Source organism: Sphaerodactylus townsendi, linkage group LG01 (genome assembly GCF_021028975.2).
Source record: "Sphaerodactylus townsendi isolate TG3544 linkage group LG01, MPM_Stown_v2.3, whole genome shotgun sequence".
In the NCBI taxonomy this organism is placed as follows: domain Eukaryota; kingdom Metazoa; phylum Chordata; class Lepidosauria; order Squamata; family Sphaerodactylidae; genus Sphaerodactylus; species Sphaerodactylus townsendi.
This window is the reverse complement of record NC_059425.1, coordinates 180,782,507-180,925,640: the sequence shown is the minus strand read 5'-3', so window position 1 is coordinate 180,925,640 and position 143,134 is coordinate 180,782,507. Positions and strand designations below refer to the sequence as shown.

The following is a 143,134-nucleotide window of genomic DNA, read 5'->3' as shown; positions in this document are numbered from 1 at the left end:
GCCTGTTCCAAGGCTCTGGCCAGACCTGAGCCCTCGGTGGGCAGGCCTCAGGCTCTGTGGCCCTCTGCGGTCAGCCCTTATGGGCCCGAACCAGGGGAGAGCCGTGCTTGGATCCCCTCTCCTGCTATCATTCTCCTCCTCTCTGGTTTGGCTGGCCTTTTCTCCCTTTCTCCATTCTCCCCTTCTTCCTTCTCTACACATTCCAATCACTCCTCCCCATCTTCTTTGTCCTCCTTTTAACCCTGATCCCGCTGCCTGCCTGCAACGGCGAAGCTCCCATGGGGCAGGGGGTGCCAACATCACCAGGCAAGTGCACGGATTTGGTGCCATGGGGTGCAAAATCCCCCCTCACCAGCCTCTGACACACTTACTGGAAATCGAGCAGGTTGAAGAACAGGCCTTCCTCTCTGAGCCTCAGGGAACTACATTTCCCAGGGTTTTCTGGGAAATGTAGTTCCTACCAGAACAGGAAGGCCTGTTCTCCAGCCTGCTCAGTTTTCTACAGTAAGTGGGAGTGGGAGCAGGGGACGCCGCCATGGGGGGGTGCCGTGGCGGGGGGGAAGCCAGAGTGCGCACCGGGCGCACTCTGGCCCAGCTATGGCTCTGCCTGCCTGGGCCATGGCCATGTGGGTCCTCCATTGCCTGATGCTGCCCTGGGGTGTCTTCTTCTGCCCCACTGAGCCTTGCCCCACATGCTTCCCTCAGTGGGAAAAGTTCTGCTTCACCACAGCCCATAGAAGCTGTGCCTGCTCCCCCTCTGTGGTAGTGGGGCAGGGCGTGGTGCTGAACCCTCTGGTTCCAAGAATCCCCCCCCCATAAATCTGTCAGCAGCTCTGAGTTCTAAACCCCACCCACTCCCCGCATGTCACTCTCACACACAGCATCTGCGAGGAATTAACCCTTTCTGCTTCTGCATGCCCCTGACATTGAAGTGCCCTTATACGGAACTGAGTTTTTACGCACTATTTTCCTTTGGTCCCTCACAGATGGGAATTAGGCGAGGCTGAGTGAAAAAGCAGACCCCTACGTTTGTTGATACGCTCGACATTAGGACAGTTTGTGCTACTTTAAGGCGGAATCGCTCTTGCACTCGAACACAGTTTCGCCAAAAGCAACATGGAACAGCTTAAGCTTCAAACGAATATGTCTGTGCCTTTGTGAGAAAACGATCGCAGAGCGCTGCCAAGGGAGAGAAAGGAACGGCAGCTCCAGCTTGCTTGGCCTGTCTTTCATTATCCCAAACAATTAAAACGTTTGAAGGAAGCATCCTTTGGGGATTAGATGCTCTGGACGGGACAGTTCAAATAGATGGCAGCGCATTGCTAGCAACGCCGACCTTAGCGGCGTCCCAAAAGCGCCTCAAGAAAGCACCGGGGGCGAAGAGCGTCTTTATTTGTATTTTTTTTTTAAAAGCAAGCAAGAGAAGTTTCTGGATAATTTTTTGGCAATCAACAAGCCGCATAATAAACTTGGCCCAAACGGATGAATTCATTATCTCCAAATAGTGGAAAATATTATAAATGGCAGTAAATGAAATGAATGGGTGGGTGTTCCCGCTGTAATGCGCTCTTCTCTGAGCCACCCAGAAGCAGCGCGCTTGGACTCGCTGGGTGGGTCGGACGGCGACGAAGTGCAAACTCGTGTTCTTGGGCTTAAATACTTGTCTGGGGGAGAGGGTGCTCTATGCTTTTATTGTAAAGGGAGATAAATATATATATGTGAGAGGGGTTTTTTTCCTAAAAAGCTTTGGGTTTTTGGCCATCAACCTGATACCCGGTTCTCCTCCTCTTGCTGCATTCCTACGCCAACCACATTTTAAAAAATATATATTGTCTGCACCTTAAGTGCTTGGAGATACTCAGTGGTTCGCTGTAACAGACAGCCCTTTACTGACTCACACATCTCAGAGGGATCGATGGTGCGTTTTGCAGTTCTTTACTGTTTAATGTGTATGCTGTAAGCCCAGATGGAGGGTTTGGCATCATCACTCCCTCAGCCCTTCCACACATTTCTATCCAACTCTACATGGCTGGGCTGGTCCCATGCCCACTGCCTCCGCCCCTGCACATTCACAACAATCCTGTGAAGAAAGTTCGACTGAAAGGTTGTGGCTGGCCTTCAACCACCCAGTGACTTTCCTGCCCCAAAGGGGGATTTGAAGCTGCGTCTCCTCAGTCCAAATCCAGCTCTTGACATGAAGAAGAAGAGTTTGGATTTATATCCCATCTTTCTCTCCTGTGAGGGGACTCGTGGCAGCTTACAAACTCCTTTCCCTTCCTCTCCCCACAACAGACACCTCGTGAGGTCGGTGGGGCTGAGAGAGTTCTGAATGAACTGTGACTCACGAGCCCAAGGTCACCCAGCAGGAATGTAGGAGTGCGGAAATGCATCCAGTTCACCAGATAAGCTTCTGCCAATCAGGTGGAAAAGTGGGGAAATCAAACCCAGTTCTCCAGATTAGAATCCACCTGCTCTTAACCACTACACCACGCTGGCTCTACAGCACATGATACCACACTGGTATCTGAACAATCATGGAAGGGAAAGTAGGACAGGTAAGCAATTTTGTGGGCTCAGTACTGTCCTTGGCCATCTCTTCCATACAAAAGCACATTGAATATCAAGGTTGAATTGAGCCTTGATATGTCCCTGACCTTGATGGTCCAGACTAGTTTAGTCTTGTCAGATCTCAGCAGGGTTGGCGCTCATTAATTCTTCGATAGGGAACCTCCAAAGAAGTCCAGGGTTGCTACGTAGAAACGGGCAATGGCCGACTATCTCTAGGTTTTTCTGTCCTCGCCTGGATGGCCCTGGCTAGCTTCCATCCCATCAGATCTCAGAAGCTAAAGATTAGTCCCAATTAGTCCTTGCATGGGAGACCACCAAGGTAATCCAGGGTTGCTGTGCAGAGGCAAGAAGCGGCAAACCACTTCTATGGGACTTTTGCCTTCACCTTGTTGGCCCAAGCTGGTTTCATCCAGGTGCGTAGCTGCAACGGGGACATCTGGGGTGGCTTGTCCCGGGCGCCACCATTGCCGTCACATGGGGAGGCGGGGCCAGTGGCGGGGAGTAGGCAGGGCATGTCAGGGGCAGGGAGGGCGTGCACAGGCAGTTCATGCCCCGGGCACAGTTCCCCCTCCCTTTGTCACTGGTTTCGCCTGATCTCCAAAGCTAAGGAGAGCTGACCCTGGTTAGTACCTGGATGAGAGACCACCAGGGGAGTCTAGGGTTGCTGCGCAGAGGCAGGCAATGGCATAAGAACATAAGAACAAGCCAAATGGATCAGACCAGAGTCCATCTAGTCCAGCACTCTGCTACTCGCAGTGGCCCACCAGGTGCCTTTGGGAGCTCACATGCAGGAGGTGAAAGCAATGGCCTTCTGCTGCTGCTGCTCCCGAACACCTGGTCTGCTAAGGCATTTGCAATCTCAGATCAAAGAGGATCAAGATTGGTAGCCATAAATCGACTTCATAAATCTGTCCAAGCCCCTTTTAAAGCTATCCAGGTTAGTGGCCATCACCACCTCCTGTGGCAGCATATTCCCAACACCAATCACACGTTGCGTGAAGAAGTGTTTCCTTTTATTAGTCCTAATTCTTCCCCCCAGCATTTTCAATGGATGCCCCCTGGTTCTAGTATTGTGAGAAAGAGAGAAAAATTTCTCTCTGTCAACATTTTCTACCCCATGCATAATTTTATAGACTTCAATCATATCCCCCCCTCAGACGTCTCCTCTCCAAACTAAAAGAGTCCCAAACGCTTGCAGCCTTCTCCTCATAAGGAAGGTGCTCCAGTCCCTCAATCATCCTCGTTGCCTTTCTCTGCACTTTTTCTATCTCTTCAATATCCTTTTTGAGATGTGGCGACCAGAACTGAACACAGTACTCCAAGTGCGGTCGCACCACTGCTTTATATAAGGGCATGACAATCTTTGCAGTTTTATTATCAATTCCTTTCCTAATGATCCCCAGCATAGAGTTTGCCTTTTTCACAGCTGCCATGCATTGAGTTGACATTCCCATGGAACTGTCAACTAAGACGCCCAAATCCCTTTCCTGGTCTGTGGCTGATAGCACTGACCCCTGTAGCGTGTATATGAAGTTTGGATTTTTTGCCCCTATGTGCATCACTTTGCATTTTGCTACATTGAACTGCATTTGCCATTTCTTAGCCCACTCACCTAATTTATCAAGGTCTGCTTGGAGCTCTTCGCAATCCTTTGTGGTTCTCATCACAAACCACCTCTGAATGCCTCTTGTTCAGAAAACCTCATGAGGGCTCCTCTTCAGTTGGCTATGTCTTGAGAGTACTTTATATCACCAGCACAGCCAGAAGCCTTTGCTATTCAGCTTGCCCAACGGGACTCAGACAAAAAGTCAAAATCCTTCCCCCTTGCCCCATGGCAACCCTTTCAGCCACTCCCAGTTTTCTGCATGACATCACAGCCTATGACATCATCAGCTTAGCAGAGCCACTGGCAACTGGGGGATGTGCCACTAGGCAACCGACCTGCTCTAGATGAGCTAACAGAAAGAAACTGTGACATCAGAGGGACTGAAGTGGTTGACCAAATTGTGTTGGCTTCGGGGAGTCACTTGGCAAAGCTAGGCATACCAGGCAGGCAGGAAAACACCTGCTGAGTGTGTTTACACTGAAGCTTACAAAATAAAAAATGGTGCGGAAGAGACACGGGGTGCTGGACTACTTGGCAAAGTGAGTTAAAGATAATTCCTCAAAACTTTCCTGTAAATAGCCAGACATATCACTGAGCATGTTTTTGATGCCCAAGAGAAAGCTTTTACAGGTGACTATTGCTGTAGGAAGGCTGGTGGGCCAGACATCCATGGTAGTATTTAGCCATTAGGATTTTGTTCCAATTGCTCTCTCTCTCTCTCTCTCTCCCTTTCTCTTTCTCTCTCTCTCTCTCTGTCATCAGTAAAAACACTGTTGAACATAGAAAAGGGCCTTCTACCTATGCAATCTAAGAGTACAGTACTAAGCCAAGTTTACACCCATTTACTCCAGAGGCTAGCCCTGTTGGTCTGCAGTAAAACAGCAAGATTTGAGAACATCTCAGAGATCAACAAGATTTTGGGGAGGGGCAGTGGCGTATCCCGGGCGCCACTCTTCTGGTCACATGGGGGGCGCAAAATCGGCCCCCCACGTGACCAGGAAGTCCTGCTGTCTCGCCGTTTTTGCGCACCTCGACCCCGTCCGAGGCACGCAAAAATGACGAAACAGCAGGACTTCCTGCTGCCTCCAAGCCCCCTCAACCCCGCCCTGGACTCCTCCCTCCCTCCCTCCCCCCCTGCCAGCTGGGTCAAGGGCAGTGTGGGCGGAGCTGAGGTGGGCGGGGCAGGGGCAGAGTCTCCGGGCGCCATTTACCCCTGGTACGCCTCTGGGGAGAGGTGTGTGACCTTTTGAGAGTCAAAGCTCTCTTGCCTGATGATTATCTGATTAAGGGAGCTTTGAGTCTGTGAAGCTCGTACCCCTAAAGTCTGTTGGTCTCTAAGGTGCTCCTGGGCTCAAATGCAGCATCCATTTGCTTCAACGGGTTAGAGCATGTGTGAATTGGCACCAAATCGCAGCCAACATACGGCAACCCCAGCAAGGGGCTTTCAAGTCAAAAGGAGGTCTGCCGTGGCCTTCCTCTGCAGAGTTTTCCTTGGTGGTCTCCCTTCCAAGTATCGATCTTGCTTAGCTTCCAAGATCTGGTGAGATTGGGCTACCCCGTGCCACCTTTCTCCCTTCCGCACATGCAGAATAAGGCACTTTCAATCCACTTTCACAATTGTTTTGCAAGTGGATTTTGCTATTCCGCACAGTACAATCCAGTTGCAAAGTGCACTGAAAGTGGGTGCGAAGCGCATTATTCTGCATGTGCGGAAGGGGCCTGGGTTTCGAAAGATATAAATCCAGTGAGGATTACACTGTGAGACAGCCTACCCCAGCAGCGTCTATGCCAGTGATGGCGAACCTATGGCACGGATGCTACAGGTGGCACTCGGAGCCCTCTCTGTGGGCACTCGCACACAGAGTTTGTCATGTGGGGGGGGGCGGAAAATCACACACCCCACACACACATCTACGCTGGCCTGGGCCACTGAGCATGACGTGTGTGCACCGTGGTGAGCAGGAAGGACTCAGCTGGCGGGCCTGGTGCCTGTGCTCTGGGTGGCTGTTGCCTGAGTGGCGGGGGTGCAGAGGAGGCAGAGATGCCAGAGAGGCACAGAGTGGTGCGCGCGGGACTTGCTGGAGACTAGAGCAGGCTGGCCCCTGCTAGAGCAGGTGGGGTGGAGGAAGAGGGAGCCAACTGGATTTTTCTAAGCTAAAACCTGAGCATTGAGGTTAAATTGCCGGGTTGGCACTTTGCGATAAATAAGTGGGGTTTGGGTTGCAATTTGGGCACTCAGTCTCAAAAAGGTTCGCCATCACTGGTCTATGCTGAGAACAGCTCTCCAAAGACTCAGACAGAAGTCGGTCCCAGCCCTGCTATCTTGAGTTCTCTTTCAGCAGAGATGAAGCCTGGCACCTTCGGCATCCAAACCTCGTGCTCTGCTGCAGAGCAATAGCCCAGCCCTTCCCTCCCCCAGCTAAGCTTCCTTTCCCATGCACAGTCACCATTTATTGTGGGAAGCTGAACGAAGGGTGCGGTAATATTCCTTGTCAGTGACCAGTCAACTTCGGCGACGGCCTATCAGGGCAGCAGGAAGTACAGACAAAGAGGTTTTCGTGAGCTCACTGAAATCTACTGGGTTAAGCAGGTAGGCTATCACAATTTCCCACTCCAAACAGGCAAGTATTTCACATGTCAGGGCCTTACATCACAAAAGGACTTTTATCCCACAGTCCTAGATATTTTATTTGTGGTCAATGACCTGTAGTAACAAAAAAACAATAATAACAATGGTGCTAAAAAGAACCAAATACAAATATCATACACGCTGTTACAAAATAAATAAAAATCAATAAAGTGGATTAAAATCTTAAAATTATAAAATTTGCAAAAGAATAAAAATCCCAGCCATTGTAACTACCTTGTATCAGTTCGGCTTGCTGCTGCAAAAATTGTATTCAATCACACAAAACTTGGCCCTCAGCCAGAGGTGGGATCCAGCAGGTTCTCACAGGTTACCGAGAGTAGGTTACTAATGATTTGTGTGTGCCAAGAGGGGGTTACTAATTGGTGATTTTGCCCCGCGATTTTTGCCTTAGTTATGCCCCTCCTCCGCTCCTCAGCAGTAGTGCGCAGAACTTGAAGCAGTCTAGCAGGAGGTGCACCGGCATGTGTGGCAGCCTGCGCCTGCATGCATTCATTTCCCGCCCAAGGACCGGTGTAGTGGCTGCGTCCTTGCCACAGCCCCACCCAGCAATGCCCCCCGCCCCCCTCGAATGCCCACCATGCCTCTTCTTTCAGCCCCACCTCGGAATGTCCCCACTCCAGCCCCTCCCATTGCGCTACGCCACTGTTTGAATCCCACCACCATGGGAACCTGTTACTAAAATTTTTGGATCCCACCACTGCCCTCAGCTTTGTGGGAATTGATCTATAAGGAGAATGTTAGTTCTAGTTGACTCAGGGTAACCTGAATTTTAGTTCAATGAAGGTTCCAAAATGTTTCAGTTGTAAACTTGGCCGCATGTTATGAGAATTTCCTATTTTGGGCAGTCTGTCTACCCCCAAATTACACTGAAAGCACTTGGTAACTGGCTTGTAATCTAGCTTATTGATTGATTTAGGATGTTTGCATACCCCACACTTTGTACACCCCACTCTTACCCTGCAGAAGTCAGTATTTTGGAGGCCGGACAATTTACAGACAATTTGAGCCTTATAGCAATTTGAGTATTTTGAGTATTTTGGAGGCCGGACAATTACAGACAATTTGAGCCTTATAGCAGATGTGGCAAGAGGGTCTCAGAGCAGGCTGGTCTCTGCTGGCCCACACAGCTGAGAGCCACCATTGCGAGTTTGACCTCACATATGCAGTTTGAATGGGTGGTATTCTTGTTGTGGACATGGGTTTTTTTTCTAATAGTCCCTGGAGAAAGGGCGAGAGAACGCCACAAAAAAGCAGGTCTATATCATGTAACAGCTTCAAGCTTCTGTCAGTGGTTTGTGTCCAAGAAATGTTCGAATGATGAGAACTGTGCGACAATGGGACCAATGATATAGGAATCCTCACATGGCACTCGTTGATAACTTTCCTGGTGCCCACCAAGTGATTTTAGAAGTGGGTGGGGTCAGTTATGATTCCTGCAAAGTGATGCCTTTGATTAGCCATTGGAGATAGCTTTGACAGGAGCTGCCATCATAGCATGAAGGCCCTTCACTGTGTGCCAGAATGTAAGTGGGAGGAGCTATTTTGTGGCAGCCATTTTGTGACTCCACTGCCCACAGTGTCAGAATTCCAAAGGTGTGCTGATAGACTCAAAAAGATTGGGAACCCCCGATGTAGGAGGAGGATGTCTTTGAGCAGAGAGTAGACAATCATCTCCTAGGAATGCTCTAATTTTCTATTTCTTGCCTATGGCAGGAGGTTGGCTGAGGTGAGCTAGAAGGCCCCATCTAAATCTACGATTCTTTATCCAATGTCCTGGCAGGATTTCTGAGGAGATTAATTTACTGCCCCATCTGCTTACACTTTTAGCGTACACCATTTCTATGAGGAGATAAATCCCATTAGGGTCTCTCCAGGCAAAACCAAGAAAAAGTCTACTAGGTCAGATCAAAGGTCAGTCTAATTCAGCATCCTGAACCAATCGGCGGTGAGCCAGAAGACCTCATGGAAGGCCACTGGTCTTCAGGGGAGCTGTGGACATGGAGGCTCCATTTTGCATAACCACAGCAAATAGCCTCTTCCGTTCAGGAGTCACAGAATCTTCAAACTGGAAGGAATGAAGAAGAAGAAGAAGAAGAAGAAGAAGAAGAAGAAGAGGAAGAAGAAGAGGAGGAAGAAGAACAAGAAGAAGAAGAAGAACAAGAAGAAGAAGAAGAAGAAGAAGAAGAAGAAGAAGAAGAAGAAGAAGAAGAAGAAGAAGAAGAAGAAGAAGAAGAAGAAGAAGAAGAAGAAGAAGAAGAAGAGCTGGTTTAACGTCCTGCCTTTCTCTACCTTCAAGGCGTCTCAAAGTGGCTTACAATTGCCTTCCTGTCCCCTCCATGTCCTGTAGTGGCAACTTATATAAGGTACTATTTGGAGACAAACTTTATTTGTTATTAATCTAATACCACCATGGCAAGTTTTATCCATGAACACACCGCCGCTGCTTGCTTTTTGCAACAGGTCGAGAAACCCCTTTCCTCCAACGAGCACTTCCCTTCCCAGGTAATTGAATTGATCCTCCCATCACACCAACTATAGTGTATTGTTTCCCAGAAAATGTTTCTGGAGCAATATTCTGTGAAACCCTTTTAACGCTGGCCTGAAGCCAGTCATCTAGGTGGGGCACGTTAAACCCTAAATGAACCGAGATTAACATTATGCAGATATACATATCAAACAAATACAAGGCTGAATATAGAGTCTGATGACGAAGTGAGGTTGGGGCTCAGATCTGAACTTTCGTTTCAGTGTTCTAATAAGGCACACGAGAAATGTTATTTGCTCTCTTTTTGACCTGATAAATGCTACTGGTGCCAGTGTAGTGTTGTAATTATACTAACGGTGTGATGTATTGGTTAACAGCCGTTGCGTAGTGGTGAAAAACAGTGTACACTAATCTGGGGAACCAAGTTTGATTCCCCACTCCTCCACATGAGTTGGAGACCCTATCTGGTGAACTGGATTTGTTTCCCAGTTGGGTGAAGCCTGCTGGCTGACCTTGGACTAGTCACAGTTCTCTCAGAACTCTCTCAGCCCCACCTGCCTCCCGAGATTCTTGTTGTGGGGAGAGGAAAAGAAGAACTTTGTAAACCACTTTCAGAGAAAAGCGGGGTATAAATCCAAACTCCTCCTCCTCCTCCTCCTCCTTCTTCATCCCCATTTGGTCATATCTTGCTGGGGTTGAACGGCCCTTTGGGGGTTGAACAGCCCTTTCACAGGGGTCGCCTAAGACTCTATGCATCAGTGTTCGCCATCTGTAAAATGGATAAATATTAGGGTTGGGGGTCACCACAACATGAGGAACTGTATTAAAGGGTCGCGGCATTAGGAAGGTTGAGAACCACTGCCTAAGATTCTCTGCATCAGTGTCCTCCATCTGTAAAATGGATAATTATTAGGGTTGGGGGTCACCACAACATGAGGAACTGTATTAAAGGGTCACGACATTAGGAAGGTTGAGAACCACTGCCTAAGACTCTCTGCATCAGTGTCCTCCATCTGTAAAATGGATAAATATTAGGGTTGGGGGTCACCACAACATGAGGAACTGTATTAAAGGGTTGCGGCGTAAGGAAGGTTGAGAACCACTGCCTAAGACTCTATGCATCAGTGTTCGCCATCTGTAAAATGGATAAATATTGGATAAATATCTGTAAAATGGATAAATATCTGTAAAATATTAGGGTTGGATAAATATCTGTAAAAAATATCTGTAGGGTTGGATAAATATCTGTAAAAAAATGGATAAATATCTGTAAAATATTAGGGTTGGGGGTCACCACAACATGAGGAACTGTATTAAAGGGTCGCGGCATTAGGAAGGTTGAGAACCACTGCCTAAGACTCTCTGCATCAGTGTCCTCCATCTGTAAAATGGATAAATATTAGGGTTGGGGGTCACCACAACATGAGGAACTGTATTAAAGGGTCGCGGCATTAGGAAGGTTGAGAACCACTGCTTCAAGACTCTCTCTGCATCAGCAGTGTCCTCCATCTGTAAAATGGATAAATATTAGGGTTGGGGTCACTCACAACATGAGGAACTGTATTAAAGGGTCATGCGGCATTAGGAAGGTTGAGAACCACCGCCTAAGACTCTCTGCATCAAAGTGTCCCATCTGTAAAATGGATAAATATTAGGGTTGGGGGTCACCACAACATGAGGAACTGTATTAAAGCGGTCACAGGCATTAGAAGGTTGAGAACCACTGCCTAAGACTCTCTGCATCATTCCTCCATCTGTAAATGGATAAATATTAGGTTGGGGTCACACAACATGAGAAACTGTATTAAAGGGTCGCATTGTAGTTAGTTGAGAACCACTGCCTAAGACTTCCTCTGCATCAGTGTCTTCCATCTGTAAAATGGATAAATATTAGGGTTGGGGTCACTACAACATGAGGAACCATTAAAGGGTCGCGGCATTAGAAGCAGTTGGAGAACCATGCCTAAGACTCTCTGCATCAGCCCTCCATCTGTAAAATGGATAAATATTAGGTTGGGGTCACCAACATGAGGAACTGTATTAAAGGGTCGCGGCATTAGGAAGGTTGAGAACCACTGCCTAAGACTCTCTGCATCAGTGTCCTCCATCTGTAAAATGGATAAATATTAGGGTTGGGGGTCACCACAACATGAGGAACTGTATTAAAGGGTCGCGGCATTAGGAAGGTTGAGAACCACTGCCTAAGACTCTCTGCATCAGTGTCCTCCATCTGTAAAATGGATAAATATTAGGGTTGGGGGTCACCACAACATGAGGAACTGTATTAAAGGGTCGCGGCATTAGGAAGGTTGAGAACCATTGGCTTAGACAGAGTTGACATTCAGTGCTTCCTTTCAGATTTAGCTGAAATGACTAGGAGGAAGACAGGCCTTCGTCTCAGAGGGCTTTGCAGAGGAGGTGAACATAACATGTAAGGATGGAATTGGGCAGCTAAGCTGGCAAGTCCAGGTCTACCTCCCTGGGAAACTGTCCCACTGAAAACGGTGGCGGCTTACTTCCGAACGAACTCCTCCTGGACAGCCGGCCAGTGCACCGAAGCTTCTTAATCAGCTCCATTCACTGTTTGCCGCTTAATGAGAAACAGAACAACAATGAAGGGGGTGGCATTCTAACACTGTGCAGCGTAGTCATCCAATTGCCATCTGCAACCCTTTCCCCTAAGGAAACACCAAATGCTTCCTCCCCTCCCCAACAATACGGCCAGTCCAGTTGAAGCACGGACATCTGTGAAAAGAAACGATCAGAGATTTCTTTACCGGGGACAGCCGAGTTGGGTGACATGCCTAAAAGCGCCACGTCTCCAATTTTGTTTAAAACCGACTCCTGGAAATGTCTGGCCTCTTCTGCACATGCAAAATAATGCACTGGTTTCAGTGGTGGGATCCAAAAATTTTAGTAACAGGTTCCCATAGTGGTGGGATTCAAACAGTGGTGTAGCGCCAATGGGGCTGGGTGGGGCACGACGGGGGCGTGGCCGGGCATTCCGGGGGCAGGGCATTAATAATTTCTCTGTTACTGTAAAAAAACTCTTACTGTAAAAAAAAAGTTCCTAATTTCCAGCTGGTACCTTTCTGTCCATAATTTAAACTCATTATAGCAAGTCCTATCGTCTACTGCCAACAGAAACAACTACTTCTCCTCTAATTGACTGCCTGTCAAATACTTAATATTTTCAAATACTTAATTTTGTTTCTAGAAATCAAAAGAAGGAGACTTTCCTTAAACAAGGAACTTGACCGTATTCCTAAAACATGTTTTTAAAACAGCCCAACAGGGAGAATTATCCCGTTTTCTACCTTCGCTAACCAGCTACATAGGAAACAACAGGACTTTATGATTTTTGGACCTAATGAAATTTCTAACAGAAAAGCAGACCCAATTAGTAACCCCCTCTCAGCACACACAAATAATTAGTAACCCACTCTCGGGAACTGGTGAGAACCTGCTGGATCCCACCTCTGACTTACGCATCCATGCCTTGTCCGTGCAAAAAGAAAGCAAGAACATGGAAGGGCTCTCTTTAAACAGATAGCTTGGCCAAGGGGGACTCAATCCTGCCCCCTTTCCCTCAGCGGATGGCTGCCAGCATTTTTCCTGCTGGCCTAGAGATGCCCCAAAGTGGGTGCCCCACACCCAATCAAACCTCCAGCAGCCAATCAGACGCTTTGTCGGCCAAAAGGCCCACACGGCCCTGCTCGCTTTCTAAAGACACTTGGCCAAAAGCAGGAAAAGGGTTGATGGGCATTGTGGCAGCCACGGGTGCCACACTGGCGATCCCTGCTCCGTAGAGTAGGCGTGATGTTTCTCCTCTTTGAAAATACTCCTTGCCTGCACACAAGCACAGCAAGGGAGAGTCTCTTGCTTCTCTTTGCCGGAGGGTGAAAGGAGGCTTTGGGCAAGCCAACAAGGGAGTGTTTCTTGGGGATAAGGCAGGAGGGCTGGAGTCGCAATGAGGGGGAGATGGGATTCCCCCCCATGAATTTCACAGTGCCCCACTTGTTACAACTGATCTCTGGACAACAGGATTCAGTTCCCCCAGTGCAAATGGCGGCTTTGGAAGATGCACTCTCTGGCATTATATCCTGCATAAGTTCTTCCCTTCCCTAAATCCCATCCTCCCCAGATTCCACTATCCAAATCCCCAGGAATTTCCCAACTTGGAATCAGCAGTCCTAACTGTGGCTCCCCTCTTCCTGTCAGATGATCCTGAAATTACACAACTTCCTGTCAGATATTTACAGTTTAATTTGTGGTCGATTTCTTCGTCTCCTCGTTTCTATGTCGGTCTGCGCATGCTCGCACACACGTGGATATGACAGGGGGGAAAGCCTTTAAGGCTTTACGTGGCTTGGGACCTTCGTACCTTCGGGACCGTCTGACCCCGCATGTCCCAGCTTGGTCTCTGCGTTGAGCAGAGGCCAATTTGCTGGTTGTCCCTGGCCCCTCTGATGCAGCTGGCCTGGTGGAACAGCCTCCCTCCATCTGGTCTGGGTTCTGCACCTTGGCAGGAGTTCCGTGAGGGCCTGTAAGACTGGGAGCTGTTCACTTCTCGGCTTTTTTGGGGGGGGTCGGGCTGCCGAGGGTGCCCCCGGTCACCCCTCCCCTTGTTCTCTGTTTATTATGTGGCCCATTTAGGGGGGTCGGTTTTAGTTCTCGGATGCTGACTGTATTGCTGTTATTGGTTTTAATAAGGAGACAGGGCTTGTATTATATTTGTACTGGTTTTTAACTTTCCCCTGTCTGCATATATTTATTTGTACACCGCCCTGAGCCCTCCGTGAGGAGGGCGGTATAAAAATCCAATAATAAATAAATAAATAAATAAGTTTTTAAAAAATTCCACCCAGCAGCAGCAGCAGCAGCAGCAGCAGCCAATCAGGATGCCCACTGAGCTGTTCGACAGCTTCAGAGTGGGGAATCCTGCGTTGGTGGGGCAGAAGCTGCAGTGGGCACACTGAAACCATGCTCAAAAGGTTCCGGTTTTTCCCAAAACGGTTTGAATGTGCTTCCATTTTTGAAGTGGGAATTGACCTGTACCTGTGTTTTTGGAAGGGGTGGGGGAATGAGACCAAAGTCAGTCAGTCAGTCAGTCAGTCAGTCAGTCAGTCAGTCAGTCAGTCAGTCAGTCAGTCAGTCAGTCAGTCAGTCAGTCAGTCAGTCAGTCAGTCAGTCAGTCAGTCAGTCAGTCAGTCAGTCAGTCAGTCAGTCAGTCAGTCAGTCAAGCCTTTATTGGCATAATAAACAGCCCTAATGTAGAAATTTTTGAAGCAGTTGCTACATTTTTAATCCATGTTCTACATGATATATAACAATAATCCTGTTTTTGTATTTGGAATGTATGGTACTTCTGGTTTATGCCTAATAAAGGTTTTTGGATTGGATTGGATTGAATAAACAATAAAAATAAATACAGTAAGAGAAAAATTATTAAAAAACATGGATACACAGAGCAAAAAATAAAATGTTAAGTAAAAAAATGGCTGCTGGCTTTTGATAATTTCCAAAAGGAAGTCTGCCACTATCGCACAGAAGGAAGGATCTGGATTATCCAGCAAGTAAAGAAATCTAAATAAATCAGGGAGGTCAGTTGAAAATAAGGGAGTAAGATTCACACACTTGGATCTGATTTCCTTGAATCTGGGACAATATAATAATTGGTGGGCCAAACATTCGACTGAGCCAGCATTACACAGGAACAATCTATTAGACTTTTCTTGATTGTTAAATCTACCGTATAACAAGGTGGAGGGCATGTGACCAAACTCAAGAAAGGCTGAATATTATGGTCTCGGGGAAATGAGACCTGCCTGGTGGAACACTCTTCCTCCATCTGTACGGGCCCTGCGGGATCTTGGTGAGTTCCACAGGGCCTGTAAGACCGAGTTGTTCCACCGGGCTTTTGGGGGGACCGGCTGCTGATTGGTCCTCCTTACATCTTGCGACTTTTAACATCAATGCAACCCACCATTCTTCCCCCTCTTTGGGGCGGTTTTTACTGAAAGTTTTTAATGTCGGACGCCGGGAAGTCTGTATGAAATGCTGTATTCAATGGGTTTTAGTAATTCTACGGTTCATGGAGCCTTTATTATTTATTTATAATTTATAACTTTTTTGCTCCATTTGCTTCTTGTTTTGTATTGTTGTTCACCCCCCAGAGCCCTTCGGGGAAGGGGCTGTATATAAATGTGATGATAAATAAATGTATGTCACAGAAAACTGGGGAGCTGGACCTGCAGAAGACGGCTACAGCTCTAACTTTTCTTTTTTTAAAAAAAATTGCAGATCGCAGAATGACTTCAAAGCTTTGGCTCAGAGTTTGTTCTGAGAAGAGAGATAAAGGAACGTATTTGGCATTTGTTTGTTTGTTTGTTTGTTTATTAGACTTACTAAAAGGTGCCCCCTCTGCCAGCTCCTGAGGTGGTGGCTAGCCAAGTCGTTAACAACCACCACAATCCAAACCAATTAAAATGCCAGCATTAAGCTATCAATAACTGAAAGCCCGTGGCAGCAACGACACTCAGCCACAATCAAGAAGCAAGCAGAGGCATTTCAGCAGCAACATGAAGATTTAAAAGCAAAGGTCACTGATTTTAAAAACTGTTAGCATCATAGAAGTTCAGTTCTGGTCGCCACATCTCAAAAAGGATATCGAAGAGATAGAAAAAGGGCAACAAGGAGGATTGAAGGATTGGAGCACCTTCCTTATGAGGAGAGGCTGCAGCGTTTGGGACTCTTTAGTTTGGAGAGGAGATGTCTGAGATGATTGAAGTCTATAAAATTATGCACGGGGTAGAAAATGTTGACAGACAGAAATTTTCCTCTCTTTCTCGCAATAATAGAACCAGGGGGCATACATTGAAAATGCTGGGGGGAAGAATTAGGACTAATAAAAAGAAACACTTCTTCACGCAACATGTGATTGGTGTTTGGAATATGCTGCCACAGGAGGTGGTGATGGCCACTAACCTGGATAACTTTAAAAAGGGCTTGGATAGATTTATGGAGGAGAAGTTGATCTATGGCTACCAATCTTGATCCTCCTTGATCTCAGATTGCAAATGCCTTAGAAGACCAGGTGCTCGGGAGCAGCAGCCGCAGAAGGCCATTGCTTTCACCTCCTGCAGGTGAGCTCCCAAAGGCACCTGGTGGGCCACTGCGAGTAGCAGAGAGCTGGGCTAGATGGACTCTGGTCTGATCCAGCAGGCTAGTTCTTATGTTCTTAAGTCGGGGGCGGGGGGGGGGGGATGCTAAAATATAAGCCAACACTCACAACAATCTTATCGTGAAGTTTATCGCATTAACGGTGTACTGTAAGGGCACAGCCGTAAGCTAGGTCAAGTGTATCAATTTCACCTTAAGGCAAAGGGACAGTGTCCATGGTTAGGAGAAAGTGAAATTGACAAGAGAAGTTGCTTTTTGCAGGAGGAAATTGACAAGGGACTGCTGCACTCAAGCACGATTCTTACTGTGGCAGAGGCCCTCCACCTTTCCAGTTATAGGACACCTTTAACATATTGATGTGCAAATGTGGGACAGAGGTAAGAACATCAGCCCTCCTGCATCAGACCAGCGGCCCATCTAGTCCAACATCCTGCCCCAAACACAGGCCAGCCAGTTCCTCTCAAGGGCTCATTCCGCACATGCAGAATAATGCCCTTTCAAACTGCTTTCAGAGCTCTTTGAAGCTGTGCGGAACGGCAAAATCCACTTGCAAACAGTTGTGAAAGTGGTTTGAAAACGCATTATTCTGCGTGTGTGGAAGGGGCCAAGGACTCTTCTCGGCCACTATATAAGGCCCCAAATGCACTTTAATCTTGGCCGGGCTTCTTAGGCTGAGCTCTGGCAAACAGCTGATGAGATGACTAGACCTGTGTCAGGACTGTACCGCTTCAGCCATCCAGCAGAGGCTTACAAGCCCCCTTCCGCACATGCGGAATAATGCACTTTCAATCCACTTTCACAATTGTTGGCAAGTGGATTGTGCTATTCCGCACAGTAAAATCCAGCTGCAAAGTGCATTGAAAGTGGATTGAAAGTGCATTATTCTGCATGTGCAGAAGGGGCCTAAGACAGACAATTCCTTCATGCAGATACTAAAAAGTTTCCTATGCATAAGAAATGTGCACATTGAAGACACAGCTGACACAGACCCCCTCCCCCTTCCGACATGCTAGCTTTCTACATGGAGGCACCTCGGTCCAGAATTCCACCACGTAAGCCTCCCAAGCCACAACCTAAAGCAGTCTGTGATGATTTCTTACTTTCGACTGTGGCCCCCAGAGCAAAAGACGTATTCGGAACAGCCCGGCAAGGTGTCGGGGCCTCTTAATGAGTGTGAGAGAAATTCAGCAGCGTCGGCGTTTCCCAACCGGATTAAAGCTATCCAAGGCTGATAGGTTTCCAATGAACTGCGCTGTTACGGCAACAGCTGCCCTAATGTGAGAATAAAAGAATGCCGGGCTTTGTGGCCAGGGATCGGCTATTGATCGGCACAAGGTTAGGAGAACAGGAGGGGAGGGGGCTTCTCCTCCTTTTGAACTGGGGGGGGGCAGTGGGGAGGAGGGAGGTGTATTCTTTCAGACTCGCATTATCTCGCTGCAATAACAAAGGCTACCCGGAGTTCACAAGCTGCTATCTGCAGGATTGCACTTGTTGAGAGTTAATCGCAGGCCGGCCCCTGGTCCCAGTGGAGAGTTGTCCGTCATTTTGAGCAACTTGCTCATTGTGGTCCCACAAAACTGCAACAGATGGGACTCCAGGACTTCTGGGGTCGGGAGCAGCCCCTTTCGCCCAGCATCTGAACCCCGGCCCGTCGTCCTAAACGTGGTGTGGATTACCATACTGAGCACGTGGATTCCTTAGTACACGCTTCCAGTTGACTTTGAAAGGAGGTTGGAAGGGCATCGCACTCCCGGTTTGCAAACGGACAGGCTGGTCTTCCAAGGCTGTGATCTCTGCCGCCCCATTATGTCCTGGAGGCCTAGGCAGGATACAAGGAAGATAATATCATTCTTAAAGCAAAATCTACTGTAGGGCCCCCAAAATCCACTTTAGGGCCCCAAGCTTGTGGGCACCTTCAGAATTCAGACTTCGCATAGTAGTTGCGGCCACAAAATGGCTGCCACAAAATGGCGGCTGCAGGAGGTGGATCCAGACACAAAATGGCTGCCACGATGAAGATCCCTCTGCTGTGGTAGCTGCCGCCGCCAATGCAATTAAAAAAAATGCAGCCATTCACATCTCCAGTGGCCAATCAGAGCCCTTGCTGGGCAAAAGCTGCACTTGGCCCCACTCACTTTCAAAAAACACTTGGTGGTCACTAGTAGAAGTGCTAGAGCTGTGGTGGCGAATCTATGGCACTCCAGATGTTCATGGACTACAATCCCCATCAGCCCCTGCTGTGGTGCCCAGAGGCACCATGTTGGGGACTGGTGAGCTACTCCTTCCTTCCATTCAACTTGAGGACATGAAAATGGCCCTGGAAGAAGGGGATCCAAGCAGCCCCTGCTTAGTTGGCAGTGCCCCAGGGCTACTTGGCTAGCATCTGGGCCACAACAAGGCTCCTTTCGCACATGCAGAATCATGCACTTTCAATCCACTTTCAATGCACTTTGCAGCTGGATTTTACTGTGCAGAATAGCAAAATCCATTTGCAAACAATTGTGGAAGAGGATTGAAAGTGCATTATTCCCCAGGTGCAGAAGGGATCCAAGTCTGCTTCCAGTGCTGCTACAGCAACAACACAAAAGCCACTTGGATTGGCTGGTTTCTGGCCACCAAGAGGACTGGTGAGCACCTCGGCTTTCCTCAGTGTGTGGCTCCACTTCCCCCTTTGGTCTTTCCTCCTTTCCAGGAAGTATGAGGAGGGAGAACTTCCATTCAGCTCCACCTCCTCTGGCAGCCATTTTGGATTAGGTACCAGCTCCTGGGGCAGGCATTTTGGGGTGATGCTCCCTACCCCTCTCCAAAGGGGCCCACAGACCCAAAAAGGTTGGGGATCCCTTAGAATTTAAACACATGTTCAGCCAATCATTAAATAAGTACACATCTCTGCCAGGAACATTTCTGTTTCCACTCATAATGAGAACCGTAACGGGCAGGGTACAAGCCAAACAATCAAATAATAACCAGCAGCCATGGATCAATGTGGGAAACCCCACAGATTAAATCCTGAGCCTCGAAATCAGGATCATAGGCTACTTTGCTAAAGTCGGCCACACCGTCTACCACTTCCAATTATCCACAGGCAAAAATGTCTATGCTCTAGACAACCATGGCTGAGCATTTCTCAAAACATCACTCTATTTTTCACTCTGACCGGGAGTTTCAAAGATCATAGATGTTTTTGATGTGAAAGCTGGTTAGACCATTGTCGTCCCCCATGCAAGCGCTGGGTCATTACTGATCCGCGGGGTGACGTCAGATCACAATGTTTACTAGAAGAAGAAGAAGAAGAAGAAGGAGGAGGAGGAGGAGGAGGAGGAGGAGGAGGAGGAGGAGGAGGAAGAAGAAAAAGAAGATGAAGAAGAGGAGGAGGAGGAAGAAGAAGAGGAAGAAGAGGAGGAAGAGGAAGAAGGAGGAGTTTGGATTTATATCCCCCCTTTCTCTCCTGTAGGAGACTCAAAGGGGCTTACAATCTCTTTGCCCTTCCCCCCTCACAACAAACACCCTGTGAGGTAGGTGGGGCTGAGAGAGCTCCGAAGAACTGTGACTAGCCCAAGGTCACCCAGCTGGCATGTGTGGGAGTGCACAGGCTAATCTGAATTCCCTAGATAAGCCTCCACAGCTCAGGCAGCAGAGCGGGGAATCAAACCCGGTTCCTCCATATTATAATGCACCTGCCCTTAACCATGACGCCACTGCTGCTTCCCTGCTGCTAGGCAGACTATGTTTATGGGTGGTTTGCCATTCCCCAGTTATCACACTTCACCCCCGACATACCTCAGTAGGATGGAAAGCCAAGTCAACCTTGACTCAGCTGTCTGAAAATTACTTCCCTTGGGATCGAACTCAGGTTGTGAGCAGAGCTTTGACTGCAGCTGATCACTCTGTGCCATGGGAGATTTTTTTTTACGGCTCAGGCCCCTTCCATATATGCAGAATAATGCACTTTCAGTCCACTTTCACAATTGTTTGCAAGTGGATTGTGCTATTCCGCACAGTAAAATCCAGCTGCAAAGTGCACTGAAAGTGGATTGAAAGTGTGTTATTCTGCATGTACGGGCCCCAATAAAACGAAAAAAACACCCTAAATTTCTTCTTCATCCGAATCAAGTCTGTAACTGCCCATTCAGAGTTATTCACTTTTTATACTTCTGGTTGCCCTTTTGACCCTTTCTCCCGGTTTCTCCCTACACCTGGTCCAACCCAATACTGCTTTTGTCATTTGAATTACAGGGCTGAAGAAAGAAGAATAAGGAGGGCTTTCAGATTCCCAATTAGCTACGAAAGTAGTGCTAAGACACAGGGTGAAGAATTCTCAAGACTCTCAAAGGAATCTGGCCAGAAAAGAGGGTGATTAACAAGAGATTCGGCCCACCTCTCATCCCCCTTTGTACTGTCTTGTGTACAACTGCCAGGAACTGCCCTGGCCCGGTCTTGACCTGAGAGGAAAACTCCTCACGGACTACAGGAGTCTTCCTCAATTTTTTAAAAGTCTTTCTAGATTCAAATCCAGTAGCATCTTTGAGACCAAGAAGACTTTCAAAGTATTGATTTCAAGAGTCAAAATGGACTCAAATTTAGCTATTTTACTGCAGATCACCATGGCCACCAAAGGAAGAGTCTCCCTTCTTCTCTAACACAGAAGGTGAGTTCTAGAGCTAGTAGACCCCTGTGCCGCCTCCCATTTCCCAAAATCCATTTAATATATAGTCCTCAAACAGAGGATCTATCGGATGGTACACTAATAAGAACACATAAGTTAAACCAATGGCTAAGATCATGGGTAGTATCTAGTGGAGCAGCAGTGGAGTAAGGGGGTTAAGAGCTTGTGTATCTAATCTGGAGGAACCGGGTTTGATTCCCAGCTCTGCCGCTTGAGTTGTGGAGGCTTATCTGGGGAATTCAGATCAGCCTGTGCACTCCCACACACGCCAGCTGGGTGACCTTGGGCTAGTCACAGCTTCTCGGAGCTCTCTCAGCCCCACCTACCTCACAGGGTGTTTGTTGTGAGGGGGGAAGGGCAAGGAGATTGTAAGCCCCCTTGAGTCTCCTGCAGGAGAGAAAGGGGGGATATAAATCCAAACTCTTCTTCTTCTTCTTCATCATATCCATTTAATACCTGATTATGTCCTCTGTTTGAGGACTATCTATTAAATGGGTTTTTGGAACGGGGGCATTGTCGTTTTCAAGCCAGTTCAGAATTAAATTTGATCTTTCCTATTGGAATTCTAAAATCCACCTTTATGCACATCACAGCTGCTGCAAGGTCTGGTTTCAAAATGGGTCACATTAAGGAGCACTCATGCCGTTGGACACAGATGGACTACACTAAAGTAGCCATGAGAAAAGAAATGCTGGGAGAAATATCCCTCTGGGTTCTTGCACTCAAAAAGAAAATTTATGGCTCATTCCGCACATGCAGAATAATGCACTTTCAAACTGCTTTCAGTGCTCTTTGAAGCTGTGCGGAATAGCAAAATCCACTTGCAAACAGTTGTGAAAGTGGTTTGAAAACGCATTATTTTGCGTGAGCGGAAGGGGCCTATTATTTAAACCCTGCTTTTCTCCCTCCCAAAACCGTTCTTTACATCATTTTCCGCTCCCACATATTATCCCAACACCAATCCTGTGAGGTAGGTTACACCCAGAGAGAGTGACTTATCACTGCTGAGCAGGAATCTGAGCCCAGGACCTGGTCTGACACTCGGGCCACTGGGCCTCGCCAGCTGCTTTGAGACCTGCCCTGTTTAATCAGCAACAACCTAAATTGGCAACCTACATTTAGACATCATGCCAAGTCTGTCAATGACTTGGTGTCAAATGTCAAAGCCTTTTGTCAATGCCATTTCAAATTATGCTTCATCTCTTCCAGCGTGTCTCTGCTACTTGTGATCTCCTCTTCCTGACAATAGCTCTCTCGTTATCAAGAATTGACATATATTTCAAAGCACTGTATTGTTTATTTATGTAAGAACATAAGAACATAAGGAGGAGCCTGCTGGATCAGACCAGAGTCCATCTAGTCCAGCTCTCTGCTACTCGCAGTGGCCCACCAGGTGCCTCTGGGAGCTCACATGCAGGATGTGAAAGCAATGGCCTTATGCGGCTGTTGCTCCCGGCTGTTGTAGCAGCTTGAATACTGCAAAATAGTATAGCTTGGGCATGTCAGGCCTTGGGTAAGCAGGCTTGGTCCTGGTTAGCCCTTGGATGGGAGACTGCCAAGGAAGTCCAGGGATTGCTACTACCCAGAGGCAGCCAATGGCATACCACCCAGTGGTGGGATCCAAAATTTTAACAACAGGTTCCGATGGTGGTGGGATTCAAACAGTGGCGCCGCCGCACACACGCACCTCCAGTCCCTATTGGGCAGGGAGGTTGCTTTAGTAACCCCTTCTCGGCACTCAGAAAAAAATGAGTAACCACTTCTAGAGAAGTGGTGAGAACTGGTTGGATCCCACCTCTGAAACCACCTCTGATTGCCTCTTGCCTTCAAAATTCCTAGAGGGGCCGCCATAAATCTGCTGTAACTTGAAGTCTTATTATTACCTTCTAACGGCAATCTCTATCACTGTTTATGATATTCTATTTATGCACGGGTTTTCTTTTCCAAAAAGCCCCCTTCCCAACTTGGGGGCCCTTTGGAGTGGCACCTTATAAAATAATACCACTTCTTCCCAGTGGTGGGATTCAAATAATTTAACAACTGGTTGATTACAAGCACCATTTTCACAACCGGTTCTGCCGAAGTGGGGCGAACCGGCTGAATCCCACCACTGCTCCTTCCCCATGAATATGTGGAAGTGGTTTTTTTCCCCTCCAAACGTCCATGTGGCTTAATCTTACCCAGTAGCTGCATTCAGGCATCACACTGAACTGTGGCTTATCTTAACTACAGTTAAATTGTGAAGTCAGGCTCCAATTGATAGATGATCGCTCAAATCCCGTTTGTAAAAGCCGGCTTCGTTGTCTGGCAGGATTGAACCAGAATGTCTTCATTCACACATGACACAAATCCCAGAAGACAAACTACGGTTAATAAACCATCTTCAAACCCTGCTTTGCCAGACTCTTACCAACTGTTCACAAAGTCACAGTCGGCGTAGTTAGTTTAGTCGAACTGTATTTTTGCATAATGGCTGATTATACCCTGGTACTCTGCCAGTCTACACTGGGGGGTAAAATCTGAAGGGGCCCCCCAATCCAGTGGTGGGATCCAAAAATTTTAGTAACAGGTTCCCATGGTGGTGAGATTCAAACTGTGGCATAGCACCAATGGGGCTGGGCGGGGCACGACGGGGGCGTGACCGGGCATTCCGGGGGCGGGGCATTCCTAGGCGGGGCTGTGGCAAGGACGCAGCCTCTGCACCGGTCCTTGGGCGGGGAACGAATGCACGCAAGCGCAGGCTGCCACGCACGCCGGTGGACCTCCTGCTAGATTGCTTCAAGTTCTGTGCACTACTGGTGAGAGGAGGGGCGTAACTAAGGCAAAAATCACGTGGCAAAATCAACAATTAGTAACCTCCTCTCGGCACACACAAATAATTAATAACCTACTCTCGGGAACCTGTGAGAACCTGCTGGATCCCACCTCTGCCCCAATCCTATGCTTGTAGGTTCAAATCTGACAGTCAGTCCCTATATTTTAACTGGGAGATGGGCCATGGAGTCTGGATGGACATATGTTGGTCTTAGCCTGATTTCACTATTAACCAGACACACCACATCCTGTCTCTTTCCCCCCTATCCTGAAAGAAATAGCAGGAGGCCCAGAACAAGTACCACCGCCCTCTGAAAATATAAATAAGCAGGAGTGTTGTATTTTATTCCCACCTCAGGTTTCATGGAATTCAGAGCCCACTTCTTTGGATGACGTGCCTCGATGAGGCAATAACAATCCTTTGTTATCTTCAGGCAACACAAGAATCCTATTTATTCCTACCACGACAGACTAACGTCACAACCCCTGGAGAATCATCGGTATAGAAGACACCCTTTTCAAAACATTTCCTAAAAATATTCATCTTTTGTGGGTATTTCTTCAAAACGTACAGCTAAAATCTTCAAGATCCATTGACGAGTTTGAGACAGCTTAGTTACATAAGAACATAAGAACTAGCCTGCTGGATCAGACCAGAGTCCATCTAGTCCAGCACTCTGCTACTCGCAGTGGCCCACCAGGTGCCTTTGGGAGCTCACATGCAGGAGGTGAAAGCAATGGCCTTCTGCTGCTGCTGCTCCTGAGCACCTGGTCCGCTAAGGCATTTGCAATCTGGTTTTATAACATCTGAGCGATAGAAAATGGGGGGTGCTTTACAAAAAAAGAGGCCATCTCACACTGCCCCTGTAATATAAAAACTGTCCTATCAAAAAAAGGCTGCCAGTTACATAGGAGATGAAATACAGGTGCCTGACCTATATTTCTTGTTTTTGACACTTCTGCCATTTCCCTGACAAAAAATTTCAGCCATTTGCTCAATTTTCCAATTCTGGATCCTGATTTCTCCCGGTTGATAAACATCATGAAATTAAGTGGGGGTGGGAGGGGCTTATCACTTAAAGACCTTCCAATTAGTTCCTCCCCCACCCACCACCAACCCCTATGATAATGGTCCTGGGGAGCCGAATTCCCATTCCACGCAGGTGATGAAAAGTTTTGCCCGAGTCCAGTTACACTTGGTAATTACTGCAAATAGCTTTCAGGTTTAGATCACTCGCCTGTGCAAAAGGGCCTCCTTCGGTGGAATGTTCCACTCTGAAATGTGTGCCGGTCAACCATGAAGCTGGAAGGCACTATCATTATATTTGACACCACCACGTTTGCTCAAGTGAAGGGGGATCGGTTTCAGCATAAAAGGGAGATAAAAGTCACCCCCGGGGGCACTTACAGTGGCCTCTTGAACTAAAAGGAAATCTTTGAACTAAAAGGAAATCTTGCTCGTCAGGTCCCGCCCCCCCCCCCCCCCCCCCCCCCCCGGGGCAAGCACACCTTGGCATACGGTGGCTGAAACCCATTCTAGAGCGTTAACTCTCTGGGTGGCACTGTGATGGGCAGAAATTCAACAGGTGTGGCATTTCCGGGCACGCGGTGCAAAAAAGCAGCACCTGCTGGATTTCGGTCTGTTGTGCGGCCGTAAAAGAGGCCTGCCAGGAAAAACTGAAAAGGTGGCAGCCTTTTAATTGCTCGCTTCCTGCATCGTCTGTTATAGACCCATCACGCCTTCAGATTCCGGAGTCAAGCGGTTGCTGCAATCAACAGTCTCTGCTCATCCCCGAAGTTATAGAAATCCTGAAAGGCTGTGCAGAGATATAACCTGGTGAGTCATGGAGCGGGCAAAGGAAATTACACATTTCCCCCAACACAGAGAAGCACGACCGGAGTTTTACAGCGCCTGGGCCTGAGTGTCACAGACTTTCAGTCTCTCTAAGCCTCAACTTCATGCTTTTCTCAAGACTCTCCTGCTATTTCAGAAGGATGGATAATGTTTACTTCGGGCATTTTAGCACCTCCTTTTTCCCAGAGGGTCAGAGCAGCATGCGTGGGTCTTCCTGCCTCTATTTTACTCTCACAACAACCCTGCAAGGTAGTTAGGTCAGCCAGCAAGATGCCATGAAAGAATGGAGTTTGGAACTTGAAGTGAAAGAAAAATTGAGCTGCTCTAGCAATGTGCCAGCAAACCAGAACTCAAGGCTGCGGAGAGGATATAAACAAAGGAATTCTGCTCTACCTGATGTAGCTTATGTAGCAAAATGTGCAGGGGCTTGATAAGGAAATAAAGTTGTCAACTGTTACCTGGTATCTTCATTTCCTTCTTTGGTTCCTTCCAGATCCTCATCTTACACTCAAATCACTACATGAAGATCAGCTGGGAAAAGAGAAGAACTTTGATTGCCTCCTGCCAGTGCGACATGTTTTTAAAAGTATCTAAATGCAGGACTTAGTCTATAAAACAAGAAGGAAAACCAAACACAAGGGGCAGAAGCAGAGAACATTTCGGAAGATTCAACAAACAGCCTGCATAGTTGCTCGCTGATCAATCAATCAATCTTTATGATGGTCATAGAAAAGCATAAGGGAAATAAAATATAATTCAAATAATAAAATGTTTTTAAATTATAAATATCTCTCTAAAAGGATCCACTGGTAATATAAAATTGGAAAACACAAAGAAGCATGGAAACATAAAACAATAGGATAAGAGCATAAGCATTAAAAGGAAACAAAAGTTTTAAAAACTATTAAAAAGGACTATAAAACGAAGGGGGATAAACAAAGGGGAACAATAAAATTGGTAAATAAAAAGCAATAACTATCAGGTCATTAAGACTGATTTATATTACAGACCATCCTGCAACATATCTCAATAGCTGCTACACAAAACATGGCAGCAATATATGTTATGTCAGGATTTGTAGGGGGTGGGGGGAAGGGGAGAAGGAGAAGAATTTGGATTTATACCCAGCTTTTCTCTCCTGTAGGGAGACTCAAAGGGGCTTACAAACTCCTTTCCCTTCCTCTCCTCACAACAGACACCTTGTGAGGTCGGTGGGGCTGAGAGTCTCCTGAAAGAACTGTGATTAGCCCAAGGTCACTCAGCAGGAATGTAGGAGTGGGGAGACAAACTTGGGTCACCAGATAAGAGTCCACCACTCATATGGAGAAGAGGAGAATCAAACCCGGTCCTCCAGATTAGAGTCCTACTCTTAACCATTACACCATGCCGGCTCTCTAGGAAATATAAAATTATTCTATGCCACCTGGAAATAAATCTAATCTGCACGTTTTTGTAATACTGACCATGGAAAATCACATATTCTATCGTTTCTATGTGCCCAGATCCATAGGTATATATTTTTTCTTCTGATAAGGAGTCTTTCTGTATTGGCCTTCCAGGGCAGCTGAAAGGGGTGGGGTGGGGGGGGGGGTTGACGCTGTTCATGTGTCCCTGATGCTTTAGATCACAACAGAGGTTGATTCCCCACTGCAGAGTCGACAGTTCCTCGATGATTCCCCACTTTACCGGCTTTGACCTGAGTTCGACCTAGGTTCGCTGAAAAAGTTGTACCTCCCTGATGGAGTCGGAATTTGACAGTTTGAGGGGATGAAGCTGGGACGGAACCGTCTCAAACTCAGCAGCTGTGCGGAATACCTAAGTCAAACCTGCCAGTGGGGAATCGACCAGAATGTCTCTTCTGTTTACATAGCTTCATTTATCCCTTGCCTTCCTCTCCAATGGAAACCCAAAGCAGCTTGCCTCACTCAGGGCCCTTCCGCACAAGCAGAATAATGCACTTTCAATCCACTTTTTAATGCACTTTGCGGCTGGATTTTACTGTGAATAGCAAAATCCACTTGCAAACAAAGTGTATTATTCTGCTTGTGTAGAAGAGGCCTCTGTTCTCCTGCCATTTCATCCTCCCAACAACCCTGTGAGTTAGGCCGGGCCGAGAGCATGCGGCTGGCCCAAAGACGCCCAGCAGACTTCCATGGCAAAGAGATGAAGGGTTCAAACCTGGGTCTAGCAGTCTGACACTCGAACGTCTATGCCACACTGAGGATGCATGGGATTCATTTGCAGTGGGCAGAGTTCACCAGTCTTCTTTCTACTCCTCCTCTCTGCATTCAAGGAATCTGTTCTTTTTTGTTCTACATCTTCCAAAAGATGATGATGATTATTATTATTATTATTTATTAGATTTGTTTACTCCCCTACCCCCGAAGATGCACACCAAATAGATATGAATGATGTATTAAGGGCACGGGACTGTGTACTGACAATTACATTGACCAAGACTTTCAGGAAGTGAAAACATCTTGGTCAGTTTCAGGTAGCCGGCTCAAGGTTGACTCAGCTTCCCATCCTTCCGAGGTCAGTAAAATGAGTACCGAGCTTGCTGGGAGTAAAGTGTAGATGGCTGGGGGAGGCTGTGGCAAACCACCCTGGAAAGATAAGTCTGCCTGGTAGACGCTGTGATGTGCTGTCACCCCCATGGATCAGTAATGACTCAGAGCTTAACCCATTTTGCCACTTCCATGTTAGGTCCCTAGTCTTAAAGGATTCCACCCAAATGAGTACTTTCAAGGGCCCCTTCCGCACATACGGAATAATGCCCTTTCAATCCATTTTCACAGTTGTTTGCAAGTGGATTTTGCTCTTCCGCACAGTAAAATCCAGCTTCAAAGTGCACTGAAAGTGGATTGAAAGAGCATTATTCTGCATGTGTGAAAGGGACCAGAGTGTGACCACAGGGATGAGCCTGTCGACTTCCCAGGGGGAGGGGCACGGCGAGGGCGTTCCGGGGTGTGGCGTTCCAGGGCCGGACAGGGGGTGGCAGGGGTGCAGGGTGAACACGTGACCGGGCGCAGCTCCCCCTCCCTCTGCCCTGGCACTCAGTCTCTAAAAGGTTCGCCATCTCTGCTCTAGAGAATGTAGGTGGTACAGTCCCTTCTCAGGTGTCAAACTCGCAGCCATCCAGATGTTATGGACTACAGTTCCCATCATCCCCTGCCAGCAGAGGATGATGGGAACTATAGTGCATAACATCTGGAGGGCCGCGAGTTTGACACTTACGTCCTAGAGCCATGGTGGCGAACCTTTGGCACTCCAGATGTTATGGACTACAATTCCCATCAGCCCCTGCCAGCATGGTCAATTGGCCATTCTGGCAGGGGCTGATGGGAATTGTAGTCCATAACATCTGGAGTGCCAAAGGTTCGCCATCACTGTAGAGGATCCTCTTTTGGTTTTGTATTTTTTTCCCCAAAACTTTATTCCAGTTCAACAAATAACAGCATTTAAAAAAAATACATACAGTTGCCTGAATATTTATCGTAAGGTGATCACTTGCCACTGGATATGGTCTTCCGGGTTCAATTAAAACAAGAAGATATTTGCAACTGAGTCAGACCCTTAAGGATGTAACTTTCCGGAGTCTTTCGCATCACCTGTGGCCTGTGCTTGTCTAAATGGAGACGCCAGGGATTGAACCAGGACTTCTCAGCATACAAAACAGCTGCCTCCACCGCAAAGCTGCAGTCCCAAACAAACACACACGAAGCCGCTTTGCACTGAGCCAGACTGGACCAATTATGTTGTGCCGCCTGCTCTGAGTCTCTGTGAAAAAGACAGACTGTAAATAAAGGAACTAAATAAATGAATACCTGCTACTCTTCAGCTCTGCACATCAGAGACTAAATCTGGGAGATTCCACATATGAAGTGCAAATTTGCTGCAGCCCTTTCTTAGGTAGTCATACCAGTGGTTTCTTTGCATCCATGGGTAGAGAAAGACAGCGTGGTGTAGTGGTTAAGAGCAGGTGAACTCTAATCTGGAGGGCCAGGTTTGATTCCCCACTCTTCCACCTGAGCAGCAGACTCTTATCTGGTGAACTGGGTTTGTTTCCCCACTCCTCCATGTGATGCCTGCTGGGTGACCTTGAGTCGTCACAATTCTCTCAGAACGCTTTCAACCCTACCTACCCCACAAGGTGTCTGTTGTGGGGAGAGGAAGGGGTTTATAACCCACCCTGAGACTCATTACAGGAGAGAAAGCAGGTTATAAATCCAAACTCTTCTTTCTCTGAGAGATGAACAGGGAGAGTGGGTCTGTGCTAATTCTCTTGGACCTTTTGGCAGCTTTTGATACCATCAGTCATGTACCCTTCTGGTCCCCCTTTTGAGACTGGGACTAGAAGCTAGGATTTCCAAATGTGGTTCTGGGGAATTACTGCTTGGACCCTTGAACTGTAGTCTATGGGAGTTCTGCTGGACTGGTCACAGTTCTCTCTGAACTCTCTCAGCCCCACCTACCTCACAAGATGTCTATTGATGGGAGAGGAAGGGGATATATAAATCCAAACCCTTTTTCTTCCACATTGTCCCATGAAGAGGCAATCCTGCAGTTATTTCAGTCTACATCCACTGAAACCAATGGGGTATGGACTGGCATAACTCCAACCAGGATTACACTGTTTAATTGCTTAAGATCTAGCAAAGTCGAGGCACATATTTTTAGGGTTGCAGCCTCACAGCCAGACAGAGAATGCTGGGGCCGGGAGGCGAAGAAGAGACTTGTTTACAGAAGTTAACCGATTACAAATGTTTCTCATTTACAAATATTAATTGGTTTCTTATACGCGCTTTTAAATTCAGTTGGAAAGCTGAACAAAGAAGGGGTGCGTTCAAACCAAACAAGCCCGTTGCTGTGTGTGTGTGTGTGTTTTTTAACGGAGATGAGAAATGGGCCCCAAAGTTGTCATAACTCAGGAACCCCAGCTGGGTTTTTTTATTATTATTGGTGATGTTGGCAGCAACCCAGCGATGCCAACTTCGGGGAGGCAAAGCTGATTTAGCTGGCGCACAATTTCATTAGCCCCTCCGCTCCGGTGGTTGAGGATTAATGCCAGGTTGGTTTTTGCACAAGCTCGCCAGGGACTCCCCGTCTGGTCCGGGGAGACAACCCAAGAGGTCTGGCACAGGCTCGAGTCGCTGTGTGAAAGTAGCTGCAAACTGCGCAGAAGTTATAATTACGAACAGCTTGGGAAGCTGCTGCCGCCGTTGGAAGGAGGGCGCCTGCCTGGGACGGCTTCGGATGAGCAAACTTCTGCAGAGTCAGGAGCATTTAAGACCATCGATTTCACACAAGACGACACTGCAAAAGCCATTGCTGCTTCTATGATTGGGAAGGGGAAAGCCAGCCTTTCGTTCTTTATTTAGTTATACCATGTTTTTTTTCCTTATAGGGGAACAAGTGAGGAACAATATTGCTCGCTTCTGTTTTATCCTTTATTTCATCCTTGCAACAACAACCCTGTGAAGTAGGAGAGGCTGAAAGATAAAGTGACTGGGAGCAGGGATTGGAATCTGGGCCTTCCAGGCGACAAGAAGAAGAAGAAGGAGAAGAAGGAGAAGAAGGAGAAGGAGAAGGAGAAGGAGAAGGAGGAGGAGAAGGAGGAGGAGAAGAAGGAGGAGGAGGAGGAGGATTATTTACATCCCACTTTTTATTTATTTATGTTTCATTCTTATATACCGCCCCTCCCCCGAAGGGCTCTGGGTGGTGAACAAGATAAATAAAACAGACCAGCGTTGGAGCAAATAAATAAATACAAGCAACAGGAAGATAGGCTCCACTTAATCATGACATTAAAACCACATTAAATCCACATTAAAACTTCATTAAACAGCGCCTCATTCAAACAATCAAAATTACGCCTAAGTATACAAAAGTATTGGCGTCCGACTCAAAACTCATCGAAACCCTCCCAGAAAAATCATAAGGAAAGGCAGCTTACAACCTTCTTTCCCTTCCTCTCCTCTCAACAGTCACCTTGTGAGGTAGGTGGGGGCTGAGAGAATTCTGAGAGAACTGGGACTGGCCCAAGGTCACCCAGCAGGCATCATGCGCAGGAGTGGGGAAACCAATCCAGTTCACCAGATCAGAGTCTGCTGCTCATGCGGAGGAATGGAGAATCAAATCCGGTTCTCTAGATTAGAGTCCGCCGCTCTGTACTACCCTAGTCTGGCACTTTGGTATCAGAACTCCCTCTCTAGGGGCCTTTCCCCACTCACCATATGATGCGGGCTAACCTCGTGAAAAGACCCGGGGATCCTCCGCGCTCCCCACCACACCAGCGGCCACAGCGCAGCCGCCCCGAATCTGCTGCTCTCCCACCTCCTTAGCGCGCGCCAAATTAGCTCCTCTTAAAACAGCAACTTTTCTCAAAACGCCGCGCTTGCCGCGGGGTGGTGAGAAACTTCGGCATGTTTGTGCGAAGTTGATTCTGTGACGTGCAGCCTTCCAACCAATCAGGCAACAGGCTTCTCCATTTTTTAAGGAAGTTGAGATGTGTGCACAGGGCGACGTTCCAACATTGCTTTTACTGCTCGAGCTCTACAGCTTTGCACCAGCCATTCACGGCAGAATGCCGCTGAGCGCGCGGGCTTGGCTTGGGTTGCGGGGAACATAGGCGGTGGAAAATGAAACGTTTTGATGACGTGTACACAAGTACACGTGTCGATGATGTGTACATGTGCCAGCCAATCAAAATAGAGACCCGCCCTCCGCTGGTCGCAATTGCTGCGTGTTGATGACGTGTACACGTGCCAGCCAATCAAAATAGAGACCCGCCCTCCACTGGCCGCGATTGCCGTGGCGGGACACGTGCTCTTGGGGAACGCTGCAATTCTGACCCCGCTTTATTTCGTGAATAGCAAAATGAAGTGGGGAACAATTTCTCCGTGCTCAAAAGCTGCGGAGTGCAACAAATGCAGGGTAGAAGCCCTTTGGCAACCAACAAGAGGTAAGTGGGGAAAGGTAAGGTAGTTTCCCAAGGCCCAGTCAGCTGGTAAACCTGAGAGCCAGCGTCAGGCAGTGGTCAGCGCAGAATCAGGGAAACCCAGATTTAATTTCCTACTCCACTATGGAAGTTTCCTGGGTGACTCTGGGCCAGTCACATACTCTGAGCCAAACCTGCCTGACAGGGCTGTTGTAGAGATTCAACTGATAAGAGGAAAACCAGAAAGGTGGGGTACAGATTAAGTAAATCAATACATTTTCGGCAACCTCATGATTGACAGGAGGTTGGGTCCCCCACAGCCTGGAGGGAGGGAAAAACCCTTTCTCTTTAATAGAGTCTTAATGTGTTGAAAGAAACAGGTGAAGGTTTTAATGACATCGAGGCAAATAACTTCACATGCTGAGGTAACATCCCTCTTGAACATCTCTTGAAGAGAGCTGGGCAATTTTTCGCCGCGTTGTTGGCAACCTTAATTGTAGCTAAAAACGGGCTGCTCTGTTATAGCCCTCAGAAGCCCCAGCGTGTAGAAAACGCCCTTGTTTTCTGTGGCCCCTTCCGCACACGCAAAATAATGCACTTTCAAACCACTTTCACAACTGTTTGCAAGTGGATTTTGCCATTCCGCATAGCATCAAAGAGAACTGAAAGCAGTTTGAAAGTGCATTATTCTGCATGTGCGGAATGAGCCTGTGTAGGGATTTATTTTCCTGTGAAGGAGGATTCAAATAGAACAGGCCATACAAAAGTGTCAAAAAACAGGGCAGGAGCCCGGGGTAAGAATTCATAGTGGACACATCCTCTCTTGGAACTTGAAAAATTGTAAAGGTATCACATGCTCGCCACAGGCTTAACATGTCCGGGGAGAAAGAATGCGCAGGTAGCCATGTCCAAAATTTTAAAGGCTATGGATTTCCAGGACCAGCAATGCCAAACTAGCCAGGACAATCGTCAAGGGCAAACATCAAGCCTCTAACTGCCAGACTTCCGTAATCGTTTCAATTAAGCCTTTCAAGAGTTTTCATCTGGAATGCCACAGACGGCGTGGGGCTGGAAGGTCCCTGCAAAGGCAGTTCCTCAGCTCAGTGGCAGCTGCCGTACCTTCAACACAGACAGTTCAGGGTTGGCATCTTCTGTGACGAAGAAACTCTGGTGGGCCACTGCGAGTAGCAGAGAGCTGGACTAGATGGACTCTGGTCTGACCCAGCAGGCTTGTTCTTATGTTCTTAAACTCTTCTGAAATATACTGGTGGACCATCCGGAACACACAACAATTCCCTGCTATGGCCACATTCACAACGCGCATCGCAGTTGGCTCTTCCGTACCCTAGTCTAACATCTTTTTTCTTTTAAGAAATGGCTTTCTCCAACGTGGCCGCCAGTGGTGGGATCCAAAATGGCTTTCTCCAACGTGGCCACCAGTGGTGGGATCCAAACATTTTAGTAACAGGTTCCCGTGGTGGTGGGATTCAAACAGTGGCGTAGCGCCAATGGGGCTGGGCGGGGTACGACGGGGGCGTGGCCGGGCATTCCGGGGCGGGGCATTAATAATTTCTCTGTTATTGTAAAAAACTCTTACTGTAAAAAGAAAGTTCCTAATTTCCAGCTGGTATCTTTCTGTCCATAATTTAAACTCATTATAGCAAGTCCTATCGTCTACTGCCAACAGAAACAACTACTTCTCCTCTAATTGACTGCCTGTCAAATACTTAATACTTTCAAATACTTAATTTTGTTTCTAGAAATCAAAAGACGGAGACTTTCCTTAAACAAGGAACTTTACCATATTTCTAAAACATGTTTTAAAACAGCCCAACAGGGAGAATTATCCCGTTTTCTACCTTCGCTAACCAGCCACATAGGAAACAACAGGACTTCATGATTTTTGGACCTAATGGAATTTCTAACGGAAAAGAAGCCCAATTAGTAACCCCCACTCGGCACACACAAATAATTAGTAACCCACTCTCGGGAACTGGTGAGAACCTGCTGGATCCCACCTCTGGCTCCACCCCCTGCAGTAGCCATTGTGTGGCCATTTCTGTGGCTGAGTTTCAGAATTCCAAAAGTGCCACAGGCTCAAAAGGTTGGGTATCCCCTCCTCTAGTATTTCCACCTCTGTGCTCGCTCCTTCGCCCTACATCCGAACCTGCTCTGGACCTCCAAGCCATCTCTGTCTGGTAATAGTCAAGTCCGGCAAGTGTGGACTCCCCCACACCTTCCAACAGACTGCCTTGGGTCTGTTTCTGAGCATTACACAGCAGAAACATTTCTGGTGTATCAGTAGCAAGGAGCCCCCTACACCTGTTTGCTAACCACGAAGGATTAAGTTGGCAGGTATTTGGTAACTCCCGTTTCCTGCAGTTAAGCCCAAGGAAAGCCAACTGGTCAAATACCTCTCCCCCTTTTAGGTTCAGCCCACTTAACCCTACAGATTCACCTGAGATCTGAACTTTCAAGCCAAACGAGTGACATTTACAAGCAACGTAAGAACATAAGAACATAAGAACAAGCGAGCTGGATCAGACCAGAGTCCATCTAGTCCAGCTCTCTGCTACTCGCAGTGGCCCACCAAGTGCCTTTGGGAGCTCACATGCAGGAGGTGAAAGCAATGGCCTTCTGAGGCTGCTGCTCCCGATCACCTGGTCTGTTAAGGCATTTGCAATCTCAGATCAAAGAGAATCAAGATTGGTAGCCATAAATCGACTTCTCCTCCACAAATCTGTCCAAGCCCCTTTTAAAGCTATCCAGGTTAGTGGCCATCACCACCTCCTGTGGCAGCATATTCCAAACACCAATCACGTGAAGAAGTGTTTCCTTTTATTAGTCCTAATTCTTCCCCCCAGCATTTTCAATGAATGCCCCCTGGTTCTAGTATTGTGAGAGAGAAAAATTTCTCTCTGTCAACATTTTCTACCCCATGCATAATTTTATAGACTTCAATCATATCCCCCCTCAGACGTCTCCTCTCCAAACTAAAGAGTCCCAAACACTGCAGCCTCTCCTCATAGGGAAGGTGCTCCAGTCCCTCAATCATCCTTGTTGCCCTTCTCTGCACTTTTTCTATCTCCTCAATATCCTTTTTGAGATGCGGCGACCAGAACTGGACACAGTACTCCAAGTGCGGTCGCACCACTGCTTTCTATAAGGGCATGACAATCTTTGCAGTTTTTTTCAATCAATTCCTTTCCTACTGATCCCCAGCACAGAGTTTGTCTTTTTCACAGCTGCCATGCATTGAGTTGACATTCCCATGGAACTATCAACGAGGATCATACTGAAGTCAATTGCCCTCCGGTCACACTGAAGTCAATTGCCCTACCATTGAAATAAAGCGATTTCCCAGCAGAAACATGTTTGCCAATCCTAGCAATGTTCCAGAAATGCTGAGGACCAAAACAAGTCCCGAGAGTATACCTTATCCCTGCAGCGATGAGAGTATACAAGGTCTACCATTATCCCTGAAACAATAAACAGCGGTATTGTGATGCTACTCGGGTGCCCTTTGGCATCCAACCTAATTCCTACCTGATCTCTCTATGACTCTGCGCTTCTATCCCAGTCCTTCAAGCCCCGTTTGTGGTTCTTAAAATGTGAAGATGTGCCTAGTACCATATTTCCCCGAAAATAAGACAGTGTCTTATATTAATTTTTGCTCCCAAAGATGCGCTATGTCTTATTTTCAGGGGATGTCTTATTTTTCCGCTCCACAACTGCATGCTCTGGTGTTCTGTTCAACGGGCATGCTTCCAAACAAAAACTTTGCTACGTCATACTTTTGGGGGATGCTTTCTATTTAGCACTTCAGCAAAACTTCTACTACATCTTATTCTCAGGGGATGTCTTACTTTCGGGGAAACAGGGTAGCCATAGATCCTGGTAGCAATTGAGCCACGAGCATCTCTATTCAAACTTAGAATGTGTGTTGTCAAGTCACCGCTGACTTAATGGCAAATCTGTTGGGCTTTAAGAGACTTTTGGAGGAGGTTTGCCATTGTCTGCCTCTTCGTGGGATGAGCGAGTTCTGGGAGAACTGTGACTGGCCCAAGGTCACCTAGCAGGCTTCATGTGGAGGAACAAGGAATCAAACCTGGTTCTCCGGGATAAAAGTTGGCAGCTCTTAATCACTACACCACACACGTATACTGAGAAGTAAACCCCACTGTTGCCATTTGGACGCACGCCTTAAGGCAGTGAGGGGGTTTGTAAGTGTCAGCAAAGTTGGGAGCAATACCATAGAGGGTCTAGACTCCATTAAGAGGCTAAACTCCTAGCAGAGTCACTCAAGACAGGGTGGTCACAGCTGAGACACCAGAGAAAATGAACCCCCTTTCAGGATCAATGGCCACAGCAGCAGAAGAGAATTGACAGTTGAATTGACTGAGACAAGGAAGGACAAAGGAGCTGGAAAAGATTGTTACGTGTAAGGATCCGTCACTGGCAACCAAGATCAAGTTAATTCATGCCATAGAAGTCCCCGTTACTACCCTGTTTCCCCGAATATAAGACATCTCCGGAAAATAAGACGTAGTAGAGGTTTTGCTGAAGTCCGAAATATAAGGCATCCCCCGAAAGTAAGACGTAGCACATGTTTGGGAGCAAAAATTAATATAAGACACTGTCTTATTTTCGGGGAAACACAGTATGTACGTGAGTGAAAATTGGAAATGAAGAAAACAGGTTCCTTTGAAATGTGGTCTTGGAGTAGTTTTATATATAACATGGACCACCAAAAAAAGCAAACAAATCAGTGGGTTTTAGATCAAATCAAATTTGAATTGTCCCTAGAAGCTAAAATAACCATACTGAGGCTACTGTACTTTAGTCACTTTAGAGCAGCCATTCTCAACCAGGGTTCCCTGGTATCCTGGAGTGCCGTGAGCATGTCCCAGGGGTACCGCGGCAACACTACCGCCCCCCCCCTCATTTTTGTGGTGTCTCCCACTGGCATCAACAAGGACATGGAGCTGGCCCATGGGGCAGGGCCTGCCACAAGGTCAGCAGCCACCCCCACCCCCAGTGCTACCCTTCACCCTGGGAGGGGAAGGTGGGGTGTGTGGCAAGCAGGGGCAATGGGAGGGGAAGGTGGAGGGTGGCGGCAGGGGTTCCGTGAGATATGAAGAGTGAGGTCAAGGGTACCCTGACCTCGAAAAGGTTGGGAAACACTGCTTTAGAGGGTGACAAGAGTCACTGGAAAGGACAATAATGCTAGGAAAAGTGGTAGACGGAAAAGTGGAAGACCCAACATGAAATGGGTTGACTAGAATGGAAGCCAGGGGTATCAGTTTGCAAAACTTGAGAAAGGCTGTTAAGAATATGACGTTTTGGAGGACATCGATTCATAGGGTTGCCCTCAGTCAGAAGTGACTTGGTGGCACTTGACACGCAACAAATCTCGTTGAGTTCAATAAGACTTTCTCTCTAGTAAGCGTGTTTGAGAGTTCAGCTTTGTTTTATTGGGGGGGGGGGTGGTGACTGAGATGTCACAGATATTTATGAAAGTATGCTTTATGGGGACAGAGTGAGAAACCTTTCTTCGAATCCCATAATTCTAGACCTGTTCTTAAGCAGACCTGTTCAAAATCCTACTCGGGCCTATTTGGTGGGGCTCCCCCACATAAAAGTACCCTAAGGACTGTGTAACGACCAGGGGCATACCTGCCAGAGAGACGGGGGATACCTAACCCCAGAAATGGGATCCAACCAGTTCTCACCACTTGTGGCTGCAAGACTTCTCTAGAAGTGGTTACTAATTTTTTCGGAGTGCCGAGAAGGGGTTACTAAAGCAACCTCCCTGCCCAATAGGGGCTGGAGGTACGTGTGTGCGGCGGCGCCACTGTTTGAATCCCACCACCATCGGAACCTGTTATTAAAAATTTTGGATCCCACCACTGCCTAACCCTAACCATCCCACCCACGCCTCTGGTAACGACTCCCTCTGTGAAATCAATTGGCAATAGATTCAGGATTATTTACCCCATCTCCCCGATTTAATTAGATTACACTACTTGTTGGACAATCCTGATCCTTCTCTCTGTATGATAGTGGCAGACTTTCTCCTGGAAATTACTAAACGCCAGTAGATTTCCTTCGACCTAACATTTATTTCCTGTATTGTATATGCTTTTTAAATCCGTTTTTTATTATTGTTGTACTGTTGTCTGTGCCAATAAAGGCTTGCTAAAAGTTAAAAAGATTAAAGATTTAAAAAAGAAAACTCCTTCGTTTAGTGCCTAAATAGCATATAGAATTTGTGACTTTCTGATACAGCAGTGTCTTCCAAAGAGAATTAGATTAATTTACAGAGCCATTACTCCTATCAGTTGAACAAGGGGGGCTCACAAGGGATTTCCAAAGAGTATCTTGTTCTGCTTTTCATCAATGTTATCCTCACAACAAATACTGGCAAGGGTCTAGTAGGGTTTTTCTGGCCACCTGAGCTGCTCTTGTGGCTGCAAGACTTAGAAAGACAAAATGACAGCGGGGTGTCCTGGCTACGTTGTTGGACTAAGGCCTGGTCCTTGCTCGGCCATATAAGCTTGCTGGGTGACCTTGGGCCAGTCACACATTCTCAGCCTAACCTACCTCACTGGGTTGTTGTGCGGATAAAATGGAGGAGAGCTAACCGCTTTGGGCCTCCACTGGGGGGAAAACAGGGCATACATAATAAATAATGAAAACATTTAATAAATCACACAGCCTCCCCTGCCCACAGACTCCAGTATCCTGAGGAGATAACAGCCCCAACATATTTTTACCCACTTCGCGTCTATCAGCCCCATCTACAATAGGATTACTAAAGACGAAACTACTTTTGAGACCTTACAAAAAGAGTTTAATCCTTATAAATGAAGGAGAAACACATGGCTGACCAGGGAACTTGGACAGTTCCAATTGAAAACACCTAATCTTTGTTCCCAAATTACCTTCCAGTGAAGACCACGCTCGCTCCTCAACCAGGTTCTTAACACTTGGGGGCTGCAACTCAAGGAGCTGATTCTCATCAGGGCAAGATTAGCTCTCTCTGGATTTCCCACACCTGCCTGTCTAGGGAAGGGCCAAGGGGGGGTTGGGGAAGAACATGGCGAGGGAATCTGACCCGAAGTCCATTCCCCTTCCTTTGAAAGCCAACCTTCCGGAATCCCACACGCACGAAAAGGTTTCCCAACATCCCAGTCACTTTGCAAACATAGGGGTCACTTTGCAGGGAAAAATCCCAGCATGCAAAATACAAACCCTTTTTCTTCAAGGATGGAGATTTTTCTCCAATCATTTCTCACCTCTTTTTCTCCCGTCTTGTGGGATTACCTTCTCAAGGCAAATCCTGCAGAATTCAGTGGTGCCTAGACCTGGGTATTGAGAATACTCTCTGGCTCTCCATCAGGCTATCTCCTTTCTTTCTTTTAGTCAAGTTTTCTTCAGCTTTCACAAGCCACCCCCCCCCCCCCAAAATTTGAGAGCCAGGCTGATGTCTCTCAGCCTTCAAAGTCTTGCACTTTCTCATTATTGCAACCACAGAGCCTAATCCTATTCAAGATTTCTTTTCATAAAAAAGCGATAATAAAAGTGTTGTATAGAAATAAATGTGGGGTAACTCTCGTTTGTCATTCACAACAAAAAGCTAACGTTGGTCCCTCAGCTAAATATTCTTTGCACTTCTGAGAATCACCAAGAATAACTGACTGTTGAAAATATTAAGCTCCACAATGGTATTTCTAGCTGCCACGGGGCCTGGGATTTGGGGGATAGCGCTTGCTTACAGAGACCATCTCTTGCTAGCCCCTCTTCTGGCTATAGTTAGTCAAGCGGGATGAGGAAAAGTACTCCTGACATGCTCTGAGTCATTCTTCTCTTAACAGGTTTCCCAGCAGGGCCCTGCCTAAGATTTGAGGCTCTCACTGTTTCTAACAACTCGCTCCACCCTGTTATCACACAGAGACACACCTTTCCCAATGGATATGTTTCCTAACACATATGCTTCCCCTGCATGCAATTATTTACAAAATAGGATATCTCAAGATATGCTTCAATGGGGTGTGTACATGTCCCATTCATTTCCACTGATAGACTTTGCTTTTATTAATGTTAAGGGGGGGGGGACCACATTGTACTCATTGAGTAGAACACCGTATATTGACAAACCCCATTTGCAACCAAATTTCTTCTTCCTTTTGTAAAGGAGTGACATCCTTTGATGTCCCACTGGCTTGTAAAACTGAGTTGGGGTGGTATGGTACAGTGATTAGAGTGCCAGACTACAACCAGAGAGACCTAGGTTCTAACTGCTACTCTGCCCTGGAATTCAAATCCCCAACTTATTCATTATTTACTTAATTATTCATTATTTACTGACATAACCCCTCCCCTTTTTTTGAAAGCTCTCTTCCTTTTTTTCCATTGTATTGCTCTAACACCCCAATGGAGTAGGCCAGGTTGAGAATGTGTGACTGGCCCAAGATTATATAGCAAGGTGGGAATTCGAACCAGGCTCTCCCAGATTATGCTGAACACAGTCTAACCAAACACGCCACCGCTATCATGAAATTTATCAATGCCATGAAACTTCCTTTCAACCTCAACTACCTCACAGGGTGGTTGTGAGGATAAAATGAAGGAAGAAAGAACCACACAGCAGGCTCCCCAGAAGGAAAGAATGAAAATGCACTGACTACAGAAACCTTCCTGTTCAAAATGGAGGAACATCTGCGCTCGCTGCACAAATCACCCCAAATGGTTCCAAAACGTTTTCAATCCCCCAATTTACAACCATCGGCGATGTGCATCCGCACTCACCCCCTCGAAACGATTCATGGCTACCATTACAGGGTTACAGACTCCTGCTGTGTTCATTCACACGCGATAACTGCAGGGCCAGAAGGTATAGTGGTTAGAGAGCCTGACTGGGATCTGAACGACCCACGTTCAAATCCCCACTCCGCCATGGGAACTCTCTGGGTGACTTTAGTCCAGTCACCCGCTCCCAGCCAGACCTTCCTTACAGGGCTGTTGTGGGAGGATAAAAAAGGTGGATCTCAGCAGGCATCAAGAGGGACTTAATACAGAGGGGCCTAGTTTAGGATTATGGCATAGAGCAGCGTCACTCTGCAAATCGAGTTTTTCAATTCCTCTTTCCACAAACCCTATTGGGACGCCGACGACACACATTTCCCACTCTCGGCCCCACACACCAAAACTTCGGTTTGCTTCATTTTGTTTTCAAACCTCCTCACCACAAATATATTTTCTCACATCCTGGAGAGGAAGGCCGGGCCGGCCATCAGAAGGAAGCCTTCGTGGCAGAAAGCCCCATGATGGGAGAACCAGAGATTTACTTCTAAGAAGACCTGCTCAGGATGGTCCCCCCAATTTATCTCCATGCCCTGAGGAGTGTCAGCAGTTCTTCACATAAAGGATCTTGTGGCACCTGACGCGGGCATAATCCCCCTCTGTGGGTGTGCGAAGGGCTGCTCAGATGGCAAGCTCCGTCTGTACTGCAGATGGGGACGGAAAGAAAACCCCACACTAATTTAGTAGGCCCAAAGGCCATGAAATCCTGGAGATGCAGGAGGCCTATGACGTTTTTATGCAAAGTGACCCCCCCTGTGACTTGCAGGAAAAGGGTTTTTTGTTGTTGTTCCCTTGTGGGTTTGGGCGGAAGCCAATTTCTGTGGAAAAAGTTTGTCTCTGTAGGATGCCATCTGACGGGCAAATGCCAAGGGGGTGTTTTGATTCCTGCCCACAGCAACCCCTGCTGCAACACACACGCGCTTTCCTCTGAAATGTGCGTGTTTTAGCGCCTCAGGGCCGCTTTTCACAATATCTGCAGTGCAGATTTGCGCCGCTGGTTTTCACGGGTTTAGACCAGAGTAATTCTCCACTGGGTTGCACCATCCAAAGCCTACACAGATACCACAACCACACATTGGTAGATACCTCAGTGCCAGTTACCAACGCTGGCTATTGCTGCAGCACAAGGATGTAGCTTTAGCAAATCCCCGCGAGAGCATCTCTGGTATGTCCAGTTGCCAACTCTGGCTTGGGAAATTCCTGGAGATTTGGAGATGGCACCTGTGGACAGGCTGATGCCGGGGTGCCACGCCAGACACCAAACCAGCCACTGGAGCTCAGCTGCAATGCCAAGAGAAATCCAGGGGGGCCAGCCCCATTGCAAACGGCTGCACAAATTCCCCACGTGGTTGTGGTAGTGATGGGGGGGGGGGGGCTGCTAAAGCGCACCAGTCAGCCCTGCCTGTCCAAACATGCAATACCTCTCCTATTTTGGGGTCGCCCCTTGCCCCCAAAACCTTCTGCAAATGATGTTTTTTAACGGGGGGGGGGCTCCTTGCACTCTTAAAGCGCACCAGCCAGCCCTGCCTGTCTTAACTTTCACCCCCAGCCCTATTTGGGTCACCCCTTGCTCCCCAAACCTTCTGGAAAAAAATTGTGGGGGGGGGGAACCCAGCTTGCAGTCTTAAAGTGCACCAGCCCTACCCGTCCAAACTGTCGCCACCAACCCTATTTGGGGTCAGATCGCCCCTTGCCCACAAGTCTTGTGAAAATGCTGCGGGGGGGGGGGGGCATTCGTGCTCGCCACCCTCCACCCCTGCCGGAATGCAGAAGCTCCGCCGGGCCAGCAACAGTTTGCAGCGCTCCGGTGGTGCAGGAAGGGAGGGAGAAGGCATGCCCATACTCAATGTTGCCCCCACCACGGGGTTCGTCTGCAGCCCACCTGCGCCGCCCCTCCTCCTCCTCCTCCTCCTCCTCTCCCCCCCCCAGCTCATGCATATGAATAGCAACGCATGCGCCGCCCGCCCGCCCGCGCTCCTCCCTCTCCTCCTCCTCCTCCTCCGGCGGCGGCACAGTCAGTGCAGCGAAGCGAGCGAGCGAGCGCGTCCGGGCTGCGCTGCGCGGGTTTTGTTGCGGGGCGGCTTAGCCTCGCTGGCCTTTTCGGGGTGGCCTATGCGTGCGCGTCGGGGGGCGGGCGGGGAGGGGCGGGGAGGGGGCTGAGCGGCGAAGAAAAGGCGCCCCAGAAGACGCGGCCGAGGAAAGAATAGAAAAGAAGAGAAGAGAATAGAAGAGCCGGAGAAGAAAGGAAGGAAGGAAGGGGCGGGGGGCGGCCGGGGCGAGGCGCATAAAAGGCGGCCGGGCGGGCGGCTCCGCATCCGAGCCTGCCTGCTCGCAGCGCCCTCGCTTCGCTTCCCTCCGTGCTTGGAGCCCCCGGGAGCCGAGCCGAGCGTCCCTGGCGCCGAGGGCGCACCGCGGCCGGGCAGGAGGCATGCTCTCCCTCGCTCTCCTGCTGGCGCTGCTCTGGGGGCGCATCCAGGTACGTGCCCCACCCACCCACCCACCCTCGGGTGCCGTCGCCCTGCGTATCCCATCCCGCGCCGGTTTACTCGCGAGGAAGCTCCCCTGCGCTTTACGCGCGTCCCGCTCCCGGCCGTCTCTGCGGGGCCGGCGTGTCGGATTGCTCCCCGGGAGGCTTCTGCTCTTTGCAGCAGCTGCGCGCTGCCCGGGTTTTCACCCTCTTTCCCGGTATCCACCCCACTGGAGACTTTCTCCCTAACTCCTTAGCTGGCCAACCACCTGCCCCCTCCACCGGAGACTTTCTCCCTAACTCCTTGGCCACCCCCTCGCCTCCTTTCGTTGCCTTTTGGGGAAGAAAAGGTCTTCGTTTGGGCTGGCCGGGCTGAGGGGTGGGAGAGCTGCGCCCCTCCCTCCGTGCAGCTTCGGGACAGATTTCTCCTGCATGCACGCTTTGGAAAGGTGGGCAGCCCCGGTGGCTCACGCTCGGCTCTTTTCCCCTCGGGGGGCCTTCCTCCGAACAGGTGACTCTCACCTCCGGCCAGTTCGAGTTCGAGATCCTGTCCATGCAAAATGTCAACGGGGAGCTGCAGAGCGGCCACTGCTGCGACGGGAGCCGCAACCCGGCCGACCGGCGGTGCACCAGGGACGAGTGCGACACGTATTTCAAAGTTTGCCTGAAGGAGTATCAGTCCCGGGTCTCCGCCGGGGGCCCCTGCAGCTTCGGAGCCGGCTCGACCCCCGTGGTCGGTGGGAATACCTTCAATTTGAAATACAGTCGGAATAACGAACGGAACCGGATCGTGCTGCCCTTCAGCTTCGCGTGGCCGGTGAGTCCCGAAGCAAGCTTGGGGGGCGGGGAGAGAGAGAGATGCTTGTACTTAGGGGTCTGGGCAGGGGGATCGAGCAGTCTTGGTGGCCCTTGGTGGCCCCGTGGCTCCCTTTCCGGGTCCCCGCCGTCTGGCTTGGAGGCTAAGCTGGAGCAAGAACCGGTTTCATCTAAGCCTTTTCCGTCTGGTGACTTGACGGGGCGCGTCTTCTGCAGCCTGGGAAAAATCCTACCGTGATAAGATGGTCGGTCTGTTGGTTTCAGAGCCGGCAGGAGAGACCTAAATGGATTGGGCACACGGCTGGTGTGTGTTGTGTGTGTGTTGCGTGCGTAAGCCCCTTGAGAATTAAGAGGGCACGACTTTGGTGCTATTTATTTTACTTTTTTTTCCCCCCCTTCCCGACTTAGTTCTCAGGCCCAGGCGAAGGGGAGGGGCCGCGGGGGCCCAGATCCCTTGGCGGTGGACTGTGGCTTGCCAGAAAAGGGAATGTGCTGGGATCCCTGGATCTCTGCCCGAGGGGAGCCGGTGGCTTCCGAGAAGGATCTCTTTAAGCCGCTTCTCAGGCTGTGGGAGCTGAATAAAGAAGGGGTCCGGCGCTTAGCTATCTCCCCCCCACCTTAATTTCTGATTCACTGCCCACCAGATGTGGACTGACCACTCTGCCACTCCTCTTCTGTGAGCGTGTGTGTGTGTGTGTGTGTGTGTGGGAGGGGATGAGCGTGTGTGTGATTATACCCACTAGACTCTCGCCATGCGCAGACCTGGAAGTTTGCATTTTGGGCAGTGTTTCAGTTTAAGGCTGGCCAGGTCTACTCGGAGATCGCGTTCAAACCCCCTGCGTTTTGCAAGCACCCTGCACGGAGCGCTGACTTCTACGGAAGAAATGTGCAAGGGCGTCTGCCGATCTCACGCCCCCCCCCCCCCGGCCGCAATAAGCCATAACGAGAGGATCCCTCCTCTAAAAACTGGTGCTGCTGCAATCTTTACTCAGCAGCCAGAAGCGGACACTTCTCGGTGCCTTTGACGATGCAGAAGGCGAGGCGCGCCCTCCCCCCCTCTCCCAATTTGTTTCTTGGGAAAAGTGGTGCTGTTGTGCGAATATTAGCTCCGGTACCAAGCAAGATTTAATTTCTCTGGCTCCTTTTTTTTCCCCAATGGAGGGACCACACAGAGGAAAGCCGGAGTGAGTGAGTGCGTAGTCAAATCCCTCCCCCACCCTCCTCCCTCCCCACCCTTTGGCTCCTCCCCATGATCCTGCCATATCCAAAGTACGGTGCCTGTGTCTCAGAAAACCAACTATGTGCTCTTGTTGCTGCCTCCCTGGTCTGGTTCTGCTGTGGAGCAAAACATCAGCCGTAATCCTCCGGGTTTGTTTTTCTGCTCTTTTCCCCTCCCCACTCCCACCTTCTTTTCCCCTTTCTTTCTGCTCATCTTTTTTTTTCTTCTTTGAAGCGCGAAGCTGAGTGCAATATATTTAAAGCGATAGCGCCGCATAAAGTGCGGGATCGCACAAAGCGTTCGTTAAAGCAGGAAGCCCCTGCGACGTAAGTTTCTGCCCGGAAACCGGGATAAAAAACGGTCAACAAGCATCAAAAGTGACGGGGAAGTTTTTTTGCGGGAGTGAAAAGGGCCGTTTGGTGCCCTTAAGCCGCGTAAATTCGTCAGGCCCCTGCTGTGGAGTCTCATTTTAAAACATTGCGAGATGTAAGCTGGCGCGAGGGTTTGCCCAGGGTCTCTTTAATGGATTCTGCATTCCTCTAATGCGTATCTGCAGGTGGGTGGCGACCGCGCGTCCTCGCTCTGTGTCTTGTGCTTTTTTGTGAACCAGCGCGCGTTTGTTTCTCTTATCCCTGGTTGCCAGTAAAATTCCGGTTAGCCAGGAAAGGTGCACGGAGAGAGGGTTGGGAATTCGTCCTGTGGAAGGTCGTCTGACCCGTTGAGTCAAGCCTCTTTGGGGAAGGCTATCTCAGAGGGTTAGTTGTCGCGTACCTGTGGCGATATTCTGGTCTCCCCTTTGTGATTCTTAATGCCATGCAATCCGAGTCTATTGCCTATAAGATTGTTGGCACTCCTACTAGTTTTAGCCAGTCAAGCATTCAACTCTCCACCATTACGCTAGGGAAAGTCCGTGAAGAAAAGGTTACTCTCAGTCTTCACTGGCAAGGCATTCCTTCCAGGAATCTGAGGCCAATTGAAAACTCAGGTGGTGCTTTAGGGTGACGCATCCCCTGGGGCGGTTTTTTCTTTTCCCCTGCTGTCAATCTGGGTCAGATACTCCTCCCATTTTGCTTTTTTTTTTTCCGGAGCGCGAGCACTTCCTACCTTCCTTCCAGGCCCTGACGCCACTCTCAGGGCTTATTTTGGTCAGGGTTTAATCCTCTTATTTGGTTCTGGGACTGTGGAGCCAGGAGGTGTTGTTTTATCTATAACCAGTTGACATATGCCTTCACAGCCTGAAAGATGGTAATAATTGTTCTCCTGGACTACAGTTCCCATAATCCCCTGCCAGCATGATGCTGGCAGTCCATAGGATCTGTAGTCCATAACATCTGGAGGGCCGCGAATTTGACACCTGTGCTCCAGAGGAACGGTTGCGTATGCAGTCTGGCTGATTTAGCTCTAGGTTAAATCTCCATCCATTTCTTGGTCGGTAAATGAGTACCTAGCACATAGCTAGGGGGTAAAGAATAGCCGTGAAAGCTTAAATGGCAAACTACTCCCACAGCCAACCGGCGAAATCACTGCTCGCAGTGGTACCCCAGGACTGAAGGGGAAACTTTACCTTTAATTCTCTACTAGGAAGCATCTTCCAAGATGAGGAGAAAGAAATTTTGCGAGTTTGCTGGTCGTGCTACTGGGGCTGCCGGAAACTCTCACCTCACCCAGCTGTTTTCGGTAGCTGGCAGTTTGTCACAAAGCACCCCCCAAACCCCAATAATAACACAATTCTCTTTCCCAGTGGCTCAGAGGAAACTGTCCTTGTTTGCAATGGGCCTGGTTTTTGGAACGGTCCCGCACCGTGTCTCTTTCCCCCAAAGTGCTTCCATGCGCGCTCTGCCACCAACCATGGGGCGTAAGGATAAAAATCGGGCTCCTCGCTTCAGCTCGCAGAGCAGCCTCCGCCTCCCAGATCCCTAAAACGCAAGTTCTGCCGCGATTTCCTGACAGATCGGCCTTTTACGACTTTGACGGGAGCCACTGCAATAATTCCCGGTCTTGCCTGTTTTTTGATGTCAGCCCCGTGGGTAACGGTGGCGGTAAAGATGGAGGTTGTAAATTTCCTTTAAGAGCTCGGAGGTTTGCATCGGTTGCTAGGAGACAGGGCGGCGAACCGGCGGCGTGCAGGGAAGGCAGGAGCCATCCAGAAGACGGCACCTGCACCAGTGGCCACGATAACAATACGGGGGAGCGCAAATGCAGTTGCGTATTGGAAAAGCAAGGTTGGCTCGTGAGCCTTTGACTATTCCTTTCTGCAAGATGGAGCCCCATGCAGAGTTTTCTCCCCTTAACTGAAAGAATCCACAGGGATTTGCTGCAGGGCAAAGGGGTTGATTTTGGATCTGTCTGAATTCTGGGAGCTGCTTTCCTGCGTGTGTGTATATGTGTGGCAATACCTTTAGAGGCCCTAAGCCCTGCTTTCTAATTCCTAATTGACGGTGAACATCTGACGCTTTTCTTGAGCTCACAGTGCTTTCCCGGCACACTTGTGAGTTGTGAATGTGGTTTTGTCCCCCAATCTCAGGATTCAGAGGTTTTTCTTTTGCTTGCAACAGCCATCTTGGGTGCCCTGCTAAGGTGGGATACCAGGTCTGTAATGCAATAAAAAATAAAGTTTAAAAAATGAGCTGCGAGTGTTTGCCTACAGTGCACCAGGGTTGCTCTGCAAACAATACACACCGAGGATTTACTTAGCCCTCGCAAGCGAAGAGGCGATAGCCATCTTAACCAGCCCTACTCTCTAGCTGGGGAAAGATTTTGCCAAGCAGCCGTTTTTCTTGAAGGTCTGCTGTTGAGGAAACCCCAAATCTTGCTGAGTTATGCCAGACGTTTCTTTGGAGACGCCCTTCCAGTTTCCTTGTCTGATCTTTATCAAAGGGTCTTCAACCTGCCTCTCCCCACCCCCCCCCCCCCCCATCAGATTATCATTGAGTTCCGTCCTCTCCCCATTCAGAATTCCTGCTGTCATTCAGCCAGTATGTAACTTCGAAAGCGAATTTTTGTGAAAAAAATTCGTTTGGACCAATGTTGGGAAATCTCTGCATCCAGTTTCAAAACAAAAAAAAAAAAAGGAAAGAAAGAGCAGCAGTAAAAGCGGAAGCGATGAATGGGAAGAACAAGCGGAATGCGAAAATACTAATGGTATTTTTAATGAGACCGAGTCGACAGCGGAGCAGATAATTGTTTAGATTAAGTGTTGACACTGTAACCAACTCGCTCGGTGTTGGATTTCAGTTCGGTTTGGGAGAGGCTTGTAATCCGGATATGGAGCACCGGACGAACTGGTTGTGGATGAATAATTTTTACGCTCGTTGCAATTAGCTGGTCGGGATGCGCAGCGGGTCTCCTTCCAGTGGGCACGGCTTTTCCGTCCCCTCCCTCCCGACAGTGTTTTACAGACGGATCCTGGGCAGAGTTGAGGGCATCTGGAACTCATGAGAACACAAGGGCTGAGTCTCCCTTCGCTCTCCGTAGGGCTGGGCTACTAAAAAGTTGGCGCACGTCCAGCGTTGGCTCCATACCTTATAATAAAGCTGCTGTCCGGGGCCTGCTTGGAATGAATTCCAGCGCGGCAGACTTCTGAGCAAACGCGCTTGTTGGATCATGCTGGGAGAACCGTCCTTCTCAGGATTTTATTTTCCCCTCGGGAATTGAGTGGTCCCGTGTGACTGTAAAGCATTAGATAGGGTAAATTAACTTCGGTAAGTTTCAGATGTTCGTTGACGCGATTCCCATCGCCGAAGTATTACGCATTACGGGAATTGTAGTCCATGAACATCTGAAGCGCCAGAGTTGGACACCTCTGGCCTAGAGTGCCAGGTTTGCTACAAGACCCTCTGTGGACATGATATTTGAAGGAGGGGGCGTATCATTTAGGTTCGAATGACCTGAAATTGAATGCAGTGCTATACATGTAGACATGTGCTTACCGTGTTTCCCCGAATATAAGACAGTGTCTTATATTAATTTTGCCCTAAAGCATTGCGTCTTATTTTCATAGAGGATGCCCTGGCTTTTTCCTGTGTTCTGTTCGTCGGGCATGCTTCCAAACAAAAAACTTTGCTATGTCTTACTTTCGGGGATGCCTTGTTTCGCAAATTTGCCAAACACCTCTACTTCACGCTTCTATTTTCGGGGATGTTCCATATTCGTAAACAGGGTAAAGGGGTCAGCCAATGCTGCGAAGCGGTGACGGGGAGTGCCCTGAAGTCTGTTTCCCCATGCGAAACCTTCCACCACAGTGTGGTCTCTATAGCTGGCAGGGTTTCCGTGCTGCAGAATGAGTGTTGTTTGGGGTACGAAGCTCGCTCAGACTCCCAGCGCTCGTCTGTGGTCCAACCTTCTTCTGCTGACGTGATTCAAATTTTGCAAACTTTATTTAAATAATTTGTTTACGTTCTTTTCCATGCAACTTTCCACCTCTCCGGCCACGGTGTCCCCCCCGCCAGCTTGGCCCGGTTTCTCTCGCAAGTCAATGAATATGGAAGGAGCGCTCTCTTGTTCGGGCTTGCTGGATGGTTCGTCTCCCCCCCCCCCCCGCTTCCAAAACACACACAGTTTTTTCGTGCTTGGCTGGCTGGCAGGTATTCCGTCTATTAACCTTGTTACCCTGTTGTAACAGGTGCGTTTAATGACCAAAGCCCTGCTTTAAACAGGTAGAGAGGCTCAGCAGCTGAGAATAGCGGGGTAATCTTCTTGGTTCAGAGGGCTTTAAACAGACTATTGACATCCGGGCGTGCTCTAAAGATACGGGGCGGAGAAGGCATTGTTCTGCAAATGGCTGATTTGGGGAGGGAGGGAGTTGCATGTCATGCAGCTGAGATCAATTTAGGAAAATGGGCTGGAAGAGAAAGATGCCACCATTCCTTGACTTCTTTTTGTCCCGTTTTTTCCCCCCAAAGGCGGTCTCTTTCTCCTTTTCTTCTTTTTTTTTGTTTAGTTTGCTTAATGCACCAGCTTCTGGTCGCCGAGGATACTGCAGCCCGGCTACCCAGACGTGGAGGCGTTGCGGCAAACGCCACCCCCGTGTAACAATAAAACGCGCTCCATACTGACGGCAGGGAGGATTACCCGACATAATGCGGCCCTATCCAAGAATAATGCGCACGCAGGGCCGGCTACAGGAAACAGCCGTAGACTCAGCATAGTTTGGCTCCCGGACAAACCGGGCCCCGGCTGTGCACAATGAGCATTTCAGCAACGCTTCACAATGCCACTGCCAGCAACAGCGGTCTGCTGGGTGGGTCAGAGGTGGTGCAGGGAGGACAGCGGCCTCTTCTCTCCAGAAGTGTTGGGGAAGTGCATTGTCTTGGGGTTCACTTGCTAACCGGCCTGTTGTTTGGGAAGATGCTGGCACCTCTCTTACCGCTGGTTGCTGCGGCGGGCTCCGCAGGAATGTATTGGGGTGCGCGTACCAGCTGCTGAGAAAAAGTCCTTTAAGCAATTCCTCTGCTCTGACCAATATTGCTAGATCTCCGAGGTCTTGCCGCGGTCTTCATCCCTACACACCTCCCGAGTCGTGGTTTCAGGCTCGCTCGCCCTTCTTTGTTGATGGGGTGGTTGAACATCACTGAACGGTGTTTGGAATCGTGCACTCAGAATTATTTTCCTTTCAAGAACTGAAGTACCTCTGAGACTTGTCCATGCGTTCAGCCCCACTCTGTTTAGTTCCCGGGCAGAAATGGGCCAACCTGCCAAAGCCGCCACGCCTGTTTCTGGAGACTTTTTTTTTGCAAAAAACTTTGCACCGTCAAACAAGCCCGCGCAAGTTAAGTGTGCTCATTGGGTCTTGGCTGTTTCATGTATACCAGAAGTAGGTTTCAAAAGCATTTTTCCCGTTCCCGATCTGCCCTTGAAGCCCATGTAACTTCTTTGTTGGAATGAACAGTTTGGGCCTATACTCCCTGGCTCTTGCAGTGCTGAGGATATCATCCTTGAGGGATGTTCTCGCCAGTTTCAGGGACCCGTTGGAGGTGCTCAGTTCAGATAGCATGGGCAGCCAGTCCTTCCTGCTGCATTTCTTTTTCGATAGAGGCCCACCGTAAAGTTTTCCAGATACTATGATCATTACCTGCGCCCCGCCACTGGCCATGTTGGCAGGGCTTATTGACGTAGTCCGCGAACATCTGGAGAGCCGTAGGTTGCAGACCCCTGTTCTAGAGACTCTTGGCAAGTCAAAATGGCGTTGCCTTTGTCAGTTAAACGTTCGGTGGCTTGAGCTGGCTTGGGTTATCTTCCCAGAGGCCTTTTGAGAGAAAATCCTCTCAAACACATCAGTCTAGGGAATTGGTAGGGAGAATTTTTTTGCACGAGATAGAGAATTCCCATCAGCCTCTGCCAGCATGGCCAATTGGCAGGGGCTGATGGGAATTGTAGTCCATAACATCTGGAGTGCCAAAGGTTCGCCACCATGGGTCTAGATCAGTGTATGAATCCCTCCTCCGCCATCTTGAGCCAGTCACATGTCTCAGATGTTAGTACAGTCAGTTGAGGTGCAGCGCTTGAGGAAACAGTATGCTTCCGCATTAGAATATAGTCCCAAACTCATATGTTGCTGCTTGCTGCCTTTGTCAGAATGATTATGCTGTGTGTTATTGAACGCAGTTCTTCAATGCAAGAGCTTTTATCATTCACGGACGACTATCATCAGACTTTCAAACAGATGGCGGGAGCAGAGCTAGGTGGGCAGTAGGACCCTCCTACAACAAAGGAGGTCTAGCATGTTGAATTGGGGAGCAGAGGAATATGCAACCTATTAATATCTTTTTTTCTGAGGCAGAGGACAGCATAATGTAACTTGCCAGGTTGTGGCGAGGATAAAATGGAGGGGGGGGGGGCCCAGATACCCTGTGGGGAAAGGTGAGCTAAAAATGCAGTCAGGAGCGAGCTACTTGCATGCTTTGCTTCCCCAAACTCTTCTTGGTTGGCAAGCTGATTAATTTTGGCCCCTAACCTTCCATTGGGTGTACGTACGCACAGACCCTTCTCCCTCCTCTGAGAAACTGTGTGGTGTCGTAGTTAGAATGCGGAACTACGATCTGTGAGACTCGGGTTCCGTTCCCCACTCTCCCATGAAATGTCCTGGGTGACTTTGGGTGGAGGGAAGGCTCCTGGCATACCCTACCTCCCAGAGTGTTTGATATGAGGAGCTCTCCGGCCACTTTGAGGCAGGCAATGGCAAACCACCTCCAAACATCTCTTGAAAGCCTTCCAGCAGAGGTGTCCAACTCTGGTGCTTCAGATGTTCATGGACTACAATTCCCATCAGCCCCTGATGGGAATTGTAGTCCATGAACATCTGAAGTGCCAGAGTTGGATACCTCTGCCCTATGGGGTTGCCATAAGTTGTCTGTGACTTGGCTGCGTATTATGTATTAATATCTCGCTCAGTTAAGGCAGTGAAACTACCAATTTTAAGTAAAGAATGATGTAGCCCTCTCTTAAAACCCTCTCCAGAGGTGTGGTCTTCCTCACAGCGTTCAGTGACTTGACCAATATGGTTCCATCTTGCTTTGACTGACATTTATCCCAGCTATTCCTGGAGCAGGGGAGGATCAGAGAGCTGTGTTGGTATGGCGGCAAGCAGCGTCCGCAGCACAGTCGTATTCTCGGACTTCGCTTACGGCTATTAAGTGAGCATGAGTGTTTCCAGAAGACTGCGTTTTTCAGCTGAGTGATGAGCTGTGGATTCAGGCCAGACAATACGGGATTTGTGTAAAGATCTGGAGTTCCCTGCCACAGGGATGTGGCGATGACGTGTAGCATATATTGCTTTGAAAGAGGAATTAGATCCATGAAGAAGAATTTTTTGTGATACCCTGCTTTTCTCTCAAAAGTGGCTTTCAAACGCCTTCCCTTCCTCTCCCCGCAGCCTAGCAGGCTTCATGTGCAGGAGCAAGGCAACAAATCCGGTCCACCAGATAAAAGTCCACCACTCGTGTGGAGGAGTAGGGAATCGAACCCAGTTCTCCAGGTTAGAGTCCCATCACTCTTAACTTCTGCACTGGCTCATGGTGGAGAGGGCCCATTACTAGCTATGATGGATCAATGTTATGGGGGGAAGGCCGTGACAGCAGAAAGCACCCCTGTCCTTGGGGGCTTCGCTGTGGGCCTTCCAGCATGGCCCCTGTGGGGAAGAGGATGCTCGACTCAAGAAACCGTTGGGCTGATCCAGCAGGGCTCCTCCAGCGCTGTAATTACTGTAAAACTCTAGGCCAAGCGTTGCAAGCTGGAAAATCCTGCTCTGCTACATGCCGCACCAGCCGCTATGGGGTAGACTTGAACCTGGGACCTTCAGATAAAATCGGAGCTACAAAGTACAGTAAGTCATTACGGCTATCGCTAGGGGAAAACCAACCCAGGGTGAGGTGCGTGGGAAAGGGAACCACAGTCAGTGAGAGTCAGAATCGCGGCTGGGGCTTTTCCCAGACTCAAGGAATGCAGCCGGGGCTGCGAAGGTGGATGCCGGTTATGGGGGGCGGGGGAGTGTTTCACCCTAAGTCGACTTGAAAGGGAGCGTTGGTTTCAGGTTTCTGGACAGGGGCAAGGTAGGCCTTTCTTGTGTGAGCTTGGTTGTAAAAGGCAGGGAGAGAGCCCTTTAGTTCTAATGCACTATTGATATATTTTTTTCCAAAGAAGGTGTAAATACTGGACAGGGAATGCAGCACCTCTCTTGAAAGTTCTTGAATCCTTGGGAGAAATTCCTGACCCACCGTGGAATCACCTGCTCTTTATGGTTTTGGTGTTGGGTGCAAAGATATCGTCCCCTTTAAGGAAGACAAAAACATTTCGCAGTTATGCGGAGGAAGAGTGGAAGTCTTGCTAAGAGGGTTGGTTTAAGGCAGGGGTCTTCAAACTATGGCCCTCCAGATGTTCGTAGACTACAGTTCCCATGAGCCCTACCACTTGGCCATGCTGGCAGGGGCTGATGGGAATTGTAGTCCATGAACATCTGGAGGGCCATAGTTTGAAGACTCCTGGTTTAAGGTCTCTGAAAAGTTCTTGGATCCTTGGGAGAAATTCCAGGCCCACCTTGGAAGCCCCTGCGCCTTATTGGGTGCAAAGGTATTGGGTGCACCCCCTAAGGATGATCAAGACATTTCGCAGTTACGTGGAGAACGAATGGAAGTCTTTCCAAAAGGCATCGGTTTAAGGTCATGAGCTGTAGCCTACTGGTATTTTAGTGGGAGGCGGGTGTTCAGAATCGCCTGTGTTGCTGTTTCGTTGGGGGTGGGTACAATGGGCCACCACCCATTGGTGGGCTAGGTATTTTGGTAGAAGGGGGGGCACCCAAAGCTCTGACAAGGGATGGGTTATAATAGAGGCCATCTAGTGACTTAGCACACAGAGGCCCTGAAAAGGAGAGGGCTGTTCTGCCACAAAGCTGTTCAGTGCGGGGCAAAGACAGTGTCCTCAAATTACCATTTGCCCCAAGCAAGAGTCGAACCGGACGACCAGTGGGGAGTTCCAAGGCACTTAGCACCAGCAGTAAGAGCTCTCAGATGTTTTTTTTAGATGGGGAGCGCTGCGCCAGGGGTGTGTATAGGGGCTTAAACTCGCTTCTGGCCGAGGTCTGGATCCAAATGCCCCTCCCACAATGCTAAAATAGGAGTGTCCAAACTATAACCGTCCAGATGTTAATGGACTATGAGTCCCATAAGCTTTGCCAATTGGTCATGCTGGCAGGGGCTGGTGGGAATTGTAGTCCACGAACCTTCAGAGGGCCATAGTTTGAATACCCCTGCTCTAAAATCAAGATCTCCAGACTGGTTGTATCGTTTGGCTAGCCTTTGGCTGGCAGATTTCTAATGGGGTGAAGGGGACATGATTCAGCTGACAAATGTTATTGTTGGTCTTCCCTGCAAGTAACAAGAGCTCCAATCTTACGCTTCATTACGCTCCTTGGGATGGACATCTGAGTCGACGTGCTTAGTAATGGCGAACCAGTGATACACATGTCGAAGGTGACACACCGCAATGTTTTGGGTGACATTCCAGCATTCGCCAACGATGATTCTCCCTTTTTGGTTGAGTCATTTTTGTAAAGATTTGATGTTTCTTGATATAATACATGGCACCACATGATTGTGGACTGTATTCTTAAAAAACAAATGGCTATGAAAAGGAGTGCTTCGGTTTTGTTCGGGGCGGGGGTGGGCAGTATCACACCAGCTGAGTCGAGTTAGGTGACCCACTGAGCCCAAAAGATTTGCCTTTGCTCCCTGAAGTACTACTTGTTTGATACCAGTAGGACGTGTGGTAGCCTTTTGGGGCCTAGTTCGCAATGAGGTGGTAAACCTGTGCCCAGACCACACACTTCATTTGGGGGGTGGGTGGGATATGAGTGACTGTCCCACAATATAAAAACACCTGGGGAGTCTGAGTGTTTGGAGAGGAATTTTATCCTAACCTTTTCCCTACCATAGAAGTTTATGTGCGGCCAGATGTTCAATCACGTGAATCCTTATCTTCCACATGAAGATCTACACCATAGGTGTCAAACTTCCGGCCCTCCAGATGTTATGGACTACAGTTCCCATGATGCTGGCAGGGGATGATGGGAACTGTAGTCCATAATATCTGGAGGGCCGCGAGTTTGGCACACATTTCTTGATGACAGCGAGGCCACAGAGTTAGCCACGTGTGGCAACAAACCTGGGATTGTGATTCAGGTTTATGGGATAAACACGAGCAAGGCCCACTGACAGGTAACTTCAGTTTAGGGTCTGGATTAAACTAAGGTGTCCCTCTTCTTTTCTCATCCTTAAAAATCCTGCCAGGCCCATTTCCACGTTGTTTTTGTGTACCGTCTTAAGCTGCCTCCCCACGCATGGCAGAGCTGTGGCACTGCAGCGGTGTTGTGCAACTGAATTTTCCTGCGTGGACAAGGCACGCTTGCAAACGACGCCTCTGTTGCAATCTCCAAATGCGTGGCGGCAGCCTCAGTATCTCCCAACTAGTCTAGTGCCTTGTGGTCAAGGTCACAGTTGTGGTAATTAATTGGGGTGAGGATGTGATAGTTCAGCGGTCTCCGAGCACCTCGGTCTGATGGCACCAGGTTCAGGATGTGGAATTCTCACGTCTGGCTGGCGTATTTATTCAGAGATGTCCAAGGGTCAGACATGGGCATGGGAAAATTTAAGCCTCTTTGCTGTGCGCCTGCATTCCTCGGATATCTTAATTGTTGATCTATAGAACGGGGATTGATGCGCACCTCTTAACCCTCTAGCATCTTGGCGGTGCAGAGCCGTCTGAGTCAAAGGACCGTTGGGGGTTCCGCAGCGGCCTGGGTTTGTATCGGGCAGGTCACTTTTGCTGCCTCGGTTACAAAGCTGCCGGTGTGAGATCGCTTCTGCTAAGCCGATATGGCATGCAGCCCCTGGTCGTAATTGATTATGGGGGCACTGGAATTTGGGGAGGGGTCGTGAGTCCAAAGCGCGATCGCCGCTGGACTGTGCCGGGTCACCCACAAGGGGATTTTCACCACCCGGCCAAAAAAGTTAGATAAGTTTCTCTCTAAAAAATAACTTTTCTAGGCTGGTGAATAGAAGCGTTCTTTTTGTTTTGTTTGAAAACACGCCTTGCTGCAGCAAAATCCGTGTTGAAAATGCTAATGCAGGTATGTCATCCCAATAATACCATGCTCTGCCATTCCTTTCTCCCCTTGGGGTGAGGTGTGTTTGTAAATAATGCCAAGATCCAGGCAGGAAACAGCGCTGTGCCTTTAAAGCAGAATCTCTTCTCCAACGATTGTGCAAGGCCGCAAAGAAAACATCCTCTAAACTGGAGGTAGCTGGAGTGACCATAATTGGGACTTCGGGGTTTTTTTTTTCTTTGTAGGGGTGGTGGTGTTCTGTTTTGATGGTATGCTTCCAGCTTGCTCCGACATGTTGCAGCGCTGTGTGTTGACATGGGCAGAGCACCGTAGCAATTAACCCAAGGCGGAAGAACCACCTTCGGGTTGCGTGGGTTGCGTGTTTGTGCGTCGTGTTTCCAGTTCGCATTGTTGTGGGGGGAATGGTACCGTCGTGCCCCGCGGGGGTTCTCTTTGTGGGTCGAAAAGTTGTGCGTTTGCTCTGCGACTTGAGGAAGGAAGCCGGTTAGCGGTGTGGTGGAAACAAAATCAGAATGCCCCCCCAAAAATTTTTTTTTGGGGGGGGGGGGTTCAGTCGCTCTTTGCAAGACAGGCGCATGCCGCAGCTTGCCCAGATATGCTTACTTTTCGACGCATTTTCCCACAGTTATCAGTGAACGAAATGGAATCCTTGTCTGCTTTCAATATGAAACATATTTAGGCTGCCGTCCAACACTGTGTCTATTTAAAAAAAACTCACCAAAGAAACCCCTGGCTTCCCTCCCCCTTCGTTCAGCGGCTGCCTGCTGAGCGAAGTCGTGAGAAATGAATTTGCTGTTGACTTTCTTCTCCTGAAAAAAAAAAGAAAGGAGGCCCAGCCTCATGCCTACACCTTGCAGTTGTTTGCTTTTCTTTCACGAAAAGCTGTTTGTTTCTGGCAGTCTTTAATTCCCTTCTGTCGCTCTGGCCAGACGGACGGATACTGACTGCTAACAGTGTCGTTGAGGCGTGAGGCAAATTTGCACTCCTGAGTCACAGCGCTCGCTCTTGCTGCCCAAGTTAAACATCTGAACAGTTATTTCCTTTCCACACAGTTATAGTGACCTAATGGTTACACCTGGTCACTGGAATTCTTGGCACTTTTTTTTCGAGGTGCAACCTTGCAGAACCACGTAAAACATGGTTGGGGCCTTGTTCTTCCAGAGCATCTCAGCTTCTGTCCCTCAGCTTCTGGCTTGTGGACTTGTTCTTCCAGAGCATCTCAGCTTCTGTCCCTCAGCTTCTGGCTTGTGGCCTTGTCATTCCAGAGCATCTCAGCTTCTGTCCCTCAGCTTCTGGCTTGTGGCCTTGTCATTCCAGAGCATCTCAGCTTCTGTCCCTCAGCTTCTGGCTTGTGGACTTGTTCTTCCAGAGCATCTCAGCTTCTGTCCCTCAGCTTCTGGTTTGTGGCCTTGTTATTCCAGAGCATCTCAGCTTCTGTCCCTCAGCTTCTGGCTTGTGGACTTGTTCTTCCAGAGCATCTCAGCTTCTGTCCCTCAGCTTCTGGCTTGTGGACTTGTTCTTCCAGAGCATCTCAGCTTCTGTCCCTCAGCTTCTGGCTTGTGGACTTGTTCTTCCAGAGCATCTCAGCTTCTGTCCCTCAGCTTCTGGTTTGTGGCCTTGTTATTCCAGAGCATCTCAGCTTCTGTCCCTCAGCTTCTGGTTTGTGGCCTTGTTATTCCAGAGCATCTCAGCTTCTGTCCCTCAGCTTCTGGTTTGTGGCCTTGTTATTCCAGAGCATCTCAGCTTCTGTCCCTCAGCTTCTGGCTTGTGGACTTGTTCTTCCAGAGCATCTCAGCTTCTGTCCCTCAGCTTCTGGCTTGTGGACTTGTTCTTCCAGAGCATCTCAGCTTCTGTCCCTCAGAAATAATCACAAGCCAGACATCTGGGCAAATGGCACTTCACTCCAGTTGAGCATTGGGGTGCTCCTAACCATTCTTGCCGAAAGGAGCTTTTTGGGCTGGTTGAAAGCAAGCTTTCCCTCAGCGTTCACCTCAGATACCCAGGGACCTTAAGTTCAACAGGTGGACTAGAAGGGGTTTGATATGGACCTGTTAGTTCTGAGGACATCCAGGATCAGCAAGCTCTGTGTGAGCCAAGCGGCTCTCAGAAGCAGCCCCCCCCCCTTTTTCCTCTGTTATTTTTTTTCTTCTTCTACTTTTTCAGTTTGCTTTTCTTTTATTATGATGACGATTGCCTGGGATTACCTTTTTATCTGTTTAATCTTTTCGGTGAATTTTGTTGGCAAAATAAATAAGTAAATAAATATTTTTTAAAAGATCATTGAAAGCCGAGTTCTGAATTTTCCCATGACTAGGGAGTGTGTTAACTGCCTAAATATCCTCTACAACTCTGGGGCCTTTGAGGAGTTGCCAGGGGGCGGGAAGGCGGGCACATCATTCCATTTGTGTCCTGTAAAGAGATGCTTAGCGCTTGAATGAGGAGTAATGGGTTGGATCCAGAGTTTTGTTTCCACGTTCCCAGGTGCGGGATTTGGCCTGGACTCTTCACTGGATCCAACCCAGTGACTTGTATTTTCCACTAAAGAGGTATATTCCTTTCTTGTAGGTAGCTTTGGCTTCACAGTGGCTTATACGCTTTAGTCTCTCCCTTTCTCCATCAGGGTGGGATATTGATTCTTACCACTGTTTCATCTTCACAAGGATCTAATGAGAAGAAGAAGAGTTTGGATTTATATCCCCCCCTTTCTCTCCTGTAGGAGACTCAAAGGGGCTTACAATCTCCTTGCCCTTCCCCCCTCACAACAAACACCCTGTGAGGTGGGTGGGGGCTGAGAGAGCTCCGAAGAACTGTGACTCGCCCAAGGTCACCCAGCTGGCGTGTGTGGGAGTGTACAGGCTAATCTGAATTCCTCAGATAAGCCTCCACAACTCAAGTGGCAGAGCTGGGAATCAAACCTGGTTCCTCCAGATCAGAGTGCACCTGCTCTTAGCCACTGCTGTTAGCCACTACGCCACTGCTGCTCCCAGGATAGTCAGAGAGAAAGAAGAAGAAGAAAGTCCTGAGGCCATTCAGGGGGTTTCATGGCTTAGTGGAGCTTCAAACTTCCCCCACCCCACTGGCTCTTGGAGGCTTCAGTTAAAAGCAAGTCAACAAGATTGTCTGTGTGTGTGAAAGTCAACAAGATGCAACATATTTTTTTCCTTTACAGAATAATTTAGGGAGTGTTGTCGTGGTGGTGGTGTGGAGGAGATCCCAGATCCTACTAAAATTAGATTTTTTTTGGAGGGGGGCGGGGGGCATCATGCAGTTCCTTTACTGCGTTGTTGAAAAAGTACAGGATATGACGAAGCTGGAATTACCCTACCAGTTCCTAAGCATCTCCTGCCCAGTCTAGGTTAGAAATGAAAAGCGACTTGGCCAGAATAGCTGGCGTCCTTTCAGCCCGATGAATTGGTGTGTCTTGTGTGTTGTTCTGGAGGTCCAGCCTTTAGGAGAAAACTTACTGGTCATTGCGATGCCTTCCTAAGCGTACAATAGCCCCCGATGGTGCAATAGCTGGCGATTCTTTCGTGTCTCCCCCCTTTCTTCCTCAGGGGAGGGGGAGAGCTCGCTTACTTTTTTTTTCTCTTTTAAGGCTGCTTTGTCCCTTTTCTCCCTCCCCCCCCCCCCCGCCTTTCCTTTTCCAATTCATCTGTTCCTTTCCTTAGTTACCTGATACCTGTGGGAGCAGCGATGGCTTTGGGCAGACAAAGCGTTCAAAGGGGGGTGCTGAAAAGCCAGCCTCTCTGGATCTTCCGAACGCTGACGTTGCAATTCTAGCAAGCCCGCTTCGTGTGTGTGTGTGTGTGTGTGTGGGAGTCCTGAATGGGCAACGCTGATATCTTGTGCATGCCGGCCTCCTTTTCTCCCCTCACCCCCCCCCCCCTCCCCGGCCTGGCAAAATGGTCTTCCTTCTCGGAAGCATTTTCGCTCTGCTGCCGTGCTTAACTTTAAAACCCCGCTAAGTACGGCATCAACCGTCGAAGGCTGAACTTCCTAGTTAAGTATGTAAGATGCATTAGTGATGACAAAGATAAGGAGACCTTTCACCTTAAAGCGCTCGAGTCAGGCCGGATCAGGTAGCTTAAGCAGCTGCAAGGCGGATCACGTTTGTCTAGGTGGGAATCTATTGCCTGCTCAGGGCCTGCAAGTAATCTCAGGGCCTGCCAGTAACCACTTTTTAAACGGTATTGGCGCCTCTTGAGGAAGCAAGTGCCTGTCTTGGAAATACTAATGGGTATCTGTTACTGTTTTGCAGAGATCCTACACGTTGCTGGTGGAAGCCTGGGATTACAGTAACGACAGCGTTAGTAAGTATGCCTCATTTCTTGGCTTCTGTTTTTTTTCCCTGCCATTTTCCTTGAAAGCAGATAGCAAAGCAAGGGGCTGTTCCTCCATGAAGTTTCTGGATCAGCGCAGCATGTGTGTTTATGGAAGTCGTGTGGAACGGAGCTATCTTGGCTTCCCTTCACTGCAGGGGAAAGCCTCTTGTCCATTATTTCCTGAGGTTCTTCAGAAGTACCAACAAGCCTCAGTCAGGGTCTTTTTGGCCTTGGGAGTCTCCCAACTCCTTGGTGGAACCTCTCTGTCTCAGTGAGACTCCACGGCCCTGCAGGGATCTCTAAATTACACAAGGACCAGTAAGACAGAGTTGTCCCTTAACCGGGCATTATGGCTTGGATAAGCTGAGTTGTGCTAGCTCCAATTGAAGCAGCTAGCTCCAATTGGCCATGCTGGCAGGGGCTGATGGGAATTGTAGTCCATAACATCTGGAGTCCCAAAGGTTCGCCACCACGGAGCTAGAGGTTTCATTTCTTCATGGCCTTCTCATCTTCCACCTAGCATCTTCCTCCTCATCTTCCATCTAGCATGGTGCGTGGTGTAGTGGTTAAGAGCAGGCGGACTCTAATCTGGAGAACCGGGTTTGATTCCCCACTCCTCCACATGAGCAGCAGACTCTTGTCTGGTGAACTGGGTTTGTTTCCCCACTTCTGTATTCCTGCTGGGTGGCCTTCGTCTAGTCAGAGTTCTCTGAACTCTCTCAGCCCCACCTACCTCACAAAGTGTTTGTTGTGGGGAGAGGAAAAGAAGAAGTTTGTGAGCCGCCTTGAGTCTCCTTACAGGAGAGAAAGGTGGGGTATAAATCCGAACTCTTCTTATTTTTCTTCTTTATCCATCCTCTCTCCTTCAGTGGGTTCAGTAATGGGTTTCAATGGACTGCTGCCATCAATCGTTGAAAGGAATTCCTGTTGTTTTAAACTGATTTTATTGTTTTATATGAAACGTTGGGAGCCACCCTGAGCCTGTGAGCGGGAGGGCAGCATATAAAACCATTGAAATAAATAAACAACCCACATATGGCCAGATTGTCCAGCATAATAGCAGCAGTTCCACCTGCAGCATTACTGGTTGTATTCTCATGCAGGAGGGCTTTCCTTCCATGCTGGTCTTGGGCTACCAGGTGAACTATCTGGAGAGGGATTTACCTACCTAGAGAAGGTACCTCCTCACTGTATAGCACAGGGGTCTACAACCTGCGGCTCTCCAGATGTTCATGAACTACAATTCTCATCTGCCCCTGTCAGCATGGCCAATTGGGGCTGATGGGAATTGTAGTTCATGAACATCTGGAGAGCCACAGGTTGCAGACCCCTGGACTATAGCAAGACCCACTGATGGATCATGTTTTGTAGTTGGGCAATTAATCAGAAGTGAGTTAAACATGTGTTACTCTTGAGTCAGAAGCCAAAATCTGCAGCTGGGCCTCAGAGCGAGTCTAGTTCTGGTGATGGTCCATGAGGATAAGATCTGGTGGACAAAGGCTTGCTCTCCATTGGAGGATCCACTGAAGATCATCCAGGAAACAGGCAAACCATGACCTCCTTGGTCACATCTGCCTATGGGATTGTGGTCTTTACCATGAGTAACCAGAGATCCTCAAAAGTCTTTGCAGTGCCAGAAGAAAAGTTGGATTTATATCTCCCTCTTCTCTCCGATAGAAGACTCAAAGAGGTTTACAAACTCTTTTCCCTTCCCCCCTCACAACAAACACCCTGTGAGGTAGGTGGGGCTGAGAGAGCTCCAAAGAACTGATACTAGCCCAAGGTCACCCACGAGCTGGCGTGTGTTGGAGTGCACAGGCTAATCTGAATTCCCCAGATAAGCCTCCACAGCTCAGGCGGCAGAGCGGGGAATCAAACCCGGTTCCTCCAGATTAGAGTACACCTGCTCTTAACCACTGCGCCACTGCTGCTGGTAGCTGACAGGACCGATTCCTGACGGCCTGTGAAGGAACTGCATTGAGACATGCAAGCCCTTGTTGTCTTACTATAGAATCCCTTTTTTTTGTCTTGACTCGGATGGTTCATAGCTAGCGGTCTTCAAACTATGGCCCTCCAGATGTTCATGGACTACAATTCCCATCAGCCCCTGCCAGCATGGCCAAGTGGCCGGGGTGATGGGAATTGTAGTTCTTGAACATCTGGAGGGCCATAGTTTGAAGACCCCTGGTTCATAGCATTGTCTGGGGTGTCATTGTTTTCTTTCAACCCCCCCTTCATGCGAATCATCCCAGATAACATTTCCACAGAGTTGTCCGTCCTGTGAATAATGCCAGTGGGTTTGGTCTACAATCCACAGCTGCCTGCAGTCAACCGGGATGATCGTGTGGTTAGAAAACTGGCAGGGAGGCCCTGAAAAGGCTGCCTAGGCTAGTAAATCAAAGCGGCCTGTTTAAAAGGACGTCCATCACTGTCTTTCCCTGTAGAGGGGTCAGGTTGTGTCTGCGACCCGCTGTAATTCTTGGCCTTTGGAAGGCCTTCCCAGGGAGCCTGGAGTCTGGAGAACTTCAGCGTGGCTGTTTAAAACTTCACGGCACTTTGAACCTTTCCGTGACGGCTGGGACTTGGCTCCGAGTCAAAAGTAAATGGCTTTCCGCCTCCCCAGTTGCCGTGGCTGGAACATTTTTACCATAACTGTCAAGAGGGGTGTGCGTCTCGCGAGCTTTTGCACAGGGCTGAAGTTCTACTTGGAAGAACCTATTTTCAAGGGTGTCTTAAACGATCGACTTTTGTAGCCTGCTGTCCTGACCGGCCCAGTGGCTTACGATGGATGTCAGCGGTTGGATGTCAGATCATGTTGTTAGAAATACTCCGATGTGTACAGTGTTTTAGCTCTATGTGAAGTTCTCCTAGTCTTTAGAAGAAGAAGAGTTTGGATTTGTATCCCCTCTTTCTCTCCTGCAGGAGACTCAAAGGGGCTGACAATCTCCTTGCCCTTCCCCCCTCACAACAAACACCCTGTGGTGGTGTTGAGAGAGCTCCGAGAAGCTGTGACTAGCCCAAGGTCACCCAGCTGGCGTGTGTGGGAGTGTACAGGCTAATCTGAATTCCCCAGATAAGCCTCCACAGCTCAGGCGGCAGAGCAGGGAATCAAACCCGGTTCCTCCAGATTAGATACATGAGCTCTTAACCTCCTGTGCCACTGCTGCTCCTTTAAAGGGATCCCATAAGCCCATTGTTATCCTTGAGCTGCGGGGGTCAGGAAGCATTGCTGATTTGGGAGGACTGACTTCCCAAAGGCCCCCCTGATATAGTAATGATCTAGTTGAGTGAGTAGGTTGGGAAAGCTGTGCTTGCTCGTAGACTCAGTGGCAGTATTCAGTAAAAAATATCGCCAAATACTGCTGAGGATTAGGTGAACTTCAAAACGAAATAAGGCAACGTTGAACCTTTGTTGGCCGAGAGGTGGGCTGACTTATGCATTGTTAAGCTCTTCCACTTTTCATCTCTGTCTGTGGATTCGTGGTCTTCCCAAATTGTTGTGCGGTCAGCCTGTGTCTCTGTGACACCTGCCTGTCCAAATAGATCCCATCTCATCAAATGTGATTATTGCACTAGTAAAGTGGCCCCCTTCCGCTGGCCCCCTTCCGCTGGCCCCTTTCGCTGGCCCTTCCGCCGGCCTCTACATCTGGGCCTATAACATCTATCTAGACCTACCGTTCTCCCTGGGGGTGGAAGAATTTAATATTAGGCACCGGGCGCCACCTACACCTATGCCTATATTTATTTTACATTTAAATGCTAATGTTTAGCTAGTTTTCGCTGCTTTTATAAGTTTTAACCTATTTATGATGTTTTAAAATTGTATTTATTATCTGCTGTACACCGCCCAGAGCCCCTCGGGGATGGGGCGGTCTAGAAGCCCAAAGTATAAATAAATATAAAATAAAGCGCAGTCTGAAGAATTCTTTTCCCTGTAGCAACCCCCCCCCCCCCATAAAACTAGGACTGACTTCTGAGTAGACCTGCTTAGTGCTGGTCTTTGTTGCTTGCAGCATTGCTGGCTCCAGAGCTTCAACAGGCTTATTAGGGGGGGATTCCCAGTGACTAGGACATTTCTCCTTTCTAACAGTTTTTATTCTGTTAAGAAATGAGGTTCTTCAAGTCCCAACCCATTTTAAAGTCGATAGAAATTCACTACAGAAATGAGTTGCTGTTCAGCATTGCATAGTATGATTGTTAGCACCAGATGGATAGCCATAATTCGACACGTACCTTGATGTGAGCCTTTTTTACAAACAGCCGAGGAAAGAAGGCGCATGATTCTTACAGGTACGGTTGCATCGACTCGGTTGGGCAATGCCTTTGAAAGGAAGCTCTTGTTTGCGGGAGGATGCGAAGTTCTTTTCATTTGGGAGGCAGCTCTATCTCTGCTTTTGAATAGATCTCATCTTTATTTCATGAAACAGAAATTTCCAAGGCTTCACAATGAATCCTTTATTTCTCCGAACATTCTGGAGGCAAGACGGTTTCCCAACAAAAATGTCAAGATGCGTTTTGTGAACAACATGTCTGGCCATGTTTAAATGCGGATCTGCACGTGTTCGTGATTAAACTTGCAATAGATTCAGCATTTTTTGTGTTCTAATTGGGTCGCCCAAGTGACCCTGCTGTGAATGTATCGGCTTTGTTTGCCGATACGAAACTTGTACCATGTTTTGTAGAACTTAAACAGCGACTACTGTGTTTCCCAGAATATAAGACAGTGTCTTATATTAATTTTTGCTCCCAAAGATGCGCTATGTCTTATTTTCAGGGGATGTCTTATTTTTCTGTGTTCTGTTCATCGGGCATGCTTCCAAACAAAAACTTTGCTATGTCTTACTTTCGGGGGATGCCTTATATTTCGCACTTCAGCAAAACCTCTACTATGTCTTATTTTTCGGGGATGTCTTATATTCGGGGAAACAGGGTAGGACATTTCTCCTTTCTAGCGGTTGTTTATTCTGTTAAGAAACGAAGTTCCTCAAGTTCCAACCTGTTTTAAAGTCTATAGAAATTCATTATAGAAATACTTGGAGGGGTATATATTTTTCCCCTGCCCTCCTAAAAGGTGGTTCATATTTGAAAATCTTGATAGGCCGTTTGAGATTGTCGATTAAGAAGTTTAAAAACATAACGGTTGCATAACTTGCCTGAAAATTGGGGTCCTTAAGAAAAGAAGTCAGACCAGGAATACATCCAGTCTGTTTTTGTTGTGTTCTTTTACCAGCATTGGCCAGCCACTTTCTTCCGGGAAACCCCTAGTTTAAGTTTTCTTTGTATGCAAGAAACAAACTGCGCTTTTGTTCAACTATAGCCCCAATTAGCAACGAAACTGCAAATCGTGCGTGTGGGGAGGGAACGGCATGCCAACTTCCTTGCTTTATTTTTGGGCTAAGCGAGCCTCAGTTAATCCCGACGTCTGAACTGCGGTAGTTGCCCATTAACTTGGCTGAAAACAAACATGTGAGCCGATGAGAATTTGGAAGTCCACCTTGAGAAGGACGGGAGAAGGCTAAAGCTGCTCTTGCTCCTCCTGGCTGGCTCTGCTCCTCGCACCCACGTCCACCTCCAGCCAAGGACAAAATCTTAGTTAATGACGAGCTTCCTGAACCTTTCCCAAGTGGAGGAAGAGGTACCTTGAAGGCCAGGCCTTCAAAGAACCTAATTGGTGTTGAAAAGTGCCCATCAAGTTGCACTGACTTATAGCAGTCCTTCTTGGGGTTTTAAGAGGTGATCAGAGGTGGGTTGCTGTTGCCTGTCTCTGCTGAGCAATTCTGGACTTCCATGGTGGTCTCCAGGCCAGAACGGAGGTGGGGCCAGTGGGCCTGGGCCTACAATTTTGCGGGGCCTACTCCAAGAGAATTAAGGGGCATCCTTTAGTGCTAAATATTAAAATTAGAAAGAAGATTAATACAGATGAAATATGAACAAATAAATGCAGATTAACAGAAACTAACTCTCTGCTAAATTTAAGTGATAATTCATGGGAAACAAGGGGGTACGGAAAAAAATTGATGAGGTATTTGGTGTTACACTGGAAGCTAGGGACAGCATTGACTGGCCTCAGCCGCCGCCATAGTTTTACAGATAAAAGTCTTGTAGAATTGTATCTCATTGTAGAATTGTATATTTTCTATTTCTAACAGGCAGGGCGGAATAATGGGCCCCCAGGACCTAGGCCCGTCGTGGCGAACCTTTGGCACTCCAGATGTTATGGACTACAATTCCCATCAGCCCCTGCCAGCATGGCCAATTGGCTGATGGGAATTGTAGTCCATAACATCTAGAGTGCCAAAAGGTTCGCCACCATTGACCTAGGCCATTCGCTTTGTGGGGTTCCCTGCTCTGCCCTAACACCCCACCCCATTTACTGTTGTCATTCATGAATTTTGCCAGAGAAAAGCACACAAAACGTTTCCAAGTATGAAGAAGTGGTGCCCATTTCTCATCTGAAATTCCCAGTACAAAAATTCTTTGCATTTTTGACACTGTGTTCGTTTCTGGGTTTAAATTGTTTAATTGCTGGTCAGTGGTTGTGGTTTTGTGCCAACGGAGCGGCTCCTTAGCTGTTACAGTTCTGTTTCTTTTCTTCTGTTACTTGTAAGTATATCGTGCATCACGTGTCCATGTGTGTACCAGTACATAAGTCACATGCATATAGCATTGAATACAAGCACAATTTGAAACGGGGCCTGCATTTCCCAGTTCCAGGCCAGATGGGAAGTGTAGGCCCCATTTCAAACCATGCTTGTAATCAATGCTGTATAGCTCCACATGGCCCTGGTGGTCTCCCATCACCAAAATGGACCCTGTTTAGCTTCTGAGATCTGATTCGAGAGCTGTGGCCCTGCTGAACTCCATGGTTTCGCGCTGATGTGGTTGGGGGTGTGCAGCGATGGTTGGAGGGGTGTGAGGTCTGGAAGAGTGGGCATTGGGGAAGGCATGTAATTTCGTTGTGCATGCACAATGACAATAAAAGCTGCTTCTTCTTATTATTATGGTAGATTTCACAGCTGCCAGATCTTTAGCTGGTTGTTGACCTTCATTACAATTCGAGCCTCACTCAGAGGCCTAGGAAGTTGTAATGTATTGGTGTAGTATTATTATTATTATTATTATGAGGAGGAGGAGGAGGAAGAGGAGGAGATCGGGCTAGCCTGGGCCATCCAGGTCAGAGCCTAGTGTTCGATTAATGAATAGTAGACCTGACAGTTTACATTTGAAGGCAGGACTGGAGTGCGTCCAAAGGACATGATCTGATCTTTCTTTTGTATGTGTCAGTGTTGCTACTATATGAGAAGAGGGGGAGTTTGGATTTATACCTCGCTTTTCTCCACCATAAGGCGTCTCAAAGCAGCTTACAAACTGCTTCTCTTCTCTTCCCCACAAAAAACTCCTTGTGAGGTGGGTGGGGCCGAGAGAGTTCTCAGAGAACTGTAACTAGGCCAAGGTCATCCAGTAGGTCCATGTATAGGAAATAAACCTGGTTCACCAGATTAGAGTCTACCACTCATGTGGTGGAGAATGGAATCAAACCTGGTTCTCTAGATAAGAGTCTACTGCTCCTAACCTCCACACCAGGGGTCTGCAACCTGCGGCTCTCTAGATGTTTATGGACTGCAATTCCCATCAGCCCCTGCCAGCATGGCCAATAGAGCCTCCCTGCTCTACACCATGCTGGAGGACAGAAGACGATGGAGAGGGAGACCTTACATGGTTTCTTCTTGGAAGATTATATTAATGTCTCCCATAGGGGCTGTGTTTTGGGCCTAATCCTGTTTTACTGCTCATAGTATTTCTTGTGGTCTCGGTTTCTGCTCCAGCTGGAATATAATATGTGACTTTCTCCTTGGGTTCAGCTGGACACTGGTACTATCGTTTTATTCTTGCCGTGTACTTGAAGCCAGTAGAATAGCAGTTGACCCTCCAGGAATTTTTATAATGAATTTCTACGGACTTTAAAATGGGGCTCCAGGAGGGGTGTTTTCCCTTCATCCCTGGAATAAATTGGGAATTAAAAATATTTGTTGTGTTTGGAGGCAGGGGGAGAAGGAGATTTGGAACAACCAGAGATGGAACAAATTAATATCCATAATCACTTTGGACACCACTTTTCTGAGGAATAAAGAACAATCAACAATCAAGTTCAATTCATGTGCATCAGATTCTGTTTTAGGAAGTCTTCAGACACGCCCAGCTATCTTTTTTCCTTTTCATTTTTTATTGGTATATTCAGACTGGTTCCGTACATACACATACAAAAGTTTGTATTTTATCCAAACTAAACATTTCCCCCCCCCCCCCCCCCGGAATGGTTTCTTCTTCATTTCTTAAGTAAGCAGCATCAGGTTCATCCTTTCTAGCCTCTTCACCCATCTTTCTTCTGTGACTCCGACTTCTCTCATCCAGTCCGCTAAGCCAGTCCATATCTTCATCGTCTCAGTCTGTCTATCTCTTTTTTGTTTGTTTGACGAAGCATTGTTTTATGATCTGATAAGTGCAATTCCATGCGCTAAATTTAGTGTGGAGTTTAATCTGAAAGATGAGTCTTCATGTTGATTTAAGTTTCCATAAAACACTGAGTTGGGGGCTCACTGGGTCTTAGAATGGAAACCAATTTTGTTCAGCGGTGGTAGTAGACCAGGGGTCTGCAAACTGCGGCTCTCCAGATGTTCATGGACTACACATCCCATCAGCCCCAATTGGCCATGCTGGCAGGGGCTGATGGGAAGTGTAGTCCATGAACATCTGGAGAGCCGCAGGTTGCAGACCCCTGTAGTAGACAGTGCTGTTAAGTCACAACCAGCTGATAGTGGTGACCCTATAGCAGTGATGGCGAACCTTTGGCACTCCAGATGTTATGGACTACAATTCCCATAAGCCCCTGCCAGCATGGGCAATTGGCCATGATGTCGGGCAGATGGGAATTGTAGTCCATAACATCTGGAGTGCCAAAGGTTCACCACCACGGCCCTATAGCATTTCCAAGGCAAGAGGGATTCATTTGGAGAAGGTTGCCGTGGGGGTGTGACCGTGGACCTCCGCAGTGGTCTCCCATCCAAATATCAACCAGGGCTGATGCTGCTTAGCCTCCGAGATCTTATGAGACTGGACTAGTCTGGACCATTTGGGGTAGGGCCGTTAACTGAGTGCAAACGGGTCACAGCCAAGTTAGATGACCTTGTAGGCTTTTCAAGGCAAGAGGCGTTTAGAGGTGGTTTTGCCATTGCCTGCCTCTGCATTGCAACCCTGGACTTCCTTAGTGGTCTCCCACACAAGTACTAACCAGGGCCAACGCTACCTAGGTTCCAAGATCCCACCAGGTTGGGCCAGCCAGGTCCGGACTCCTCCCCACCTCTTAATGCTAAACTTCAACGCTGTTGAAGCTCAGTAGAAGGCTTGTGCTTTCATATGGTGGCTGTAACTAGGGGACTAGTCAGCACCTGGGTAATCAGTGTCATGTGGTGGTTGAGGTGCCAGACTAGGACCTGGGAAAACCAGACTTGCCCCATGGATGCTTGGTGGGTGACCTTGGACTAGTCACATACCCTCAGCTGTGACTTGACAGCAAAGAACAATGTCTTTATGGAAGGCCACCTCTGTATGCCATGTTGATCTCCACGATGGAAGAAAAGTAGCACACCCATATATATATGGCACTGTATTCATGATTATGAAAGACCCACCAACCCTGTAACTGAGGGACCACTCCAGCGTCCCACTCTATCGTATGAATGGGGAAGGGCTTCCAGGCAAACAGAGGAATCAAAATTTCTTGGGCTTCATGCGTAGAAGATTCAAGCTTCAGTCACCAGTGCCTCCAGTTAAAAACCAGGAGCCAAGTTAAGAGCAGGTGGACACCAATCTGGAGGACCTGGCTTGTTCCCCCGCTTCTACCCATGAAGCCTGCTGGGTAACCTTGGGCCAGCCACAGTTCTTTCAGAACTCTTTCAACCTCACCTGCTTCTCAAGGTGTATGTTGTGGGGAGAGGAAGGGAAGGCGTTTGTGAGCCACTTTGAGACTCCTGAAAGGTTGAGGAAAGCTGGGTATAAATCCACTCTTCTTCTTCTTCTGTGTCCCCAGAAAGCTGCTGACAAATGGAACATCCAAGCGCACGCATCAGAACCTTTTGGTGCCGATAACTGCCTCTCGTTGCTCCTTTTCCATCTGTTTGATTCCTTCACCACTGGCTCCTCTTCTCCAACACTGGAGTCTGCAGCTGGTGCTGAGTCAGGCGGTTGTGTCGTAGTGTGTCGTGCAGTCCTAAGCAGAATTACACCCTGCTGAGCCCCCTGACATCGGTGCATTTAAGAGGATATCACCCTTCTGGGGACTTCCCTGCTCGTCTCTCTGCTGCAGGAGCGCAGAGGTGACAATAACGTAATAGAATTAAACGGCACCGCGGAAGCAAAACCACACGGCGAAGTCTTGACTTCTCGAAGCAATAGGAAGGAGCTCGCCTGATGAGCTCGGGCTGAACCGTTCCCCACCGCTCCCTGTTTTCATTCAGTTTCCGTCTGCTGTAATAAATCCTTCTGTTCCTGTTTTATTTACATTCAAAGCATGTGATTCCCCCTCGAAGGACGGGAAGCCCCAAGATCACTTTTCTCTCTAGGCGGCTTGGCTGGTAGGCGTAACGTTGTCTGCCGCCACGGGATTGCGAGTTGTTGACCTTCCATCCTTGTGGCCTGCTAATGGCAGGTTTGCAGCTCCCCGAACTAATTTCCTTTGGTTGGCCTGCGCTGCCAAGAGCTGAGCGGGAGAAGGGAAAAGGAAGAATATGTGGAAAAATCAGACCAAATTGGATAAGAGAGTGTCTGGGTTTTTTTTCCTGTGTGGTAGCTAATAGGTAGCTTGTAATGCTGGAGGGGAAGAAGAAGAAGAGAAGAAGAGTTTGGATTTATATCCCCCCTTTCTCTCCTGCAGGAGACTCAAAGGGGCTTACAATCTCCTTGCCCTTCCCCCCTCACAACAAACACCCTGTGAGGTAGGTGGGGCTGAGAGAGCTCCGAGAAGCTGTGACTAGCCCAAGGTCACCCAGCTGGTGTGTGTGGGAGCGTACAGGCTAATCTGAATTCCCCAGATAAGCCTCCACAGCTCAGGCAGCAGAGCTGGGAATCAAACCCGGTTCCTCCAGATTAGATACATGAGCTCTTAACCTCCTACGCCACTGCTGCGTAGTGTCACGCTTGGAAGTCCTCGCTTTTGATTTGATTTGATTTTAATTTATATACCGCCCTCCCCCAAAGGGCTCAGGGCGGTGTACAACATAGTAAATAACAACAGTAAATACAATAGGCATATAGCAACGTCAGTTACAACAAATCCTAACTCTGGTCCAACATCTCAGGTTAACAACTAACACATTATCAGCATAACATCATCGTAACGATTTGTAACAGTATAATGGCATCTTACATTTTGCAGCATAATAATAACAACATAACATCAAATAACACAACATTCTAACTACCAAAAATATCAATCCATAGTACGTGAAAACCTAACCATTACAACTAACAAGCCTCAGAATTAATTAACCTGATAGCCAAGACGACAAAAGATGGCGACTTTCTTAGGTTCCACAACTGGGATGGCCTAGCACTACAAAACCCTATCCCAGTGGTGGCGAACCTATGGCACGGGTGCCAGAGGTGGCACTCAGAGCCCTTTCTGTGGGCACGCGTGCACAGAGTCCATCATGGGGGGGGGGCGGAAAATCACCCCCACACACACACCCCACTAGGCTGGCCTGGGCACGATCCTTTACCTGGGAGCAAGCTTGGTTGCTGGGGTCCTAGGGTCGTGATTCACCCATTCGAAGTGTTGCACGGTTGCCTCACCAAGCTTATACCCGAGTAACGCGTGCCTCTGACCCAGAGGAGGCAGAGATGCTAGAGAGGCACAGAGCGGTGCACGTGGGACTTGCTGAAGGCTAGAGCAGGCTGGCCCCTGCTCGAGCAGGTGGGGCGGAGGAAGAAGGAGCCAATCGGTTTTTTCTAAACTAAAACCTCAGTATTAAGTTTAAATTGCTGTGTCGGCACTGCGATAAATAAGTGGGTTTTGGGTTGCAATTTGGGTACTCTTGTCTCGAAAAGGTTCGCCATCGCTGCCCTATCCAAACTACCAGAAAACTATGTGCAGTCTAGTTCTTATTGCCCCTACTCAATTGCCCTTATTGCCGCTTCCATTTTTTCTTCTTGGGATTCCTTGCCAGTAAATAATGCGCAGCCATCAACGTTTCGTTTTACGGCTGTCTTTTTCTGGTTGAACAGCCCATGGACTTTTAAGATGGGATCGGGAATTTTTTTCTCCTTCCTTGACTGTGTCAAGAAACCCAAGAGCGAACAAGACTGTGCGGCCACAACGTGGAGGGATGACCGTGAACGTCAAGGCTAGAGACCAGGCTGACATTGGCAACATCTACGGACAACCCACTTTATGTTGGGTTTCCGTGACCATGAGTCTGTTCCCAGAAACATGGCGCAGAGTAGGGGAGAGGATCCAGTTGGTTGTATCTGGGAATTGGTCCTGGAAATGCCAACAGCATTAGGGAAGGAGGTGTCATCACCAAGAAAGGTATTGCATAAGACAGAGGGGTCTGCATTCCAAGGTTCTTCGGCCAACTCAATTGAGTGCGCCCTTAAGTCAGTGTGGTGCAGGGGTTAAGAGCTGTGGACTCTAATCTGGAGAACTGGGTTTGATTCCCCTTTCTGCCACACGAGAGGCAGACTCGCGTCCGGTGAACCCGTTTTGTTTCCCTGCTCCTCCACCAGAAACCTACTGGGTGACCTTGGACTAGTCACAGTTCTCTCAGAACCTTCTCAGCCCCACCTGCTTCACAAGGTGTCTGTTGTGGGGGGGAGGAAGGAAAAGGAGTTTGTAAGCTGCTTTGAGACTCCACAGGAGAAAAAAAAGCAGGGTATAAATCCAAACTCCTTCTTCTCTTCCTCTTCTGCTGCTGTTTCTCTTCCTCCTCTTCCTCCTCCTCCTCCTGAACTTGAGCTCTGCTATTGCTTGAACAGAGATATTTTTTTTGGAGGGGGTGGGATTTCCTAACATTCCTGACACTCTGATGAAGACACATTTACAGTCATCAGTGTTCCTAAATGTTTTTGTTTGTTTGCCACAGGCCATGGTTTTAGTTCTCTGTCCGTACAAACTCATTCATAACGATCAGACAGCAATCTTGCAGTGACCGGATTTTTCTTGGACTTGATTTCCTCTGTCCTTTTTGCTTTATGCGTCTTAGTTCCTCTTGGTAGAGGTCACACAGTCTTCAAACTAGAGGTCTTTGGGTCAGTCCCTGGAATCCCCAGCTACAGATTTCAGACAGCCAGACTGGTCAAGATCTTTGCCAAATGTCTCAGAGAGAAGTTTCAGTCAGGGTAAACCCATGGGGCTAGACGAACTGAAGCTCTGACTGGGTACACGAATGTTTTCAACGTATTCGTGTGGCATCTTAAACACATAGGAAAGAGCCAGAAGTCATCTGTGCACCTGAGCATCTTCTTGGTTCACGTGTTTCGCCTGGAAATGTGGTTCACGTGTTTCGCCTAGAAATGTGAGTCGTGACTGTTCTTCTTTAGGTGGTACAATTGCATGTAAACAGCCTGTCATCTGTTCACAGGTCCTTGGGGTTTATGCAGTAACCGTGCCAGGTCATGCGTGTTCTCCCCTGAGCTGGAGGACCATCTTGTGGGGGTGTTTCCCACACTCCAATCAGGGAGGCAGGAAATGACTTCGAATTTCCCCTTCCCATTGGAGTGGGAATGTCCCCTTCTTCAGTCCTTTTCCTGCCTCAAGGGGAGAAGCGTACAGCTGGGCACCTGCTACTTTTCTTATTCTGGACCCCCTTCCTTTTTCAAATGTTAACAGTTGCATGCAACAGGAGCCTGTCATCTGTTCATAGGTCCTTGGGACATATGCAGTGCCAGCTCAAGCGTGTTTGCCGTGCAAACTGACTGCATCCACTGGATTTTTCAGGGCTGACATCGACATGGCTGAGGCGATGTGCCTATTGCCTTGGTTGACACAATATACTTCTTGGACTGATTACATATAGCATCTGTGTGGTTGGTAGCTTCTTAGGATGCATGGTGATATATGTGCGAAAAGGGTGAAGAGATTTCAGAGAAGGGTTCCATAAGTCAGGGCCTTATTATCGATATCGCTGACTGGGCTGAAGTCTAGGGGCTCCGCAGGGACTACGGGGTATTTTTAGGGTTTTTTGTTTTGCTGAGGCACTGTTCCCAGCATCCTAGGGCTCCAAGGGTTAATGGCACCTTGCAGTACAGGTACAATAGAGGGTTCTCCTCCTCCTCTCTCCCCTTCCCTTGCATGCCACCCCTTCCTCTCCCCTTCCCTCCCCTCCCTCCACTAGGGTGGGTGGGCCATGTCCAGATGCCGGGCCCCCTCCCCTTCCTTGCATGCCACCCCTCACTCCCTCCCCTTCCTTGCATGCCACCCTCCCTCCCCTCCCTCCGCTAGGGTGGGTGGGCCATGTCCAGATGCCGGGCCCCCTCCCCTTCCTTGCATGCCACCCCTCACTCCCTCCCCTTCCCTTGCACTCCTTCCCCTAGGGGTAAATGTGACAGCATGCTAGCATCAGGGTTGTGATGCCATGCTGCCTCCTCCCTTATTACATCTCCATGAGCAATACAGTCTAGTCAGGACCTTGATCGCATGTGCTTGAATGTTCCCACAAGCTGTTGGGATCAGTCAAAAGTTATTTATAATTCTTTTTTTAAAAAAAAATGGCAGCCAACATGTGCAAGGTTACACTATGAGAAAAGAGGTCAGTGGACTTTGTTTCAAATGGGCATCGGTGTCCATGTGAATACTGAAATGCAATTGACGGCATAATTACCCAAAAGCCGAGGGTCAGGCCACAGGTGTATACGGCGCTTAGCAGGGTGTTTGTCAGCCTCTGGAAGTCGCTTGCCTTAATGTCTCTTCAAAGTTCCTGTTTTCTAAACTGGGGACCAATATTTTATTCATTGTTTGCGTCGCAGCGATTCTTAATTGCATTGAACACTTTGGGCAAAGGTGCTCTTGGACACTATTTCAAACTATCTCTGCACAGTTGCCGGCATAGCTTCCTCACTTCATGCCCTGTATTTCATCAGGTGCCTTTGGGTAGACTTTCACGCAGCAGCTGAGCGCTGCTAGCAGGCACCTCATAAGGCAGTGTTAAGAGTGTCGAAGCTGCGAGACCGAATGACAAAGTGAAATACCACAGATATATACCATGTTCCACACACATGCGAAATATTAGGACCGGGGAGGAAGGAGGGCTCCCTTTCAAAGCTGAGGGAGGGGGAATGCCTAAAAAGCAAACCTTCTGGAGTATGGAAATGTGTGTGTGATGCTCTGTTTGCATAGCTCTTTTAACCAACTTCCAAAGTCCTGACATAGCCTTTTTAAAAAGAGCAACACCTGTGTGCATGTTTTTGTTTTGGAAGATAACATGCAAACTAGGTGACTTCTGGGAAGCAAACACCAAATGCCTCTGCTGTGCTCCGAAGGCAGGCAGCTTCTCGCTCATACTGGCTCGTCTGGAACATTTTTTGGCACGCGCCTGGGGAGAGTAAATAGGCCGCTGCAACCCAGCTACTGTATACAGCCCGAGGGCTTTATAAATACTGTGTGAAAGGACATTGTATTAATGGGCGGCTAATCAGAACAGAGTGCAGGGAGAGCTATTGGAGAACTCCAGGTTTTTTCTGCCACTCTCCAATTGCTAGTTGTGTGTCCCGCTTTGGTTTGGAGTTTCTCTTCGCCTCCAGAGTTGAACGTGAACGTTTTTCCCCCCCTCCCACTGGGGTTCTGCGTTCTGACTGGACGCCCTTTTCCTTTCGAGCACAGGAAGTTTATAAGAACAAGAATCTTCCCGAACACTGAATTCATCTGCCGTTCCCACAGTCAAAGTCCTGTGTAAATAGCTCTCCTGATGATTTAAGCGTTAGAGAAAGTGAAGCAACGCTAAACAGTTGCCTGTCATGCGTAAGAGCTCCATCAGTGTTCATCAGCATGCATGAGGCTGGTAGCTTGCTACGTTGCGTGCATGGCATCCTTGCGAGGACAGACGTAAACACATCTGTCCACTTGGGGCATTCCCATCCGGAAGCAAATGCTGAGGTGTGGAAAACCAGTGTGCGAAGCAGTGAGTTCTGAAGAGAGTAAATCTTTTGGTGCGTCTGTCTGCTGAGCATCACTACTGTTCCCAAAGCATTCTTGCATCTTCTGTGTATGTAAGCCCATTTCTTTTTCAGACCGTTCCGATAACCTTGTTTTGGACGGAGAACTGCAAGTGGTTAACTGTTTTTTTTTCCCCTTTCCAATTCCTTCCGCCCCGAAAAGATGGAGATAACATTATCGAGAAAGCGTCTCACTCCGGCATGATCAACCCCAGCCGTCAGTGGCAGACCTTGAGGCAGAACGCGGGCGTCGCTCACTTCGAGTACCAGATCCGGGTCACTTGCGATGAGCATTATTATGGCTTTGGCTGCAACAAGTTCTGCCGACCACGAGATGACTTCTTTGGGCACTACACCTGCGACCAGAACGGCAACAAAACGTGCCTGGAAGGCTGGATGGGTCTGGAATGTAACAAAGGTTTGTGGCTTGTATTTCCACTCGGATTGACGGGCGTTTTGCTTCCTTGGCTGCTTGTCGTATGGCTTTTCGGGGCACTTGAGTTCCGGAGAACAATGTGGCGAGAGCCAGCGTGATATTGTGGTTGAGACTGGTGGATTTTAATCTGGAGAACTGGGTTTGTTTCCCTGCTCCTACACTTGAAGCCTGCTGGGTGACCTTGGGCTAGTCACAGTTCTCTCAGATCTCTCTCTGCCCCCCCCCCCCACCTCACAAGGTGCCTGTGGTAGAGAGGGGAAGGGAAGGGAAAGGAGTGTGCAGGCCACCTTGAGTCTCTTTACAGGAGAGAAGAGTGGGGTATCAAAACCAACTCTTCTTCTTTGGTTCCTCGAGATCAGATGGTGGCGTAATCCTGGTGAGACTTCCAGATGTTATGGATTACCTTCATCAGCCCCTTCCAGCATGACCAATTGGCCATACTGGAAGGGGCTGATGGGAATTGTAGTCCATAACATCTGGAGTGCCAGAGGTTCGCCACCACTGTCATAATGATACCAGCCACCTAGTAAGAGAGTGATGTTCTCACATCTCCCCAGTTCTTGCTCCTGGGATGAAGTTGGGAAGACTTTGTGTCTAGCAGTAGATCTGTGTGTATCCCATTTACTAGCTCCAATGAACTAGACTTCTGAGCCAAGAAGATTGAAATTGAACCATTCCAAGTTGCAGCCAGGCAAGTTCTAAGGCTGACGTGGGCTCAGTTCAGGGCCGGTCCCAAGTTTAGCGCTCAGCATCTCTTATTACAAGCTGCGGCAGAAAACCTCTGCGGAAGTTCTTTGGAGAAAAAACCATCTGTCCCTTAGACTTTTCTGGGCCAGATGGGCCAGTGCCCTATGGCCGCTTGGTATATTCCCAGTATAGCAAACAGGACCGAACCGACTGCAAGGTATTTTGAGGCACGAACAAGCCAGATCCCAGCTCTGTACTGGAAATCACAAACAATAAGCCTTGGAGCTGTCAAGTTGATTGGGTCTCTTTTTGTGTAAGCGCTAGAAGGGTTGTGGTTGCCGCACATGCAAGTCGGGTGCGCATTTGCACAAAACAGGAGTGCTCCTTAGAAGGGAATGCAAAAAACTTTCTCTTCCCTGGAGATGAGGGAGGCTTTCTTACTTAAAAACGGGAGTGTGCTGCAGACCCAAAATGCTTAATGCCGAAAAATTGGTTAAATGACTTCGGCCTTCGTTGATCGGAGGCCTGGCGCTGGGGTCGTGGGCTGAGCCGTTCTTGCCGGATCGGCTGTCATCGAGCATTACCTACCTCAGTTTCTTTTCCAGTAGACTTGAGACCCGAGATCTGTTTGAACCTTGGATTTAGTAGGATTATGGGGATAGCTGGAGATTAAAACCTTCCCACGAGGGTGAGGGTCTCGGGAAGGGTCTGCTTTTTTTGCTGACGGAAAAAAAAAACCCCTCTTTTAATTCCCGTCTTTCTTTTTCTTCCGCAGCCATCTGCCGCCAAGGTTGTAGCCCCAAACACGGCTCTTGCAAAGTTCCCGGAGAGTGCAGGTAAACTAAACAAGCCTTCTCTTCTGCTAAGCAAGTTTTGAACTGTTCAGTGCTAAGACAGGAGAGGAGGAGCCCATCCCTCCTTCTGCATTCTTTCTACCAGCCCTGGTGAAGCAAAGCTGAACAAAGGCATTGGTGGACGTCCTTTGGAGACCTCTCTTGCTCTTGTAAAAAAAGGGGGGGGAGAGGGTGAAGCGACCCGAAAGCAGCAAAAACGTTTAAAAAATTGTGCTGCTTGCAGCATTTTCCTCCAGTTTGTTTAATTACAGTAATGCTTCTCTCCCCCCCACACACACACTTTCTCCATTCAACGGTATTTTCATCAATAGGCGAAGAGTTGCGCATTCTTTAGCATAGGATTAATGCAGTCTTTTGGTTCCTCCTCTTGTGTTGGGAGCCAGGCCTTGGAGTGTTGAGAGCTTAATAGCCGGGGTGGAATCTTGTCTGTAGATACCGATGAAGGCTGAGTTTTGCCGTTGGTCTTTGAAGTCTTGTCTGTTCTGGCCGGTGGATGGGGCGGGGGAGGGGGGTCATGGAGCACATGCCGCCGTGCATTGGAAGGGTTTTCATCTTGGAAAGGCCCAGGGTTGTTGACTGTTCATTCTTAATGTTGGGAGTAGTCTTGTCTGGCGTGTGTTTAGGGAGAGCTGCTGGGTGTTGAAATCCAGCCTTGGATGCGAGACTATTATTTTATTGCTGGGGGTTGTCTTCGGGGTTGGTGACTCTGATGATGTGTTTTTGGGGTCTCCTCCGACGAAGAGATGCAGCCCCAGTGGGTTGAAAGGAGCCGAAGCCGAGCTGCTGATGCATAATGGATCCCAGACACGAGTGCGAGAACCTGAAGATGCTTCAGTTCCCCACTGTCCGCTGAATATCAGTTTCAGAGGCTGCCTGGCATTCCTAGCTCTGTTTCAGTCCTGGTTAATCTTGACTGCTTCAATTCTCTGCAGTAACTGTGCCGGTTGTTTTCCTGGGAGTCAGCCTGATTGGAGTGGTTAAGAGTGGCAGACTCTGCTCTGGAGAACCGGGTTTGATTCCTCACTCCTCCACTTGGAGCCTGCTGGGTGACCTTGGGCTAGGCACAGTTCTCTTTGAACTCTCTCAGCCCCACCTATCTCACAAGGTGTCTGTTGCGGGGAGAGGAAGGGATTTTAAGCTGCTTTAAGACTCCTTAGGGTTGAGACAAGCGGAGTATGAATTCAAACTCTCCTCCTCCTCCTCCTCTGATCGTGAATTTGGTAGATGAAAGGAATTTATAAGTGCCCTGTGCCATTTTTGACTTGGATGCGGAGCTCTCCTATTGCCTGCACAGATAGGAATGATGAAGGAACTAGAGCAGCAGTCTGCAACCTGCGGCTCTCCAGATGTTCATGGACTACAAATCCCATCAGCCCCTGCCAGCATGGCCAGTTGGCAGATGGTGATGGGATTTGGCATGGCAGGGGCTGATGGGATTTGTAGTCCATGAACATCTGGAGAGCTGCAGATTGCAGATCCCTGAACTAGAGGAAGACTGAGAAGTTGCATGGATAGGAGAGCAACGCTGTTGATTCAACGACATCAGTGGTATTACAACCTGGGACTAGAGACCGAATTGATTAGAGGCTTTTCACCTGTTTGCCCAAAATTGTAATTCACCTAAAGTTAAGAGCCAGTATGGTACAGTGGTTAGAACATCGGACTAGGATCTGGGAGACGCGCGTTCGAATCTCGGCTCTATCATGGGAGCTTGGTGGGTGATCTTGGTCCAGACTCAGCCTCACACAATTAGCCGAACCCACCTTCCTGGGTTATTGTGAGGACAAAACAGAGGAGAGGAGAACCATGTACGCTGCTGCAGGTCTCCATTTGGCCGCAGGGGGGAGGGAAGCGGGGCGTAAATGGTGTAAATAAATTTTGCATGCAAAAGTGAGATGAAAATATGCTCACCTCTGAGCACATCACCAAAGCCGCTATTCTGACCGTTCTGTACGTTTCTGTGTGGAAGCTACTGAACGCATGCTGAGTGCTAGGTTTTGCTTCTGGATGCCGCTCGGTATAAGCCGTTCTTGGAGGAGTGTGGTCTTTAAACAAAAAAAAAAAACCCTGACTCTTCCAAACGGAAGAGAGAAGGGAGCAAGGCTGTGGTCGGATCTATCTGGGCAGCCGGCGACTGAACCGAGCCATTTTGAGCTGGGCTGGATCCCAAGGGGCGTGTGAGCCAAGAGCTCACTGAAGATTTGTGCTTCTATCACCGGCTAAAAGTGCCTTCCAGGGTTTGCTCGCATTCTTTCCTAGCCAGAACAACAGGCTTTGTCCCAGAGCCGAAGCTTCGCTCCTCTTTCACCTCCCATTCGTTGCCCAGACATGCACTAGTGCCCTTATTTACTTAAGGTGCAACTTTCCCACGCTTCCTTTGCAGACGACTCTGCCAGCGGAGCTGCCCTTCCTGATACCCTCAGCTCCAGTGATCTCCCTGCATTCCAACAAAGACATAAAATCATAATTTTGTTCCCCCCCCCCCCCCTGTTTGCGTCAGGAGGGGGTTATTGTCTGTTACGTCGCAGACGCAGCTTTAAAAAGGAAAATGTCAGCCAAAGATAATGCACAGATATCCCTCTTCTCTTGTCTCCCCCCCCCCCCCCCCCCCCGCCCTTTTGGAAGTGACTTGGAGCATTCAGACAAATGGAATGAGATGGGCGAATGTGTCGGTTGCGCAAGGGAATGTGGCTGTCTGTTCGGTTGATGCCGAAAGACGGCAAATTCTTCGGCTGCAATTGGCCGTCGCCTGCTTTTTGAACATTTTAGGTCCCACCTAGTCAGAAGGCTGGAGCCTTACTCAAATCAAGCACCGAGGGTAGGGGGTGGGGGGGAGCCAAGTTTCTTTGCTCCATCCTTTCTGAGCAATGTTGGGGCCCCTGAAGCCATTCTGGACGTTTCTGTTTGGAAGCTACTTAAGGCATGCCCAGTTTAGTAGAAGAATACTGGACCAGCAGAATCTAATATCTGATGGATCCTCTGAAGATGCCAGCCACAGATGCAGGCGAAACATCAGGAGAGAATGCTGCTAGAACACGGCCATACAGCCCGGAAACCACACAGCACCCCAGTGATTCCGGCCGTGAAAGCCTTCGACAATACAAATCCAGTCGTTGCTCTTAACCAAAATACTTAATCAGGGAGTGGTTTGTCCTCTGAGATTTCTAAGGTGGAGAATCCAGACTCTCCCCTGGCTGCGGGTGGTTAGCCGTCGGACAGCTCCCGACGGCTTTTCCCATGACAAGGATTTGCTGGTCATAGAAGAGTTTTCTTTCCGAAAAAAAAAATCAAAGGCCAACTGAGTTTGGGTGGGAAAGGTTTCTTATGATAACTCGGGGCGGATTAGTTGATAATTGTAGCCGGTCTCTTGTTCCCAGGTCTCTGTAATGAAATGCGCTTTTGGTTAACCCCTGATTTCGTGGTTTCGACCTGTGCCCTTTGCCCCCCATTTTCAAATATTGCATTTTTGATCTGGAACGCATTGGATCTGAAAGTTCTGTCGTGCAGGGGTGCCTCCTTGGGCCCTGGGCTTGCTTCTGCTTTCTTTGTCTGAGCACCCCCGGCGGGTTTCTGCGGCTCTGTGAATATTTAAAACCGTCAGAAGCGTTCGAGCCAGCGTTCAGAGATAAAAATCGCCACGGCTCTCGCATTCATTACAGCTGGAGCGCGTCTGCAGAAGGCCGGGTTGCCGTAAAAAATTCATTTTGGGGGCAGATAGGGGCTCGGGCGGCCGCGTGCACGCTTTTCCAATTTCATCAGAATGGAAGCGTCAGCACGGTTCAGCTATTCGGCGACCGCTGCGGCAGATTAATATCTCGGGGCCGAGCTGCATCCTTTTAACTTCAACGCATGGCCCCTATTGCTCAGAAACGAGCGGTGTTTTACTCGCACGCCGAGGTGCCGTGCGAGGGAAACCCCGTGTCGCTGGCTGTTCCTACCACTCGGTTTGTTTGTGTTTCTTCCGAAGGGCCCCGAAGTCTTGTATTCATGAGCCTCCTCCGAGAACCATTGTTCTCGCTGACTCCTGCCCTGCTCTCCTACCCCCTCCTAATCCATTTGTCAAAGCCGCCCCCCCCCCCCATTCTACTGTGGTTGCCCCCCCCCCCCCCCTGTCTCATTTCCATGAGCCTCCGAATAGCTGATTATTGTCTTCACTGGCATCACACTGGGCCTCCCAGAACAGTCCGTCTTTTGTGCAGCAGCTGCCTTTTATTTTAAGAGGCCCGGGCAAAGCGTCCAGCCCTGTTTGTTTGCAAGAAACCACCAAATTGTCCCTAGAAAGGCATTTCTGAGCAGGAAGAACTGGGGGAAATCTCTGTTACTTGTGCCTTTCTTTTTATTTTGCGGAGGGAATCATTCCAAGCTCTTCTTTTCTTTAAAGGTGCCAGTACGGGTGGCAAGGCCAGTACTGCGACAAATGCATTCCTCACCCGGGCTGTGTCCATGGCACCTGCAACGAACCGTGGCAGTGCCTCTGCGAGACCAACTGGGGTGGCCAGTTCTGCAATAAAGGTACGCCAAAGCCGGCCGGAGCACCAGGGGTCCTTCTCACAGGGAGGCTGGCGCCGCTTGGAGGCGAGCGGACCCGGGAACGGCCTGTGCTTTGTGGTTGGGCTTTGCACCCGCGATTGGGTGGCGAGTTTGCGGGTGGTTTACGAGGAGAGGCCAAGGGACTCGGGAACGTTCGGTCTGGAGAAGAGGAGGTCGAGGGGAACAGGATTGCTCTCGTGAAGAGCTGTTCCTGTTGGCAACACGGAGCAGCAGTGGCGTAGTGACTAAGAGCAGGTGCACTCTGATCTGGAGGAACCAGGTTTGATTCCCAGCTCTGCCGCTTGAGTTGTGGAGGCTTATCTGGGGAATTCAGATTAGTCTGTACACTCCCACACACGCCAGCTGGGTGACCTTGGGCTAGTCACAGCTTCTCGGAGCTCTCTCAGCCCCACCCACCTCACAGGGTGTTTGTTGTGAGGGGGGAAGGGCAAGGAGATTGTAAGCCCCTTTGAGTCTCCTGCAGGAGAGAAAGGGGGGATATAAATCCAAACTCCTCCTCCACCTCCTCTTCATCATCATCATATCAATTCTGGGAAGAAAGGTTACGACTGGGTATCAGGAAAAACGTTTTGTGGTAGGAGTTGGGCAACAGTAGAATCAGCTGCCTGGGAAGGTGGCGCGATCCCTCTCCCTGGCAGTCTTCAAACAGCGACTGGGCCAAGATTGACCAGGGGTGCCCTAGCCAGAGGTGTCCAACTCTGGTGCTTCAGAAGTTCGTGGACTACAATTCCCATCAGCCCCTGAAGTGCCAGAGTTGGACACTCTAGGCTGATCCTGCTGTGAGCAAGGGTTGGACTAGATGGCCTGTGTAGCCTCTTCCAACTCTATGATTCTATTGCTCTTATTGAAGCATGCAGGGCTCCTCACGTATGACTTCCTTCCTGTCTTTTGCTCATTCCGACCCCTGTGTCGTTGTGTTCCAGATCTGAACTATTGTGGGACTCATCCCCCCTGTTTGAATGGAGGCACCTGCAGCAACACGGGCCCTGACAAATACCAGTGCTCCTGCCCAGAGGGTTACTCGGGACAGAACTGCGAAATCGGTAAGAGTGCGCTCGATGGTTCTCTTACGACTGCCTTCAGACGCTGGCTGCATGCCGGGCATAACATGAGAGACGGGGCGAAGGTGGCAGAGACATCTTTCCTAGAGAGGGGAAGATACCACAGGTTCCTGCTTGGAGGTTCTGCTGCATTGGAACAGCGCAGTTGGGAGAGAGGGGAGGGTCTTTATTAGCCGGCTTCTGGGAGGGAAAACGAGTTTGGTATGAGCTTTTGGACATGGCTTCCATGTTTAGCGCAAAACTTGAGCTGGTTATAGAAGCCACAACACACATACAGCACAGTGTGACCACTTAGGCATCAAAGGCCCCTTCCGCACATGCAAAATAATGCGTTTTCAAACCACTTTCACAACTGTTTGCAAGTGGATTTTGCCATTCCGCACAGCTTCAAAGAGGACTGAAAGCAGTTTGAAAGTGCATTATTCTGCATGTGCGGAATGAGCCAAATAGAACAAAAAGCGTTATGTACCATGGGCTACAACAGAGATGTCCAACTCTGGCGCTTCAGATGTTCATGGACTACAATTCCCATCAGTCCCTGCCGGCACGGCCAATTGAACATCTGAAGCGCCAGAGTTGGACACCCCTGGGCTACAATCAAATATATACTTGCACAGTGTATAGCCAAAACGTAAAAATTCAACACAAAGTGCCCAAGTGTCAACACAAAGAGTGGCGAACAGTCCAGCAAGAGCTACATCAAAGACAAGAATCCGCCTATTTATACAAATGGCTTCTCGAGAACTCGACAAACACAAGTATGGATCCTAATGAGACTGATGTCCAAATTGGCAGCAAAGAGACAAGTTTTCGGGTCATTCTCGCCTGCTTCAAAGGAAGCTCCCATTTCCTCAGCCAAGTAAATCGCTGCCGGCCCGAGCGGACAACAGGAATCAGTCTTTGCAAGCTGAAAACATTACAAATATTATACGTGCCAAAATATATGATTCCCTATGAAAAATACCTTAATACCTAATGCAAAGTATCTTACTGGGGAGCAGCAGTGGCGTAGGAGGTTAAGAGCTCGTGTATCTAATCTGGAGGAACCGGGTTTGATTCCCAGCTCTGCCACCTGAGCTGTGGAGGCTTATCTGGGGAATTCAGATTAGCCTGTGCACTCCCACACACGCCAGCTGGGTGACCTTGGGCGAGTCACAGCTTCTTGGAGCTCTCTCAGCCCCACCCACCTCACAGGGTGTTTGTTGTGAGGGGGGAAGGGCAAGGAGATTGTAAGCCCCTTTGAGTCTCCTGCAGGAGAGAAAGGGGGGATATAAATCCAAACTCTTCTTCTTATAAGACGACAACAACAAGGTTAAAAAAACAAGGCCCACAGCATACAAAAGCTACAGAAGTATATGGTGTGCGTACAAAAGGTTTTTTAAAAGGCTATTAAAACTTTCGTTATTTCTCAAAGAAAATTTGCAACCGTCTCGCAGAATAGCAAATCATTATTATTAGGCAGGTGAGGTATTCTGTAGTATTCCGGCAATCGTTAACCGCACATCTTATAAGTCAGTTTCACGTGTTAATAGCCGAATAGCAAAGTGTTATAGTAGCACCAATGATACACAAGGATTTTCAGAGGACTCTTAACCTACTGAAATTGGTACTGGGGGGGGAATAATATTGTTAGGGCAGCTCCGGCTTTAAAAAGTTGGAAATGGTTACGGCTTGCGAGTTGCTCAAATTACGCGGCCCTCCGTTGCCGTCGTATTAGACCAGTGTTTCCCAACCTTTTCGAGGTCAGGGTACCCTTGACCTCACTCTTCATATCTCACGGTACCCCTTCCCCTCCCATTGCCCCTGCTTGCCACACACCCCACCTTCCTTTCCCAGGGTGAAGGGTAGCACTGGGAGTGGGGGTGGCTGCTGACCTTGTGGCAGGCCCTGCCTCATGGGCCAGCTCCACGTCCTTGGTGGCACCGGTGGGAGACACCACAAAAATGAGGGGGGGGGGTAGTGTTGCCGCGGTACCCTTGGGACATGCTCACGGCACCCCAGGGTACCAGGGAACCCTGGTTGAGAATGGCTGTATTAGACACAGTGGCTCTCGAGTGCAGCCTTAGAGCCTGGAGCGAGGCAGGGAACTTAAGCAGGTGGTGAGGTGGTTGCTTGTCATCGGTGGCTGCGGCTAAGCTGAAGGGGGGTTCTGTTCTTGCCGCAGCGGAACATGCCTGCCTTTCGGACCCTTGCCACAATGGAGGAAGCTGCTTTGAAACTTCGGCAGGATTTGAGTGTGTCTGTGCTCCAGGCTGGGCAGCACCAACTTGCACCCTTAGTAAGTCCGCTGGAATTCCCAGCTTCTGAAGCTTTAACTCTCGCGCAGCAGAACCTCTCAAGCGCCGGGTGGATTTTTGATTGGCTCGTGGTGCTTGCTACCGCCCCAGTGTGTCTTTCCCCCTTCCTGAGTTGCACTTCGGGGATCCAGATGTAGTTAAGATTGACTTAGGAGAGCCAGCGTGCTGGTGTGGTTAAGAGCAGTGGACTCTAATCTGGAGAGCCGGGTTTGATTCCCCACTCCTCCACCTGAGTGGTGGACTCTAGTCTGGTGAACTGGATTTGTTTCCCCACTCCTACGTTCTCACTGGGTCACCCTTTGGTATTTATTTATTTATTGTTTAGATTTGTATACCGCCCCATCCCCAAGGGCTCTGGGCGGTTCTCTCAGAACTCTCTCTGAACTCTCTCAGCCCCACCTACCTCGTAAGATGTCTGTTGTGGGGAGAGGAAGGGAAAGGAGCTTGTAAGCCCCTTTGAGTCTCCTTACAGAAGAGAAAGGGGGGGAAGGGAATTCAAACTCTTCCTCCTCTTCCTCCTCTTCTTCTACTTCTTTGTTTTCTGTGTTCTCTGGATTGCAGTTCAGAAAATTAATAAGAAGGGGAACCAACAGCTCACCCATGTAATTATGCAGTGTAGGGTACTTAAAAGAGAGAGGGCTCCTGTCTGTTAACTATTCTTGCAGTTCACTCAGGTTAGATTGCTGCTGTCTATATCTATATAGTTGCTGAACAGATAATAAATTGAAACTGGGGTTTTAGAAAAGCACCCTGCCCATTGAAATACTCGTCCGTAGCGGAGTTTCGGGACGTATCCCAGAACCCAGCATTGTCTGCTGTCTCCTTGTTGGCCTGTAAAGGTGTCTGTCGAAGCAGCGTCCTTTAAAGACGATCCAGCTGACTTGGAGAGTAGACCCGCTTGGAGGTCCTTGTGCTGTCCACTATGGACTGCCAGAGGTAGTTTCAAGGTGCTGTGGGATTTGGAAAGATTGGTTTCACTTCCCCATCCCGAAGCATGTTCTGTGGGTGGCTGAGCTTGGGCCAGATTCACAGGGGTCTCCTTGGTGGGTCTTCCTTGCCACAGCCTGCCCAAAGAGGGACACAGTGGGAAAGGCTTCATAGCAACCATTGACCTCATTATTTCAGCCCAGGGGAGCCGGCCCATCGCTTAAGGCTGACATTGCAATAACTCCCTATAGCCATGGTGGTGAACCTTTGGCACTCCAGATGTTATGGACTACAATTCCCATCAGCCCCTGCCAGCATGGTCAATTGGCCATGCTGGCAGGGGATGATGGGAATTGTAGTTCATAACATCTGGAGTGCCAAAGGTTCGCCACCACTTCCCTATAGTCTGTCTCAGAAAAAGATGCTAGTAGGGTGGTGTGTTCCTCCACCACGGAACTCGACGTGTCGGACTTTCTTTGCTGAGAATACTCCACCTGGTTCCTCGTGCCTACCTAGCCCTGCTCTCACCCTCCGTCCGTCTGAAAGTAAAAATACGTTTTGGCGTTCAGCCTGAACCATAAACGCTCTTGTATCAAAGTACCACGTTCAACAATGCACAAAATAATGGTTTTGACAAAGAGTGCGTAAAAATGTTGTTCATATTTGTTCGGGACTACATTATAACGTGGAAGCATACGGTTTTGCACCCCAACTTTTTCTGAGACAGGGTATATTTTTAGCCTTGAGTATGTCCAGTGGCCACTTTTGGTGGGCTGTCCTTTGCACTGGGGTGACCCAGGAAAATGGGCTGCGTGTGATTTTTCTCCTGCGGCTGCTCATTTGCATGAAAGTCCTACTAATGCGAACGTTTGACGTGCTTGATGGTTCCCGGAAGTGTGTGCATGCATTCCTGTTTACAAAACACACTCAGTGTGAACCATCTACAGTGACTGCAGGGAACTGAACGGAAAAGGGGACCACCAATTGTTTCTGAAAGCCGCGTTTCTTCTTCTGGCAAGAGCCACTCAGTTATCCCATCGGCGTGAATGTTGCTATCGGATGTCGGTACTAAACCCAAATCTCTCTTGGTAGATATTGATGACTGTTCTCCAAACCCCTGTGGCCATGGAGGGACCTGCCAGGATCTAGTTGACGGTTTTAAGTGTCTATGCCCACCTCAGTGGACTGGCAAAACGTGCCAGATAGGTAAGTGGTAGACCATAGATTGATAGAACAGAAAGTAAGCAATTGTTGAGTTTGCTGTTAGAGGGTCTGGCTCCCGTAATGACACGTTTTTACTTCATTCTGATCTAAACCAAATGGGCTGCTGTAACCAGACACTTATAGGCATTGGATTGGCTTCACTGTGGATCAGGGGTCTGCAACCTGCGGCTCTCCAGATGTTCATGGACTACAATTCCCATCAGACCCAATGGGCTATGCTGGCAGGGGCTGATGGGATTTGTAATCCATGAACATCTGGAGAGCCGCAGGTTGCAGACCCCTGCCGTAGATGATCTTGCCCTGACAGAAGTTTTAAAACCCGTGGTGGCGAACCTTTGGCACTCCAGATGTTATGGACTACAATTCCCATCAGCCCCTGCCAGCATGGCAAATTTGCCATGCTTACAGGGGCTGATGGGAATTGTAGTCCATAACATCTGGAGTGCCAAAGGTTCGCCACCACTGACCTACACCATGGGTCCCCAACCTTTTTGCGCATATAGGAATTTCGAGAACGGGGAAGTATACGGGAGCAAATGGCTCTCTTCAGGGTCGGGTCGGTCCCAATGTGACATCCATGATGGCTGGAACAACTCATGGAATGCAGAGTTCCCAGCCAAGCCGCTTTCTGTTTTGGAAGCTGCCCTTTCCAAATTGGCGCTCCTAGCAGATACAAAGATGATGCCTCCTGAAAGGCAGAAGAAATTCTGGATTCTGAAATTTTTCTCTTTCTCACAATACTAGAACCAGGGGGCATTCATTGAAAATGCTGGGGGGAAGAATTAGGACTAATAAAAGGAAACACTTCTTCACACAATGTGTGATTGGTGTTTGGAATATGCTGCCACAGGAGGTGGTGATGGCCACTAACCTGGATAGCTTTAAAGGGCTTGGACAGATTTATGGAGAAGTCGATATATGGCTACCAATCTTGATCTTCCTTGATCTCAGATTGCAAATGCCTTAGCAGACCAGGTGCTCTGGGGGAGCAGCAGCAGCAGCAGAAGGCCATTGCTTTCACCTCCTGCACGTGAGCTCCCAAAGGCACCTGGTGGGCCATTGCGAGTAGCAGGGAGCTGGACTAGATGGACTCTGGTCTGATCCAGCTGGCTTGTTCTTATGTTCTTACTTTCCCACCAAGTTGAAAGGGGGGGAAAAAAGGTGGGAGAGGCTACAAAGACAATGGCTTAAGAACAGTGGTGGGATCCAAAAATTTTAGTAACAGGTTCCCAGTGGTTTAGTAACAGTGGTGGTGGGATTCAAACTGTGGCCTTTGGGAGCTCACATGCAGGATGTGAAAGCAATGGCCTTCTGCCGCTGCTGCTCCCGAGCACCTGGCAGAGCATAAATGGACAGTGCTCCATTGCCTCAGCCCTGATAGTTCCTTCGGCCTGAATCATTACCCAAGAATTGCAAGAAGGGGCAGGGTGTTTCCAAGTGGCCAGAGATTCTCTTCTGCTCATCTTTTCTCTCCTCCTTTCCTTACTTGTTTCTCTGTGAACTAGTGGCTTGTAATTCAGGGCTGGCCATGCACCATAATTGGTGGATAATATCAGAATGTCCTTTGCTAACGTCATAGCCTTCATATTCTTCTAAAGTCCTTGTTTTCATGCAATCGAGACTTTTAAAAAATCCATTAGCCTTTAATGAATTTGTCGTTCTCGGTCTGAAAGGTGGACGTGTGCACAGTATTGGATTTTAGAGCACCCGTTTCCTTTTCCCTCTTTGGTCTCCGCCGCTTAACACCCAGGGCCCATTCACTTTCTCTCTTCAGATGCCAATGAATGTGAGGGGAAACCGTGTCTCAATGCCAACTCCTGCAGGAACCTGATTGGCAGCTACTATTGCGACTGTGTTGCTGGTTGGTCGGGCCAGAACTGTGAGCTAAGTAAGCATGTATCCCTGTATGCACTTCTGGCTTTTGGGTGGGGTGGTCTAAAGGCAAAACAGTTCAATTCAGCCGCACAGAAAGCATGGATTATTAGCCCCAAACCTCAGGGTAACTTGTACTAGCTTGGTAACTTGTACAACCTTAGTGACTTGTACAACCTTGGAAAGTTCAAAATTGAAACTTCTCTCTCACCTTTGAGAGCCAGCGTGGCGTAGTGGTTACGAGATGGTGGATTCCGATCTGGAGAACCTGGTTTGATTCCCCACTCCTCCACCTCCATGGCGGAGGTTTATCTGGTGAACCAGATGTGTTTCCGCACTCCTACATTCCTGCTGGGTCACCTTGGGCTAATTAATGTCGCATCAGAAAGCTGTCCGAAGAGGTCTGTTTCTGATGCCTCTTTAAGATTTGTCTGAAATGGGGCAAGACATTGTCATTAAACAAGTTGCAGACACAGCTTGCAACAGCTTTGTCCAGGTGATTTTTCTCCACAAACCCTTGCACCTTACTGCAAATTGATGAAAACCGAGGCAAATTGATGAAAACCGAGACAAATTTTTCCCTGAAAAAATTGATGAAAACCGAAGGCAATGAAAACCGAGGTTCCACTGTATAACAACATGTGTTCTGTGGTCTTAAAGGGTTGTTGGTATAATTGGTGGTTGTGGTTATAAAACAGAACCGTGCTTTCGAGTTGCACCTGAACAGAGCTGGCATGTCGCAGCGCTCCAAAGACTTTGCCTTTGGTGTTAGAGAATAGCCTGATCTCATGCGGTCTCAGAAGCTAAGCAGGGTCAGCCGTGGTTAGCCACTGGATGGGAGACCCCCCTTTCCCCAAGAAATACCAGAGCAGTTGTGCAGAGGCAGACGATGGCAAACCATCTCTGGTTGTCTTGAAAACCCTACAGCATAGGTGTCAAACTTGCGGCCCTCCAGATGTTATGGACTACAGTTCCCATCATCCCCTGCCAGCATGATGCTGGCAGGGGATGATGGGAACTGTAGTCCATAACATCTGGAGGGCCGCAAGTTTGACACCTGTGCCCTATAGGGATCCCATAAGTCACCTGTGCCTTGACCACACTTTGCCCCCACCCCAGAAAGGGTCGAGGAGGAAAAGGAGACGGAGTCTGTGTTGTTTTTAGAAAGGGAGTCGCCCGCCTGGCATGAATAAGAGGCAGCTTTTATCAAACCCATTAGTCCGCAGCATGGCTATATTCAGATAAGATGTCTAGAAACAATGATGTGAAGTAACAGCTGCGCTCGGCTGGAAGAATGGCCGAAGGTTCCCACCTATTCTAATAAACCTTATCTGGAGGGAAACGGGCAGGAAACTTGACAAAAAATGTATTTGCGCTCAGCTGCGGACCTATTTCAGTGCTTTCTCTTGGCTTTGGGAGCGCGTCGGCTTCTGTAAGGCATGCTAACTGTGTGTGGGTTTTCTCCTTTACAATTGCAGATATTGATGACTGTCTTGGGAAATGTCAAAACGGAGGGACCTGTCGGGTAAGTCCCTGAAATGGAATGTGGCTATGCTTTCTATTAAAAATACCTGGATAGCAGAAGCCTATCAGCAGACTTGAAGCGGAGCTACTTAGAGTAGAGAAGAAGGTCTAGCAGTCTTCCGGCACACACTGCAGCCTCCTATCGCTTTAGGAAAAGAAAACTGTCCACGCAAGATGTTGTTTCCAATCAGGAAGATTTTGCTTAGCAGTTAAACAAGACTATACCAGATAAGACTACAAGGCTATACAGAACACTTCAGCAATACTATAACACTAAGCTAGAATAGACTAGAAGGCTAGAATAGAACAGAAGAGAATCCTGCATATACACAACGCACAGCTTTATTCATTCAAGCTGGGAACTTTTCCCGGCAACAGTCTCCCATTGGACCAGAGTCACAGTTGAATGCACCAATCACATTAAAGGTCAGCTGTAGCTGGTTGCCCCCAGACTTCCCGGCTCCTTGCCCCTGTTGCTGGGCAAACCTTTTGCTGCCTAGAAGATGAACTTGTGAGTCTTTATTTTATATATCATGACAAAACCCTCACTATGTAGTTATTGTAGAAATTCCAGGGTGTTGCAGAATGTGGGGTAGATCATCCCATTCAGCTGTCTTCCTCAAAACTAAAATATTTTGTCCTGAAGTCTCTCCAGTATGTGTCTGTCTGGGTCCTTCTACATTACAGATTTCATGCAGTTCTTGCCTTGGGTTGCTCCTACAGTCACTGTTTTCCCCCCAGCACCACCCTTGCCAACGTGGTGTAGTGGTTAAGAGCAGGTGGACTCTAATCTGGAAAACCTGGTTTGATTCCCCACTCCTCCACCTGAGTGGCAGAGGCTTATCTGGTGAACCAGATGTGTTTCCACACTCCTACATTCCTGCTGGGTGACCTTGGGCTAGTCACAAGGGCCTTTCCAAATTCTCTCAGCCCCACCTACCTCAGAAGGTGTCTGTTGTGGGGAGAGGGAAGGAAAGGAGCTTGTAAGCCACCTTGAGTCTCCTTACAAGAGAGAAGAGTGGGATATAAATCCAAACTCTTCTTCATGTTCCCTGGGCTTCTGTTCATTGACAAAAGCAACCAGCCTGCCGCCTTTTCTCTCCCCACTCCCCCCTTCCAATATTCAGTATGTCTTGGGCTGAATTGCTGTCTGCACCAAAGTAACAAACAGGGTTTAACAGTCCTTTTCCTGCTTGGTTTCTGAAGGATTTCAAAAACAATTTGAGGAAGGGTGCTGTGTGGTTTCCGGGCTGTATGGCCGTGTTCTAGCAGCATTCTCTCCTGACGTTTCGCCTGCATCTGTGGCTGGCATCTTCAGAGGATCCTTTCTAAGTTGATTGCAGTGAATGTTGCTTTCTAGGAGGAATATAAATTCTCCTATCTTCATTTTGTTTCTTCTTTTATCCCACCCGTCCCTCTCAAGCGTGTGAGCTCCATTTCCAAAGCCCATCTTCACTTTTATGCTCCCAAGAACCCTGTGAGATAATTTAGGTTCAGAGATGGGGGCTAAAGCCTCACACCGGGCGCCTCCTGGCCGAATGTGGATTAAAATCCAGGGTTCTTTCCCTCTCTCTCCCCTCCCCTCCCCTCCTTGATCCACATGACACCAAAAAAAAGCAGTGTGTATCTCTTGAACGCTTCTGCGAGGGGCCCAACGTTAATGAACTCCTTTTCCATGTCTAGGACTTGGTTAATGGTTATCGGTGTGTCTGCCCGGCTGGCTACGCAGGGGACAATTGCGAGAAGGACATCGACGAATGTGCCAGTAACCCTTGTTTGAACGGGGGCCGCTGCCAAGATGAAATCAATGGATTCCAATGTCTCTGCCTCGCTGGATTCTCGGGAAATGTCTGTCAGGTGAGAGCAGGTGAAAAGCAGCCTCCAGATAAGAAGACCGAGCCTCGCTTGCTTGGGATCTGCGTTCTCAATGGATAGCGTTAAGCAAGGGTTCTATAGATCAACTTTTGACTCCAGGCGGAGGGGGGGGGGGGGACACAGAGTTGTCCTCATTCGGAAGGGTGTACCTTTAAACCAGAGGCAAACAAATCCGCACCTCACAACTCCGACCCCTGCCTGATAAACCTCTAGAAAGTTTCTAGAAAGTGCAGCCTGTGAGAATAACATTGTGCATGTTGTACAGAAGGAGTTGAGGCAGCAGATAAAAAGGTCAGAGTCCGTCAGCTTTCTTGCTTGTGGCCGTGAGGAAAGAAATAACAAGGCCCCTTTCTCTGATGTGGACTCTCTCTCTCTTCCTTTCTCTCTCGGTGTGTTCTGCCTTCTGCTTCCCGGCCCGAACTTGACATTGACAGTTGGATATTGATTATTGCGAGCCCAATCCCTGCCAGAACGGGGCCCAGTGCTTCAACTACGAGAACGACTACTTCTGCAGCAACTGTCCCGAAGATTACGAAGGGAAAAACTGTTCGCACCTGAAAGACCACTGCCGTTCCACTCCTTGCGAAGGTACGTTTTGCAGCCGTGCTTGAGGATCCGTTTTGCCACGTAGCGGTGGGTCGTTTACGTGTCCCGCCCCCGGCTCTGTGGTCTGGAAAGTGGAGAGCAGAAAGCAGAATGAAGGTCATCTTTGTAGTAGTGGCAGATGTTGCTCACGTGGCCTGTGTAGGCAAAACCCTCGAGCCCCAAAGACGTGGTTCGGCGTGGCCCTTACGTCCTTGAATGCGCAGCCGGTTACTTAGCCAGAGCGCTGGAGGCCTGAGAGTTTTACAACTGCAAATGGGTAGCCCTGTTAGTCTGTTGTAGTAAAATCAAGCAAAACGCCTCTGAGACTTGAAAGACCAGCCACTTTTATTTCAACCTGAGGTTTCATGAGTCATGGCTCCGTTTTCCTTTCATTTTGTGAGCTGTGAATCACAAAACCTCGTCTTGCGATAAAGGTTAGTCTTTCAGGTGACGCTGAACACTGTGAGAACTTTGTGCTGGTCTTCCGCAAGAAAGTTACAAAGGGGTGGCTGGGATAATGTGAAAGCTTGGCTTGGATCTTCAGGTGTGCTTCCATTTGTATTGTGCCATTTTCCATTGCCAGTACAGTGCGTATTTCTCTGGTGCCAGGCACTCACGCAGGACTAACATTATTTAGTATGGAAGGGGCAGTGACTCGGGGATCTCCAGTTGAGGATCAGGTAGTAAGATCACCAGTGAGACCTCTGCCTCAGATCCCAGACAGCAACTGCCAGCTTGAGTCGACAGAACTTACTTGATGGACAGATGGTCTGATCTGGCATAAGGCAAGTCCATGTATGGGTTGGATCCTGCATATTCCAGCCCTGCTAGCACTTTACTCCAGCGCAAGAAACCTTCTCTTGCATTTGTGGCACCGTTCGTGGAAGAGATTTGTGCAGTCCAACCTTCAGTTAGCAAACCACAGCTTCTCATGCAGTTATGATAGGCCGGGGGTGTCCAGCTCTGGCGCTTAAGATGTTCATGGACTACAATTCCCATCAGCCCCTGCTGGCCAGCAGGGGCTGATGGGAATTGTAGTCCATGAACATCTGAAGCGTCAGAGTTGGACACCCCTGTGATAGGCCATTGTGCTTCTGTGCCTCAATAGTCCTGGAACCTATTGAGTTGGCTGCTCGCGTGGACCAGATCCTTGCGCGTGCTCCGCATGAGAAAAGGCTGGTTTTGAAAGCCTGCTTGCCTTAACGACTGCATTCCGGCTTCTTGTCGCAAAGTTGAGACTGTAAGGTAACCAGGGTTCGCTTTGTCCATGTGTTTCTTCCCCGCAGTCATTGACAGCTGTACGGTTGCGGTGGCTTCCAACAGCACGCCGGAAGGGGTCCGTTACATCTCTTCAAACGTCTGTGGCCCCCACGGCAAGTGCAAAAGTCAGGCTGGGGGCAAGTTCACCTGCGAATGCGAGAAAGGCTTCACCGGCACCTACTGTCACGAAAGTAAGATTTGGGCAATTGGTTCCCTTGATTTTGGCAGCTATCTTTTTTTTTGAAAAAATACCTTGGCAATTAAAATGTGTTTGTCCTTGGGAGCCAGAAAATCCTCGGGCCTCCATTCCAAGTGCTTTCCTTCCTCTTCGGCCTTGGAAGTTCCTTTTTTTTTAAAGAGGCTCCTACCCTTGAACATGTGGAACTTTCTTTTAAAATAAACCATAACTTTTTAACGTTTTATGTACCAACGGGCCTCTCTGTTAGTTTACGCAAATTTACATTGGGAGGGGTTGGGGGGGAGGGTTATGGCCCTTCTTTTAAAGTAGGTTGAAAGCATACTAAGAGTAAGGGGGGGGGATTGCTTTTATTAGCCCCTTGTTTTATATATCCTTTGAGGAATGGTTCAGAGAAGAGGGAACGCATGTTTTACTGCATGGAGATATTCTCTGGTTTGATCCCTGATATCTTAGATATAGCGGGCGAGGAAAGACTGTCCGCTGCTCGTTGAAAATAGACCAGAAGTCCCCATCAGCAGATGAAATCTTCATGTGTTCATACGCCTGTTGAAGCAGCGGATTTACTCGGAGTAGACCACTTTGTAGGACGCAGTGTAGACAAGAACTGATAGACACACAGTCACCAGTGCAGTTCTATTTATTGCTATCTACTAACAAAGTGCTTCGCCAGACCACAGGTGTTTGTAGGCACACATCACACTGCTGTCTGTGCTAACTATATACAAAAGTGGCACCAATCAGGTGCCCTCACCTTATCAGGTTTGCACACAGTACAAGCTGTGCACTCGGTCCTAATCTGCACACGGCACCTGTTAGAAGGAGGGTCCAGCTGTCATTTAGATTTTGCTCATCTAAACATTTACACATGTTCTGACAGTTCTGTGAAGGCCCACTTGAACCGTTAGGCCCCATGTACCTGGAAGTGCCTTCTATCCTCCCATATAACTCCCTCTGAGCCACTGTCAGCTTGCCCTGGGTTCTCAGAACAGAACAGAAATCTACCATGTTTTGTAGGTCTTAGCCAGCAAGGTGTAGTGGTTAAGAGTGGTTGACTCTGAGCCGGAGACCCGGTTTGATTCCCCACTCGCCTACATGAGTGGCAGAGTCTTATCTGGTGAAGCTGATTTGTTTCCCCACTCCTACGTTCCTGCTGAGTTACCTTGGGCTAGTCCAGGAGTCTGTAACCTGTGGCTTTCCAGATCTTCATGGACTACAATTCCCATCAGACCCTGCCACCAGACCCCTGGGCTAGTCACAGTTTTCTCAGAACTCTCTCAGCCCCATCTATCTCACAAGGTGTCTGGTGTGGGGAGCAGAAGGGAAGGTGTTTGTGAACTGATTTGAGACTTTGTACAGTTGAGAAAAGTGGGGTATAAATCCAAACCCTTCTGGGGTGCTGTGTGGCCGTGTTCTAGCAGCATTCTCTCCTGATGTTTCACCTGCATCTTTGGCTGGCATCTTCAGAGGATCTGGATGCCAGCCACAGATGCAGGCGAAGCGTCAGGAGAGAATGCTGCTAGAACACGGCCATACAGCCCGGAAGCCACACAGCACCCCAGCGATTCCGGCCATGAACGCCTTTGACAGTACACCAAATCCTCCTTCTTCTCCGTCGTGTGGTGGAAGTCAAGGTGTGTAGTTTTCAGTGGCTGTGACCTTGCTCTCCTCTTCCTTCCTCCTGGTGTTGATGCCCAGTGTCGTTTAATTCCTTGCAGACATCAATGACTGTGAAAGCAACCCGTGCAGAAATGGCGGCACTTGTATTGACGGCATCAACTCTTACAAATGCATTTGTAGCGACGGCTGGGAAGGCACCTTTTGCGAAGCAAGTGAGTGAGCCTGCTTTGTCCAGCCAAAGGGAAGTTGTGAACCTGCCCAGAAAAAGGGGAGGTGGCTTCTTTTTCACAGACGGGTCTACATTTCAGTGGCATAGTGGTTAAGAGCAGGTGTACTCTAATCTGGGGGAACTGGGTTTGATTCCCGGCTCTGCCTCTTGAGCTGTGGAGGCTTATCTGGGGAATTCAGATTAGCCTGTGCACTCCCACACACGCCAGCTGGGTGACCTTGGGCTAGTCACAGTTCGTCTGAGCTCTCTCAGCCCCACCTACCTCTCAGGGTGTTTGTTGTGAAGGGGGAAGGGCAAGGAGATAGTCAGCCCCTTTGGGTCTCCTGTAGGAGAGAAAGGGGGATATAAATCCAAAACTCTTCTTCTTCTCTTCTAAGCCGATATATTACAACTTCCTAGGCCTCTGGGTGAGGCTCGAATTGTAATGAAGTCCAACAACCAGCTAAAGATCTGGCAGCTGTGAAATCGAGGAGGAGGAGGAGGAGGAAGGGGATATAAATCCAACTCTTCTTCTTTTTCTTCTTCTCATCGACTCTCTCTGAGCAGAGTCCTCAAAAGGAGAGAGGAATGTCTTTAAGAAAGATCCAGCCCTTTGCCTGGTGAGATAGGAGGACAGTGTCCCCTTTGACCACCCAAAGGGCTGTGTTTGAGACCACTGGGCCTGCGTGAACAGAAAACATGTGACGCAGGACGTGTAGCAAGGACAGGAATTGACCAAGATGGAGCAGAAAAACTGTCTGGATCCAGCCTGCCGTTTATCACTTGGCATCACGGAGTTTTGTGTGCCGTAAAAATAAATGCGCATGAACTTCTCGTAGCTCCTTGTTTGTGTGTAAACTTTATGACATTCAGTGGTGTGGATCGCTTCGTTCCTTAAGCAGTTGCTTTCTATGCTGGCCCTCATATTCGAATAAACGGAGCAATAATGAATAAATGAAAGCAATAATGGAATTGTGAAAAATTGGGGAAGGTTTAACCTAGGGCTTATCGGTTTGGTGGTGCCCCCCCCCCCCCCCCGTTACCCTGTATTCATTTATATACTAAAATACTTCTTTAATAGCTTTAATAGTTACAAGGAACTTAAATGTTTAGAGTTAGGTTTTGAGGTAGTCATCATTAGAAGCAGCAGTCATTCATGCAAAATGTCAAAGGATGAACAATGAATCTGGCTGCTGAGTTTCCGGGCTGGTGCCTACAGCCAAAGAAAATTTGTTGAGTCCTGGGGTACCAAAGCTGTCCAGAATGTGGATCAAAGGGTATAAAACAATGCAGGTGACACCTACTGTAATCATTGCAGCGGACTACAGTTCTGTTCCATTATAACGGCGCCCTCCTGGACTTCCCCATTCTGCTACAAATCGAAACCCCTTTTTAAAATGGCTTCAGGAGGTAGCTGTATTGGTCTGCATTAGAACAGTTAGGTTCGAGTCCACGAGCCCAGTGGTTCCTAACCTTTTTCGAATCGCGTGGCGTAGCTGTTAAGAGCAAGTGGGCTCTAACCTGGAGAGCCAGGTTTGATTCCCCATTCCTCCCCCTGAGCAGTGGCCCCTAATCTGATGGACTGGATTGGTTTGCATTCTTTTCCACATGAAGCCTTCTGGGTGCCCTTGGGCTAGTCCAGTGATGGCGAACCTTTTCGAGACAGAGTGCCAAAATTGCAACCCAAAACTCACTTATTTATCGCAAAGTGCCAACACGGCAATTTAACCTGAATACTGAGGTTTTAGCTTAGAAGAAACTGTTGGCTCTGAGGCATGCGTTACTCGGGGGGAAGCTTGGTGGTAGTCGGTGGCTTTGCTTTGAAGCAACCGTGCAACTCTTCCAATGGGTGAATCACGACCCTAGGAGGGTTTACTCAGAAGCAAGCCTCATTGCCAGCAACCAAGCTTACTCCCAGGAAAAGGATTGCACTTCAGTTCTTCGCATGAAAATCAGTGGGGTTTAACAGCGCTTAACTGGGTTACCTACACTGCTTCCCCAAAACTAGGTCTTAGGTTTAATGCTAATAATCGAGCCCAGCAGCCCTCTCCAGCCTAGATGTGGAGGGGGGGGGGCGACTCTGTGCGTGCCCACAGAGAGGGCTCTGAGTGCCACCTTTGGCACCCGTGCCATAGGTTCGCCACCACTGGGCTAGTCACAGTTCTCTCTGAACTCTCTCAGCCCCATCTGCCTCACAAGGTGTCTGTTGTGGGGAGAGGAAGGGAAAGGAGTTTGTAAGCCACTTTGAGACTCCTTCCAGAAGAGAAAGGCAGAGTATAAATCCAAACTCCTCTTCTTCTGCCTCCTCCTCCTCTGCCTCCTCCTTCTCTGATCGAAAGTTTGCTTACTCTGTTCATCTGCCTTATATATATTTTTCAGCTCAGTATGTCAAGGCAGCAAAGAAGGTTTTGAACTGAAAGCCTTTGACCTTGAAGCAGCATAATTATGTAATCAGGGGCCTCTTTAGCTTTCTGCTTCATGGGTTTGTTCCAGGGGAACTGTAGTGGTTCTTGCTGGCAAGAAAGACTGACGTTGAGCAGTGGGGCATAGCGCAGAATAAACACGATAACGTCAGCAGTAGCATTAAGATCTTCAAACGCTTCAGCCAGTCCTGGGATTCTAGAGGCCAAGAAGAGGGACTGAGCATCTTGTGGATGATAAGGCACCGTCACCAGCACTTGTAGCTCTTGCAGGTAGTTCCGCCGCCCCCCCCTCAATTCTGTGTCTTTTTGGTTTCTTCCAGATATTAACGACTGCAGTAAAAACCCTTGCCACAACGGAGGGACTTGCCGAGACTTGGTCAATGACTTTTTTTGTGAATGTAAAAACGGCTGGAAAGGGAAAACCTGCCATTCGCGTGAGTGCTCGTTCAACCGTTGGCCTGACCGTGTCGCGTGCCTTCAGGGCTGTGCCGAAAAGTCGCGGTTTGCTTAGTTCGAAAGGCGAATTTGTCCAGCTTTGCGATGATTGGCTGTGCTGCGAGCTGAGCCTCGGTCGCCCCAGTAGGTTTAAGAACCAGACTTGAAACAGCTGGGCTGCGTCAGAGCAGAGATCCATGGAGTCCTGCTTCACACGGTTGACCATCCAGATGCCCCTCAAGCTAATTATCTTGAAAGTCAAAGCCCCGCCCCCCTCTTGCTGTTATCCTTCCCTGCAAACATGAGCATTCAGAGGATTATTGGGGGTGGGGGGGGGGGGGTTTCACTTAACCATCATGCCTAATAGTCATTGATGGGGAGCGCGTTTTTATTTATTTATTTGTTTGTTTTATTATTGAATTTATACACCGCCCTCCCCCAGAGGGTTCAGGGCGGTTTGCAACAAATAAAAGCACGCATCATTACAATAGCGATGGTGTACATTAAAATACAGCGTCCAATCATAAATATGTCAACAGCAGCAACAGCAATAACAGTGGATGGTGTCCAATATTTAAACTTCCCTAAAAGGGAACAGTAGGGCCCCCAGTTGTTAAATAAGAGGGGGGGGGGGGAGGGAAGGGGGCATCAGCGGCTGGTCTCCCCAAAAGCCCGGCGGAATAGCTCGGTCTTACAGGCCCTGCGAAACTCATTAAGGTCCCGCAGGGCCTGGACAGCTGGAGGGAGAGGATTCCACCAGGCAGGGGCCAGGGCTGTAAAAGCCCTGACCCGGGTGGAGGCCAGCCGCATCATAGAGGGGCCAGGGACCACCAGCAAATTGGCCTCTGCCGACCGCCGACTGTCTTCAAGTCTCAACTGACTTAAAGCAAGAGATACTGGGAGGTGGATTGCCATTGCCTGCCTCCTTGTCATGCCCCTGGTGTTCCTGGGAGATCTCTTGACAGCCAGCATGGCATAATGGTTAGGAGCGGTGGACTAACCTGGCGAACCGGGTTTGATTCCCCTCTTCTCCACCTGAGTGGCAGACTCTGAACCTGGTGAACTGGATTGGTCTCCCCCGCTCCACACATGAAGCCTGCTGGGGTGACCTTGGACTAGTTCTCTCAGAACCAGCCCCACCTTTCTCAACAAGGTGTCTGTTGTGGGGCGTGGAAGGGAAGGAGCTTGTAAACTGCCTTGAGTCACAGGAGAGGAAGGTGGGAGGTATGAATCCAAAGACTTCATTCAACAACAACGGCCTTTATTGGCATACGAAAACAAATTACAAAACAGATGCATGTGATAAAAAGAAATAACAAGTGAGGGGAAAAAAACAAGATTAGAAATTACTAATCTCAAGAATGAAATTTGCAACATGATCGCCAAAAAGCACCTCAGAACTATTCAGGGGATATGGAATTATATGACACTTTTGCCATTGGGAACACTGAAAAAAAGATCATGGAATTCATATAGGGTGCTGTGCGGTTTCCGAGCTTGTATGGCCGTGTTCTAGCAGCATTCTCTCCTGACGTTGTGGCTGACATCAGATCCTCTGAAGATGCCAGCCACAGATGCAGGCCAAACGTCAGGAGAGAATGCTGCTAGAACACGGCCATACAGCCCGGTAACCACACAGCACCCTAGTGATTCCGGCCGTGAAAGCCTTCGACAATACATTGGAGTTCATATATTTCCTCCGTGTTTTATCATATTTGGGGCACACAAACAAAGAACGGTCAAGGGTTTTGACAGTAGCCAAATCACAAGAACAAACCCTTTTAGAACTTTCCACGTTTTTGTATCTCCCATCCAACAGGGCTGATAGTAACACATTACATCCTGTGATAGCCAAGGCCCTCCTCTGTGTGGGGTTAATCAAGAGGCAGAGATATGCTGCCGTGACTCCACGCTCACATGGAATTAATAATGTGGTAGGGGAACAAGTTGCAAAGCCCCCATTCAAATGGTAACCAAGGTCAGGGCTGAGAGGGTTTGACTCACCCAAGGCCATTGGGCAGGCTTCCATGGTGCAAGTGGGGATTCAAACCTGGTCTTCCCACGTCTGGGTCCAGGGGTCTGCAACCTGCGGCTCTCCAGATGTTCATGAACTACAATTCCCATCAGCCCCTGCCAGCATGGCCAATTGGCCATGCTCACAGGGGCTTATGGGAATTGTAGTTCATGAACATCTGGAGAGCCACAGGTTGCAGACCTCTGTACCTAGTCCAACACTTTAATCACTCCACCCTGCTGGCTGGCAAACTATCCTCATGAATTTGTTGAATTGCCTTTGAAGGCCAACTATAAGAACCTTCTGGTTTCGCAATTATAACTGAGGCTTCCACATAAGCGCGGTCAGCACTTCCTCAGAAGGTGAGCTCGGGACGCTGGCCCGCATGCAGCCACAGGTGCCGAACGTGTTTCAGAACTTTGCTCTTGTTGGAACAGCGTGAACTTTTAGAAGAGACATGTGGCTGAACCAATCAAGCAGGGTGAGGAAATGTTGTGGCAACGCTTCCAGAGAGCCCGCGTGGTATAGTGGTTGAGATCGGGTGCACCCTAATCTGGAGAACCGGGTTTCATTCCCCACTCTGCCACTTGAGCTGTGGAAGCTTATCTGGTGAACTAGATTAGCTTGTGGGCTTCAACACATGCCAGTTCTTTGGAGCTCTCTCAGCCTCACCCACCTCACAGGGTGTTTGTTGGGTGCGGGGAGGGAAGGGAAAGAAGATTGTAAGTGCCTCTGAGTCTCCTACAGAAGAGAAAGGGGGGTATAAATCCAAACAACAACAACTCCTTCCTCTTCTTCCTCTTCTTCCTCTTCTTCCTCTTCTTCTTCTTCTGTTGCACCTTTGCTCTTCCATGCAATCCTGAACAAAAACTACAGTTCCCAGAAGGCATTTCAACACATCTGCATGATTGGGCCAGTCACACACAATCAGCCTATCCTAGCTGCCCAGTGGAATTAAAAAGGAAGAGAGGAGCATGAGGCCAAGCCACTATGGGACCCCACTGGAGAGAAAGTCAGGGTCTAAAGCAGAGGTTTCCAACCTGTGGCCTTCCCGATGTTCACGGACTACGATTCCCATCAGCCTCTGCCAGGATGGCCAGTTGACAGTGCTGATGGGAATCATAGTCCACGAACATCATGAGGGGCATAGCTTGGAGAACCCTGGTCTAAAGGAAGGAAATAAAATAAAATGACACCATCGGCGTAAATGTGTATCAACATGATGAGCTGGGAGAGAAGTCTTACAAGGCGGGGCAAGCTGTTCCCTTAATCCTGACCGGCATTGCCATTCTGTTTCTGGCCCGCTGCAGGTGACAGCCAGTGCGACGAAGCCACGTGCAACAACGGGGGGACGTGCTACGACGAAGGGGACGCCTTCAAATGCATGTGCCCGGCGGGGTGGGAAGGAGCCACCTGCAATATCGGTAAGTTGGCGTGCGACCTCTGCTCTTCCTCCTCTTCTAAAAAGGCGGAGCTTGTGCCCCTTGGCAGCCGACGCTCTTATTCCTTACGGCCTCTTTCTCCTTTTGCAGCGAGAAACAGCAGCTGTTTGCCGAACCCCTGTCAAAACGGCGGGACTTGCGTCGTCAGCGGAGACTCTTTTACGTGCGTCTGCAAGGAAGGCTGGGAAGGACCCACCTGCACTCAGAGTAAGCCCCCTCTCTGTCTCTTTCTCTCTCTCCGAAATCATCTCAAGACAGCGTCTGATGAGAGCGCAAACGCCTCTGACCGCCCTTGGGAACTGGAGATGGAAACCAGAAGGCAGAAATGGCTTAATGGCCGGGGCTGGAGCGTCACCTGCATTGTTTGGCTTTAATGACATTGTAGGGACGGAGCTCTGACCTGGGCATGAGAAAGCCGCAGAGGGGATAAGTGGAGACAGATGTCGCCCGGCCGGCTCTCCGTTTTTCACAGCAACTGCCCAGTCTGACGCTGTTCTTATTATATATTCAATTTTTATTGCTCTTTAAAAAGAAAAAAGAGAGATGGAAGTGTAGAAATACAATTTAATAAAAGAACAAAAAATAGATAAAGGCAATAGCTGTTTTCACATTACATAAACTTGTGAAGTGGGCACTATTCAGATAATTTTACATACAATTTTTCCTACAAAGTTACCCATGACGTCACTTCCCCTCTTGCCCCCACCCAGTTCTCCCGCCCCCCCTCTCCTCCCCGGCTTCCACTTTATCTTATAAACTAACGAACGATAATACTTTATTCTGTACATCATACAAGCTAGAGGTCGGTAATACTTTGTTCAGAAACTGAACCTAAAAAGAAGTTTCTCCGACGAAATAAGGATTTTTCGTTTTTTTCCCTGAATCTTCATTAAGATGGTCTTGTTCTAATTCTCTCCTATTTTTTCAATCTTTCTAGATATTCATATTGTTTATACTGGGTAAATTAACACTTTATAGCAGGGGTCTTCAAACTATGGCCCTCCAGATGTTCATGGACTACAATTCCCATCAGCCCCTGCCAGCATGGCTAAGTGGCAGGGCTGATGGGAATTGTAGTTCATGAACATCTGGGGGGCCATAGTTTGAAGACCTCTGCTTTATAGGTAGCAGAAACATAGTCTGACCACGGCTGCCATATTTGTTGGTAATGTTCGGGGGACCGATTATTTATTTGAAAGGAGAGTCTGTCCATGTTGTAAAATTGCTGCATCTTGCTTATCCATTCGTCTATCCTTGGGGTCACTGCAGTCTGACGCTGTTAACTTGTGCTTCCTGTTGAGAATGCTTCACAGACATTCTCTTCCTGTGGCCAGCTCTCTGTTCTGCAGCTGAAGTCTGTTCAGAAAGGAGACTGTAGCACATGACGACCATTCAGTGGGTTACCTGGGATGTTGACATCTGTTGAGGTGCTCTGATTTTAACAGGGGAAACTTTCTTCTTTCTGTCCCCGCAGATACAAACGACTGCAGCCCACACCCGTGGTAAGTCTCGCAATTCAAGGCACGAGTCTGAACTCTGATTGGTTGCCTGCTGACTGGCTTGTGTGCTCGAAACCGTGACTTTGCAAATCATGCATGCCTGAAAAGGTTATTGTTTACGGAGGCGCAGTTCTAATACACAAGATGGCCGGGCTTTGACGGCGAGGCAGAGATATCATGAATCGGATATCGAAGAGATAGAAAAGGATATCGAAGAGATAGAAAAAGTGCAGAGAAGGGCAACGAGGATGATTGAAGGATTGGAGCACCTTCCTTATGAGGAGAGGCTGCAGCGTTTGGGACTCTTTAGTTTGGAGAGGAGACGTCTGAGGGGGGATATGATTGAAGTCTATAACATTATGCATGGGGTAGAAAATGTTGACAGAGAAATTTTTCTCTCTCACACAATACTAGAACCAGGGGCCATCCATTGAAAATGCTGGGGGGAAGAATTAGGACTAATAAAAGGAAACACTTCTTCACGCAACGTGTGATTGATGTTTGGAATATGCTGCCACAGGAGGTGGGGATGGCCACTCACCTGGATAGCTTTAAAAGGGGCTTGGACAGATTTATGGAGGAGAAGTCGATGTATGGCTACCAATCTTGATCCTCCTTGATCTGAGATTGCAAATGCCTTAACAGTCCAGGTGATCGGGAGCAGCAGCAGCAGAAGGCCCTTGCTTTCACATCCTGCACGTGAGCTCCCAAAGGCACCTGGTGGGCCACTGCGAGTAGCAGAGTGCTGGACTAGATGGACTCTGGTCTGATCCAGCAGGCTTGTTCTTATGTTCTTAATCGCTTTAACGTTTTTCTGCTGAAGAATCATTTGGACATTTCGCATGTCCACATTTTCATATCCTCCTCACATAGCTCGTGTTTACCTCTTCCTCCCTTCCAAATAGAGTTGACCAGCTAAACCGATTTTCATATTGCTCCTGTTAAAATTCAACGTAACTGCTGGCAGGCCCCCTCTAATTGAAAGTGGCGATATTGGCCAATTTTGATTACATTTTTTGTGGAAAATCTTTAAAAACAACTCCTTTCAATAGGCTCAGTTGAGTGAATCGATTTCTTCCCCTTCTTCTCCCCCCTTTCCTTCCCCACAGCTATAATAGCGGGACATGTGTGGACGGTGATAATTGGTACCGGTGTGAATGTGCTCCAGGCTTTGCTGGTCCAGACTGCAGGATAAGTGAGTATTCTTCAGCATAAGGTTACATTTGAATAGAAATCAGGCTTGACTTTAGCACTGTTGACTTCAGCAAGAATGACGCATGATGGCATCTTTTTTCGGATTGGCGCCTTCAAACTTGTGTCTGTTTCTTTCTCAAAAGAAGCCACTTTAAAAGGCTTCCCAAACCTTCTATCTCAGGGGTAGGGAACCTGCGGCTCGAGAGCCGCATGCGGCTCTTCTGCCCTTGCACTGTGGCTCCACGAGCCGAGTCTCCAGCCCCATCCTTGCCCGCCCTGCAGGCAGCAGGGCGGGTGCACCAACTGCCCACAGTTGGCTGGGCCGTGCCGCAAGCTTCCCCTCTCGCCCGCGCCCTCGTTGGGCGGAGGCACTTCCGAGCGCCCGGCTTCATCCTTGCACCGCCGCCCTGCGGAGTGTGGCAGGGGCGAGAGGCGCGTATCCATGCCCTTCTCAGAATGAGCAGAGTAAAAGGTTAAAAAAACCCTATATATATAGTGTTATCTTTATTTTAAATGTCAAAAATTATTTGCGGCTCCAAGGGTTTTCTTTTCCCACGGAAAACGGGTCCAAATGGCTCTTTGAGTGTTAAAGGTTCCCTACCCCTGTTCTATCTCTACTCTCTTTCATTTGGGAGGCAACCCTTCTGGAAGGAGCGGGGGAGCCACCCCAAAGTTTTCTCCAATGGTTAAAAAGGCTTATCTGGTGAACCAGATGTGTTTCTGCACTCCTGCATTCCTGCTGGGTGACCTTGGGCTCGTCCAGAGGTCTGCCACCTGCGGCTCTCCAGATGTGCATGGACTACAATTCCCATCAACCCCTGCCAGAATAGCCAATTGACCATGAACATCTGGAGAGCCGCAGGTTGCAGACCCCTGGGCTAGTCACATTTCATTCAGGAATCTTTCTGCTCCACCCACCTCACCAGGTATCTGTTGTGGGGTGAGGAAGGGAAAGGAGCTTGTAAGCTACCTTGAGTCTCCTTGTAGAAGAGAAAGGTGGGATATAAATCCAAACTCTTCTTCTTCTACTGCTCCTTTCATGTGACATATTTGCTTCTGGGCAGTTTATTAGCAAAGATGAAAGAGGGCTGGCAGTGTAAAACAAAAATCTGCAAGAAAACATTATTTGTTCACTCTCATCATAATCATGTAGGTAAATTATATCAGGCAGGAATGTTTATCGTATTTAGGCAGCCTGTAGTACAGTCTCAGAACACCTGCTGGCCAGGTATAAGGTCCCAGATTCAATCTTAAAACCTCCATGTAATAGAGTTTGGGGGAAAAGAAGAAGAGTTTGAATTTACACTCTGCCTCTCTGTCTCATAAGGAGACTCAAGGTGGCATACAAACTCCTTCCCTTCCTCTCCCCACAACAGACACCTTGGGAGGTAGGTGGGGCCTAGAGCAGTGGTGGCGAACCTTTTTGAGACCAAGTGCCCAAATTGCAACCCAAACCCCACTTATTTATTACAAAGTGCCAACCCGACAATTTAACCTGAATGCTGAGGTTTTAGTTTAGAAAAAAACGGCTTGCTCCCTCTTCCTCTGCCCCACAAGCTCGAGCAGGGGCCAGCCTGCTCTAGCCTCCAGCAAGTCCCGCACCCACTGCTCTGGGCCACTCTAGCATTTCTGCCTCCTCTGCACCCCCCCTCAGGCAGCAGCCACCCAGAGCACAGGCACCAGGTCCGCCAGCCGAGTCCTCCCTGCTCACTGTGGTGCGCGCGCATCGTGCTCAGTGGCCCAGGCCAGCCTGGATGTGTGTGTGGGGGGGGGGGTGATTTTCCACCCCCCCACACGACGAACTCTGTGTGCACGTGCCCACAGAGAGGGCTCCGAGTGCCACCACTGGCACCTGTGCCATAGGTTCGCCATCACTGGCCTAGAGAGTCCTGAGAGAACCATGACTAGCCCAAGCTTACCCAGCAGGCTTCACGTGGAGAAGTGGGGAAACAAATCCAGTTCACCAGATAAGAGTCCGCCGCTCATGTGAAGAATGGGGAATCAAACCCAGTTCTCCAGATTAGAGTCTAGTTGCTCCTAACCACTGCACCAGGCTGGGAAGGGAATGTCCTTCCTGAGACAGGTGCTAGTGAACCATATCACCATGTAAAGCAACTTCATATGTCAATAACTCAGTGTCTGACCTTGCAGCTGGGGGCCCCACATGTCTTTTGCCCGGGTCTCTCGGTACTGAAAAAATCTTGAGCAAATTCCACAGCAATCTCTGTAGCCTGTTGTAATGAATCCCGCTGTTTTCTCCCTCTCCGCTCCAGACATTAACGAATGCCAATCTTCGCCCTGTGCTTTTGGAGCAACGTGTGTAGATGAAATTAACGGATACCGTTGTATCTGTCCGCCTGGTCGCAGTGGCCCAAGGTGTCAAGAAGGTAGCCCATGCTTCCTACATTTAGAGACATAATAGTTGTAATGGTGTATGGTAGACGACAGGTACTGATGGACGTCCAGGAACTGACCCCTCCTAATTTGCCCCCTCTAGATTGTTGTCTTTCCCCAGAAATATCATCAGTTAAAAATGGGATGGATGGATGGATGGATGGATGGATGGATGGATGGATGGATGGATGGATGGATGGATGGATGGATGGATGGATGGATGGATGGATGGATGGATGGATGGATGGATGGATGGATGGATGGATGGATGGATGGATGGATGGATGGATGGATGGATGGATTTATTGGGGTTTTTAATTGTTTTAATCCAAATAGAGCCATATATTTGATATTATAGTTGTATTTTGTTATGTCTTGAACTGTGCTCTACTGTATAGATTAATATGTTGTGCATTGCCCAGAGCCCTTCGGAGGAGGGTGGTATACAAAACAAGGAAGGAAGGAAGGAAGGAAGGAAGGAAGGAAGGAAGGAAGGAAGGAAGGAAGGAAGGAAGGAAGGAAGGAAGGAAGGAAGGAAGGAAGGAAGGAAGGAAGGAAGGAAGGAAGGAAGGAAGGAAGGAAGGAAGGATTGGCCCCTCTCTGTGGGAGAGACAACCAGTGAAGCAAAAACTTAAGGGAGAAAATTTTTGGCTTCTAGTCTGCTTTCCAAGATTTTTTTTTAAATATGTGTGTCTCCATTCCTGCCCTCTGTGAAGTTCAGGTGTCTTTCTGAATAAATCCTTTCAATGTGCTCTTCCTTTTCTTTCAGTTTCAGGAAGGCCTTGCATTGCCAATGGCCATTCAGTTCTAGATGGATCTAAATGGGATGACGAATGCAATAGCTGCCTATGTTTGAATGGAAAGGTTACCTGCTCTAAGGTACTGCTTTAAACCTCCTAGCAGCCTTCTTTCTCCTTTTCTGCACCGAGGCCCAGTTGTCAATCATGTGTTCCATACTTCCTAGGTCTGGTGTGGTCCGAAGCCTTGTCTGATCAGTGCCAAAGGCACCAGTGAATGTCCCACAGGGCACACCTGCGTTCCTATTAAGGAGGACCGCTGTTTTGTGCGTCCTTGCCACAACGTGGGTGAATGTTGGCTCTCCAATCAACAGCCGGGAAAGAAGACGTGCAGTTCCGACTCGTACTATCAGGACAATTGCGCCAACATCACGTTCACCTTTAACAAGGAGATGATGACTCCGGTAAGAAGATCTTCTCTGGCCTATAATTTATAAATACCCTAATAGGAGTAGTTGGTGAAATCAGTTCGTACAGTAAGTCGACCAGACTTGCACCAACAGTTCGACTCAAACTCTGAAATGTTTTCCCTCACTGTGTTTGTGGAATGTTCCGATTGCTCAAAATGGCGCACGTGGAACTGTTTCACTTTGTCTTTGCATTAACATTATGAGACATGTTAGGTTATGGGGCTTAATTTGGCTGAGGCTACCCCAACAAATGAGTATGAACAAGAAGAAGGAGTTTGGATTTATATCCCCCCCCCTTTCTCTCCTGCAGGAGACTCAAAGGGGCTTACAATCTCCTTTCCCTTCCCCCCTCACAACAAACACCCTGTGAGGTAGGTGGGGCTGAGAGAGCTCTGAGAAGCTGTGACTAGCCCAAGGTCACCCAGCTGGCGTGTGTGGGAGTGTACAGGCTAATCTGAATTCCCCAGATAAGCCTCCACAGCTCAAACAGCAGAGTGGGGAATCAAACCCGGTTCTCCAGATTAGAATGCACCTGCTCTTAACCTCCTGCGCCACTGCTGCTCCGGTCCCAGAACAAACCTGGCATCCATACCTTTGGCCACTTTGCAGATCACATGATGCCCTTCTAAAGATGTAGGTACACCTGGCAGGCTGCATTGAATGGCTATATTTCCCAATTGAAGAAGAGTTTGGATTTATATCTTGCTTTTCCCCACCTTTATGGAGTCTCAGAGTGGCTTTCAAACTCCTTCCCTTCCTCTCCCCACAACAGACATCTTGTGAAGTAGATATAGGGTGAGAGAGTTTGGAAAGGACTGTGACTGGCCCAAGGTCACCACAGCAGGCTTCATGTGTAGGAATGGAGGAAACAAATCCAGTTCACCAGATAAGAGTCTACCTCCTGGGTGGAAGAGTGGGGAATCAAACCCAGTTCTCCAGATTAGAGTCCACTGCTCTTAACCACTACACCACACTAAAGAAGAATTGGTTTTATACCCTTCTTTTCTATCTTTAAGGAGTCTCAAGGTGGCTTTCAGTTGCCTTCTCTCTCCCCCCCCCACCACCACCACAGATACCTTGTGGGGCTGAGAGAATCCTGAGAGAACTGTGACTGGCCCAAGGTCACCCAGCAGGCTTCATGTGGAGGAGCAGGGAAACCAATTCAGATTAGGGGAATCAAACCCAGTTCTCCAGGTTAGAGTCCATCTGCTCTCAACCTCTATACCACCCTGGTGTGGTGCGCAACCACAGCCCTGAATCTTGCCAGATTGCAATATTATAATGTATGCTCTGACATACTCTTACCTAGCAGTGACCAGGTCCGTTTTGTATCAGGAATAGATTGAATGATAAAGAGAATTCCAACTCTACCCAGTTCTCATAGGGGTGTGTGTGTGTGTGTTGTCTTTTTCCCAAAGGGTCTTAGCACAGAACATATCTGCAGTGAGCTGAGGAATCTGAGCATCTTGAAGAACGTCTCCGTTGAGTATTCCATCTACATCACCTGTGAACCATCCCCCTTGGCAAACAATGAAATCCATGTTGCAATCGTAAGTCTTCTAGTATATTGACTGGCTGGTTACGTTGCTCAGTTAGCACAGTCTGAATTGTGGAGGACCGAGACTTAACCTCTCCTCAACAGCATCAGCTTTCAGACCGGGAGAGAGGGCTCAGTCCTCAGTGTTGTAGTTTGCATCAGTTTGATTTAATCCCGTCTATGGAATTTTGTTTATTTTAATATTTGATTTATATCCCACCCTCCTGGTAGGGCTCAGGGCGGCGAACAACAACCACATGAACAGCAAAACAGCAAAGCAACAAAACATCAATAAGCATAGCATCACGAAGTGTTGTGGGTTTTCCGAGTTGTATGGCCGTGTTCCTGTAGCATTCTCGCCTGATGTTTCCCCTGCATCTGTGGCTGACATCTTGAAGATGCACAGATAAGATGCCAGCCACAGATGCAGGTGAAACGACAGGAGAGAATGCTACTGGAACATGGCCATACAACCCGGAAAACCCACAACAAACAAATATCAGTTTGTAGCTAAGTCTTTTTGTCCAGTTCTTTTGAAAAGTATGTTTGCTTACATAGCTTGAGCAGCAGGTTGAGGCGATGGTTGTTGGCATTGGTAGAAGAGAATGGTTCGCCGCATTTGAGCCCAATGTTTGGATTTGTTTTGCATTCTTTGGGTGAATTGCACATGATGGCTTAGCGATGTCTCAAGAACCCGCTCACCCCAATATTCAACCGTGCTCTCCCCCTCCCCCAGTCTGCTGAAGATATCCAGGAGGAAGAGAGCCCAATAAAAGAAATCACTGAAAAAATTATCGACCTGGTTAGCAAGCGTGACGGGAACAGCACACTGTTTGCAGCCGTTGCGGAAGTCCGGGTACAAAAGCGGCCAGCGAAAAGCAAAACAGGTAAGCCTTACTTTTTAAAATAGTAACGTCTACTTTTATCACGTTTTCCCTAAAGCAATAGTTTTGTTCACTTCTAGATACTGAGAACCATGAACTAACACTCCACGCCAGGGGTCTGCCACCTGCGGCTCTCCAGATGTTCATGGACTACAATTCCCATCAGCCCCTGCCACCATGGCCAAACTGGCAGGGGCTTATGGGATTTGTAGTCCATGAACATCTGGAGAGCCGCAGGTGGCAGACCCCTGCTCCCCCCACACGGTCTTGAAAGGGAGATCAGAGAGATCTGTAGAGAATAGATCTATCAGTGGCTATCAGCCGTAGTGACTAAAGAAGAGCATCCACATTTGGACACCATAGACCCGTGGTGGCGAACCTTTGGCACTCCAGATGTTATGGACTACAATTCCCATCAGCCATGCTGGCAGGGGCTGATGGGAATTGTAGTCCACAACATCTGGAGTGCCAAAGGTTCGCCACCACGGCCGTAGACCTCTAAATCCCATTTCCACGACCCCTTCCGCACACACAGAATAATGCACTTTTCAGTCCACCTTCACAATCGTTTGCAAGCGGATTTTGCCATTTTGCACAGAAAAATCCAGCTGCAAAGTGGATTGAAAGTGCATTATTCTGCAGGTGCAGAAAGGACCCAGGAGGCAACCACAGTAGAAAGGCCTTGGCTGCGTTATGCCCCGTTCATTGGCACTGTATGAAACAGGATGCTAGACTAGATGGACCTTCACTGGCCTGATTTGGGCAGGCTTGGCTGATGTTCTGAAGTGTCCCCCGTGGGGGTCTCTCAGTATCTGCATGAGATTGGGGCATATTGCTGTTCAGGAAATCTGTACAAATCTCAGACTTGCCGCCTTGCACGAGTGGAAGAGTTCTCCCACTAGTGTGAAGACATCTTTGGATCCAAATGAGTTAGTTCCTAATATAGGAAGCTGCTCGTTCAAGTCATTAACGAACGGTTTTGTTAACGATTCCCCAACTTGAGGTAAACATTCCATCGTCCGTTGGTTTGGCCGAATGAAAGTGGGTGTGGTTCTTGTGGAAACATAAGATGGAAATATATTGCTATAAGAAGAACAAATACAGAAGAAGAGTTTGGATTTATATCCCCCCTTTCTCTCCTGCAGGAGACGCAAAGGGGCTTACAATCTTCTTTCCCTTCCCCCCTCACAACAAACACCCTGTGAGGTGGGTGGGGCTGAGAGAGCTCCGAGAAGCTGTGACTAGCCCAAGGTCACCCAGCTGGCGTGTGTGGGAGTGCACAGGCTAATCTGAATCCCCCAGATAAGCCTCCACATCTCAGGCGGCAGAGCTGGGAATCAAACCCGGTTCCTCCAGATTAGATACATGAGCTCTTAACCTCCTACGCCACTGCTGCTCCTACACGTTGTTCTTTCCTCACAGCTATGGAGAGTTAGACTGGATTTGGTTTCCCAGTAGCCCTTGGCTTGTGAAAATGAGTTTTTAGTTGGGGGAAGACTTGCTGTTCCTCTCTGCTTCATAGTGGGCATATGGAAAAGGGTCTTCCCTTTCCACATCACCCATAAGCATAGCCCTTAAGCAGAAAGATTGAAATCAGAAATCTGGGCATGAAACCTTGGGTTGAGAGAGATCCTGCCATGCTCATTGAGATCCAGTGTGGTGTAATGGTTAAGAGCAGGTGGATTCTAATCTGGAGAACCGGGTTTCATTCCCCATTCCTCCAACTGTGTGGCAGAGACTTATCTGGTGAACCAGATGTGTTTCTGCACTCCTGCATGCCTGCTGGGTGACCTTGGACAAGTCACAGTTCTTGGAACTCTCTCAGCTCCACCTGCCTCACAAAGTGTCTGTTGTGGGGACAGGAAGTGAAAGGAGCTTGTAGGCCACCTTGAGTCTCCTTACAGGAGAGAAAGGTGAGATATAAATCCAAATTCTTCTACTTCTACTTCTTCTTCTTTTTCTTTTTCTTCATCGTCATCGTCATCATTTCACATAGTCGGCATGAATCTATTATGCAAATACAGGGAAAGATTTCAGAGTCATAGAGCCAGCAGTGGTGTAGGAGGTTAAGAGCTCGTGTATCTAATCTGGAGGAACCGGGTTTGATTCCCAGCTCTGCCGCCTGAGCTGTGGAGGCTTATCTGGGGAATTCAGATTAGCCTGTACACTCCCACACACGCCAGCTGGGTGACCTTGGGCTAGTCACAGCTTCTTGGAGCTCTCTCAGCCCCACCTACCCCACAGGGTGTTTGTTGTGAGGGGGGAAGGGCAAGGAGATTGTCAGCCCCTTTGAGTCTCCTGCAGGAGAGAAAGGGGGGATACAAATCCAAACTCCTCCTCCTCCTCCTCCTCCTCCTCCTCCTCTTCTTCTTCTTCTTCTCTTCTTTTTATTTCAAAGCAGTAGTATTTCTATGCATCCTTGTTACGCTGCTCCCAAAAGAATAAAGATCTTAAAGATGTCAGATGGTGGTGGCCGGGGCATCTGTTTTCTTAAGATATTGCTTCAGTAATTTTGTAGGTATCTAATAAGAGTCCAACTTGCGTTCCAGATTTCTTGGTCCCGTTGCTGAGTTCCGTGCTAACGGTGGCTTGGGTCTGCTGCCTGGTCACCGCCTTCTACTGGTGCTTCCGGAAGCGCCGGAAGCAGAGCGCCCACGCCCACTCGGCGTCGGACGACAACACCACCAACAACGTGCGGGAGCAGCTGAACCAGATCAAGAACCCCATTGAGAAACACGGCGCCAACGCCGTCCCCATCAAAGACTATGAGAACAAGAACTCCAAAATCGCCAAAATAAGGACACACAACTCCGAGGTGGAGGAAGACGACATGGACAAGCACCAGCAGAAAGCCCGATTTGCCAAGCAGGCGGCGTACACGCTGGTCGACAGAGACGAAAAGCCCCCCAACGGCACGCCCACAAAACACCCGAACTGGACAAACAAACAGGACAACCGGGACTTGGAGAGCGCGCAGAGTTTAAACCGGATGGAGTACATCGTATAGCAGGCCTCGGGCGCTGCCGTGCAGGGCCTTCAGCCGACCGATTCAAGGCAACACGGAGCTTGTAGTTCTTAAAACGGTTGTGTAATATTTTTCGAATCTAAGGCTGTTGTTTGCTTAGAATCCCTGTGTTAATTTAAGTTTTGACAAGCTGGCTTACACTGGCAGTGATAGTTGCTGTGGTTGGCTGGATTACCAAGCGCTGCATTTCACATCTATGCAAAACTAGTCCGAAATGCCCCCCCTCACCCCACCCACCCACCCCCCACCCCACCCCTCAATTCAGCTGCAGCTGAAACACCCCCGGGAAGGTCTCCTAAGGTTACTGCGTACCTTTATTGAGCTTTTTTTTCCTGTAGCAAAAAAAGCCACGCCTCCTTTCTTCCCCCCCCCCTCCTTCTCGAGATGTCGTGATTTATATTACAAGTCTTCGACCAAGACATTTTATTTATTTATTGAATTAGAGTTTTTTTGTATATTGGTTTTATGGTGACGTACAACTAGTTCTGTATTTGAAAGTGCCTTTGCAGTTCGGAACCACAGCAACTATCAAAAAAAAGTTTATTATTTATTTTTTTATTGTATTGTTTTTGTCGGGCGGGGGAGGGGGGGAGAAGGGTAGAGGGAGGGACCGGAGAACTTGTCAGCCGTTGCTGGTAAAAAGAAAAAGGAAAAATGAAGAATTGAGAGGGGAAATGTGTCAAAAGTAGAAGTTTGTATAGTCATGTAAATAATTCTTTTTTTTATTAATCACTGTGTATATTTGATTTATTAACTTAATAATCAAGAGCCTTAAATATCATTCCTTTTTTTATTTATACCTACATGTTTAGAGTTGAAGGTGTTTTTTTTTCATAGCATTGTAAGCTGATGGCTTCTTTTGACTGCCCCCGGCCCCCCTCCCCGCCCGCCCGCCCCTTGTTACTTGTTCCCTACATGCCAAAATTTAAGGTGTTCTGAAAATGGAGTTTTTATTTTTAACAATAGGACGGGCTTTCCAGCCCCAACGCTGGCTTTTTTGTACAACGTCCGATGCGTTTTGTCTTTTTTTAAAAATACAAAAAACCCACACCTTCCATAGTATCACTTTAAAACTATTTTGTAAGTACTGGTGGCTGAGGCAGTTTAGAACTAGATTAGTTTTCATTCTGTTTTTATTTTTCTAAAAAAAAAATTCTGGCTGCTTTGGACATGGGGTGGGGAAAAGGATGACGAGCAGAGAATCTGCTACACAGCAGTTTAAGGGAACAGAGAAGAAGCTGGAACCTTTTGTAGATGAAACACGAGAAATGTGAGTGATTGTATGTAATTAAAAAATATCACATTAGTGTGTGAAGTTGGAAACACCGAAATCTTATTTTGTAACCTCTTGATTTCTCCCCGCCCCGCCCCCAAAACCATGAATAGGTAACGTTGAACCACTTGTAGATTTGATTTCTTTTCTTTTGTAATCTACTGTATTTAGAAAGTATTCTAGTAAGCTAGTTGTTGAATACTTGAACAGTAGAATATTCAGTCAGGCCATAGAATCCACTGCCCGCCTTAAAAGAAGAGGAAATCAAAGTGCTATTATAAAGTTGAGAGATCAAAAATGAATTTTAAAAAAAAAGGCTTAAGATTTAATTATCTTGATGGGTCAACCACTGAGATCATAAAAGATATCTTGTACGGTAATATTAGTGTTACACGAACATGAAAATACATCTTGGATGTGTTATTCCTGGCAATAAATCTTGAAAAATATTTATTAAATTTTTTTTGTATGAAAACATGAAAAGCGTGAACATTGAGTCGACTTCATTGAGATACTTCCAATTGGGACATCAGCCCAAATATTCCCGCCCTCGGACAACACTGTCTTGCAATCAGGATCCCAAGCCATATTCCACCCCTTTTGACTCTTTGCTGGTGGGCCCCCACTTTCAGGGTCATGAGTCCCTTTGGTGCCTACAGCTGGACCAAAATGGGAGCTGTTAGCTATTGAAAGAGTATAGACTTGCGTCAAATGCCCCTTCTGGAGTCACTAGAACTGCTCTTGTGCATGTACACTGAAAATTAGTTTTAGAAACAATAGGTACCGTATATACTCGTGTATAAGTCGACCCGAATATAAGTCGCGGCACCTAATTTTACCACAAAAAACTGGGAAAACTTATTGACTCAAGTATAAGTCTAGGGTGGGAACAGCAGCTACTGGTAAATTTCAACAATAAAAATAGATATGGTCGAGTGCTATCTGGGGGTCTCTGCCACTGACCCCCCCATCTCACCAATCCCAAGGTCTCTGCCACCGACCTCTCTATCCCGCAGCTTGTCCAGCTCACCCAGGTCAACTGGCTGTCACCCACCGAGAACCAGGGGTTGGCCGTCACCAAGAAGAAGGCAGAGAAAGCGGCTGAAAGGGGAGAGGCAGAGGAGAGCGAAGCAGAGGCAGAGAAAGTGGCTGAAAGGGGGGAGGCAGAGGAGAGCGAAGCAGAGGCAGAGGAAGCGGCTGAAAGGGGGGAGGCAAAGGAGAGTGAAGCAGAGGAAGCGGCTGAAAGGGGGGAGGCAGAGGAGAGCGAAGCAGAGGCAGGGAAAGTGGCTGAAAGGGGGAAGGCAGAGAAGAAGGCAGGACAGAGTGAAGACAGGAGAGGGAAAACGCCACATAAGAATTAAGTGGGACCCTCACAAAAATGTGCTGAAAAAGTAGACTTATATGCGAATATATAAGGTAATACATTTTAAACCTTCCACAGAGCCGTGTTCTACAAACCCAGGGAAACAACATCCATTCCCTTATTTTTCCATTCAGCTTTGCTTCTTGTAATATTCCTCAGGAACATTTCGTAAATATTGATTCCCATGGCTTTGATCTCAAACAAGACTCTCTTGTCTAATCCATGCTTACAGTCAACATAAAAAGCACCATACCAAGCCAATATAAATGGGGATAAGAGGGGCATTCCCCGCACTCCCAAAATCCTACATGAATTGGGACTTTTCCTTGGTATCTCAGCAAGGAAAATCATAACGGCTGTTTCAGGCCCACTTCTATCATTGAGGTACGTCAGCTGTAGTCCATCTATACAGGGTTGGACCGTACAAAGAGAAGAGATTTTTATGGATTTCCCCTCCCTATGCCGTTTCTGGGAGTTACCTGCCCCCCCCCCCCTATCGATAGCACTTCAATCTGTGGTCATAGATAGTGGGGAAGAAGTTATTTCGGCTGCTGAAAATGCTTTATGTACTGAGATGTACTATGTGACCTAACCCACAAAATGTAAGAATTAAGGCCAAGAGCAGTTGGGATCAACCAGAGGGACGAAATTGTCGATAATGCCAATGGGCTGTTCTCACATTTCATTGTCTGTGCATGGTGGGTCTCTTACCCCCAGTGATAGCCAGTCAGTTTATCCGTTGACTTCATAGATCAAACTGATAACAATGGGAGTTTCAATGCTCAACAATGGAGCAGCAATGGCATGGTGGCTAAGAGCAGGTGCATTCTAATCAGGAGGAACCGGGTTTGCTCTGCCGCTTGAGCTGTGGAGGCTTATCTGGGGAATTCAGATCAGCCTGTACATTACAACACACGGGTGACCTTGGGCTAGTCACAGTTCTTCTGAGCTCTCTCAGCCCCACCTACCTCACAGGGTGTTTGTTGTGAGGGGGGAAGGGCAAGGAGATTGTAAGCCCCTTTGAGTCTCCTGCAGGAGAGAAAGGGGGGATATAAATCCAAACTCTTCTTCTTCTCAAAGATTGTATAGCCCAGGAGTGTCCAACTCTGGTGTAGCTTGAAAGGAAAAGGAGTAATTTATATGCTCTTGGAAATTGTCTGAGAGGTAAGAAAGATGTAATGGTGTGAAGAGCTTCAGAATCTTTTCCAGTGTTTTTCTGCTGTTACAGTTGTCCTGATTGAGTCCCCAAGAATCATGTCAACTCTTGTCAATGCATCCCAGCTCTGGTTTTTTTCCAGTGACATGGCTGAGCAAAGGTCTGACCTCTCTGGTTTCTATACCAAGCGTTGGCAGGAGAGTTCTGCATATGGATCACTGAGTGAGTCCGTATGAGTCAAAAGGGTTATTGAGTCCTCAGAAGAGATTTGGTGAAAGCTCTTTGGCTGTGGTAGGTTATTTAGTCCAATTCTGAGCTTTCTTGACTCCCTGATGGTATATTTGCTGAGTAAGTGCATTCAAACCAAAAATTCACCCAATAGCTTGTGGAGGCAAAACTTTTGTTAAAATATTAGTGAAAATGAGGAGCCATCGGAAAGTGATGGAATCATAGAGTTGAAAGAGACCAGAAGGGCCATCCAGTCCAACCTCTGCCATGCAGGAATATACAATCAAAGAACCCCTGACAGATAACCAACCAGCCTCTGTTTAAAAACCTCCAAAGAAGGAGACTCCATCATCCTCCGAGGCAGCGTATCACACTGTCAAACAGCCCTTAGTGTCAGGAAGTTTTTTCTGATGTTTAGGTGGAATCTCTTTTCCTTCAACTTGAACCCATTACTGCTGGGTCTAGTCTCTGGGGCGGCAGAAAACAAGGTTGCTCCGTCACCAACATGACATCCCTTCAAATATCTAAACATGGCTATCATGTCACCTCTTAACCTCCTCCTCACCAAACTAAACACACCCAGCTCCCTAAGTCTCTCCTTGTAGGGCATGTATCCCAGACCTTTTACAATTTTGGTCACCCTCCTCTGGAGCAATTCTAGATTGTCAGTATCCTTGAATTGTGCCCAGAACTGGACACAGTATTCCAGGTGAGGTCTGTCCAACGCAGAATAGAGTGGTATTATTACATCCCTCAGTCTAGTCACTATACTCCTGTTGATGCAGCCTAGAATTGCATTGGCTTTCTTGGCTGCCACATCACACTGCTGACTCATGTTCAGATCCCTTTCATATGTACTGTGTTCCAGGAAGTATTAATTGACATAGACTCCACTCACTGGAAATCAAGGAGCTAACCATTTAACTAGTTCTTTAATCTTAACGATTTAATCTTAACGATTTAAGTAGTGGATCAAGTAGATCTGATACTTGCTTTGCACCGTCATCATTCTTGGACAACTCACGATTTTAAGTAGAACAGTTTATTACAAAGGCCTTGACTGACGGTCAGTTCTGCATATCTGCAAAGTTTTATGTGTTAGGCTGAAAACCACTGCAGTTTAACAATAGTTTAAATAGCTTTCTGTTAATTAATTAACCAACTGATTAACTTCATGTTAATTAACGTATGCAAGTTTGTAAATGGAATTAAAAATCAAGAATCAAAGTCATACTGGGGGCAGTTCGTTCCAACCCCATGCGATCTTTCTCTCTAGTTTCACATAAATGTTAAACAGCATAGGGCAGTGGTGGCGAACCTTTGGCACTCCAGATGTTATGGACTACAATTCCCATCAGCCCCTGCCAACATGGCCAATTGGCCATGCTGGCAGGGGCTGATAAGGTAGCAATCCCATCTGGAGATATAATTACTACAGAACATAAAGAATCCAATAATTGCAACCATCCCCAAGGAATTATTTGTGATGGCTGCTCTTTGCCACTGCACAAGTACTCAACAGCATCTGTGCCCGGTTAAAGAGGGTTTCAGTGGTTTTATTTGAGCAGAAATTCTAAGATGAGAGTATTTCAGGGGCGCCTGTTGTGAACCAGTGGCGGAGTTACCAGGGGGCTGGGGGTGCGCCACGCACCAGGCACACGGCTTAGGGTCACGTGGGGAGTGGAAAATTCCCCCTCCCACTTCCCCTCCCCCCCCCGCAGCAGCACCCCCCCCACTTACTTTAGCAAACCGAGCAGGCTGGAGAACAGGTCTGCCTGTGTAACAACTACATTTCCCAGGAGACCCTGGGAAATGTAGTTCCCACCAGAACAGGCAGGCCTGTTCTCCAGTCTGCTCCTTTGCTAAAGTAAGGGCGGGGGGGGGGGGAGCCAGAGTGCACACTGGGCACTCTGGCCCAGCTGCGCCTCTGTTGTGAACCTTCCAAGCAGGTTTGAAAGAAGCCAGATTTTCATCCCTGAATAGAGATGCCAAGTGTCCCTCAAGCCCTCAACCACCTGTGCAGCTGCCAGTACCGTGAATAGTTGGCTCTTTTAGCAGCACCCTTCTTAGGTACTGAAAGAGCACACTGAATGATGATGATGATGATGATGATGATGATGATGATGATGATGATGATGATGATGATGATGATGATGATGATGATGATGAATTCGATTTATTAGACCGCTCTACCCCCGAGAAGGCTCCAAAGGGAGTGGGATTTTACAGGCAACCAAAAGAAACAATACATTTGTTACCCAACTAAAAAAACAATTGAATGAAATCCCCAGGAATTAAAACAATAAGAGGTACAATAAGAACAGGTATCATATCTATCTATGCTCACATCTATCTATCTATCTATCTATCTATCTATCTATCTATCTATCTATCTATCTATCTATCTATCTATCTATCTATCTATCTATCTATCTATCTATCTATCTATCTATCTATTTATTAAACTTATATACCGCCCTCCCCTGAAGGGCTCAGGGTGGTTCACAAGTAGACAAAACAAATAAGCAAGCAATAACGTTTCCATAATTAATAAATTAGGTGGATGACGTCCGGTAAAACCCCGGGAGGGGACTGGCAGATTTTCAGATAAGCCGATGACACATAGGGCAACAGAGAGGGGCGGACTTAGCGGCCGAGCTGCTCTGGTCAATCACAAAGACGAGTTTGGATTTATACCATGCTTTTCTCCACCGTAAAGAGTCTCAAAGTGACTTGCATCTCCTTTTCCTTCCTCTCCCCACAACAGACACCTTGTGAGATAGCTGGGGCTGAGAGAACTGTGACTAACCCACAGTCCCCCCAATCAGGCTTCATATGGAGGAGTGGGGAGACAAATCCAGTTTACCAGATTAGAGTCTACTTGCTCTTAACCACGACGCCACACTGGCTCTCAACATGGGGTGCTGACGTTGTAAGCAGATCGTATGTTACCTTGGCTTCAAAAAAGAGGGATTTCTGGGATCGCCAAGGCAACCAGCTTGCAAGACCTGAGCAAAGCTGCTAACAATGGGATGTTTGGGAGGTTATTCATTTGCTAGAAGTCAGGAGCGACATGATGGCGCGTGATATGTGCACACGCAAGGCAACCAACACAGCGCTCCGTGTCTTGGTGTTGAGAGTTGGTGGCCCACTTTCACGTGGCAACGCAGCAAAACAGGCCCAAGGTGGCTAACTGAAACAGGTTGTGTTCCTTTTCCTGCTGCAGAACGGTAAGAGGGTGGCAAAGAAAAGCTTTGTAGGCAAAGGCATCATAAATGCAGACAATTATCCCAGCCATAGAGGCGGAGCGACCAGAGGACAGGGGGTGCACATTGCACTGAGCGTGTCCCTGAGGGGGGCAGAAAATTACCCCTCCCCCACACAGCGCCCCGCCCCCACACTTACCTTAGTGAAACAGTACAGGCTGGAGAAGCGGCCTGTTCCCTTCAGGCTGAAAACGGCCTGGTGGGAACCACACTTCCCAGGAGACCTTGCGAGCCCCAAGGTCTCATGGGAATGTAGTTCCCACCAGGCGTGCTGGCAACCTGAATTCAAGAGGCTGAGCTTCTTCTCCAGCTCCTACACTATTTCACTAAGACTAAGCCAATAACTGTATGGGGAGGCTGAGCGAGGTGCCTTGGAGGGGGGGCAGAAAACACAGAGTGTGCATTGGGCACAGCTAGCCCAGCTATGTCTCTGCCCAGCCGTCTCTGCATAAAACGCGAATGCCTTATAGTCTTCTGAACCCACTTCCTGATAAATTAGTTGAAGCGGAGATGGTTTTTAGGGACCATGAAAACATCTGGGGAAGGCTCTCCTGGTTTGGCTGATAAGTATCACCTCCTGTTCGGCTTGCACCACGAGAGCAACAGCCACAGCTGGAGGTGAAGTCTCGCAAAGCACCGAAGAGCCACTTATACAAAAAAGTATAATTTACCGAGGCTCTTCTTTTACTGGGCCCAAGCCAGTTTACCCTACATCCTCTTTGGCGTAATAATTCAAAGGTAATGAGGCGCCTGAGGCCACTCGGTGAATTGCTCTGGCTGAATTCAGATCCGACCCCAGTCTTTCGTGTCTAAACACAACGCTCTGCTTACTGCACTGCGCAGTTCGGAGGCAGCTGCGAAAAAAAAGGATATTTCTATCAAAAGCTGGATTCGGGACGCTCTCCGAAGGCCTTTGCAAAAAACTGCTCTTTTCTACCTCTTTTGCTTATAGGACATAAGTCCCTGATGCTGTCCTACAAAACAAAACCTCAAAATGTTCACGTTACTTCCCTTCTTTACCAGGCAAACCTGAGTTGCGTTCTCCTGGCTCGATCGTATCTTCCTAGTCACAAGACTCGGGCATTGGTTGGGCGCCTCTTGCTACAGGTTCAAACAAACCAATTAGATGTAATTAGTTGTAGCCGAGTGCCAGGTAGTGCTCCGTTGGGACGAAGGGAGGGGAGGGCAGATGCTAAGGTTCCCTCAAAGTCATCGAGACGTTCGGAACAACTCAAATCACAGTGAACTGTTTATTGACACCATTTCTTTCTGGTTGCTCTGTCCAATTAACGCCAGGTACATGTGTAGGCTGACCAGCCATCCCGCTTTTGGCAGGACCATCACGCCTTTGGACAATTTGTCCCGCGTCCAGCGGGTTCTACAAATTGTCCCGATTTTTGGGAGGCTGCTGCACTGCCTTGGGGGCGCAAGGCAGTGCGGCAGCCTCCCGTGCGCCCGACCGCAGGAGCGCATGGCCTTCTGGGGCTTGCCGTTTGCCGCTCTGTCACAGGGCAGCAAACGGCGAGCCCCAGAAGCCCGTGTGCTTCTGCGGCTGCGCGCGGACACGGCCGCTACCCCGTCCCGGATCACAAAGGTGACCATCTGGTCACCTTATACATGTGGCATCCTCGCCTTTCTTGCTCTTCCCCTGTTAACAAGGCCAACTGCTTGTACTCTCAGTCGTAAAAGTGGAAACTTGCACAGCAATTTTTTTTAAAAAATCACCTCTTTCCTTTTCTAAGAGCCACTGTTAAAGGTGCTGAGTTAGGCCCTGAGACATTTTAAATAAGGGAGAGCACTGGCGTAATGCCCATTGGGCAAGGTGGGCAGCTGCCCGAGGGGAATCCCTGCCCAATGGGGGGCATCCAAAATGCTGGAGTTCATTTTGGGTATTTTAATTGGTTTTAGGCTAAGCCCGGCTGCCAAATTTCAGGCATTATCATCAGGAGGCTGTCCTTATGCTACCCTCCAAGTTTGGTGAGGTTTGGTTCAGGGGGTCCAAAGTTATGGACTCCAAAGGGACAGCCTCCTGATGATACGCTGAAATTTTGGTGCCGCTAGCCTAAAAATGCACCCCCTGCAGGCACCAATGTCCTGGTGCAAAAAAAAATTGGTCGTGGTGGAGTGGCCACCCATGGGGGGGGGGGCATCCAACTCAGGTTTTGCCCAGGGCTACAGTTTGCCCAGGGCTGCCTAGTTACGCCCCTGAGGGAGAGGGGAGCAAATGAACCGTAGATGGGTCTGTTCCTTTTTTATCCCCTCTATATGGAGACGCAGGAGTTGACTTTCCCCTACATGAGAAAGGTTGGGGAACAGGAAGAGAATCCACGGCCGATTACCCACCAGCACTAGGGCCTGCGGTTGGACCAGAAGCACCGCGGGGCAAGAAATTTTGTCCCAACACAAACCATTTTGTGGCACGCCAGGAGTTGGATCAATGTGGTATTTAACAGATGTTCAGCTGTATATGGGTTGAATGAAAGGCGAGAACTGCTCAGCACACGTATCAAGAAAAGTCAAGAAAATAAACAGTCAAGAAAATAAACAGATTGTACATACATTCAGTGAATCCTCTGACCAGGACTGTAAGTCTCTGGGGGACCTTTGCAAAATATCTTCTTTGGAAGATAAAATGAAGGAGGAAAGAACTACACCTGCTCCCCTGGAAGAACGGCAGGTTAAAAATGATAAGAGGGGCCTTGATTTATGTAGTAGTAGCAGTAGCAGTAGAAGGAAAAGGAGAAGGAGGATGAAGAAGAAGAAGAAGGAGGAGGAGGAGAAGGAGGAGAAGGAGGAGAAGGAGGAGAAGGAGGAGGACAAAGAAGGAGGAGGAGGAGGAGAAGGAGGAGGAGGAGCAGGAGCAGGAGGAGGAGGAGAAGGAGAAGAAGGAGGAGGAGGACAAGGATGAGGAGGACGAGGATGAGGACGAGGAGGACGAGGAGGACGAGGAGGACGAGGATGAGGATGAGGAGTTTGGATTTATACCCCCCTTTCCCTTCTGTAGGAGACTCAGAGGGACTTACAATCTCCTTTCCCTTCCCTCCCCGCACCCAAAAAGCACCCTGTGTGATGGGTGGGGCTGAGAGAGCTCTGTATAGCTGTGACTAGTCCAAGGTCACCCAGCTGGTGTGTGTTGGAGTGCACAGGCTAATCCAGTCCCCCAGATAAGCCTCCACAGCTCAAGTGGCAGAGCAGAGAATCAAACCCTGTTCTCCAGAGTAAATGAGGCTTTTTGGTGCTGTTTATTTGAGGCCTCTGCATGAAACAAGATGCTAGATTAGCCACCTGGTATGTTCTTTTTTAAAAAAATTAACAGGCTCAGTTTCCCATCTGCAAGCTGGTAGAAAATTACCACAGATCAACAAAACAACACTGTAAATAAATCACGCCGCGCCTTCAATGGGGCCACAGTACTACAACATAAGGTAAGAGAGAAGCCCGGGCTGCTTAACAGCTACACAACTTCCTCAGAACTGAATCAAAACAAAAGAGGGCTCTGAAACACAAAACGACTGTTGTGGCTAGTAATTTCCACTATTGCAGAAGCAAAGAGGAAGGAAAAGAATGTTTCCAATTAAGGAACAACAGAAATGTGGGAATTGCCTGCTGCCATTTCACAAGTATACAAGTTTGGAATAGATGCTTGAGGCCCTTTTGAAAGGAGACCTCATGAAAAACCAGGGAGGTTTGCATGCTGGAGGGTTTAAAAAAAGTTTCCCTCTAGAGTTACTTCCCAAACAAACTCATTTTCCATAAACTTTGTTCCTGTGATATCTAACCACCCATTCCCCGCCCCGCAATTTGAAAGTCAGCTTCCCAAATAACTGTTTACACATATTATGTTAGTATTTATTTATTTGCTTGTGTGTTTATATACATTATTACCTCATCCTATGGTCTCAGGGTGGGTTACCACATAATCACCTAAAAGCAATTATAAGCTGTAGCAATAAAACCTGTTTGAAATTCATAAAAGCCTGTTAGAATTCATCACAACCAGTGGTGGTATCCAAAAATTTTAGTAACAGGTTCCCAAACTGGGATTCAAACTGTGGCGTGACGCGCCAGTATTAGGGAGTTGGGGGAGCCGCAGATGGGGGTGTGGCTTCTGGAGCATTCCAAGGGTGGGGAGCGATTCCTGGAGCAGGGTTGTAGCAAGGGCCTTAGCTTCTTGCTGCAGCTGAGTCCTTAGAAGGAAATGAATGCATGTGAGGCGCCAGGCTGCCACGCATACTTGCGCGGTGATTGCACCTCCTGCTAGACTGCTTCAAGTTCATCGCGCTACTACTGAGAGGAGGGGCGTAACTAAGGCAAAAAGCACGTGGCAAAATCACCAATTAGTAACCCCCTCTCGGCACACATAAATAATTAGTAACCTAATCTCGGGAACCTGTGAGAACCTGCTGGATCCCACCTCTGATCACAACCCATTAGAATTCACGAAACAACCAAAGGGGGAAGCCATCTCTTCAGCCAAAGGTCAGGGAAAAACAGATTTGTTGGTACCAATTTCCTAAATGTGTATAGAGAAAATGCTTGACGCGCCTTGTGAGAGATCTGAGGGCTCCATTTTTTTTACCACCAAAGGTGGGCATACCACTAGAAAGGCTTCATCAGCTAATCTGAAGGAATGGTCAGGTCGATATGAGAAAAGGCATTCACCATGCAAGCACTTCACATTTATTTATTGTCGAAGGTTTTCACGGACGGAATCCCTAGGGTGTTGTGGAGTTTCCGGGCTGTATGGCTGTGTTCTAGTAGCATTTTCTCCTGACGTTTCGCCTGCATCTGTGGCTGGCATCTTCAGAGGATCTGATGGTCGTAAAGCAAACGGAGTGTATATACCTGTGGAATGTCCAGGGTGGGAGGAAGAACCATTTGCACTGGTTAACAAATGTAAAGGGGTGCAGTTAGCAAGTGTGATTTGTGTGCATGGAGTGGAATCCACCCATTTTAGCATATGTAAGCAACAATGAAGTTGCATAATCAATTAGTGAGGGCATCTGCATAGTAGTTGCCTGGCTTTTTAATCCATTTAATTGCTTCCTGCCTGGAGACATCCTGTGTCTGGGTGGTGTTCACTAACCATTGTTTTGATTCTAGTATTTTCCAGTACTGGTAGCCAAATTTAGACATAAACGTCACGTTTATGTTTAATTTAGGCTCCTAAACCAAAAGGGCTACAAGAGAGCATAAAGTTACAACCAATAGAAAATGACAAGTTGAAATGAATTACATGCACCAGATAGGTGCAGTTTGTAGATAAGTCGCTGAACAGATCTCTGAAGAAGCATCACTTTTAAATCAACATTTATTATTATTATTATTATTATTATTATTATTATTATTATTATTATTATTATTATTATTATTATTATTATTATTATTATTATTATTATACACATAACAACACAGCACAAGTGTCTGGAATTCATCTCTGAATATTGAGTCCTTCCAGAGGACCTAGGATATTAGAGGTATTTGCGTAGAATATGTGCAGTTCCTAGAAGTGCTGCTTTCTGCAGCATGTGGACTGATGTTCTGTCCAAGTTTAGGCTTTCCAGATGTTTTTCAAGGTTTCTTGGGATTCCTCCTAGAGCACCGACTACTAGTGGGATTACTGTTGTTCTCTTTTGCCACAATCGTTCAACTTCAATTTGTAGGTCCTTGTATTTTGTGATCTTTTCAGCTCTTTGTCCTCTACCCTGCTGTCAACTGGCACAGCAACATCTATGATCCAAACATGTTTCTTCTCTATCACTGTTATGTCTGGGGTGTTGTGTGCCAGGTGTCTGTCTGTCTGTATTCTAAATAATAATAATAATAATAATTATTATTATTATTATTATTATTATTATTATTATTATTATTATTATTATTATTATTATTATTAATTCAATTTGATAGACCGCCCTACCCCCGAACGGCTCAGGGCGGTGTACAACAAAACAACAACAAACATAATAAAACAAATCGAATAACCCCAGTTAAAAATACAAAACCTTAAAACTGTAGCAGCAGCATCCTTCAATAAATAGTTAATAATTAATAATCAGAGATGTCTGGCATCAGACCCCAATGGTCAGATCCTGGGAGTGGTCAAATTCTGGGAGGGGGCTGGCAGATGGTCAGATACACAGCCAGTGCACAAGGCAATGAGAGGGGGCTCAGGATATGCATGAGCTCAGCTTGGTGATGGAAGGATAGGGACACCTCACTCTTTTCCCCTTCCCCCCTCCCTTCTTGTACAGAGAACCCCGGTTAGAAGCTAACCCCCGATACTAATGTAGATGCTGTTGCCAACCCCCAGGTGATACCTGGAGATCTCTTCGGGGATAGGGCGGTATACTAAATTTAATATACTAAATTTTAATAATAATAATAATAATAATAATAATAATAATAATAATAATAATAATAATAATAATAATAATAATAATAATAATAATAAAGGTAAGCTTCTGCAGAGAAAACAGCTGTTTTGAGGGTGGACTCTAGGGCAATGTACCCTGCTGAGATCTCTCTCCTCTCCGCACCCCATCCTCCTGAGACTCCACCTCCCACCTAATCCGAACCCAGAACTGGCAATCCTAAATGCAGATGGGCAGTTTTGGACAGGGGTGTCCAACTCTGGCGCTTCAGATGTTCGTGGACTACAATTTCCATCAGCCCCTGCTGGCGTGGGAACTGTAGTCCATGAACATCTGAAGCGCCAGAGTTGGACACCCCTGTTTTGGCAGAATTAAGTCCCTCTCCCATAAATCAGGTTTCTAAACCTTGATTAAACTCTGATTTAGAGTCGTGGGGTTTCTTGGGAAGGGGGTTGAACGAATCTATGCCCGCCTGCAGTTATATTTCATACATCACTACAGTTCCGAGCGGAATTCTCTTTGCAACAGGTCTCAGTTTGGTAACAGTTAACAGTGTGTTTGATGACCTGACATCCAGGATCTGAGTTTATTAGGAGGCCATTCTCACTAATCTGTTTGAGTGTAGGTCAAAACCATAAACTCATATAGGAAGTGCCACAGACCTGCTCAAAAGCTCATCAAAGACTTCCTGTAGCCGTCTATCCTCGGCCTCCTCAAAATCAGGAGGCAGATTATGAGTCAAAGGGCAAACTTTCAAACAGTCCTCATGGCAGAGGCGTAGCTGGGCCAAACTGCGTCCGGTGTGCATTCTATATCCGCCCCCCTGCGGCACCCCCCTGCGGCACCCCCCCACACCCCTTCCCCCACTTACCTTAGTTCCTTTCCTTTTTCAGAACTTTTTCAGGCTGCAAAAGGCCTGTTCTCAGTAAAAACGGCCTGATGGGAACTATACTTCCCAGGAGACCTTGTGAGCCCCAAGGTCTCCTGGGAACTGTAGTTTCTCAGGCCGCTTTCACTGCAAACAGGCCTTTTGCAGCCTGAAAAAGTTCTCAAAAAGGAAAGGAACTAAGGTAAGTGTGGGAAGAGGAGTGGGGGGTGCCACGGAGGGGGTGGGGGAAAGGGGGAGGGGCCTGAGAGCGATTTTCCGCACCCCCAGGCGTGCGCCCGGTGCATGGTGCACCCCCTTTCCCCGTGTAGCTTCGCCACTGCCTCATGGCAACTTTGGGGGTTCATTTTGAAGCTAGATTGATGGGAGCTGTTCTCTTCACTGGCTGAAATTTGAAATTGAGGCTTCCTGAGAGGAGTGGTGCCATCTCTGGAAATGTTACCACAGCTGACGGCAGAGTTACAAGTGGGAATGTACTTTCCATGGAAAACAAGAAAAACTGCTACTCTAATAACCCACGGATCTGTACCATGTGAACAAAGAGAACAAACCCTAAACAAAGTTTCTGCCTTAAGAGCAGGTATTGATCATCAACAGCAATTACTCACTTAATAAGGTCAGTGTCTAGAGCAGCTTTCCAAGTCCGACTCTGGTTGCTAAGAAACCTCTCCCATAATAGTTGTTAGCTCAAATGGAAACTAATGAATTTTCTCTCCCAGTTAAGACAACCATTTTGCAATCTTCCAGCTTCGTCCCACTAAGGCCATTCATGCTGTTGTCTCAAAACTACATCTGGGGGAATTCCTGCAACTCAGTTGTGACAAGTGATACAAACTGAATTAGGTTGATCTGCGTACCAGTTCAAGAGATCAACAGGACATCTTGGTGGGCTTCCAGACATTTGGGCAAGCGTTAATCTTTATCATCGCCATAGACCAGTATAAGGTAAATAAAATATAACAAAAAGGATAAAATGTTTGAAAATTATAAATATGTACCTGAAAGCGTCTACTACTGATAAAAAACTGGGAACTCAAAAAAGCATGGAAACATGAAACAATGGGATAAAAGCATAAGTATTAAAAGGGAACAATTTTTTAAAACAAAAACAAGCTATGAAAAGGGAGATAGGAATACGGGAGCAATAACCGAACATTGGTAAATAAAAGGTTATATCTATCAGATCATTGAGTCTGCTTTTTAACACAGACCATCTTGCTGTGACTTGACAGCACACACACACACATAATAGTACATTGTACAATAATAGTGCATAGTACAAAACTTACCTCACAGCATCAACTCAAAGACTATACACTTGCTACCTGTAGAACACCTAGATACTGAGGGGAAGATTTATAGTTTAAAGTGAACCTAGATCCCAAAAATCTTAGGAAGTTGTGTGTGTCCCCTCAGCAGGAAAAAAAGCACTTGTTACACCCCCAGAATCAGTAGTACCCCCACCAAAGCCCCCTGCCAATCCTTGCTGAGACATTGTATGCCCTAGCACAGGGGTCCCCCAATGCGGTGCCCGTGGGCACCTTGCTGACCCCTTCCCTGGCACCAGCAAGTCTTCAGATGGGCCACCAAAGATTGGATCGGCTGTCCAACTCTTTAAAAACGTTCCTTGGGCGCCAGCGCCCAACACAGCACAAGGATGTTCCCTGCGTGACTGACAGGAAGCTGCGACTGGCTTAGCCTCCTTTAACCCCCATTTTGAGGCGGCCATTTTGTGCTCTACCTGCCATATTGTCTCAGAATCCCAAATGTGCCCCCAGGCTCAAAAACGGTGGGGACCTCTGTTCTAGCAACACACAAATTGGCATGTGACTGTTCTCTGTTTTTCTTTCTGCTTGGCAGACACAAATCTGTTCATTATTTTCCCTTTGTTTTTTTGCCTTTATGGTGAGAGAAAAATAAATAGGTTTTCAAAATCTTTTTCCTACTCTCCCTTGCTCATTAATGCACATACACATCTGTATGACTTGGATACACTGTTGGCATTTTCCCACCATTTTATGATTCTTCTTTCCAGATAGACAGTTACCCTCGGTCTATTGTACAAAATTCCCCTATGATTCTCTCTCTGTTATCTCCACGACATCATTCTTTCAGTTTTTCCACTGTCTATTTTAGAAACTTCCCTTTTCACCACATCCGTTTTTATTTTTTCCCTCACTAATTTTTGTGACTTCGTTTCGAACTGCTATGAACTTGAAAATTTTATCCCTATCATATTGTGTTCACATTTCTGCTTTTTTGCAGACAGTGTTTTCATAAACAGACTTGGCTAATACTTTGTTCGGCTGTTCGAAGTCTATTTTAATACACTTCAGAAACGTTCCTATGCGTTTTTGCTCACATATTTTTTTTTGCCCAACTTTAGGGTAGTTTTCACTGGATTTTCATCACAACCTGAAACCAAGCATAGTATGACCACTAGTTTCTCTTACTGTCTACAACTATCTATAACTCACTGTCTACAAATGTTACGTGCTTTAAAAAAAACATTTCTGCTTTTTTGCAGGTGCTACTTTTATAAAGAAAATGCCTAATGCTTGGTTTGGTTCTTTAAAGCCTTGTTTTTAAATTATATATATAATTTATATTTGAACTTATATACCGCCCTCCCCCGGAGGGCTCAGGGCGGTTCACAACAACAAACAACAACAAACAACAACAAGTAAATACATAGACAAACACCGTACATTTAGTACTGGCGCAAATTAAAACACAGCGTTCAATCATAATATAACGTTTCAAAACAACAGATGGCGTTTATATTTATACATTTCTTCCTTGAGCTTTCTCTTCGCCATACTGCATGAATTTGCTTGATATTTTTTTCTGGTGATGCAACCCTTCAAATTTATTTTAATGCATTTCAGAAACATTTGTATTCATTTTTGCTCACATATTTTTCATCCACAACTTTAGGGCAGTTTTCACCGGATTTTCATTACAACCTGAAACCAAACTTAAAAACGACCACTAGTTTCTCTGTCTACCACTGATACCTGCCTTTTTAAGACCAACTCTCATTTTCAAATGTGATTTTATTGAAACTAACCATTTCTCCCCCTACACCCAGAGGTGGGATCCAGCAGGTTCTCACAGGTTCCCGAGAGTAGGTTACTAATTATTTGTGTGTGCTGAGAGGGGGTTACTAATGGGTGATTTTGCCACGTGATTTTTGCCTTAGTTACGCCCCTCCTCTCAGCAGTAGGGCGCAGAACTTGAAGCAGTGTAGCAGGAGGTGCACCGGCGTGCGTGGCAGCCTGCGTGCATTCATTTCCTGCCCAAGGACCAGCGCAGTGGCTTCATCCTTGCCATAGCCCCGCCCAGGAATGCCCCGCCCCAGGAATGCCCGGCCACGCCCCCGTCGTACCCCACCCAGCCCCATTGGCACTATGCCACAGTTTGAATCCCACCACCATGGGAACCTGTTACTAAAAGTTTTGCATCCCACCACTGCCTACACCACTTTGATCGTTGCTAGAACTTTTCAAGACTTCTGACGTGTTTTGTTCCTACAGGAGAGTTTTTGTCCGTGTGAATGGCTCCTCTTTGGAGGGTTTGGTCTCTTCCCACCCTCAGTCATTCATAAAGTAAATTTTAATTTTCTTTGTTTGGGTTTTCCCATCCTAGGCATGCAGAAAGTCTGGCAAGCAGAGCTGAGCTCCTTGAGTGACAGACAGCCTGTCATTGAAATGTGCACACACACATGCATACACACAACTCCTTCAACAAAGAAGTTCACTTGCCCAACTAATAAGCACGGGGTGAAACTTTATGATTGGCACAGAGGAAAACTTTGAGCCCTGCTGAGAATTTCCCTCCACAGAATCCTTCTCTGCCAAAATCCCACCAAACTGAAACCACCTCCCTGTATGTAAGGAGCAGCAGTGGCGTAGTGGTTAAGAGCAGGTGCATTCTAATCTGGAGGAACCGGGTTTGATTCCCTGCTCTGCCGCCTGAGCTGTGGAGGCTTATCTGGGGAATTCAGATTAGCCTGTGCACTTCAACCCACACCAGCTGGGTGACCATGGGTCAGTCACAGCTTTTCGGAGCTCTCTCAGCCCCACCCACCTCACAGGGTGTTTGTTGTGAGGGGGGGGAAGGGCAAGGAGATTGTAAGCCCCTTTGAGTCTCCTACAGGAGAGAAAGGGGGGATATAAATCCAAACTCCTCCTCCTCCTCCTCCTCCTCCTCTTGTTCTTCTTGTTCTTCTTGTTCTTCTTGTTCTTGTTCTTCTTCTTCTTCTTCTTCTTCTAACCATGTTGAGGAACAGTGACTGGTGGTCAATCCCCCAGTAACAATGGTCAGAGGTCTTTCTCCACCAGTAATAATGGGCAGAGGTCTATCTGGTCTCTTCCAGACCCACAAGTGCCTGGCTAACTGGCTGTCAGTCAAGATGGTGAAAGTGAAAGTTAAACTTTTGCCATCTTTAATGAAAGGAGGTACCTGAGATCCTAACCCACCTTGCTGATTGTGGTGTAGGGACGGACTCTAACCTGGTGAATTGGGTTTGATTCCCTGCTCCTCCACATGAAGCCTGCCGGGTGGCCTTGGGCTAGTCACAGTTCTTTCAGAAGTCTCTCAGCTCCACCTGCTTCACAAGGTGTCTGTTGTGGGATGGGGAAGGGAAGGCGGTTGTAAGCCGCTTTGAGACTCCTTGAAGATAGAGAAAAGCAGGGTATCGAGAGCAATCCTTCTTCTTTGGCTTCAGCTATGTGAAATAGCAACCAGGACTGGTTTATGAACAATCTCTGCTCTCTTCAAAAGCTTAGACAGTTGTATTGTCAAAGGCTTTCACGGCCGGAATCACTGGGGTGCTGTGTGGTTTCTGGGCTGTATGGCCGTGTTCTAGCAGCATTCTCTCCTGACGTTTCGCCTGCATCTGTGGCTGGCATCTTCAGAGGATCTGAGGATCTTCAGAGGATCATCTTCAGAGGACCCTCACCTATTGACCTTTACTCACAGGTATATATACTCCACTTGCTTTCCTTTCCTGCTGTCAGATCCTCTGAAGATGCCAGCCACAGATGCAGGCGAAACGTCAGGAGAGAATGCTGCTAGAACACGGCCATACAGCCAGGAAACCACACAGCACCCAAACTTAGACAGTTGCTTTCACAGATTAAGCCAAAGTTAAAATTTAAGTTTTGAACACAGGAGAGAAGAAACCAAAACAGCCTCTTCTCAAGAAGCCCCAACCTAGGGCACTCCAGATGTTCATGAACTACAATTCCCATCAGCCCCCGCCAGCATGGCCAATTGGCAGGGGCCGTTGGGAATTGTAGTCCATGAACATCTGGAGTGCCATAGGTTCGCCACCACGGCCCTAGGAAATGAACAAGAGACGAATGGCAAGGAGGGAGGGAGAAAGAGTCGCTTTCTTTTTTCTGCTCCATCCGTCATACTTTCTCCGAGGTCCCAAGTTATGTATCATGACACTGAGCATTTAAATCTCCTGCACCTGGAAACATTTTCTTTACTTTTACTACAGGACCTCCGATGTTCTGACTCATTTTTTTATCAGCAGCCTGATAAAACCAAATATTCAGATGAATTGTTCCAAAATGTACAGGGGGTGGTGGTGGTGGTGTTAAAAAATGAAGTTATTCGCATCTACACACAATATTTGTCTTCATTAAACATATTCCCTTTTTTCCCATCTGCTAATCTGGGGTTTCACAATACAACCCATGGATAGTACGATTATCTCCGAGCGCATAGCGGTTGTTTGCACTGGAAGCCTGCGGATCCACGGAGCCAAACTAAAGTTCGGAAGGCAATGACCCTGAACACAATAGTTCTCAGACGCTCCCCTTGTGGAAATATCTGGACCAACCAGAACGAGGCAGGACTCCCTGCTGGTTAGCTGTGGACAAGCATACTCATTGGAAAGTCACAGTGCCCCACATGCAGGTTGGGAGAGGTTTTTTTTCTTTTCTTTTTTTGATAGATTGTTTTTTGCTGTTACTATAACGTCTTTCATAGCCTTTTCTCCCCACCCAGGACTGAACTTATCAACTCTACTTTTCTCCATTTCCAACATTTTCTTTTGTAAACACCCCTGGAATACTGTGACCTCTCTGCACAAGAACCTTGCAGATGAACTTCAAGGTAAACCTTCACTCTTTTCCTTAAAGGAAACCATCGAGCTTTAAATCTCCCACCAATGAAATTTCTAAGACTGTGTAATGGCTTTCATCCCATTTTGATATTGCTTCAGAAAATAGCGACCCAGCAAATTTTGGAAGCTGAGTTTTATGCCTTGCTCCCCAACTCTTAATTTCAACACATGTCTTGTCCTTGGGTCAATTTTCGGCTGTACTTGGTTCAACAGTTACAAATTCTTCACACGACGTGTGATCGGTGTTTGGAATATGCTGCCACAGGAGGTGGTGATGGCCACTAACCTGGATAGCTTTAAAAGGGGCTTGGACAGATTTATGGAGGAGAAGTCGATCTATGGCTACCAATTTTGATCCTCTTTGATCTGAGATTGCAAATGCCTTAGCAGAACAGGTGATCGGGAGCAACAGCCGCAGAAGGCCATTGCTTTCACCTCCTGCACGTGAGCTCCCAAAGGCACCTGGTGGGCCACTGCAAGTAGCAGAGAGCTGGACTAGATGGACTCTGGTCTGATCCAGCTGGCTTGTTCTTGTGTTCTTATGTTCTTAAATTCAATGTTAGTCATTAATGATGCAACAACATTCTGTCGACATCTGCATAAATACAACGGGAAAATTTCCGACATAAACATGGAGAAGGCCCAAGAGAGAAATGAAGCCAAAAATAGGGATTTTGAAGTCAAAACAGTGTGGATGCCAAATTTGGCAGCATCCTTAGGAAAGAGTTTTATGCCTTGCTTGAGTTGGGGAGCAAGGCATAAAACTCTTGGGCCTTAACTCGAGTCAACGGCTCATTCCGCACACGCAGAATAATGCACTTTCAAACTGCTTTCAGTGCTCTTTGAAGCTGTGTGGAATGGCAAAATCCACTTGCAAACAGTTGTGAAAGTGGTTTGAAAACGCAATATTTTGCATGTGCGGAAAGGGCCAATGACTGGAAGAACTGAGGCAAATAGCAAAACACTTTATTTGGTATAGGAGATTTGTCTTTTCAGAGTCTTGTTGATAATTTTGCCTCAGTGAGGCCCCTTCCGCACACGCAAAATAATGCGTTTCAAACCACTTTCACAACTGTTTGCAAGTGGATTTTGCCATTCCGCACAGCTTCAAAGAGCACCGAAAGCAGTTTGAAAGTGCGTTATTCTGCATGTGCGGAATGAGCCCGAGAGTTGAAGAGCTGCTTTTCAAAAAAGTCATAGGATCAGTGGTGGGATTCAGCCGGTTCGCACCACTTCGGCAGAACCAGTTGTTAAAATGGTGCTTGTAAACAACCAGTTATTCAATTATTTGAATCCTACCACCGGAACTGGTTGTTAAATTATTTGAATCCCACCACTGAATAGGATCCTCTAACCACATCCACCTGCTGGCATATCAAGCTGTATAGATAAATCCCGGAAGCTGAGGCAGGTGCATGAGGTTAGCCAAAAGTCCCATCAAAGCAAAACTGGGTCATAACAAGCAAGATGGCCGCCATCTCTGGAATTCCATAAGTCAGTATCTCTTAGAATAGATTACTGCACCTTTGTTAGAGGTGTGACAGGTATTTTTTTCATCTCGCCACCTGTCTCGTCACACCTTCCAGTAGCGGTGAGCAGGTCGATTTTAATTACAGGGTGGTTTTGCCAGTGGTCAGCAAGGCTGTGTTAACAAATTAGTGCGCTGGTTTACATGCTGTTATTACAGAGGAAGCCTGAGGAGATAGAATAGGAATCTGAGGTAATTCCTACTACTTTTCCCCACCTCCCCATCACCTTAACTGATTCATAAGGTTGCCAACTCTGGGTTCAGAAATACCTGAAGGTTTGAAAGTGGACCCTGGGGAAAGTTTGAGAAGACCTCAGTAAGGCATAATAGCAAGCAAACTGCCTTCCAAAGCAGCCAATTTCTCCAAGAGAAGTGGAATACATGTTTCAAATAAATAAGTGATTTGCAATTCACACCTTGTTTTTACAACGAAAAATAAGTTTATTGTCTCTGTTTTAGAAGGGATCGGCACTTCGTGGTTTGGTGGCTAAGGCATGAAATGTAGCAAGTTGTGGGTTCTTTATAGCCAGGGAGGCAGAAGTCTGCTTTAAAAGAGTTATAATTTCACACACCCACAGCTTTCCTGAACTGTAAGCGTATTTCTGTCAGTAGGGGAGGAAGAGTGATTTCATTGGGAACTCCTCCTTAAATCCATGAATTCCCAGCTCTTGAAACAGCACTAGCTTCTCTGATGGGATTTGGCAAGTGCCAGTCACACAATCCAGTAATGAAGGAGTTAATTGTTGCATGCTAATTAGTTAGTGAGGTCAGAAGTCAGTGACCAGGTAATTGATACCTATTGGTTGGGTGGGCTACATGCAGGTCTGCACGCAGGCTTTAGATATATCTTCTTTGTGTTGCACTCTGCACGTGTTCAGTTCAGTTCACTCTATCCATAGCGTAGTAGCCATGTAATAGTCTAAGCAGCAAGCTGGCTGTTGGTGCTAGCTAGTAAGAAAGATGTTCATTGTTTTTCTTCCAAGTTTTCCTTCCCTGTAGTAAGTAAACTTTATTTCAGTAAAGCAACTGGTCTCTGCCTCATTATTACATTAACTCTGCTAATTAAGTATTTGTCCACACGACATTCTCTTTTGGAATATTTCCCTCAGTCCCCTCAGAAGTGCTTAAAACCCACTATTTCCCTCAGGTAACACATTCCTGCTTCTCTATCGGCCCCTAAGCCCTATGCACCTCTCCCATAGATATACCTGTGCTGGGTTTCTTCACCAGAGAAAGCCTTGACTATTACTTAGTATAGGTCTCCTCCACCTGTAGGAAGGGATTGACCGGGATGACCGGAGGGCAGAACTAGAAGCCATTTGTCACAATAGGATTCAGAATGCTGTGATTGAAAAAAAAAATACAGGAAACTTTGCAATCTGTTGCAGTTTCCCATTTAGGTAGATGGCTGCTCTCTTTGATTGGAGATAAACCATCCATTCCTTTGTAGCTCCAGGGCCATGCAAGGAATGAGGCTGGATACACTGGAGCAGTTTACGGGAAGTGCTGAGGCAGCGAATCTTTCCCGCCGCCGCCTTCCCAACAAAAGCACGATCCTTGTACCAAAGAAAACCTTGGGGCTTTCCGCACTGACAGAGTTGTACTGGTTTCTATCTAGGTTCACCTCAGTGTATCCGCACCGCAACCGAGCTGAACGTTGTTTTGTCTCAGTCCCCCCCCCCCCTCAGAACTGCGACATCCCTGTCGCAGTTATGAACTGCACCTTTCTGCTGGAACAAGGTTGATACCGCTTCGAAGCTTTGAAGTGCGGACGCATCGAAACGACACCTCATCCGTTCAACCAATCAGAAGCTGCTTTTGTGGCATATGCAAAACGGGAGAGTCATGGCGGGCATGTAACTGCAAACTGTAAAAAAAAAAGAACGCTCCCGTTTCCCGTGGTAACACAAGCTCCAATCACGATCGAGGAGCGAAACAGGCACCAAGATGATCCCGCCCACTTAGCTCGGTTCCAGGGGGCCAAGTAAGTTGCTATGCGGACAGCCTGGAATCACCCTCCACTGAAGGGAACCGAGTCGACCTTAGCTCCCTTCTGTAGTGTGGAAAGCCCCCTTGTCAGACAGCTGGAAGAATGCTCCAAAAATGATGCCACAGGGTTTGAGAGGGAGCCTGCAGCAGCAATGGCGAATGGCAGGAAATTGCCCTTTTCTCCTCTGGATGTCAGGTGTAAGGGGAGAGACAGAAGTGATTTTGCAAGATTCACCATTGTGGCTGAGGCCACGCTCCACCCTGTCAGGTAACACATTCTGCTTGTGGTCCTCAGGGAGTTTAAGGACAACGGTAGGATGCTCGGGGAAAATTTGATGCGCTAACCCCTTCCATGAATTCTTCTGCCAATTCTAACCCCCAGGGTTGCCCTTAAATGCTGTTCAAAAGCTACCAAAATTCAAAAGAACTCTGCACCCAAAAGGCTTACTGTTCTCTGTCTTAAAGAAAAATAGCACCCCACTGGTTTAAATAAGGCAAACACCTATCGTATTTCCTCAACAGAAGTCCTCATCGGGAAATGCCTTTTGGGCGCAAAGTTCTTTTGAATTCTGGCATGGAGTTGGGCCCACCCCTTGCTTATGTTCAGAAGCTACGGCTGATGCATGGAGGGGCAGCCCTCCTCAAAGCAAGAATCGCTTCCCAGGACTGCGCATGACATTGGTACTCCCCCATTTTCACTCGTCTCCATCGTCTTCTCAAACAAGTTGAGATCCTGGTTTTAACGAGGCAAGATTCAGGTAGGAACAGGCTGCAGTGATCCACGCTTACCAATATCTCGCCTGGTTTTGCCCTGATCCCAACCCTTCTAGCAAGCCAAAAGAATCAAGTTGAGTCCTCCCTCCCCTCCCTTGTATGCCACCCCTCATTCCCTCTTTGGAGGTTTTTAAACAAAGGCTGGATCAGCATATGTCAGGAGTGCTTTGATTGCGTGTTCCTGCACGGCAGGGGGTTGGACTTGAGAGCCCTTGTGGTCTCCTGCAACTCTATGATTCTATGAATTTTTCCTAGAGTGGAATAAAAACTCTATTATGTATCTTCTTTTTAGTATGCGTATCTTTCTACTGCATCAAATAACTCTTACGTGGCTGCTCCATAAATTGGATGTTGTCTTCGTCCCTACATCATAGGATGCTTGAGTCTGCCATCCATATGGAAGTCTGGTACAAAAAGAGCAGGGGTGGTCTTGCACTGTGCCCCTCAGTTGTAGCTCCCTTCCCCATAAAACCATCAAAACTGAAAAACCTTCTAGAAGTGTTGTAAAGCATTCCTATTTGGACCGGCATTCAAAATGATGAGCTTATGTTTGCTATCAGTGTAATTCCAGCAAATATTTTAACCTGATTTAAATAGATATTATTGTTGTTGTTGTTGTTGTTGTTGTGGTTGTTGTTGATTTCACAGCTGCCAGATC

General features: G+C 48.0%; 1 protein-coding gene and 1 long non-coding RNA gene across 3 annotated transcripts; one reads left to right on the top strand and one right to left on the bottom strand.

The window, feature by feature from the left end:
• Positions 1-17,837: 17,837 nt before the first annotated feature.
• Positions 17,838-28,124, bottom strand: LOC125427028. Its single transcript, XR_007243625.1, has 3 exons — positions 28,005-28,124; positions 26,285-26,357; positions 17,838-18,310 (listed from the first exon to the last, which is right to left on the bottom strand). It is a non-coding gene; the product is annotated as an uncharacterized LOC125427028 (long non-coding RNA).
• Positions 28,125-43,647: 15,523 nt separating this feature from the next.
• JAG1 (jagged canonical Notch ligand 1) lies at positions 43,648-119,259 on the top strand. 2 transcript variants are annotated; one of them, XM_048501232.1, is made up of 26 exons: positions 43,648-44,107; positions 44,610-44,915; positions 62,006-62,057; positions 78,436-78,690; positions 80,171-80,231; positions 84,631-84,761; positions 85,724-85,843; positions 88,026-88,139; positions 90,178-90,291; positions 92,084-92,197; positions 93,660-93,706; positions 95,389-95,562; positions 96,015-96,168; positions 97,452-97,616; positions 99,340-99,453; positions 102,193-102,306; positions 105,632-105,745; positions 105,854-105,970; positions 107,238-107,265; positions 108,372-108,457; positions 110,730-110,843; positions 111,620-111,729; positions 111,815-112,051; positions 113,476-113,607; positions 114,331-114,481; positions 117,028-119,259. In XM_048501232.1, the coding sequence occupies exons 1-26, from the start codon at positions 44,060-44,062 to the stop codon at positions 117,483-117,485; spliced, it is 3,630 nt and encodes a 1,209-aa protein (XP_048357189.1). In that variant the 5' UTR covers positions 43,648-44,059; the 3' UTR covers positions 117,486-119,259. The 2 variants fall into 2 exon arrangements, with proteins under 2 accessions (XP_048357189.1, XP_048357197.1); XM_048501240.1 differs by lacking the exon at positions 88,026-88,139.
• Positions 119,260-143,134: the final 23,875 nt, after the last annotated feature.

Coding starts and splice junctions, on each gene's coding strand:
- JAG1 (XM_048501232.1), top strand. CDS start 44,060: ATGCTCTCCCTCGCTCTCCTGCTGGCGCTGCTCTGGGGGCGCATCCAG. Junction 105,746..105,853: donor AGGAGCCACCTGCAATATCG/GTAAGTTGGCGT, acceptor CTCCTTTTGCAG/CGAGAAACAGCAGCTGTTTG. Junction 108,458..110,729: donor TGGTCCAGACTGCAGGATAA/GTGAGTATTCTT, acceptor TCTCCGCTCCAG/ACATTAACGAATGCCAATCT.